The sequence below is a fragment of the Electrona antarctica genome (assembly GCF_951216825.1).
Source record: "Electrona antarctica genome assembly, chromosome: 20".
In the NCBI taxonomy this organism is placed as follows: Eukaryota; Metazoa; Chordata; class Actinopteri; order Myctophiformes; family Myctophidae; genus Electrona; species Electrona antarctica.
Genome location: NC_136801.1, coordinates 40,206,346 through 40,350,524, shown reverse-complemented (window position 1 = coordinate 40,350,524; position 144,179 = coordinate 40,206,346). Strand labels below are relative to the sequence as shown.

Below are 144,179 nucleotides of genomic sequence, written 5' to 3'. Positions count from 1 at the left end.
AACGTTAAGAGTGGTGTTTAATTAAATGTGTTGTCTTTGTTTAATAGGCCAATAGTGCACATCCGTTGTGTTGGGTATACTTTGGTAGACCAATAGTTCTGAACCATGTGGTCCGGGGACCACCAGTGGTCCTTGAGGGGGTTCCAGCCTAGTCCCCAGTTAAATGATGGAGAGTTATCCAAATGGACCCTTATAGAACTTCAACTCTTCAGAGTGTAACATGAAACCTAATGGACCTGTGAGGGTACACAGGAGCGTAATATGAAAGGAGTGTGGACCAAGGTTTCATGTTACGCTCTCAAGAGTCACATTATTGTTAAACATCTGCATTAATTAATTTACAAGATAAGTCTACACAATAGAATCATTGTTAATTTGATCAACATTTTCCTGTTATCTTGAATATTATATGGCGAGATTCGGTTCATGAAATACACCCTTGGGTAAAGCAGCTTGAAATACACATTTAAATGTACATTTAAATGCATAATTGGTTTTCTAGTGATATTTGACAGTGATATTCACTGGTTATAACAACTCGAAACATGCTGCTACAAACAAAAACATGTATTGTACAGGCATGCAAGGAACATCTAACATGCGTCATGGCCATCTCCCATCTGGAAGTACGACATTCCTGAGGCACAGGAATTTAACACTTGGTCACATTCCCACATCGGTAGACTCGATGCGAATGGGAGGAGAATTGGGACTAATTGCATATTTAATTTGCTGCGGTTTGCCTTCACACTGTCATCCGCAGCTATTGGAAACGCAGCAGGGGGACCTTTATCAATGTGTTCCATTCATAAACTATAGCCTACACAGTGAAATCTATGGTGATCAAAATTTCAAATTATACTCATAACGTGCATGTGTCGTGCCGACGGTGCCGTCTGGGACTGGACCCACCCCCCCCTCTCTCTCTCTCTCTCTCTCTCTCCGCACGCAGCCACGCACTGTTCTTTTGGGCATGGAAGGAACGGTGCTGAGCGCACTGATATAACAGACAGCAGCGCAAAATGTTTACAAGTTTATTGAGATGAAAGTCCCTACTCCCCAGTCCCCACACAGTGACAGCACTCCATGTTTACGGCACGCACAGACACAGACAGACATAATATTCTGTAGTGTAGGCTATAATACACTGCAGTGTTTTGATGTGTTTCCTTAAGCAATTGATTAATGTACTCGTCCTCATTTCGACCATGGGCTTCGGTTTCTTCATTCGACCACGTCTATCCACGGTAACAGAACATCTTTGCGCTGCGTAAAATATGCCTTCTCCGTCTCCAACTGTGTTTAGCTCCTCACCCGCCACATTGTTTGCTTCATTTCCTTTATTTGCTGCGGATTGCATTCACACCTGCGCCAAATCGTAATCAAGTGCGATTGGAAGCGAAGCGAAACCCCCGTTTTTGGTCGGAGTAGAATGCGGTTCTTTGATGCGCATTAGGATTTGAATGATGCTTCACACCTGCCAAACGAAGCACACTTTCCGACAATGTGCAGCAGGATTCGTTTTAATCGCAGTAAAGCTTTCTGGTGTGAAGGTCACCTAAGAAGTGCTATTAGTGAACACATAGTGATCAGAATGTTGTAACGTGAGATGTGCATAAATGCAAGCATATAAACAGGCGTAAAAAAACAACATCGCATTTATAACACATTATACTGCTGCACTTATTGTTGTGAGGCTTCTAAACCCATTTCCCGCCAGCATTAATTCATTCCTCGATAGCGTATTGCCAAGGTTTTATCGCGCGTAACACTTACTTTGAAGATCCAAATATCCGTAATCGCATGTTCCTGTGACAAACTGCTGTGTGTGGTGTCATGACCGGTTGTTGTTGTCTCGGTCGATGGTGGATAAAGCCGACCGTGAGTATCACAGCGCCTGCTACAGGCCGTTGAAAACGCTTGTCGGGGCCAGAAACTGCCCCTCAATGTCGTTTCTGAGATACAGGCCTTTGAAGACAGGGCTTACAATGCAAGTGGATGCGCGCGCATCTTCAAAATGGCCGCGGCCAGTGTCTCACTCTATGTTTACGCGATAGCAACATTAGCTACGATACGATCCGGATTAAAACTTGGATTAAAGAATGTAAACCCTGGTTCACGAGAGTCTCGTGTTTGGCGGGCTAGGGTATACTAATTTACACCCTCGTGTTCCTCGTTTCTGGCGGACTCCGTGTTAACATGCGTTATGTGTATAATTAGTATGCATAACAACTTAAACATGAAGTAGTATAATTTCAATGCATTATAAGAGCACACTATAAATCCCATACTGTAGGCCAGTGGTTCCCAAAGTGGGGTCCGGGGACCCCCAGGGGTCCGTGAGAGAGTTCCCGGGGGTCCCCAGCTGAATGATAGATTAGGAACCAAATGGACCCTTATGGGTGTGTAACACCATTATGGGTGTGTACAAATGGAACCAAATGGACCCTGACGGGTCCATTTGGTTCCATTTGTACACAAGCAAATTAACATTGATTTTACAATATAAATTGGGGTCCCAGAGATAGGAATGCCATTAAATGGCGGGCGTAGACTAATGCATGTCAAACTGGGGGGTCCTTGAAATTAAATGGCTTGAGAATCAATGCTAGAGCCGTACAAATGTTCTCTTATGGGGGGTCCCTGGCATATCTTTTAAATGTGGGTCCGTGGGCTAATTAGTGTCAATTTGGGGGTCCTTGCCATGAAAAAGTTTGGGAACCACTGCTGTAGGCTACTTGGTTATAAACGTGTAAGACGCAAATTTGGCGGCCGCCCTGTAGTAACTCAGAGGACCCCCTAATATGGGTCCTGGACCCCCTGTTGAAGACCCATGCGGTCCTGAACACCTGTGCAACAGCTGTAGGCCAATCAAAACCTCAACGATTACTATTGCAATTTATTTTGATTATTTTGCTTAGACTGACTGGCCTATTGTGGCAGCCAGCCAGGTGCTGAAGGACACATCCAAAACACCATAACAATGACCACAAGGTGGTGCCATTTGATTGCAGTTTGTGATATCATGCAATTCTGTATCAACTGTTCTCTCTCAATTTTCAATTCAATTCAATTCAATTCAAAGGAGTTTTATTGGCATGAGAAAACGTACGTTTACATTGCCAAAGCAGCACCAACAGACATCTGGAAGAGATGCGTTGGTCAGCGTTCCAACAAGATCGTATTTCATGAAAAAGTTAAAATGATAATTCACCTCAGACACCTGTCATGCTATTGTATATTGCAAGTGTTGAACAGAAAGAATTGGTCCCGAATGGTTGATTTATTGTAATTGCCCTTCTTGTTAGGTGAACATTTCTTGCTGACTATGGACATACAATCCACATTGATCAAACAAAATAACAATAGGCAAATCCATTGGCCGAAAAGTTTAAGTGCCATGATTTTTTCCCCCTAAAGCGTGATCATTAGGTACTATGACTATACTAGGAGGAAGATTTATTTTTCAAAAAAGTCATCAGAAAGTGTTAAAATTATGTTTTTTATGTTTTTATGACCAGGCCTGATCCGACATTTTCGGGCCTGGCCTAAAATGCATGCTAATCAGTAGGGCTGGGCCGGGCCTCGGGCTCCACGAAAATAAAAGATATATATTTAGCATTTTTTTAATAATATATAAAAATTATATTTCTGTTCTGTCTGGTTGTGTAAACCCGACCCGACGTTTTAGGGCCGGGTCGGGTCAGTTAGGGCCTAGTTAAGGCCGGGCCTTAATTTTCAGGCCCGTTGAGAACTCTAATAGACACATACAAAAACAGAGAAAGTACAAAACGATGGCACCCGATCTTTAAGGAAAATGGCGGATCAGATTATTGTTATTGTTGTTACTCTCAGTGGTGAAGAGATGTTGTGTTACCTGAACAGATCACCTTCAGGCTATCTTTGGAAGTACGAGAGGCGTGCAGTGTCACACAATCCCCCAGAGAAGGTTCAGATCCCGAACAGCGACCCACATTCCACCACACGGGTCGAACCGCAAAATCAGGGCTACTTATCGAAACAGAAGATCCACAGTCCAGGTGTCTACACACGACGGACGCTAAGTTCATGTTGAAGAACCAATCAACCACCGGTAGCCACTCTCCCTGGTGTTTCATTTCCAGCAGACCAGAACAATGCTCCGTTCCTCCCACCAGCCTGACATAATCCGGTCCTGTATAAAGGAAAACAAAATACAGTTGGGTGCCACCGATATTGTCCCTTATCATTTGACCCATTTAGGCCTGACCTCAAAATTTTAAAAAATCCTTCTAAATCCTCCAGTTTTCTGAAATAAATATTTTCACGATTTTTCAAAAATAGCAGACCTAAAGCTCGTAGCGCGCCACTCGGGGGCGCTATGAGCGCGCTATGAGCTTCAATAGCTAAATTATAACATAATGTTTAAAACACCAAAAGGGGTTCCCGCCCAAAATGGGTTAACTGTCCTTGTGCGCAGATCACGCAAACCTCAGCAAAAAGAAAAGGACAATATCGATGGCCTCCAACTGTATGGTTATCGTTTAAATAATATATTATTTTAATAATTGTAAAATAGTAATCCAAAGTGCAGCTTGTATGTGTTTTACTTGAACAGGTGAGTCCAACAGGCTTGTCAGGTGAGCGGCAGGTGTTTCTGATTGAGTCTGACGTTCCACAGTCCCGGAGAACAGACTTGTTGCCTTCACACTGGAACTCTTTTGTCCACATTGGAGCCCCCACTTCTCCATAGAGCGCCCCCTGAAGGACAGAAGGAGGCCCACAGCCAAACTCCTTACAGACCACCTCTGCATCCTGCTGGTCAAAGTCACCTTCACACACTGAGACCCACGACTGATTAGACTTCACCTCCACTCTGCCTGAACACCGACTAGTTCCATTCACCAACCTCACAGACTCTGACAGAGAGAGAGAGAGAGAGAGAGAGAGAGAGAGATTTTAGCTAAGCCCCTCCCCAAACTGCTATGGTCCAATCACAGCTAAGCATAACATGGCATGGGTTAGACGGTAGACCCGAGTGGAATAGTAAGAGAGTGGCGACACGCTTTGATCTCGCCGCAAAGCGGGGTGCTATGGGCTATAGTTCCAAACATTGGAACTATTCCATTGAGATAGAATGAGCACTTCCGCATTCCATTGTTACAATGGGAGTCAACGCTAGTGTCGCCACTCTCTTACTAGATTACTCTGGGCTAGACAAACCTCTCCACCAATAGTTTTCCTATATGATAAAACGTTGTTTAAAAAAAGAAATGTCACGCACATATTTTTCCAGTGCATATGGCAGGTCTTTTTGACTGCAGATTTGGAAGATATTTTGAAGGTCTGATTCCAAAAACGAGCCTGTGTAAAATCCATGATATTTACATTGGAAGGAATGAGCCAGGCTGGAAAGTGTCTAAGTTTGAGAGGACGGGGCTTAGCTAAAGGTGATTTAGAAGGATGGGTGCGTGCGTGCGTGCGTGCGTGCGTGCGTGCGTGCGTGCGTGCGTGCGTGCGTGTGTTGGTTGGCTGTTTGGTTGATTGATTGTTACCTGAACAGATCACCTCAAATCTGTCTCTCCACACTTCAGACTCGGTCTCTCCACACTTCCTGAGTGAAGATTCTGATTCAGAACAGCCCGCTCTGCTCATCCAGGTTGATATGCAGAAGCAGAAACACCATTTGTTGAAATAACAGAGCCACAATATATCTGTCTACACACTACGGATGATGTCTTCATGCTCCATGCGTTGCTACGCATTGGTCTCCACTCTCTGTTGTGTTTCATCTCCACTGTACCAGTGCAGTGACTTGTTCCTCCCACCAACCTGATATCTGCACAGAGCCAATACGTTATCAAATCAAATCAAACTTTATAGCGCATTTAAAACAACAGAAGCTGACCAAAGTGCTGTACAGGGTTAAACGAGCCCATCGGCGCACAGACAAAAGAACATAATTACAAACACAGACACAATAAAGACATCATCAGGTCAGACGATCAGATGCAATGAAATGCGAAAGACAATAGGTGTGTTTTCAGTAGAGATTTGAAAACCTCAATGGAGGTCGCCCCTAGTCCTTTTTTTGGTTGCAAGGACAGTTACTAGTGACTGGTCAGCCGGCCTGAAAGCCATGGGTGGGTGGGAGCGTGGGACATAAGGCTCCTGGAGCTCACTGAGGTACAGCGGGGCTAACCCATTTAAAGATAAACAAGTAAGACGCGCGAACGCGGGAAGCGAACGCAGCTCGTAAATTGCAATAACAACAATTAGAATAAATTACGTACTTTTTAAGTGTTTTTTTAAGATTTTTTTTTTAAGTTACGTTTTTTTAAGTTAAGTTGTGTGTGTGTGTGTGTGTGTGTGTGTGTGTGTGTGTGTGTATGTGTGTGTGTGTGTGTGTGTGTGTGTGTGTGCACACAGACAGACACACAGTTTAGGCCATCTTCTATAGAGCACCGAAGTCCTGACGTCACTTTCAGTAGAGGGCACCAACACACAGGTTTATAGGTTTTTTATTTGTATTGAAATCTCCATAGGGCGATTTTATGTCGCTTCATATAAGAACTGTGTTTGAAAAATAAACCGATCACCCCGGCCTTTTCACTCATATGGATTTGAAGCATCGACTGAAGGTGGAAATGTACAAATATACCCAAAAAGTAACAAAATAAGCGTTAGAAGCGAGCCAAACAACCCAGAGACTACATTTCCGGGTAGGCTGCTTCTGCCCGCAGCCCGTCGCACAACAGAAACTGAACGTTAATTACGTTTATTTTTATTTTTATTTTATTGATATATAATGTATCGTGGTTAGTACGAGTCGAGTCACCACCAGCTGAGCTTACGTCAACGAGGAATCTCAGGAACGCAATATGTTGACAGCTGGGCGTGACGTATATGCTCAGCGACATTGCATTCATATGTAGTTTCAAGGCTTTTGCGGTCACATTAATTCCATTTTCTCTAGAAACTGGCTGTATCAAATATGAATGGACATCATTAACGACGCACAGCCACCCCCCCGACAGAAACGCCGGGGTGGTCGGTTTATTTTTCAAACACAGTTCTTATATGAAGCGACATAAAATCGCCTTATGGCGATTTCAATACAAATAAAAAACCTATAAACCTGTGTGTTGGTGCCCTCTACTGAAAGTGACGTCAGACTTCGGTGCTCTATAGTTAGTGCTCACTGCGTTCGCAAAAACGAACCATAAAATGTATTCTAGAATTGACAGTGAGCCAATGAAGTGAGGCCAGGACCATTGGGCTAGTGGGGCCGTGGCCCAGGGGCCCTTGGCTCTCAGGGGCCCTTCGGGGAAATTAGACCGTAAGGTACTAGGTTTGACGCTCTGAAAAGGGCTCCTGGGGCCCTTCATTGGCTGTCAATTTTGTTAAATTTAGGTTAAAAAGATGATAAAAACACAGAAAAACATGAAAATGTCGCGCGCACGCACGCTATGGGGGCCCTTCAAATATTACCGGCCCAGGGGCCCTCATGGGAGTTAATCCGTCCCTGGCCAGGACAGGAGTGATGTGTTCATGACGTTTTGTGCCGGTGAGAAAGGCGAGCCACTGCGTTTTGGACCAGCTGCAGGTGCCTGAGGGAAGATATCCCCGTCTTTTACCTGAGCAGGTGAGTCCAACGGAGTTGTCAGGTGAGCACGCACGTGCGCACGTCAGGTGAGCACGCAGGTGAGCACGCACGTCAGGTGAGCACGCAGGTGAGCACGCACGTGCACGCACGCACGCAGGTGTGCACGCACGCACGCACGCACGCACGCACGCACGCACGCACGCACACACACACAAACACAAACACAAACACACACACACACACACACATGCAATACAATAATACAGATTACTGCCATTGCTGAAGTTATGATGTGCTATACCTGAACAAGTCAAATTCAGTTTCAACCAGGACGAATGATGCTCAATGTTACACACTGCCCCAGTGAAGACTCGGATCCATCACAGGTGGATGTCGACCACCATATATCTCCATGTGGAGGAATGCCATGGTTCATTTCTGCTGAAACAACAGAGCCACAGCCCAGCTGTCTAATAATAAAATAATAAAACTTTATTTGTATAGCACCTTTCATGACATGAAATGCAGCTCAAAGTGCTTGAGCTGTGCTTGTGCTGTCTACACACTACAGCTGATGACTTGTGGTCCCAGTATGTCTGCCCCTCGACCAGTGGCCTCCACTCTCCCAGGTGTCTCACCTCCAGTCTACCAGTACAGTGACTGGCTCCTCCCACCAACCTGAGACCTGTGTACAGACTCGAGACAATGCAATAAGTTGCTATTTATTTTAGACAGCTCTTTATTACCTTACCAATAGTATAATAATAATAATAATAATAATAATAATAATAATAATAATAATAATAATAATAATAAAGCTTTATTTATATAGCACCTTTCAAGAACAAGGTCACAAAGTGCTGAACAACAAGAGCATATAGAACATATCATACATCCAAAGGCAACAGCAAAAACACAGAATAATGGCACATCGGTGAAAAACATAAAAAGGTGAAAAAATACATCAGAAAGTACAAAGAATTCACAACGATAAAGGATTAAAAGCAGCTTTGTAGAAATGGGTCTTCAGGAGTGATTTAAAACGAGGAACCGAGTCGGCAATTAAGCCTGATCTCCAGTGGCAGGGCGTTCCATACTGAGGGTGTCGCGGATTGCAAAGGCCCGGAAAGAACAATAGTCTAGTAGCCAGCCCATAGAGCCCCATTGTGAACCCGGACATGTTGAGTACACCAAGGTTTAATGTTAGAAATGTTTAGTATGGGTCCCCAGCATGTAGAAACTGCCGGATGCTAACTTGCATATGTTGAGAGCAATTTTCATAATTGGCATAATATGTGACCATACCATTAACAACCTACAAGGCAAAATATTCAAAATTTCATCATGCTTTATGTAGCATGTGATGTGTCAAACTAGGGGTTTTCATGATGCTGAATCCATTTCAAACATTAGTTTTGCAAAAAAACACTCATTGGGCTATAAACGGCCAATCATCACAAATGTGATGATGTCAGCACATTTGGGCATGGCCGTTTTAAAAACACGCACGCACGCACACATACACACACACACACAAAGTATATTAGTAGAGCTATTTTAACAAAAGATATCCCTTACTTATGGTCTGGGGGGGCATGCGGGGTGGGGGGGGGGGGGGGGGGGGGGTGCGTGGCGTGCCCCCACGACGATTATAAGAACATTTCGTCCCTGACGGCAACCTTCCCCGTATTAATTCACTAGTCCGATCCAGAAGAACACAGTTTGCCGGCCACTGCTGCAGAGCTGACAATGAGGTTATATCTTCCCTTCTTCTCTGGAACCCTGCCTCAAAGCAGACCAGAAGTACCTGTAGAAAACTGAGTTTTTTCATCCTTGTACACATGTATGTACAAAATGTGATTATGTGCACTAATTTCTTCCCTGTCACAGACATGATAAGTCATTATCCGTATAATAATTATATCCTATATCCATCATTACATTGTTATTAACAACAGAGACACAATAACAGCAACAACTGTATTGTGTAAACCTGGGAAACCTGGACAACTTTAAGTCATTGTTCAGGTTGTGTTGCTCTGAGGGAATGAGGAGCACTCAGGTGTGTGGGATTAGTTTCAATAGGTGACTGCACTTTTATTCATTCATTCATTGTTTTTTCAAATGCTAAATAATGAACAAAGCACACATTCTTTCCCCAGGTTAAAATGTAAACAGGCTAAATGATGATGGCTGATTCATCCACTATAGACTATATTCAAATGCAGAGATTAAACGTGTTAATGGTCACTGGTTGTCTGGAATTGGACAGATCACCTGTTAATGATCACATTATGGATGCACTGAGACCATTTTACACCTCTTTGACTCTGAGTTTCAACAGAACTAAAGAAATAGGCTTATCACACATAACTTATTATTATTATCCTTTGTAAAATGGTAAAGGTGATTTAACTTGTGTAAGGGATATGTTTTGTTAAAATAGCTCTACTAATCATTGCTATATTGTTTGTGCAGTAACAGGTCTTCCCACGTCTCCATAACCATTTCACTAACATAATTATTACTATTTCATAGTGTGAAATGTGTTAATAATAAAATTGACCAGTACTATGAAGAGAAGTACTGTGAATTTAAGAACTTACGACACAATATTTCGTTCACAGGTTTTAATTTAAAAAAATGCTCACATGTGCTTACCACATATATCACTTAAAATACATTATGCCTATATTCATAAATGTGTGCTAATTTCTCTCTCAGTTGGAATGGAGACAAATCTGAAATGGTAACCAGATAATTGGCCATTTGAGAACATGATCTGAGTAGGAAAGAGAGAGAATACATCTTGTGATGTCAAAGTGCAATGTCTAAAATAAAAAAATATTAAAAAAAGGAAATAAAAAGAGCCTCATCAAGTAGAAAAAGTATTGTACCAAAAATGAATTTAAAGTAATAAAAATCACTCACCCACAAACATTATGACAATCAGTCACCAGAATACGGGTGTTTTCAATTAATCTGATGAAAGGAGATGTAGTTCGCACACCGGCCTTGAGCTAAACATTTTTATTTCATGGCGAAGAGGATACAACGTTTCGACCCCTTCGGGTCTTCGTCAGGATATGTTCAATGAATCTAACAAGGTTAAAATGGTGTTTGAAAATACAATGGGAAGCTTGTGTACTTCTGTTAAAATGGCCCCAAACTGTGAAATACCCCTTTCATATATTTGACCAATGGCTGTCGCCATAATATATAAGAACGTACACAATATGTATTTTGTAACACGTTTTTTTTTCTCATCCATACTTACAATACATGTACAAAATGTGATTATGTGCACTCATTTCTTCCCTGTCAGACAATGTGTCTAATTTAAAATGTCCAATAAGAAAATCCATTAACAAGTTAAACAAAATCGATCTATACATACAGCTGTATGGTCACAAAAAATATATATACCAAAGGCTTTTCCACACACATCACGATCATTTGGGTTTCTCTCCAGTGTGAATTATCTGGTGTTTTTTAAGGTCGGACAACTGAGAGAAGTGGTGGCCACACTGATCACATCCATAGGGTTTCTCTCCTGTGTGAATTCTCTGGTGGCTTTTAAGGCTGGACATTTCAGAGAAATGTTGTCCACACTGATCACATCCATAGGGTTTCTCTCCAGTGTGAATTCTCTGGTGGCGTTTAAGGCTGGACATTTCAGAGAAATGTTGTCCACACTGATCACATCCATAGGGTTTCTCTCCAGTGTGAATTCTCTGGTGGCGTTTAAGGCTGGACATTTCAGAGAAATGTTGTCCACACTGATCACATCCATAGGGTTTCTCTCCAGTGTGAATTCTCTGGTGGCGTTTAAGGCTGGACATTTCAGAGAAATGTTGTCCACACTGATCACATCCATAGGGTTTCTCTCCAGTGTGAATTCTCTGGTGGGTTTTAAGGCTGGACATTTGAGAGAAGTGTTGTCCACACTGATCACATCCATAGGGTTTCTCTCCGGTGTGAATTCTCTGGTGTGTTTTAAGTTTGGACATTTCAGAGAAGCGGTGACCACACTGATCACATCCATAGGGTTTCTGTCCAGTATGAATTCTCTGGTGGCTTTTCAGGTTGGACTTGTCAGAGAAGTGTTGTCCACAATGATCACATCCATAGGGTTTCTCTCCAGTGTGAATTCTCTGGTGGCGTTTAAGGCTGGACATTTCAGAGAAATGTTGTCCACACTGATCACATCCATAGGGTTTCTCTCCAGTGTGAATTCTCTGGTGGGTTTTAAGGCTGGACATTTGAGAGAAGTGTTGTCCACACTGATCACATCCATAGGGTTTCTCTCCAGTGTGAATTATCTGGTGTGTTTTAAGTTTGGACATTTCAGAGAAGCGGTGACCACACTGATCACATCCATAGGGTTTCTCTCCAGTATGAATTCTCTGGTGGCTTTTCAGGTTGGACTTGTCAGAGAAGTGTTGTCCACAATGATCACATCCATAGGGTTTCTCTCCAGTGTGAATTCTCTGGTGGCTTTTAAGGCTGGACCTTTGAGAGAAGTGTTGTCCACACTGATCACATCCATAGGGTTTCTCTCCAGTGTGAATTCTCTGGTGTGTTTTAAGTTTGGACATTGTAGGGAAGCGTTTTCCACACTGATCACAGCAGTGGCATTTTTGCTTAGCCAAGCTTCTTTGTTCATTCACCTCTGGTAGAACAGAGAAGCCAGACTGATGCAACACTGAATTGGAAAGAAAAAGGAAATGATGTTTAGAGGCCTTCCTGGACTTAAAATAGCAAAAACTAGTGTAGAGTTAATGTACCCAATTATCAATTTAGCATCCATTTATATTTCGATTCCACAATCGTTATATTCTAGAAAATACACAAAACTGGTAGTCAATGCTAAAATAAGTCAAAACAAACAAATGACTAGATAAAAAAAAAAGAACATCCTTATGGCCTACTGTATATCCATATAGACACAGTAAGTAACTTACATATGTCTTGGTGATCATTGGGTCCTCCCTGTTGAGCAGAATCATTTGAGGTGGCGTTTAGAGAGTACATCTTCACTTCAAGCCTGGAGTCCACAGTCAGATGAGATCAGAAAGTATTGATATCCTGAACGGACAACTACAAACTCTTCTTATACCAGAGAGCCTGAGGTGGAACTGTAAAGTTCAACTCTGTTCCACTCCAAAGGACATACAAGGACGCAACTCCAATTTCCAACTCAATCCAATGATTTTTTATTTTCCAACTTTTACGCTCAGTGTTGGCTTCATTGGTGATTGGCTGGTCATTTCAGTTAGGTTGAAAACCTTCGAACACAAAGAAACAAAAGATTAACAACATTGCCAAACAACAAATGATAATCCTTTCAAACCAACAGGTTCTTTTTAACCATTCTTTAAACATTAAATATTCTTAAATAATCAAATGTCTTTAAACAATTAGTGTTCTTAAACAATGAATGCCTAAATTAAATGTCTTTTAAATTAACTTATTAAAGTCAACATTTTAAACATTTCAAATTACTTCACCTTTAAAGCATTTTAAATTGAATAAGTAGTTAAAGAAAATAGCTGAACTTAAGCTTGTAGATCAGCTCTAATTGAACAAGGCATTTTAAACCTTTAACATGAATTGTCCATATTTTAGTAGTCTTTTAAATTCTTAATCATTTCTAACTTGGTCTTATTTTGTAAAGAGATACTATTAAACATAAATGAAATCCAACTCTCAAGCAAGTTAATGTGTTCCTTCCCCACTTCAGACTGAAGCAGTTGAAGCTAGTAAACACATTTAGCCATATTTAACCACATCAAACAGTACATACATAAGTAAATAAAACAATACAATACAATATCACCGACCATTGGCGTCTTTGGAGGTAGAACCCAAGAGTTGTCTTTGCTGTTTGCATCTGATGTTTGCTTGAATGACTGAAGCTCCATTCCTTTTAAGGTGCTCCTAATCAGGTAACGAGCAGCCATCTTGCTGCTGCATTCTGGGAGATGTAGTTTCTGAGGTGTGAGATGTCATGCTGACCAGATTTTGTCCATTTCTGAGTTTTGACTCAACAGGAACTACTATCTGCTTGGTGCTGATTGGCCAAAGTGTGTAACAATAGAATCATCAGCCACCAATCATAACAAACTGCTGCATGTGCTCCACCCCTCTCTGACTCCTCCCCCAGGTCATGCTCTATGCAACATTCTAGAAATAAACTGCTAACTTTGAGATTGCTTTGTAAGCTTCATATTTAATATATGAATATCTATATCCAATATGGAGTAACTGACTATCTGGATAATATATGTACAGTCTAATAATATTGAATAAGTGGATATTAATGAAGTGTTACTGCATGCAGCAGAGGCATTATTATATGATTGCTCCATATTATTTCAGTGACATAGAACCAGCTCTGGTGAAGAAACAACAAGAAAAACAGTTTTCCAAAACTATTGTTTTCAAAACACAAACTGCCACCCACCCCCTAAAGTATTGCAAACAGACTTCATAAATAGTACACAAGTACAAACAAGTACAAACAAGTATACTACCGCACACCCTGTACTTTTATATTTTTTATTTTATTAAGTTGCAATGTAAGTTCAATTAGTTTCGACTTTAGAAGACAGTGGTGGGGTTTCTGTACAGGACTGGTACGGCCTAACAACAAATGAGTATATTGTCAAATCCTCAAAGTCTCGTAGCAAATTGTGCTCTATTGTTCTCATTTAATCACTTATCTATATTTACAGTGAAATCCCAATGTGTAGGCCTTTGTGCAGAAACATGTGTCAAGGCATTATGAACTCATGATCAGAATAATATTAATACTAAATTACTTTAAAAAAACTTAAATGTACGTAATTTATTCTAATTGTTGTTATTGCAATTTACGAGCTGCGTTCGCGCGTCTTACTTGTGTATTATATGCAGCATGAGCACTACTGTATGTGTTCTTATAATAATACCACGTGCAAGCCAGATTCGGCTCAAACAAGGGGTTACATTCATTTTGCTATATGCCACTAAAATGTGGAACGCCCTACCAACAGCGAGTAAGAAATGTGACTCCTTCAAAACCGCTCTCAAAGGCCCCTGTAAAAAAGTTAAAGTCTATTTTTCCATACTATAGGCCTACAAGTTTTCCTCTTTTTTTTAAAACTTTCTTTAACTGTATATAATGATGATTCCCCTTTTTCATAGAAGTGTATATTTGTACATCTTTAAATGTTCTGATTAATTGAAAATGGAGGACCCTGATGTAAACAAGTCTTAGTGCTTTTTCTGGTTTTATCCTTTTTGTGTTGACCTGAACTTTTGTTTGAACTGTACCCATTCTATAAACTGTGAATAAATATTTCAATCAATCAATCAATCAATCAATCAATCAATCAATCAATCAATCAATCAATCAATCAATCAATCAATCAATCAATCAATCAATCAATCGCTGTAATTATACAGTGTTATGAGAAGATTATAACACATTATAAGTATGTTCATAATGTGTTACAGACATGGACCTTTATAAATAACACCCACCAAACTAGAAAAAGTGCCCTTCTGGGCACAGGTCTCCACCAGGAGGATAGGAGTGTGTGTGTGATGTTTGGCAAAATGTTTAGGAGCAATATAAACGTGTGTGTGTGTGTGTGTGTGTGTGTGTGTGTGTGTGTGTGTGTGTGTGTGTGTGTGTGTGTGTCGCGGCTTGGCCTGTTGTAGCGCCACCATGAGGCTGATTTTAAAACGGTCAAGTGGCATTTCTTCCAAAGCCTAGTGGGAATATGCATGCACAGTTTCACCACAATCGGACGCTGCGTTGAGTAGTTGTGGCGATTTGTACAAAACGGGTACAAAGCGGGCTACTCCTGAAAAGTTTAGAAGCCAATCGTAGCCAATGAGGGTGGATTATGAGAAATCAAACAAACCCGTCTTGATCACATGACTATGGAGAGCATGTGTAGCGATTTGCGTGAAATTTGGATAAAATCTGAAGGAGTAATATTAGAAAATGTGTTTTACATATGTCGGCCTCCTGGTGGCGTTATAAAGAGCAGATGTGAAAAATTCCAGGCAAAGGTTTTTCCTTGGCCTCTAGGGAGTTGGCATACAAAGTTATCCACAGATCCGTGCAGTTAGAGGTAAAAACACTTTTCGGCCAGTTATAGCGCCACCATGAGGCTGAGTTGAAAATGTTCATGTGGCATTTCTTCCTCGGCCTAGTGGGAATGTGCGTGCACAATTTCACGGAAATCACACGATGTGTTCATGATTTGCAGCATTTTGTTTGAAACTGAGCACTCTTGAAAACTTTGGAAGCCAATCTTAGCCAATCAGGATGGAGTCTGAGAAATCTGAAAGACCCGTTTCGTTGAATGGCTCTAGAGAGACTGTGTACCAATTTGCGTGATGTTTGGACAAAATCTGTAGGTGTACTGTCCAAAAACTTGTTTTGCACAAAGCGGCATCCTGGTGGCGCTATAACAGGCCGTTCTGGAAATTTTGGGGCAGAGGTTCATCGTTGGCATCCAGGGAGTGTGTGTGCAAAAGTTGGCATCGACCGGGTTAACGGTGCCGGAGATTAGCTGTTCACAGACGGACGGACACACGGACGGACGGACGGACGGACACACGGACGGACGGACGGACGGACACACGGACGGACGGACGGAGTGCAAAACATACTCTCTCCCCATGCCTTCGGCCGGACGGACACACGGACGGACGGACGGACACACGGACGGACGGACGGAGTGCAAAACATACTCTCTCCCCATGCCTTCGGCCTGGTGGAGACAATAAGTAATCATACTAATCCAAACCTAAATTGTAGTTTGTCTATTACCTGAGCAGGTGATTTCAACAGTCTTGTCAGGTGAGCAGGTGTTTCTAGTTGAGTCTGAGGTTCTACAGTCCAGGAGATTAGACTCATTGCCTTCACACTGAAACTCTTTGGTCCACAGTGGAGTCTCCACTCCTCCAATGAGCGCCCCCTGGAGGACTGAAGGAGCCCCACAGTCAAGCTCCCTACAGACCACCTCTGCCTCCTGCTGGTCAAAGTCACCTTCACACACTGAGACCCACGACTGATTAGACTTCACCTCCACTCTACCTGAACACAAGCTGGTTCCATTCACCAACCTCACAGACTCTGGGGGAGAGAGAGAGAGAGAGAGAGAGAGAGAGAGAGAGAGAGAGAGAGAGAGAGAGAGAGAGAGAGAGAGAGAAAGAGACAGAGCGCGATGTCTACATAAGATATATTTATTAACACACGCGTGTCGGAACGGTAAAAACGAAACATGGTACCCAGTTGATACCATCCCGGACTCACATTCCAAGTTATATATTAGATTCAGTTTTCTGCCTCTAAGCCAAATGAAGTGTATACCTGCGAGGTGTGAGTGGGATTGAAATGTTGTGTAAGCAAAGCTAATCGATATCTAAAAGGCAGCTGTATCCCTGCTGCGTGGGCGAGAAGTTGTTAGAAGAAGTGTGAGACAGTTGTGGCCGATGCGTCACACGAGTGTTAAATCGTGTGACTCATTAAATCATGTCTGTGATGTTAAATCATCACAGACAGACAGACAGTTTAGGCCATCTTCTATAGTTAGTGCTCACTGCGTTCGCAATTAACTATACAAAGGAACAATTCACACAAATAACGTAAGAAAATGTCACTTATAAATAAGGCATCAAGATGTGATTCACAATGTTAATACTTTTTTTCATACCTCCAGTTCACATGAATGCAGGGGGGGACTTTTTTATTATTTCCACACAACAGTGTTAGGTAAAATGTTGAAAATGAGTGTCATTCCCATTTAAAGCCATGGGAGTCCAATAATACAAGTTTGTTACCTGAACAGTTCACCTCTAATCTGAAGGGGGATTTTAGTTCAGACCTAATGCTCCCACACTCCCTCAGTGAAGATTCAGATCCATCACAATAACCCATAACCCATGCAGGTTGACGTGCATGGTCATATTGAAATTGGGTTGAAACGGCAGAGCCACAGTCCAGCTGTCTGCACACTACAGATGCTGACTGTTCCAGAGTCCAGACAGAGGATTCCACTGGTCTCCACTCTTTCTGTTGCTTCCCCTCTTCCTGTTGTTGTTTCCACTCTGACTGGTGTCTCCACTCTTCCTGGTGTTTCATCTCCAGTATACCATTACAGTGACTGGTTCCTCCCACCAACCTGACACCATCAGACTCTGTCCAGAGACAATAGAATATGCAGTAAAAAAAGAAGTTAACGGTATATTCAGTGATTTCACTTAATTCAAATATCACTTCTTTTTTTGTTTTGTTGTGATAATCATAGATACTATAGAGTGTGCTGCTGACCATATAAGGAGTTCCTCCCTGTCCCCAGTTAACCCCCCCCCCCCCCCCCCCCCCCCCACTGTAGTGCGTGCATGTGCACATCTTGTTACCGGGGCGGACCGGGGGGTTTTCCAAATCACTGAATGCTCCTTTAATATTACTTTGATTGAGATAAAACCTTTTATAGGCTACAATGTTTAGTTGTTTGTTGGTCTTTGTTTACCTGTTGTCTGACGTGTTGGTTGAACCTGGAGAGCTGAAGAGAAACATAATCATATAAATGAGGTTTTACTGTAACCAGTGGTGGAAAGTAACTAAGTACTGTAGTTAAGTAACATTTTTAGGTATTTGTACTTTACTTGAGAATTTCCAATTTCCATTACTTTTACTTCTACTCCACTACATCTCAGAGGCAAATTTTGTACTTTTACTCCACTATATTTAATTGAAAACTAACTTTCTAGATTTTGATTATTAGGCTATTACTAAACATACACTAAATGCTTCAGTGCGTGTGCGTGAGTGCATGTGTACATGTGCATGCGTGCATTCGCTTGCGTGCAGGGCAGGCAGGCAGGCAGGCAGGCAGGCAGGCAGGCAGGCAGGCAGGCAGGCAGACAGACAGACAGACAGACAGACAGACAGACAGACAGACAGACAGAGCATCAGGAGACAGCATATAAATGTAAAGTCATCAGCTTCCAGTGTGAGCTTTGACTACAATGATTAATCTAGGACCTGAACCCGATCAATAGGATATCATCATCAATGCTGACTTTGTGCTTTGCTTCTGACACAATGTCTACCATGTCTATGAACTCTGAAAATAACACAAACAGCAGAGGAAAGAGAGGCAACAACAACACATGAAACCTCTTTAGTTCTACAGGCGAGGATAACAGTTCATTATAGTGTGACACAAACTGTTTTAAACTAATACTTTACGTTTTAAACAGTTGAGGCTCAGAATCCACTTTATTGCCACATCACAGGGATAAAGAAGTACGTGAAAATAAGTTCTGTCATTTAGGTTTCAGAAAATCAATGTGCGCGCGCGCGCGTGCGTGCGTGCGTGCGTGCGTGCGTGCGTGAGGTCATTGGTCAACAGTTCACTATGTGACAGATGACCTGTTTTTGCTAGGAATTTTCTAGGAAAACATTACAATTAAATTATACCCCTAGCCCTAAGCTGAGTGTGTCCCTGCATGCTCACATGTACTGTAGGGATGTTCCATATTGACTTTTTTTGCCGATATCCGATATCCCGATATTGTCCAACTCCTAATTTCCGATGCCGACATCAATCTTCAATCAATCAATCAATCAATCTTTATTTATATAGCACATTTCATACAACGAGTGCAGTTCAAAGTGCTTTACAGTAAGAGCAAAAATATAACAAGAAAGAGCAAAACACAACAAGAGAGCATCAACTACATAGTAATAATAAAAAGAGCGACTAAAACAGGAAAAGGACATGCAATGATCTAGTTAAAAGCAATGCTAAAAAGGTGTGTTTTAAGATTTCGTTTAAAAATGTCCACAGATTCAGAGAACCATAGATCCCTTGGCAGGCTGTTCCACAGCACAGGGGCATAGTAGCTAAAGGCGGCTTCTCCATATTTCTTAGTGTTAGGGGTCTCTAGAATCTCTAGGAGACAAGCACTAGAGGATCTAAGGCAGGGGTGGGCAACTTTGACGATGGAGAGGGCCACTATATTTCCACACTCACTCCAGAGGGCCACATTGCATATTACTGTCGTAGCACAAAAAATAGCCGATCTACAAGCTCAAAATGCATCGCACAGCGATGCATTTTGAGCTTGTAGATCGGCTATTTTTTGCTATATTTGAATTGAAATCCTGAATAGTTTTTTTTTATTTAATTTCAAATTAATTTAGTTATAGTTATGTTAACTTTATGAACGAAATACAAATACATTGGACATAAAAAAGACAATAACACTTTAATACTAGTAATTAGCTGAAATCTATAATATATCAATGTTCAGATATTAACCTGTGGGCCGCATTACGTGATGGTGGGGGCCGCATGTGGCGCCCGGGCCTCCAGTTGCCCATGCTTGATGTACGGTATGGCTATCCAGGGTTTGATGAGGCCAGTGTTGTGATCTTCATATCCAGGTGATGATAGTCAGCTCCACTGTGATGCCACTTGAAGGAAAATGAGTTTTAGCATCATCTAGTGGTTGCTTTGAGATGTGTTCTACTAGGTTCCCTGTGTTCTTATTGGTAGTTGTGATCACATGTTACAAGACAGACCTTCCTTAAGGTTCCTGGTCAGCTTTTGTTTTGAGAAAACACACAGTATGCTCCAGAATATTTAATCGCTTGCCATCCACCTGTTTTGAGCCTTGGATAAGCTTTGTCTGTGAGTTAATACTACATATTTCATCTTTAAGAATATAAGTAATGATGCATAGTTTTGCTTTTTTTTTTTTTAGATTAATGTTCAATTGCCTACCATGCCATTTATGACACAGGATCTAACAATGAGTAACAACATGTTAATGCTATTATAGGCTATGTTCCAAAGTGTATACCCATACAAACATTTATTTATTGGGTACAGAGAACAAAACAATGTATGTCAAAGATTGATTATTTTGTCACCACTTTATTTCTAGAAGGTAGCATAGAGCATGTCTGGGGAAGAGGGAGGGGTGGAGCAAAGTATGTTAGATTGTTATTGGTTGAAGAGAGTAAAGACTTCAAAGCAATCATTGTATTCACCCCAGACTGTTTAGTATAAGAAGACTTGGTTTGTGTCATTTCTCAACAACTCCAGGATGTCAATCATTTCTGATCAGATCAGACTGTGGACTCCAGACTTCAGGTGAAGATTAACTCGGTCTGCCCCACCAGGGATAATGTCTGCTGAACAGGAGGACCCCAAAGACCTTAGTATGTTTTCACTACCCCTGTTCTGTTTTTGAGGGGCCCCTCCTATATACAGGTTTAATGTTTGTTTTTAGATTTGTTTTAAAAAACGCCATTGACAATGAAGGGAAAATGAACGTCATCTTGTCCCTAACACAAACATTTAAATGCCATTAACAATAAAGAAAATGTAATGTTTGTTTTGTCACCGTTTGTTTTACATCACCATTACATCACCTAATCAACATGAGTTAGACTTTAATATATTAGCGCCCCTCACTTCACACGGGTGTGATCTTTTCCCCCCTCAATATTCTCAGTTGTCATTTTATTCTACATTTTATTCTGAATCTTACATTGTGTTTCATTGCAATTTGACCTGTAGCTTTGCTGTAGGTCATTTTTGTTTTGCATCAGAGCAACAACTAATATCAACTATGGAATGCAAATTTGATTCTAGTAAATGGAATCCACTTACTGTGATTTCACTGAAAAATCTCTGAAAAATCACACCTGTCTCTCATTAGCAGGCAACAGTGCAGCACTATCTCTCTCTCTCTGTTTCTGGCACAACAGCGCCACTTTTGGTACTCATTGGTACTACTGGTGCACATAGTCACATAGGCGGACACGGACATTGCTGTTTGTTGGAGTGGTTGCACCACTCAAAAATACTCCAAATTCTGTCTTTTTGTCAAATCCGTCCGGCGTTCAGATGTGAATAGTGATTTTTGATCGCATCGCAGCCCACATATTACCATTTCTGGTGAAAGATAAACAACATCGCCAGCTGCTAAGACTACAATGTGCTTTCGGTTTCGTCTGTGTGAGGCGTGTGACACACGGAAGCGGGGCTCATATACAGTTGATGTGAATCATGGCGCTGAAGTACATAGACATACACACTAAATGACAGCTCTCAAAGTGTTAATATCTAGGCTAGATTTGTAGTCATGCAATGTATTATGTTTTTTAAGGTTATTGTTACAGTAGTTCGCTACATGACAGGGATTTGTCAGGGATTTTTGTCATTTTATCAAGTGCTGTCACTACCTATAAACAATCTTTCCTTTGTATGTTTCCAATCCAGTGTCACGTCATCAGGCTGACTTCCCTGTACTACCAGAGATGAATAAACAAAGAAGCTTGGCAAATAAAAAACACCACTGCTGTGATCAGTGTGGAAAACACTTCCCTACCATATCCAAACTTAAAACACACCAGAGAATTCACACTGGAGAGAAACCATATGGGTGTGATCAGTGTGGACAACACTTCTCTCACATGTCCAGCCTTAAAAGTCACCAGAGAATTCACACTGGAGAGAAACCCTATGGGTGTGATCAGTGTGGACAACACTTCTCTCAAATGCCCAGCCTTAAAAAACACCAGTGAATTCACACTGGAGAGAAACCATTTGGGTGTGATCAGTGTGGACAACACTTCTCTCAAATGCCCAGCCTTAAAACACACCAGCAAATTCACACTGGAGAGAAACCCTATGGATGTGATCAGTGTGGACAACACTTCTCTATAATGTCCAGCCTTAAAAAACACCAGCGAATTCACACTGGAGAGAAACCATTTGGGTGTGATCAATGTGGACAACACTTCACTCACATGTACAGCCTTAAAAAACACCAGCGAATTCACACTGGAGAGAAACCATATGGGTGTGATCAGTGTGGACAACACTTCGCTCAATTGGCCAATCTTAATTCACACCAGAGAATTCACACTGGAGAGAAACCCTATGGGTGTGATCAGTGTGGACAACACTTCTCTCACATGTCCAGCCTTAAAATACACCAGAGAGTTCACACTGGAGAGAAACCCTATGGATGTGATCAGTGTGGACAACACTTCTCTCAAACGTCCAGCCTTAAAATACACCAGAGAGTTCACACTGGAGAGAAACCCTATGGATGTGATCAGTGTGGACAACACTTCACTCAATTGGCCAGCCTTAAAACACACCAGCAAATTCACACTGGAGAGAAACCCTATGGATGTGATCAGTGTGGACAACACTTCTCTATAATGTCCAGCCTTAAAAAACACCAGCGAATTCACACTGGAGAGAAACCATTTGGGTGTGATCAATGTGGACAACACTTCACTCACATGTACAGCCTTAAAAAACACCAGCGAATTCACACTGGAGAGAAACCATATGGGTGTGATCAGTGTGGACAACACTTCGCTCAATTGGCCAATCTTAATTCACACCAGAGAATTCACACTGGAGAGAAACCCTATGGGTGTGATCAGTGTGGACAACACTTCTCTCACATGTCCAGCCTTAAAATACACCAGAGAGTTCACACTGGAGAGAAACCCTATGGATGTGATCAGTGTGGACAACACTTCTCTCAAACGTCCAGCCTTAAAATACACCAGAGAGTTCACACTGGAGAGAAACCCTATGGATGTGATCAGTGTGGACAACACTTCACTCAATTGGCCCATCTTAATTCACACCAGAGAATTCACACTGGAGTGAAACCCTATGGATGTGATCAGTGTGGACAACACTTCTCTAGAATGTCCAGCCTTAAAAAACACCAGAGAATTCACACTGTGATGTGTGTAGAAAAGCTTTCTGTCAATCAAATCATTTAGAAGTTCACAAGGTTGTACACACTGGTTTAAACTGTTCCCTTGTGGTCAGTGTGGAAAGAGTTTTACTACTTCAACAAACCCAATATGTCATGAGGGTACACACAATGCATCTGTTCAGTGTGAACAGGATGACAAGAGCTTCATTCATTTATGGTGATCCATTATGGTATTTTTTTTTTAAATTATTTTGTTGATTCATTGCAAGTTAACATACTGTTTAAATGACCTATTAGTTTTACTTGTAATTCTTATTCACTGAGTCAAGAGTTTTCAGATACATTATTAGAACAGAACATTATGCTGGCGACTTTTATTGGAGTGTGTTAGAGCATTATTAGTAGGCTAGTAGTAGTTTTACTTTTTGTATTTTTTCCCCCCATTGCATCTACTGTATCTACATTCTTTATTTCTGCTTCATTATATCTGACCCTACTTTTCAAATGATACTATAGAGGGTATGCGCATGCTTAAAGTGAATGGCACATCGAGTGGCAAAGCAACAGGCAAAGTGAGTTTAATATTGTTTAATGTTGTTTAATGCAATCAGATATGACTTTTCTGTGTGGATGTATGGGCTGTCAAGGCCAGAAAGTAGTTTTTTGCCACTCAGTAGGTGTTCCTGCATAACTTCCTGGTTTGATGATGTCACGCGCATACCCTCTATTGTTGTATTGTCTTTGTGGAACATCCACCTACACAAATAATAAGGTTGAGAATTAAATTGCATATTGAGACTTGTTTATTTCTATCTGCATCAAAATTGCAGATAGAAATAAACAAGTCTCAACATGCAATTTAATTCTCAACCTTATTATTTGTTTCACTGTAATTTGACCTGTAGATTAGCTGTATATTAGATGAGCGTTGTCTCCGAGGTTGTTTATGTGTTGTACATTTTAGTTGTAGACAACCTGGAAGGTAATTAATAAACATAGGACCACTAGAGAACATAACATTTATAACACAAATAATAATAAGATGCTGCTATTGTTCTGAAGGAGTTTGGAGCAATCCTATAGGCCTACAAATTACATTTCTAGTGACTTGAATGGCCCTGGAAGTGTTTCAATGGCTCGTCATTGTGAGAAGTATGTGTGTCTGTTTTTTGTTTTCTTTTTTGAGTTTGTCTTGTCTTGTTTAAAAAAAGGAAAATGATGATTCTGTAATTCTGTGTTTTGAATGATGATGTTTGCATGATCATTAAATAAATCTTAAAAAAATAAGTATGTGTCTCTGATGTCTTGGTACAGTGGACAGGTGGTTAGGAAGTGTTGTTTCCACTTCATTTTGTGTGCAGTGGGTGCATAGTCTGTCTTCTCTCTGGAGACAGGTCTGCCTATGACGGCCTCTCTCGATCACAAGACTCACTGAGTCACTGAGTCTGTAAGTCTATATGTCTTTGTTTTGGGTCAGTCACGGTGCTCAGGTATTCTCTGTTTAGGGCCAGATAGCATTCTAGTTTACTCTGCTTTTGTGTTGCTTCTTTCCAATGTTTCAGATAGTTTTCCTTTTGCTGTTTTATAATTCGGCTTAGTCCACACACACACACACACACACACACACACACACACACACACACACACACACACACACACACACACACACACACACACACACACACACAGGACAATGCTTTTTTTTTTTTACATGCCACATATACTACTACAAGTGACAAAACCCTCTTGTACATGTATAAGTAGTGACAGATCTACAAGTTCATAGCGCGGCACCGAGTGCCGCGCTATGAACTTGTAGGTCTGCTATTTTTGAAAAATTGTGAAAATGTGCCTCAAGGCTTTGAATATATATTACAGAGTGAACATTTTAACTCAAATCTTTGCTTCTGAGGGGTCTCTGGAACAACATATTTTCAGATGGGGGGGCGGAGGCATATTACATATAATTCTTGGGTTCCTTGACATGAAATATTGAGCACCACTGATACAGAAACAAGGTTTTTCAGAAAACTCAGGATTTTGAAGACATTTTTTTTAATTTCGACGTCAGGCCTAAATGGGTTAAGTCATCTTATTGGTGCGATATGTTCTAATTACAGTAGCTAGAATGGTATTGGGATGTGTTGTTGAGCTATACTGTATAGTCATTACTTACGGTAATGTAAGTTTTGTATAAGACCATATTATGTCGTGACACACACACACACACACACACACACACACACACACACACACACACACACACACACACACACACACACACACACACACACACACACACACACACACACACACACACACACACAGGTCCATGCAGGTGGATTACCTCAGTGCGTGATATATTATAGATTTCAGCTAATTACTAGTATTAAAGTGTTATTGTCTTTTTTTTAATGTCCAATGTATTTGTATTTCGTTCATAAAGTTAACATAACTATAACTAAATTCATTTGAAATTAAATTAAAAAAAACTATTCAGGATTTCAATTCAAATATAGCAAAAAATAGCCGATCTCCAAGCTCAAAACGCGTCGCACAGCGCAGCGTCGCACAGCATCGCACAGCGTCGCACAGCGTCGCACAGCAACTCAGCGTCGCACAGCGACTCAGTTCCCCTAGGCCGGGGCTGTAAGTAACACCTGCTTTTTTTGTTTTTTTGTTGTTGTTTTTTTTAGGGGGTGTGGACTTGATTTTTTACAGTACTGTATTGATCATACAGATGATGAAGCACAAACTATAAGCCATGTCCCCAGTTGAGGAAAGTATTTCATAATGAATTATACTTCACTTACTACCCGTCTGTCCGATTTTTTCTTTTTACTCTACTACAATAATTTGACAGTACTTTGGAGGTTTAGCTTATTAATACCAGTAGACGTGCTGAGGGCGAGAAGCGACCTCGGTCGCCCTATGGCACAGTTGAGAAGCAGGAGTTAAACTATGAATCTGGTGTCAGTGAGGTCAGATGTAGAGTTGCTGGCCGCCGGCTGGCTCCATATATGCAGTAGGTGATGATCCAGTCTTTTCCTGGGTTTCCGAGGCTAGTCTTTTCCATGTACGGCAGGAGTGGGCAACTTTGACGATGGAGAGGGCCACTATATTTCATTTGAAATTAAATAAAAAAAAACTATTCAGGATTTCAATTCAAATATAGCACAAATAGCCGATCTACAAGCTCAAAATGCATCGCTGTGCAACGCGTTTTGAGCTTGTAGATCAGCTATTTGTACTATATTTGAATTGAAATCCTGAATAGTTTTTTTTAATTTAATTTCAAATGAATTTAGTTATAGTTATGTTAACTTTATGAACGAAATACAAATACATTGGACATAAAAAAGACAATAACACTTTAATACTAGTAATTAGCTGAAATCTATAATATATCAATGTTCAGATATTAACCTGCGGGCCGCATTACGTGATGGTGGGGGCCGCATGTGGCCCCCGGGCCTCCAGTTGCCCATGCTTGATCTAAGGGGTCTGCCGGGCACATATTTAGGTAGCATTTCTGAAAAATAGACAGGTGCATTTCCATTCAATGTTTTAAAAACAAGTAAAATAATTTTAAAATCTATTCTAAAATGTATAGGCAACCAATGCAGGGACATCAACAGATATCAACCGATATCGATAATTCATGGAATTAACACATTATGCCACATTTTATTGTCATGCCCTGCTGGATGCATTCATACTAGGGGTGTTAACGATATAGTAACTGCATCGAAAAATCGATTTTAAGTATATCAAAATGAAAAGAGCAACATTGACTATGTATCGTATCGTATCGTCTTGCTATGCAAATAATCGGTATCAAATTGTTTTGCTATGCAAATAATTGATTGTATCAATACTACATTTTTGTGCGTGGTATTTAGCATTTCTTAGAAGAACAATGAAAAAGTCGGGTTTAATTAGGCTACTTAATTTAAAAAATGTCAATGTATTTTAAATAGTTGCTGTATCGATTTCAAATCATTGAATCGTATCGTATCACCATAATGAACCAATATCGTCCATGTATCAACCATGTATCGTGATATGTATCGCATCACTGTTAAAATGTATCGTTACACCCCTAATTCATACGTTTTCCCAAATAAAAATAAACATTATAATAAATTCGGGAGAAATTTAAATAAATTAAAACCGATTCAAAAAATATTTTTACGTATACATAATATATACATAATACCGGGAGGCCGATAATATCGGACATACATAGTCACATGTCAGCACACAGAGGGCTTGTGTCGCTCTAAAACATGTCAGATCATGGTGGTGGATTATAGATGTACTTACAATGCAGCTCCGTGGTTAGGGAGGACAGGAGCAGAGTGTTCACACTCAGCCACAGTACTTCAGTCTTCATCCTGTTCTACCTGCAGTGCTGTCTGCATGTGTCTGTTGAAGCAGTTCACAGATATACCTTCACCGGCCTCACTCAGACCTTTACTGCATTGCTGTATGCTTGTTGGATGAATGTTGTGTAGTGTCATGGCCGCCCCAATGCATTTCCAATGGAGGTCACATGGTTTGACACAACATTTGTGTTGTGTGAGGGGGAGGGGGCAGTCGAAACACAGCTGAAAGCCATACAACAGACCATGTGACCGCATTGGGGCGGCCATGACACTCACAACATTCATACAACGCTGTAAAGGTCTGAGTGAGGCTACCCAGCGTCGGCTGCAGCTGTGTCTGTTGAAACTCCACTGACTGATACACCTGTACTTTCACCGACTGTGTTCTGACACAGACTAGTGTCCTGAAATGCCCTCTCCAAATACCCCCCCCCCCCCCCCCCCCCCACCCCCAACCCCACCCGGGTACCAAATTCCACATGAAGCTTTTCCATTTTGTTTTGATACAACAATAACTTTGCATAACACTTAAGAACTATTATGACATTGTGTTATTTGTAATGGTCCCCTTCAGCCACTAGATGGAGCTCCTGCTCCTCCAAGATTTGGGCATCCACACTGTTGATATGGCCCTGATACCCATAAGCATAAGCATGGAGGGCGACTGTGGCTCAAGAGGTAGAGCAGGTCGTCCAATGATCCATGGGTCGGCGGTTCAAATCCCGGCTCCTCCTGTCTACATGTCGAAGTGTCCTTGGGCAAGACACTGAACCCCAAATTGCTCCCGATGTGCTGGTTGGTACCTTGCATGGCTTCCGCTGCAATCGGTGTATGAATGAATGGGTGAATGTAATGCACAATCTATGTAAAGCGCCTTGGATAAAGGCGCTATATAAATGCACCATTTACCATTTACCATCACTGACCCATCACGAGGGATTCTAGATCAAGGTATTATACACAAATCTTTCAGGCTTCGGCACCCCAAAATAATCATATTTCAACTGGGGACCTCCATCCCGACAAGCACTTGGAATTGTAGGCATTTTATTTATTTTTTTAAGATTTGCTCTTGGCTTTTCTGCCTTTGATATTGATATTGATATATTGATAGCTTCAAGTGAAGATAGACAGGAAAGAGGGGAGAGAGAAGGGGAGAGACATGCAGCAAAAGTCGTCATGAACGGGACTCGAACACGCAACGTGCTGTCAGGCCAGAGCCTATATGTGGCATGCGCCTGGACCACTACTAGGCCCTAAATGCACAATTGCGCATGCGTGCTATTATAATGTGTATTTTGCTCTCCAGCATGTTCACCATGAAAAGCAAGCAGGTTGCATGACATGACTTTTATTTCAGGCTCACAGATCAATGTAACAGACAGTATCATCTTGTATTATTAATGACAGTGATGCAGGGTGGACGGGAGGCTGATCCTCCCAGGGTCTTCCTCAAGGAGCTGTGTAGGAGAAGCACATGGACGCATTCACACACAGCAACACTCCACCAGCTTTATGTCAATGATTCAACAGTTGATATTTTTTCGGAGAGAGCATGAAAAAGGCCCCTGTTTTATCAAACCATTACATTTCAAGGTATCCCCCTTCGCCCTGACAGTATACAAATGGAACCAAATGGACCCGTCAGGGTTCATTTCATGGTTCCATTTGTATCCTGTCAGAGTTGCAGACTTGCATGGGTCAATTCAGACCGCCCTAAAGGTACCCACAGACTCCCTGGTACAGGCTACTGCCTGGAATATGTTTCGCCATTCCTCATGTGATCAGAAATGGTTTTATCTTTGGATTATCTTGTTTAGTTTCTAAGGTTTCACAGATATCTCTATGCTGGACTGTCTAAATAATGCACTGAAAAGCTTTACAAATGTAATAAAAAAAAGTGCAAATATTGTGTAAAGTAAATGTTTTCTTACCACTAGGCGGTTCCATCGAGGGTTATAAAATAAGCTAAAATGTAAGGCACTTTTTGTCTAAAATTATTAAAGTCTTAGTGAAAATAGTGACAATGGCAGATCTACAAAATCACATCACACTGCATTATGCGGCACGCTGTGATTGCCTATTTGTGCTACTGTTTTTCAGCTTGTAAAATATCCCATAAAATAAAACAATATTAAAATGATTACAACAAAAACAAAAACTAAACTAAAAGTACTGTAATACAGACAAAAGTAAAAGCAACATAAAACATCTAAACTAAAACTGCTACTTTTCACAAAAACTAAACTGAAATTTAAAACAATAAGGCAAAAACAAAATGACTGATTATTTCAAAGCCATAACATCTCTCTCTATCTCTCTCTCTCTCTCCTCTCTCTCTCTCTCTCTCGCATGCAAACACACACTAGTTGAATGAATGATGTGTGAGCGTGTGTACAGACTGACACTTTGTGCAAGTTGCACATACATACCCGATGCCTGCAGGACCAGGTGTCTCCCTTTCATATAGTCACACACTTGTACTGGACCTTAAGGCATCTCCATGGATGAACACATGTGCTGTAATGATGACTCATAGCTTGCGCCTCGAGCACACAGTTATGTTTCCCGACACACCTGAGAGGAGGAACAGGTGAAGCTAGTTATACAGATTAGCGGCTCTCAAAGTGGGGCCTGAGGAGGACCCCCCCAGGGCTACGTCTCTCTCTCTGTGTGTGTGTGCTTTAGGGGGACCAAAATAAACACACTCTTTAACAAAATATCATTGTTAATACTTCTTTCTCTGCTATTTCTGTTAGCCAGTTAGTAAAAGACTAGTATTATCTTCCAAAACGATTGTGTACAAAAAGGCGGATTTTAGCGGAATTTGCACACTTTAGCAGGGAAGTTGTATGTGTAGTTAGCATTGGTTAACCCAATGGTTATAACATTAGAAATAGTGACATGTTTAAGCATTTATTTCATATGTATATGTCGATATCAGCTCTGACATTTATTTCAGACCTGCTCTAACATGACATGAATAATAATATAGCTTCAGATTATTTTAGACAGAAAAATAAAAGGACAAAGAAACGTCAGAGCGTGACCTTTTTACATTTAAGTCACGCCATGACGTAATTATGTATACGATATTACGTCAATAGGTGAGGTAATGAATGTTTTGCCAAACCTCACAAGTTGACGTAATATTATGAGAATGTGTGTGTGTGTGTGTGTGTGTGTGTGTGTGTGTGTGTGTGTGTGTGTGTGTGTGTGTGTGTGAATTCTTACAGTTTTGCAGATTCATATGCACGTGTTGCACATTTATGTGAATGATACCACTTAGGTGTCAGCCACCAACCAAACCACCACCTCTTTGCGTATTTGACCTGTGGTTCGGAGACGGAGATGCGACGAACAGATCCTAATAGTAAAACATCCCAACAGACACTTCACGTTAAATATGTCTTATAGTCACTTAACTTTACTCCATCAAACATTTGACATGAAATACATTTTATAGTCAATTTCACATTAAATGCTCATTATAGACACTTAGATTTTTATTTTATTTTATATTTACTATTATTATTATTATTTGTATTTAAAAATAATAATAGTAGCCTAATATAGGCTATTATATCTGTTCAGAAAATATCTGTTAGGAAAAATAGAATAAACAAATATCTTACCACAACGGAGTTGTAAGTTGAATTTACCACACCCCCAAGCAACTGGCAAATCCAATAGTTTTACCAACACACACACACACACACACACACACACACACACACACACACACACACACACACACACACACACACACACACACACACACACACACACACACACACACACACACACACACACACACACCCTTTACAAGATGGAACATTTGCTGAATCTATATTCAAATTGTGTATTTTACTCTTTGTATTAAGTGATTGTAATTTGTATGTAATACATACAACACATCATTAAGGTCGACAGTACTTACTCTTCGTAAAGCAGTTAGCCTCCCAGCAAACAGCAGCCAACACTGAAACATATACACAACACAGTGATGTGTCAAATATTAACATTATATGATCCAAATAAATACAAAATAGTCACAAACCCTTATAGTTTCAGGGTCAGTCATCAATCGATTAAGATTAAATTGCATGGTGACATTTTGAAGAGAATTTGTTTTTCCACATCGCTGAGTGAACACTGATCAAACATGGTCCTGTCATAATGTCATTGTAAATAAGCTTTGAAGTAATATGGCAGCCAACAGGTTTATTTTGTTTAAAGTGGGAAATTTGGTAAATAGTTAATATTGTCTATATACATATAGACATACATTCACGTACATTCATGAATCTACTTGCTGACCGGCTGTCGGTATTGAGCAATTTATTTTATAGGGTTTTTTTTTGTGCAAAACTAATGCTTGGAATGGATTCAGAATCATGAAAACCCCCTAGTTTGACACGTCACATGCTACTTAAAGCATAATACAATTTTGTCATTTTTGTCATTTTTGCCTTATATAGGATGCCAATGGTATGGTCACACATAAACCCCTATAAAACAAATTGCTCAAGAACGACAGCCAGTCAGCAAGTGGATTCATGAATGTATGTATATAGACAATTAGGGCAATAATAATAATAATGAAAAAAACGGGTGTGGAGAGTCTACTCACTAAAGAGTCTACTCACTAAAGAGTCTATACTCACCAATGAGGACACACAGGAGTCTGAGGTTGGCCATGTTGTCAGGTGACAGCAGAACCGATGTACGTTCCTGCTTCAAACCACGCTCTTATACAACAGTCCTGCTTTTGAGAACTACTAGTTTGCATACACTTTGTTTGACAGCACCACACCCAATATCTGAGTAGTTAAATTATAGCCATACAATAGTAGTATAAAGTATCTCTTGAATTGGGACAGATTGCAAATATTGCATCATGAGGTAATCATTTATATAATGTGCAATAAGGCAATATCTTTTTAAATAATAATTAAAAACCAATTTGTTTTTTAAGATTATATCTTACATTTTGGTTTGGTTTTTAAAACATAAGGGGATGTTTACTCACGACCGGTACAAATGGATATCTGCGACTTTGAGGCCCCCGACCTCCCCGCGGATGACACCACAGTATAGGGCTCATCTCCAAGGGGGATGAGTCTGCCTATACAGGGATGAGGTGGTGCAGCTGGACAGGCTGGAATGGCTTAGGGTCGACGACAGAGTACAGCATCTTGCAATGGGTCTGGTCCACAAGATTCGCTACACCACCAAGACACCCATACCCCAGGCTCTGGAACGCACTGCCCTTCAGCATCAGATCTGCCCAGTCGATCAGTGTTTTTAAATCCCTACTCAAAACCCATCTGTTCTCCCTTGCTTTTAATTGCACTTGAGTTCCCTCGTCTATTTTTATTGTTGCTCTTTGTTGTTGTTTTTATCTTCTTGCCTTCGATGTTGTCATGTTGTATTTTTCCTTGTTCAGCATTTTGGTCGGCAAAGTTCAACAAACCATTCGGCAACAAACAAAGGACAAACATTTCGCTCCTATGCCACCAAAATGGGGAACGCCCTACCAATCCGTATATCTATTCTACGTCCGAGCATAGACATGGTAACGCCCCGCCTGCCTCTGATTGGCCTACAGACACTGCCGGCCTTACCGGCAGTGTCTTCCAGACTATCCACTTCCTCCGAGGTGGATAGTCTGCCAAGAGGTTATTCCGTGGAGGGAAATAAATAAATAATACAAGTACGATATAATACAAGAGAATGACAGTTTGGCAGTAACTTTTATGTTTTGTAGAAGAGGCAAACTAATTGTTTATGTTTATGTGTACAGTGTAAACTTGAAACATTATTGTACTGTAAAAAGTATTAGTAGTAATACTATTGTAATACTAGTATTAGTATTACAATAGTATACGATAATCTGCAACACCAAAACGGGCCAATCCTGCAAACTTTGAAAGCCATTTTTAGCCAATTAGGATGGAATATGAAATATCAGACAGATTCGTCTTGAACACATGACTATAGAGATAGTGTGTAACGATCTGCGGGGTTTTTGTACAGAATCTGGAAGGGTAAGTAACAGGCCGGTGTGGAAAATTTGGGGCAGAGGTTCATCGTTGTCATCCAGGGAGTGGGTGTGCAAAATTTGGCATCGCCCAGGTTAACGGTGCCAGAGATTGATTAGCTGGTGACGGAGTGGACACACACACACACACACACACACACACACACACACACACACACACACACACACACACACACACACACACACACACACACACACACACACACACACACACACACACACACACACACACACACAGGTGGAGACAATGATGTGTGAGCGGGTGTACACTACAGTATGACACTTTGCAAACCGGTGGCGGTGCGTGTGGCGTTTCACTTTTAAAATACACTGGACCTTAAGGCATCTCCATGAAGATGAAAAACATACGTTTCGCCTCGAGCACACAGTTATTTTTCCCGAGACACCTGAGAGGACGAACAGGAGAATTAGCTACTGTAGTTATACCGGTTCTAGAAGTGGGGCCGGAGGAGGACCCCCCAGGGCTACGTGTGTGTGTGTGTGTGTGTGTGTGTGTCAGTGTTGATTTTGGCAGCAAATTTAGATTTTAGTTTAGTCGTATAGTCTTTGGAATAAAACTTCATTTAGTTTTAGTCATACTTTAGTCATCTGAAATATCATACGATTTTAGTCGATCAAATCCGTTGTTTTTTGTTGTTGACAAAAGGCCTTGATGGTGGATTGTTTTCAGGCCACTTTGTTGGCTGCGACGCGTTGTGCTTGTAGATTGGCTATTTTCAGCATGCAACCATGCATGAATAAAATGACTTGTCTTTAAGTTGTCTCTTGTCCCTAACATGTTAGTCTAGTTTTTATTAGTTGACAAAATTGTCAATATATTATTTAGTCATAGTTTTAGTCATCATAGCTTAGTTCTCATTCAGTTTTTATTCCGTTTTCCTCAGTGTAAAACGGCAGTCAATGAACATTTTTCGCCATAGTTTTAACACTGGTTAACACTGGTGTGTCTGTGTGTGTGTGTGTGTGTGTGTGTCAGCGCGCCTGCTACAGCCCGTTGAAAACCCTTGTATTCACCAGAAACGGCCACCTCAATGTCCTTTCTGAGATACAGAGCATTGAATGCAGGGCTTAGAATGGAAGTGGATGCGTGCATATCTTCAGAATGGCCGCGGCCACTGTCCCACTTTGTGTTGATGCGGGTAGAAACATTAGCTAACGATACGAATGATACGACCCTACGCGTTCCTCGTTTCTGGCGGGCTTCGTGTTAATATATTAGCGCCCCTCAATTCACACAGGTGTGATTTTTGTCCAACACAAACATTAAATTCCCATTGACAATGCATGGACAAATTTACGTGTCTGAGCAAAAAGGCTTATAGGCATAGTGTCTATTTTACATCACGATGATGTACGATTATAAGAGTGCCTCTCACTTCACACAGGTGTGCTCTTTTTACCCTCAGGGCAATCCGGAACATGCCATGTGCATTCAAAAGCAATGCTGTTAAAAAAAAAAAAAAAAGGGAAAGGTTGAAGCCGCGCTATACCTTACTGGCCAAAGCTGGTACTGCAGGCGGGCGGTTTTGCTCGTGCATGTAGCGAGCACGAGCGAAAGAGCACGCAGCTGGGGTTTAGCAGCCCCGCTGAGCAACTTCCATTGAAGTGAATTGTATTCCCACAAAGCTGTTTGGAGACTTTGGACAAATCACCATCCAGTAATTCAGTACTTCTGGTTGCTGTGGAATCTGAGTGGGATTTGCTTTATTTTAGCTGTCATTTCCTCCTTTTCTAAACATGTTGTTCATCACTTCATTATGATATCGATATTTTAATAATCAATATCGATTATTTATCGCGGGAGGACGTATCGATATATATCGCCATATCGATATTTCAGCACACCCCTACTAATTAGCCCACGGCCCCCATTTGAAGAGATATTCCAGGGTCCACGGTCAGCAAGTGGATTCATGAATGTATGTATATAGACAATTAGGGCAATAATAATAATGAAAAAACTATATACCAAATGTCGTGGAGAGTCTACTCACTAAAGAGTCTACTCACCAATGAGGACACACAGGAGTCTGAGGTTGGCCATGTTGTCAGGTGACAGCAGAACCGATGTATGTTCCTGCTTCAAACCACGCTCTTATACAACAGTCCTGCTTTTGAGAACTACTAGTTTGCATACACTTATACAACACTGTGTTTGACAGCACCACACCCAATATCTGAGTAGTTAAATTATAGCCATACAATAGTAGTATAAAGTATCTCTTGAATTGGGACAGATTGCAAATATTGCATCATGAGGTAATCATTCATAGAGGCAATATCTTTTGAAGTAATCATTAAAAACCAAAATGTATGATATATACCAAAACATAACGGTGCCGGAGATTAGCTGGTAACAGACGGACGGAGTGGACACACACACACACACACACACACACACACACACACACACACACACACACACACACACACACACACACACACACACACACACACACACACACACACACACACACACACACACACACACACACACACACACGGATGGACTCTCACACGGACGGAGTACAAAACATACTCTCTCCCCATGCCTTCGGCCTGGTGGAGACAATGATGTGTGAGCGGGTGTACAGTATGACACTTTGTGCAAGTTGCACATACATACATACATACCGGTGGCGGTGGCGATGCGTGTGGCGTCTCACTTTAAAAACACACTGGACCTTAAGTTATGGCCAGCCTAATTAACAGTGGATTGTGCCTTCTGCCTGCACTATTCATGTTTAATTCGTCATTTTAATGCCAATAGAAAAATCTGCGATATACACACTGCATCTCATTCTCACACGGCAATCCTATAGTATTATACCCAGTCCTGATGGTGGCGGTAACGTCACCATTATGCCGATTTTGACCAAATAGAGCGAATCTGGCGATCCGGAACTAGCTTTGGACTGTGCAGCACTATCAGATGTCCGGAATGCTAAGCGATCATTGTTTATTTAAGAGTCCAATTAAGCTCTAATCAAGCCCAAAATATCGCATTTTACGCAGCCCCCGGGCTGGAGCAAATTTGAGGGCCCCCCTTGGGGTGCGCGGCAGAGCCGCGTGTCCTGCGATTTGGCCGAGCGGCGCAGCCGCGAGGCAGAATTTTTTTTGGGCTATTTTGTTTTCATTTTGGGGTACCCAGGCCCCTAAAAAGAGAGGCAGGCAGGCAGAAGCTCTCAATGGTTTAACCATAATACAACTAAATACAATAACAATACACACATTTCACTTGAATTGGATTTCACACTACAATTTTATAATTCTAGTCGGGGGCCCCCGGGCTTCAGCCCACCCTAGCCCAACGGTAAGTCCGGCTCTGGTTATACCGGTTCTAGAAGTGGGGCCTGAGGAGGACCCCCCAGGGCTACATGTGTGTGTGTGTGTGTGTGTGTGTGTGTGTGTGTGTGTGTGTGTGTGTGTGTGTGTGTGTGTGTGTGTGTGTGTGTCAGTGTTGATTTTGGCAGCAAATTTACAACACCTGGGGGTCTATTAGAGTAATACTGTTAAAAAAGTGAAGTGGTTTTAAATTATCTATACGTGTTCCTGTTCTCTCCCCTCCAGGTAACCTTCGTTCCACCCCAGAATGTTTTACATAAAATCAACTATTTAGGTTTAAATGTGATCATACGTACATCTTTTAGAATTTCATACATTTGAATTTATTTTAAAGTTGAAAGCATTTAAGAGCACTTACAAATCCACATAATAACAACACTTCAGTTCAAACTAGAAAAAGTGCCCTTCTGGGCACAGGTCTCCACCAGGAGGTGGTGAGTGTGTGTGATGTTTGGCAAAATGTTTAGGAGTGATGTTTTTTGCAACAATTTTCTTCATTTTGTTGAGGAAATGCAGAGCCAGATCACTCATAGCATCTCTGAGGATATAATTCTGGATGAGCAGGACATGTGCAGCATTTTGTACAAAACGGGCCACTCCTGAAGACTTTGGAAGGCAATCTTAGCCAATCAGTGTAGAATCTGAGAAATCAAACAGACTCGTCTTGATCACATGACTACAGAGATTATGTATACCGATTTGCATGAGATTTGGATGAAATCTGTGCGACTAATATAAACAATGTGTTTTGCAGAAATCGGCCTCATGGTGGCGCTATAACTGGCAGATGTGGAGGGATGAAGGGAAAATGTTTTTCATGGCCTCTAGAAGTGCGCATACAAAGTTGTACACAGATCGATGCAGTTATAGGTAAAAACAGGAATTGCCCTGTTATAGCGCCACTATTTGTACCGCCACTATTTGTACCGCCACTATTTGTACCTCCTTTATGATGAAATGAAAATAAATTGTGTCATGTCGTCCTCAGCCTAGTGGAAATGTGTATAATTTCACGGAAATTGCACACTGTTTTTGTGATTATTGGCATTTCGTTTGAAACGGACCAATCATGTGAGCTTTGGAAGCGAATCTTAGCCAATCAGGAAGGAAGATGGGAAATGGTGCAGATCCGTGTTGATCACATGACTATGGAGATAGTGTATACCGAATTGTGTGATGTATGGATAAAATGTGTACGAGTAATCTACAGAAATGTGTTTTGCCTAAATCGGCGCTATAACAGGCCGTTGAGGAATATTTGGGGCAGAGGTTCGTCGTTGGCATCCAGAGAGTGTGTGTGCAAAGTTTGGCATGGATCGGGCCAACGGTGCCGGAGATTAGCTGGTAACAGACGGACGGAAGGAAGGAAGGTAAAACATACTCTCTCCCCATGCCTTCGGCCTGGTGGAGACAATGATGACATTGTGTTATTTGTAATGGTTGCCTTCAGCCACTAGATGGAGCTCCTGCTCCTCCAAGATTTGGGCATTCAGTTCACACTGTTGGGCTGCATGGCCCCAATCTGAGAACCCATCACCCCAAAAAAAAAAGGAAACGTTACACTTGTGTGAAGTGAGGGGCGCTCTTATCATCATACATCATCATACATCACATTCTGTGCTCAGCCAATGAAAAATCACAAATGTCATTCTGGCCAATCACTTTTGGCGTCTTCCCTTTTCTTTCTTTTTTTTTTCTTTTTCTTTTTTTGTGGCTTTCGCCTTTTTTTATTTATTTTTATGGAGGGACAGACAGTAGGCTGACAGGAAATGGGGAGAGAGATGGGGGGAAGACATGCAATGAAGGCCGTCGGGATCGGGAGTCGAACCCGCGGCAAACTGCCAGACTGGATTGCCAGCCAAGGTGCCTGGACCACTGAGCCATGGCCCAGGCCCAATATGTCATTATTGTAGGAAAAGAGGACATATAAAAGCTGAATGTTACAAATTGCAAAATAAATATAATGTCTATATAATTATTATATACTGTATATTTGAGTGTAGAGGGTTTAGAGAATATAATGTAATAGCCCATCGTTCATCAATTAATGTTACTAACATATAAATAGAAAAGAAACAAATAAACAAAACATGAATTTACAGGTCACGCTGGTAGTGCTGTCAAACAAGTCTGTCTAGGTTAATCTGCAACACAGTTTAATAATATACAGCCTATGTATAGTGGGGGGTCCCTGCTTGATCTATCTCTCACTCCCAGCTAAGGGGTCCTTGGCTTGACCTGAAAGACATTGAAGACCCTGGCATGCATTTATTAACGTTTTAAATACATAGCAGATGCAGATCTACTAGCTCACAACGCGTCGCATCCACGCCGCGCTGTGAGCTTGTGGATCTGCAATTTTAGGCGTGCGACACCGTCGTGCTGCAGAATATAAATGAGGCTTCTATCTTTATAGTCTGTTTGTTGTCTCAATTTGTCTACTCTGCACCGTCGTACGGTAGATTCTGTTCACCGACTGTGTGCACTGCAGCGTGCTGCGCTGAATGTCAGTTTTGTCTTTTTTTTCTACCTTTTCTGATGGTGCGTTCAACGCGCCTCGGAAACACAGAATAGTGTGAAATACAACATGAAGAAACCGTTGCAACCATGGATTTTACCGATGCAAGCAGTCCGCAAACGATGCATCCGTCAATTGTATCCGATACACAGCGAATGAACCGATGCACTTGCATCGCGCACGTCTGTATCAATTTATCGATACGTATCGATTATTTTAAACATGCCTAATATATTGCATATCGTTTTATTCTTTTTGGGCTTGACGCCGTCTTATAGCTGCTTGCAGCTATATTTATTCATATTATTATTATTATTATTGCATAATATTATAGGCCTACTGTCTGAACAGGACTGGGGTGCAAATAATGTATTGTTTAATTTACTTCTCGTGAAACAATCTAAATGTAAATTGGACCACTCTATCTATATGTCTCCCAGCATATAATGAGGAAAGATTTCAAATGGCCCAGTTGCATTTCTTCATCCATCCTGAGTGCAATGTTGAACTTTACAGGGGAGACTTGGGCGTAAACAAATCAAATGATGGATATGAAGGGGTGGTGGGGGTTGATATCCCACAGGCTTTCGCTGTGGATTGAAATGACTATCTACTGGGGGAACAAGGAGATTACAACAGTTGTTTCTCAAACTATTGGTCCCAGACAGTGTTATTATTATGTCGCCAAAAACTATGACAAAACCACAGTGGCCTTGTGGTTAGAGTGTGGTTAGAGTGCCCGTCCTGAAACTGGGAGTTTGGGGTTCGATCCCCGGCCCGGGTCATACCAAAGACTGTAAAAATGGGACCCAATGCCTCCCTGCTTGGCACTCAGCATAAATGGGTTGGATTGGGGGGTCAAATCAGCTAATCAAATGATTCCCGAGCGCGGTACGGCTGCAGCTCACTGCCCCAAGAGATGGGTCAAATGCGGAGAACAAATGTCACTGCGGTAACGTGTGTGACAAAATGTCTGTTGGCTGCCTTTTTTCACTGATGAAAACATCACAGTCATTCACAACGGACAGATGTGTGAGCTTGTAGATTGACTATGTTTCCGAGATGTGTAGTATGTGTGCATAGTACCAGTAGTTACATAGCCTCAGGTTCTGGGCACCCCCGCCTCCTCGCGTTCCCACCAGGCCATAAGGTTTGAAACTGAATGAATATATATATTTTTTTTAAATGTTTTTTTTGTGGCTTTTGCCTTTATTTTATATTTTTGTATGGGAGGGACAGACAGTAGGCTGACAGGAAATTGGGAGAAGACATGCAGTAAGGGCCGTCGGGATCGGGAGTCGAACCCGCGGCACACTGCCAGAATGGATTACCAGCCAAGGTGCCTGGACCACTGAGCCATGGCCCAGGCCAACTGAATGAATATTGATGCACGTTATTCATGTAACATCTTTGGGAACATATATAGCGTTCACGGCAAGCGTGCACCCAGTCAGGGGCAGGTACAGTAACGGGTCAAGGGTGCGCACCTTTTATTTCCTAATCAGGAGAGAGAGGTGGGTGCTTAGTAAGGGATAATATCTGGCTAGGTGGTCATTATCGGGAGATAATTCACCGACAGGGAGTTTAACCACCAAGGCGAAGCCGAGGTGGTTACACTCCCTGAAGGTGAATTATATCCCGACAATGACCACCTAGCCAGATATTATCCCGCTTATTACATGGCTAACTAACATAAATTAATACATTGACCCAAAACAGAACAAAAAAAGTATTCCATAAGTTCGCGCTGGCTGCGTCTGCAGCTGCAGGGCTGAAGCACTGTCGGAAAACAAGGAAGTGAGTTGATCAAATAGAATCCATTTTCGGGTCCTGCTTCGTCTATTTCTCTCTCAAATGTTTTCAAAAACATTTTTAAGAGCAATGTTTAGCTGTAAATGACATTGTGTGTCACTAGTGTGTGTGTGTTTACATGGTTGTCATGTTGGAAACAGCAGTAAATCAAGCGTGGCGCAGCCGCGCAGCTGGTGCTCAGAGGGTTTGATTAGGCAGTGGTCATTATCGACACATAATTCACCGCTGAATTAAGCGATTGACCAATCAGAATCAAGCATTCAACCAAGCCATGTAATAATTCCACTTAATTCTAGACTTTGGGTAAGCGACTGTGAAAGAGCTTATATTACATACATAATTTATTTTTTGCCTCGAGCACATGAAAAGAGACATGGAAAACCACCATGTACACCATCTGTATGTACGTATACCATGGCCCACTGACCAAACGCACTAGATAGACAAGCTTTGAGAGATTCCTTGCGAAGCATAGCGGAAGCATGAGCAGAAGCTTGCCAAGCTTTCCGTGCGCGCGTAACGGAAGTGGACATACTGTAGACCAATCAGTCGGCAATGTAAATGTTTGTTTTCTCATGTCAATAAAGCTACTTTGGATTTGGAGTCCCGGAAAAGACGCGCTGTGATTGGCCACTATAGTCACTTGAGTGGCAGCGTCCGCGTACGTCGGAGACACATGTCTCCAACGAACTGCAGCGGCAAATGAGGCATCTATTATTATTATTGTTTTATATCTATGCTAAAAAAAAAACCTGGAGCTTTCTTCCACTACAGACAGGAAAAAAAGAACATTGTCTCAGGGCCGATTGAAACAAACTGGTCCCGAATATGATTGCCTGGTCCCGGCCGGCCATGATTCGCATTGGCCTTGATTCTACCGCTTCCGAGTACACTTCAGATTCACACCGAGTATGATTGATTAAAACTGTTCCGTAATACGACTGCCTGGTCCCCGCTGGCCATAATTCACATTGACCTTTTAGTTACGGATGGCTTTCACATTGCAGCGATCCGTATCCGAGTACACTTCAATCGGTCCCAAATAAACGACCTCCCCATGCGGACCCGGGAACGGTTGTGTGATCCGCTCCCGGGAACGGTACGCATAGCATTCACACTACCACAACATCTGCTAAGTAGTCCCGAGTGCGCACCCGGGAGCCATAGTGTGTATCGCCAACCCCAAAGTATTGTTTAATTTACTTCTCGTGAAACAATCTAAATGTAAATTGGACCACTCTATCTATATGTCTCCCAGCATATAATGAGGAAAGATTTCAAATGGCCCAGTTGCATTTCTTCATCCATTCTGAGTGCAATGTTGAACTTTCACATTGCAGCGATCCGTATCCGAGTACACTTCAATCGGTCCCAAAACGACCTCCCCATGCGGACCCGGGAACGGTTGTGTGATACGCTCAAGGAACGGTACGCAGCAGTCACACTACCACAACATCTGCTAAGTGGTCCCGAGTGCGCACCCGGGAACCATAGTGTGAATCTGCCCTCAGTTATACATCCCTCTCAAACCTGGCAGCACAGACAATATATAACCCCCAGATTCTCACTTGTCCTCCGGACATCAAGTGCTGGATGTTATCCCAGAACTTCCGCCAGATAAATGAGGCAACATCTGTAATCCCTGTTTGGCAGCTTGTCAAATTTTTGAGTGGTGCAACCTCTCCAACGAACAGCAATGTCTGTGACCTGTGTTAACCTATGTGTTAACCTGTGTGACTCATGTGTGACTCATGAGTACTAGTAGGGGCGCTGCTGTGCCAGAGACAGAGAGAGAGTATTGCACTGTTGCCTGCTAATGAGAGAGAGAGAGAGAGAGAGAGAGAGAGAGAGAGAGGTGGGGGGGTATTTGCACCACTCAGTTAAATGGTAAATGGTGCATTTATATAGTGCCTTTATCCAAGGCGCTTTACATAGATTGTGCATTACATTCACCCATTCACACACTGATTGTGGCGGAAGCCATGCAAGGTACCAGCCAGCACATCGGGAGCAATTTGGGGTTCAGTGTCTTGCCCAAGGACACTTCGACATGTAGACAGGAGGAGCCGGGATTCGAACCGCCGACCCATGGATCATTGGACGACCTGCTCTACCTCCTGAGCCACAGCCGCCCAGTTCACACGGGTGTGATTTTTTGTGATTAGATTAGAAGTATATAGCTTCTAATCTAGGCATGATGTTCGACTAAGTCTACAACCTATCCTTTTTGTTCAGGAAGTGAACTACGATCATGTTTCTACCAATTTAGAGACGTTGCAAAAAATAAACATGTTTTTCTCATATGGAGATGGTAATTCATGCCATCGTCTCCTCAGGCCTAGATTACTACAACTCTCGGTTTTCTGGGCTCAGCAAATCCCCCATCTCCAACTAGTGCAGGATTCAGCAGCTAGATTATTGACCAACTCTAGGAGGTGTGACCACATTACACATGTCCTGGCCTCTCTTGAACAGAATTGATTTTAAGAATTTGCTGACAACTTTTAAAGACCTTGCATGGCCAGGCTCCCAGCTACATTTTTAGAAATGCTGGAGCTGTCTTAAGTCGGCCTTATAGATCCTCGGGCAAGGCTCTCCTGGATGTTCCCACTAGTCAAATTGTCACCATGGGTGACCGCGGGCTTTCTCGGCCCGGGCACCAAGGCTCTGGAATGCCAGCTGCCCCAGGCTTTGCTATAGCTCAGTGTACTCTGTTAAATCACAGCTGAAAAGTTAAAACCCCACCTTTACACCAAGGTGCCTCTAAAGATATAGCTTTAGTGCAGCAAAGGCAAAAAAATAAAATAATAATCATAAAGTTGGCCAACAGTGGGCAGCTGGTGGTGCTAAAGATATAATTACCCACTGTGGGTAATTATGTAAAGTGATTAGGCAGGGAACTGCAGATACTTCCACTTCTGTGAAAAGTGCTGTGAAAGATCCAGCAGACATGTTCATTCAACCACAGTGCCTGAAGCACATTTGTTAACAGGCAAACTAGCAGGTTTGTGTACAGATTCCTGATTAAGGCCATCATGTTGCAGTTATGATTATTGGATTATACAAAGAAAACCATGATTTGAATACTACTATGACTGCCTGCAATGCCCGTTTGTGGGGTTTATCATCATGTCACTTCAAGGGAAAAGGCCCGCTCTACTCACAGTCGACAGTTTTATATAGTTTCAGGCGTGTGCTGGGTGCAGGTCAAAACGAACATATAGAAAATGAATAAAATCCGCACTTCCAGTCGAGTAAGAGTCTTTGTTTAATGATGATAGTGCTCCGCAGCAGCAGTCATACCAGACAGACAAACGCGTTTCGGCGCGCAGGCCTTCGACACTGACGAAGGCCTGCGCACCGAAACGCCTTTGTCTGTCTGGTATGACTGCGGCTGCGGAGCACTATCATCGTTTATCATCATGTGACATCATCAGGGATGGAGATGTGCATGGAGACCCTGATGCCATAGTAAATGTGACCTGTTGTCACAGTTAAGCCCATATATGGAGATCGCTGATGTCATCACTATTGGGCCAGCAACTCTACATCTGACCTCAAACCTCAAACCCTTAGATCTCCATATATGGATATATTTCAGAACCTGTTCTGACATTCCATATGTTGATCCTTCCCCATTCATTCTTCCTCTTCGATGTCTCCCTTTTGACATATACTTGTCCATTCAAATTTAAAACTCTAGACGGGCCTGCCCCAAAGTTATTAGTGCAGCCACGCCCGGCAGCCGGCGGAAACTTGAGTTCTCAACAGGCCCCAAAATGAAGGCCCGACCCTACCTGGGCCCTCATCAAACCCTGTACACTCAAGAGAATGTCCCCACTACCACCCTTAGATCGATCTCCATATACTGTATGGAGCTGACCTGTTCTGACATTCCATATGTTGATCTGACCTCATCAAAGCCTGTACACTCAATACATGGTCCTTATATGGCCAGTACAGAATTCATTCCATGTTGATCTGACCCCCCATGCCAAAGCGCCAGCGCTCGCCCCGCAAGTCTGCCGTCAACGAGGATGCGTCCAACTGTGCACGCATCCGCGTCGCATCTGCGACCTCAGGCGTCTTACTGGTTACATTAACAAGATAACTGGTTGTTATTTATATTTATTTATTTCAGTTTAATGAAATGTAACTTAAATTAAGTACGTTTTGGATATACAGGTTTCTGCCCGATAGTCATGCATTCCCTCAAGAGTCCTCACTTTGCAACATATAGAATAAATGAATGAATGAATGAATGAATGAATGAATGAGATAAAAGGACAGTAAATTGGCCCATGTATAAAAACAGACAGAAGACAATTAAGACAAACAGATAGTAAAAATAAATAAAGGAAGGAAATGCAGAATAAAGATCAGAGTAGGCTTTTCACTTACTGTGCCAAAGTGCAGATTCACAGAGCAAAGGCAGAGTCGCACCGCTAGTCAGAGTGAGCAAAAAACCTTACAGGCAAATGATACGACACAAACAATGATCCGACAAGAACTGACTGGGGAACAAGACTAATATACACATGATGGCTGATTACACATTGGATACAGCTGGGTAGGACAAGAACATAGAACCAAAACAACTAGAACATATAATAGACATACAACACCTTGCATTGCGAGACACGCGTAAGCTGCCATTGTTCGTCGATGCCATTCACAACGATATCCTGAAAAAATACTTAAAATACATTTTTGAATTTCCATTTCTGCTAAGCAGCAAGCCAGATGTGCTTAGACTAATTTGATTCATAAAGTAAAAATGTACGCGACTGAATTCTGAAAAGACTAAGTGCCGTGGAGGCGGACATCTGCTGAAGTTTCTTGTGCTTTTTCAGCTCTTAGGTTGCACAGACTGCGTGGCGGAAGGAAGCGTTTGCAAATTGTGAGCCAACTAACTGTCTGACTCGAGAGACTACAGATCCCTCACACTACTTTTACTCTGAAGGATTTCAGTCTCTGCCTAGACAGCCTGCGTGCGAGTGGGGGCTAGTGAAGAGGAAAAACAGAGAAGTCACAGTGATCTATGGTGCACACAGGTAGACAGTGCAGGCCAGGGCACTTGTCACGCCAGTAACACTGTTGATCAATGTCTGTGTTTCTCCTTGCTGTAGTGTAAATTACAGAGCTTTCGTGCATCGCGTTGCATCTCTTCATTAGCAATACACTGACACCACGGCGCGTAAACAGCGCCTCAAACTGAGACTCCGCCCACAACCGGGGGAAGTTGTGATTTGCGCTCGTTCACTGCAATGCAATTTGCGGCATTTTCAAAACAATATTGAGCAGAGTAGCGATTATCAAACGTATTTGCAATGCCATACGTTGAAAGATCTGTTGCCCGTGGGACAAGGCACGCTACCTCCCCAAGTTAGATAGCATCGGCATAGATGTTTGTCCGTATGTGATTAAGGATTGGACCAAGTTGCATTGGCAGCCATAGAAAATTCTTACCCCAGGCTAAAACCGGATGTGACGTTTTTGGGCGTTCCTGTCTAGCGTGGTGTCAGTGTATGCTCCAAAAAGACTGCAGTCTGTGAGCTTCGATGAGTGCAGTTTTTTGTTGAAGTTCCATGCCAAGCACATGGGCTTCAGTTTGTCTGTGCATGCGTGCGTGCGTGCGTGCGCACGCGCGTGTGCATTCTCAAGCCTACATGAGTTTATTCCCAATAATTATTTTGCATTTTTTTGTCTCCTGCGGGGTACACTTGGAGGAAGGAGCCTTTCCAGAAAAAAATATAAAAAATAAATGGAAAAGGTAATTGAAACAATACGGCCGCCTCACGTGTTAGAAGGACAATATCATTCACCAGAAAAAAGGACAGATGTTTTTGATGAATCTAACATGGTTAATTTGGAGGTTGAAGTTACAGTGGGTTTGTATAGGAAGGGGGCGGGGCAGCTAAAATGAATATAAAATATCTAAATACTAACTCAAGCAACTTAAAAACGGTCTGGGGCGTTCACATAAGCCTGCGTAGATGATAAAATGACCAAAAGTGTTTTTGAAAGTGAAATATCCCTTTGGTGTTAGCATTATGTTATGCTTTAGCTATTGAAAAATAGCAGATCTACAAGCTCATAGCGCGCCACCGAGTGGCGCACTACGAGCTTGTAGGTCTGCTATTTTTGAAAAATCGAGGAACGACTGACATAGAAACAGCTTTTTCAGAAAACTGTCAGGATGTAGAAGACATTTTTAGAATCTGATCTCAGGTCAAAATGGGTTAATGGTCAAAGGGGTCTTTCACAAGACAATGCTGCACCACGCAGCATTGCCTTGTGAAAAAATACTAGGTTGAATGAGCCTGGGCAGCGTTCCATTTCAGGTTTATGATCCGGTCGGGAGCGTGTAGTCAATGATTTGTAGTCATCAGGCAGGAAACCAAAAGCCGGAATCAGAAGTGCTTTACATAGAGTAGATTGTGCATTCATACACCGATGGCGGAGGAAACCATGCAAGGCACCAACCTGCACATCAGGAGAAAATCGGGGTTCAGTGTCTTGCTCAAGGACACCTCGACACGACCTCGACACGACACGAACCTCGACACGCACACGCACTGGGTGCGTGTGCGTGTGCATATGCATGTTCGTGTGTGTGTGTACTGTGTACACAGTAGAGTATACGATCCGAAATTACATTAGGCCCATACAGGTATCCGTATTGCACACGATAAGACGGATCCGCTGTTTTCATAACGACACCTCAGAGTAGAGCCCGAGCAGAGGACATGAAACAAAAAAGCTGTGTTTACTGTTTACTCACAGCGGGCATATAAGAAGAAGAGGAACGGTGCAACAACCCATTGAGACGGCCGCCCGGGGAGGACGGTGCTGCATGGGCTCATAAATTATGGAGAGAGAGAGAGAGAGAGAGAGAGAGAGAGAGAGAGAGAGATGATGTCGTGATGCTGTGAGAATCAGTGAGATGCAACAGGGAAAGCACTCACTCACTTCAGACCATCTGAACATTATAGACGGCGGTATACGCGCCGTGCGCGGAGAAGAGATGCGCGCTGCATACTGATGATGACACCTCCACGCTTCTCTGACCCTGCCAGCCACGATCCTGCATGGCTGCGTCTATAGCAAGGCAACCGCACGGGACTGCACGCTCAGCTGTGTGGGAAAAGCCCACATGCGCTATAGCTATACTGTATATAGCTCGCCAATGGTGGAAAAAGTAGGCCTGCTCACGTTTTGTACTGAAGTAAAAGTATCAAATACGTTGGGACCAAAAGTGTGAAAAACATATTTTTCATTTCCATATGTCTTTAAAGGAGCATTCAGTGATTTGGGTGATTTGGAAAACCACCCAGTCCGCCCCGGTAACAAAATGTGCACATGCACGCTCTACAGTGGGGGGAAGTGCAACAGGCCAACAGCATGTGCACCAAGGCCCGCCCCCACTCGATCATGATTGGAGGAAGGCCCCTCTCATCCTGATTGGATGAAGGCTTTGCCACCCGCCACCAAAACTGAAACTAGGGTTTTTTGACCCCAGGGGCTCACTGGGGACAGGGAGGAACTCCTTATATGGTCAGCACACTCTATAGTAGGGAGGATTATCCAGAAAAAAAGAAAAAATAAGTGATATTTGAATTAAGTCAAATCACTGAATATACCTTTAAGGTTTGTGCAGACCCACTGTTCCTGAGTCATTATAATAGGTTTTCCATCATGCTTGCTTGAAGCACAATTAGGTAATTGTGCTCCTATTCAAAATATAAAAGGCACACCATTTAAATGGCTTGGTTGAATGCTTCTGAAAGTTATTCTGATTGTAAGGTCACATTCTCACCTAATACTTCGGTAGACTCGATGCGAATGGGCAGAGAAGTTGGGATTCCTGCGGTGTGTCATGCCGTCTGGGACCTCTCTCTCTCTCTCTCTCTCACTATACGCAGGCAGCCACGCACTGTTCTTTTGGGCATGGAGGCACAGCGCTGAGCGCACTGATATAACAGACAGCAGCGCAAAAAATGTTTACAAGTTTATCAATTTACAATTTACAATAGGCAATTAGCAGACGCTCTTAATCCAGAGCGATTTACATTAGGCAAGAACAAAAGCATGGGAATACATCACATATATAAAATGCATTTATCATGAAACATGCGTAAGCTAAGAACGTAACTAGAACATATCTATATAATGACACTATACATATATGCTATACATAATGTACTATGAAGTGCTATGACTACACAATGCAATTATTGTGCTGTCTACATGACATGCTATAAGTCTGTTTCAAATGCTATCTAAGTCTAAAACGTGCTATCTAAGGGGGTAGGATAAGTGCTATGGGCCATGATGGAGTCTGAAAATGTGGGTTTTCAGACTACGGCGGAAGAATGGAAGTGATGCTGCAGTTCTGATTGCAACGGGGAGTGCATTCCACAGTTTTGGGGCCAGAAGGGAGAAGAGTTTGGGACGTGTGGAGCGTTGTCCCGGCGTTTTTAGTGAGGGTACTTCCAGCTTTCCTGCGTTGGCTGATCTGAGTGCGCGGGAGGGTTTGTAGGGTTCAATCATGCTTGCAAGATATGGGGGAGCCATACCTTTGGTTGCTTTGAATGTCAGCATCAGAGTTTTGTATTCTGTGCGGGTAGCGACCGGGAGCCAGTGCAGGGAGCGGAGCAGGGGGTAGACAACTAGACATGTGAGAATTTTGGCTGGTTGAAGACCAAGCGAAGACCAAGCGAGATGAAAGTCCCTACTCCCCAGTCCCCACACAGTGACAGCACTCCATGTTTACGGCACGCACAGACAGACAGACAGACAGACAGACAGACAGACAGACAGACAGACAGACAGACAGACAGACAGACAGACAGACAGACAGACAGACAGACAGACAGACAGACAGACAGACAGACAGACAGACAGACAGACAGACAGACAGACAGACAGAATATTCTGTAGGCTATACACTGCAGTGTTTTTATGTGTTTCCTTAAGCAATTGATTAATGTACTCGTCCTCATTTCAATCAGAGCTTCAGTCTCCTCATTCGACCACGTCTATCCACGGTAACGGGACATCTTTGCGCTGCGTAAAATATGCTTTCTCCGTCTCCAACTGTGTTCAGCTCCTCACCCGCCACATTGTTTGCTTCATTTCCTTTATTTGCTGCGGATTGCATTCCCACCTAACCTGACTCCGCCAGATGGGGCAGCAGAGAGTACACTGGGTTCCCCCCTCCTGCTCCCATCTGGGAACTCTCAGGCAGACTTGATGCCCGGCCACAAAACGGCCTGGCCAATCAGCAGCAGCTAGAGGCGGGATAGCTGCTGCTGATTGGCCAGCGGAGTCAGGTTAATTCCCACCTGCACCGAATCGTAATCAAGTGTGATTGGAAGAGAAGCGAAACCCCCGTTTTTGGTCGAAGTAGAATGCGGTTCTTTGATGCGCATTAGGATTCGAATGATGCTTCATACCTGCCAAACGAAGCGCAGTTTCTGACAATGTGCAGCAGGATTCGTTTTAATCGCAGTAAAGCTTTCTGGTGTGAATGTCACCTAATTATACTTCGTCATGGTTATTTCAGTATATGGACTGCTGAGCTTAATAACAGCCCTGAAATTCAGAGCACCTCTTGAATTGTTAAAAGGTGACCCCAAGTTACAAGAATCAGTTGAGAATCATCTGACGAAACCACGTCAGTGTGGTTGAACTGGACATTGTTCTATAACTAGATGTTGATGTTATCTTGTTAGTCTATAGGCTACTAGCCTGGTAAACCAACCAACCTGGAAGTAGGCTACTGCATGGGTTCAGTTGGTTGAACTGGACATTGGTTCAATCATTTGGTGTTGTCTTGTTGTACTGTACTCGGATCAGTAGTTAAACAGGATGCAAGCATCGAAATTTCTGTGAGGTTCCAAATACATTTGCAGATTCAATCAAAACATGTTCCATTCCTGAATGCATTTCTTACAATTGTGTTTTTTTAATCAAAAGGATGACAGAAAATGCTATGTGAAATATTGTTTTAGATTAGATGGAAACACATTGTCTGACAAAAAAGTAAAAGGGCTAAAATAATTGTCAGACTAAAACTAGACTAAAATGTCAACAGTTTTTGTTGACCAAAACTAGACAAATAAATGTACGGATTATTGGACTAAGATTAAGACTAAAATGCTCGACTTTTAGTCGACTAAAACGTGACTAAATAAAAATAGGATGAGTTCGACAAAATACTATAAAAACTAACAACTGTGATTGAAACTGGACTAAGACTGAGACTAAATTTTAAAATAGCCGACAAAAACAACACTGGTGCAGTTATTGTTCCATTATCTTTTCTTAAAGATGAATGTACAGTATATTGTCATTTCACAATACAGAAACTGGTCAAAATGGATAATCAAAAAAAATAAAAAACATGCATTGCTGACGTGTACATTCTAGAGTGGTGCTGTCTGCTGATTTAATTGTATCAAGAATACCATCATTGCACCATTATGGGTAGATGGAGTGCTGATGCATGTATTTGACTAGCCACAATTTGCAACTCTAGATTTTTTTACAATGGGATGAATCTAGAGTTGCAATACCCTCCATTGACTCCCCACTCATCCAATTTGGTTTGTGATCTGCTTGTCTTAAACAACGTTAAACTCACCAACATTGCAGCTGTAGTCCAAGCTTGAATTATCCTCTTTCAATCTGCCGAGCTTGTTTTTCATAAAAATTCCCCGTAGACATGTTATGAGCTACTTTCTGTCAAGACATCCTCTGCAGGTGATTCTTTTTGTGAATGGAGTTGGGAAGCACTCGTCATAAGTCACTGAACGGCCCTGCGTACCACCTGTTTCGAATTTGCACATAATGCAGGAGGCAGCAGCGCGACCCGTTAACAAAAACGAGTGCTTCCAAACTGCAACACTTAGAAAAAGAATCACCTGCAGAGGATGTCTTGACAGAAAGTAGCCCATAACATGTCTACGGGGGATTTTTATGAAAAACAAGCTCGGCAGATTGAAAGAGGATAATTCAAGCTTGGACTACAGCTGCAATGTTTGTGAGTTTAACGTTGTTTAAGACAAGTAGATCACAAACCAAATTGGATGAGTGGGGAGTCAATGGAGGGTATTGCAACTCTAGATTCATCCCATTATAAAAAAATCTAGAGTTGCAAATTGCGGCTAGTATTTGACCAACATTTCAACAAATAATATGCCTTCCTCGGGGTATGACAGGTATGGATGCAGGCTTGCTTGTATTTATAGACACTGGGACAAAGGTGCATTCATCAGGGAGTGTCCTCAATCTAGCCAACACCCAAAGAGGGTAATTGGTCGCCATTATTATTGCATTGAAGGAAGCATGAGGTCAGTCCGTTGCTCTTCCCTGGTTGGCAGAGGGAGTGTAGAGCCCATTAGATAATTGACACTGGGTGAAAAAAAAAAACCTGCATACAAGTTTGCCTGGCCCACTAGCAATTATAGGCCTACAGTGAGGGTTTAAACCCATTTTGACCTGAGATCAGATTCTAAAAATGTCTTCTACATCCTGACCGTTTTCGGTGGCGCGCTATGAGCTTGTAGATCTGCTATTTTTCAATAGCTAAAGCATAACATAATGCTAACACCAAAAGGGGTTCCCGCCCAGAAAAGACCATGGACATTCTGTGCAGACAGTATACCGTCGATGTTTTGATATTGCCTCAGAGAGGAGGTTCTTTTTTCTGATGTTTACCCTGGGGGGGGGGGGGGGGGGGTGAGCTTTTATCTGGACATATTGGCTCTCTTCTAAGTCTGCGATATATATAGAATCCATGCCGCGGCTTGACAGGGCTTGACGCTGCTTTGTAGAGTGAGACGGAATGGATCATAACTAATGCCCAATTCAAAAATTCGACAAACCTGTCTCTCAGGGGGAGGGGGGGGGGGGGGGGGGGGGGGGGGGGGGGAGAGAGAGAGAGATGCTTTGGAATGTATGACACAGTAAGTCAGAGCAGTGATATTTCCTCTCTTCATGAAGCACAACAGCTATTCTCTGACATCCGGGGTGGGGGGGGGGGGGGGGTACAATAAATAAAACTAATAAAATCACACCTGTGTGAAGTGAGGGGCACTCAGAGGGGCGACTGTGGCGCAAGAGGTAGAGCAGGTCGTCCAATGATCCATGGGTCGGCGGTTCGAATCCCGGCTCATGTCGAAGTGTCCTTGGGCAAGACACTGAACCCCAAATTGCTCCCGATGTGCTGGTTGGTACCTTGCATGGCTTACACTGCAATCGGTGTATGAATGCGTGTGTGAATGGGTGAATGGAATGCACAATCTATGTAAAGCGCCTTGGATAAAGGCGCTATATAAATGCACCATTTATCATCGTACTGTACATCATCATGATGTATAATAGAGACTATGCCTATTTGCTCAGACACTATGACGTAAAATTCTCCATTCATTGTCAATGGGAATTTAAAGGGATTGTGACATAATGTAGTTTGTCTTAATTTCTTTTAGGTTTTCTGTGGCTGAGCTCAATTGCACCCAAAAAACCTGAACTTTTAACATTCAGTAGATTTTCTGTGGTCTGTGGTTTTCTGGCTCAAACAAGTGCTCTGATTGTCCTGCTGTTTGTGATGTCACAGCCTGCAAATCCCATATATGTCAATGGGATTTTCCAGCAGCAGTCACTGTTTTTCACTGTTTTGCCTGTTTTCATTGCAGCTCAAAAGGCTTCCAAACCCCAGAGAAAACTCCAGACCACAGGAAATCCACTGAATGTTCAAAGTTCAGGTTTTTTTGGGTGTAATTGAGGACATAAAACCTAAAAGAAAAACGAAAAAAATAAATAAATTAAAGTTAATGCCATGAAACCTTTAATGTTTGTGTAGGACGAAAATAGACCGTATAACTAAGCCAATTTGCTCAAACACTATGACGTACAATTTTCCATTCATTGTCAATGGGAATTTAATTTGGTGTAAGATGAAAATCTACACTAATAGCTGAATATAGGAGAGGACCCCTCAAAAAATTAAAAAATTAAAAACAGGCGATCTACAAGCTTGCAGCGCATGTCACAGATTGGCTACTTTCGCCATTTTAGAAAACCTCAACGTTTTGAGTTCTTGATTTCCAGAACTCGCGTCAATACTGAGCAGACCAAATTAGTTCCTGAGATCATGTCCTGTATGTGGGATTGCCTATAGCGAGTCAGTGTGTGTGCGTGCGTGCGTGCGTGCGTGCGTGCGTGCGTGCGTGCGTGCGTGCGTGCGTGCGTGCGACTAGAGTGTGTGTGCAGAGGTTACGCTCAGTAAAGGTCACAATTCCCCACAGCAGCCAATCAGAACAGAAGCAGAGGAAAGAGGAGCTAAGAATTGTGTCACTATAACCTTTAAGGAAGCAGACAGCCAATGTGTATATAGGCCTACTTGTGGCTGATTGTCTCTCTGCTCTGCTAGCCATTGGCAGAACTTTGAATAGGCCTACATGGCTCTGCTTCCCATGCAGTTAATAATCATCTTTAAGTTATAAAGATATTTCACTTTCAAAACGTTTTGGGGCAATTTTATCGTCTAACTTGGGCTTTTGTGAACACATATAGGCCTAGGCCTACTGCAAATTTTATTTTCCTCTGTATATTTTTCTTTTCCCTTTTTACCTCCTTTTATGATGATTCCATGTTTTTGTTCATAGAAGTGTATATACATCTCTAAATGTTCTGATGAATTGAAAAGGGTGGACCCTATTGTAAACAAACCAGTGTAATGCTTTATGGTGCTTGAAATGTATACCTATTCTGCATACTGTTAATAAATACTTCAATCAATCATTCAATCAAGCAATATACTCCAGACAGATCACCAGACCTTTAAGTATATTCTGATGATAATAGGCTATACTTTTACTATATATATGCCTACATTTTGATTACCCGGACATTTGTAACAGAGATATTTTTACTTGAGTAAAAACATGGATTCGAAACCCCGGCCGGCTCCACCTGGCGTTGCCCCCAAAGTGTCCGTGAGCAACAGGCTGTTGCCAACAGCCAACAACACAATTGTGATGCCGCGTGACTAACAGCTGAGTGCAGAGGCAGCGCAGCCCACTCTCTGCCCGCTCGTCTCCAGACTCTCCACCACACGACGCATGCACACAGCTAGGGGGGAGCGCCGGAGCGGAGAACAAAGGCTCTTATTCTATACATTTCTACATCCTTCGCGTCTGGTCGGGGCGGTGCAGATCCGCTATACTTATAAGTGCTCTCCCGCAGAGCCTTTCGTGACGCACAGGAGAAGAAAAGGAGCAAAAATTCAACTTGAAGAGGGATACAAGTGACTTAAATTCTGCAGCATGTTGACCGTTCGGCATTCTGCGTTCAAACACATCCATCCCGCGACCCTTTTGACTTTGTTGGCGTATATATTTTCTGGTGTGGAAATAATCGGTTTATTATTTTCGTTCGGCTAAAACGGGGTTTTCTCCTCTCCCTCGATCTCTATTTGGAACGATGTGGACTTCTCATGATACTGTTGGATTTGCTTTCTTAGTCGGGTTTTGTGTCCGATTTGGAATCTCATTTGAAGGTAAGAAAGATTGAGCATGCTGGGGTGGCGTCCATGGTTAAAGAAAGTGTTAAAAGTGCTATGTATGTAAACGCAAATTAATTATAGCTTATAAGAAACTCAACACAGACTATCAGAGGCGACATTAACATGTAATTGTTTAATGAGAGTGCACTGTTGCTCACACTTTGTGATATTAGCCTACAGTGTCAATTCCGCTTTACCAGTCCAGTTGTGCAGATAATTAAGGGCTTTCTCTCAGCAGGGAAAGCATCAACAGCTATTTATATACATGAAGGCTGACTTGTTGCAGTCAGAGCTCGTTCGGCTGCTTGCATGCTTATAGGTATAGTCCCATTGTTAATTCACCCAGCGCGAGGGAATGAGCGCGTCGCTATTTCAGCACCATGGACAGCGGCTCCCTTAACTACTCTGTCCGTCCGTCCGCGCCGCTCGTGTGTGCGTGCGTTTGCGCGCGTGTGCGTGCGTGTCTGTCTCTGTCATATTGCACCATTTAATTAAGTGCATTATGTTAAATATCAATGATCAAACCCAAAGTGACTGAATGCCATTCTTATCGAGTATACTGATCTACAGAAAAAGGAACCACATGTGCAACTAATACATTTAATGTGACGCAGTTCTGGGCCCATGTGGTGCTGTTTTATGTTTTTGAGTGGTGCAACCACTCCTATAGACAGCTATGTGTGTCCCTGGCTGAGTGGCTGCATGTGTCCCTGCAGGGTGTGTCCCTGGGCCTGAGCACGGAAAGAGCACATTTTTCACCACCAAGTGTCACTGTTGCGCAGCCTAACACACCATGCACCAAGTCTCAGTTGAGCAGCCACAAACACACACACACACACACACACACACACACACACACACACACACACACACACACACACACACACACACACACACACACACACACACACACACACACACACCAGGGAGGAGAGCTTGTACAGTACAGTACAGTACAGTACAGTACAGTACAGTACAGTACAGTACAGTACAGTACAGTACAGTACAGTACAGTACAGTACAGTACAGTACCGTACCACTCACTTCACACAGGTGTGATTTTCAAATAGGCTTGATTTTTGTAAGAACTACATTCCAGGCAAACTTTATCTTATAAATCTTATTTCACAACCAGAATTCCCTACAATATCTCTCTCTCTCTCTCTCTCTCTCTCTCTCTCTCTCTCTCTCTCTCTCTCTCTCTCTCTCTCTCATATATATCTTTGCAGGAACATTCACTGACCTCCCTGTCAATCAAACAGCCAAAGAGGGCCATAACATTGAAATGGCGTGTGCGTTCCAGAGCGGAGCGCCGTCCGTGTACTTGGAGATGCAGTGGTGGTTCATCAGAGCACCGGAGGAACCCACTGGCAGTGAGGAGGAGGAGGAGGTTGAGCCAGAAGAGGTACTTTGTTGGGTCTTTGTTTTGTCTTGCTCGGCTGTCATCCATCTTCAAAGGGAGGATGATCCAACAAGCGTTTGATTTGATTTGATTTGATTTGATTTGATTTGATTTGATTTGATTTGATTTCATTTCATTTCATTTTTTTTTTGTGGCTTTCGCCTTTATTTTATATTTTTTTATGGAGGGACAGACAGTAGGCTGACAGGAAATGGGGAGAGAGATGGGGGGAAGACATGCAGTAAAGGCCGTCGGGATCGGGAGTCTAACCCGCGGCACACTGCCAGACTGGATTACCAGCCAAGGTGCCTGTACCACTGAGCCATGGCCCGCAGGCCATTTAATTTAATTTTCAACACAACCCGATTGCATTTGGCAGAGCCAATTGCATAGTTTTTTTGAGCACCGTGTCTATATCTGTTGAGCAGAATGGGAGTTAAATTACAGGAACCAAATTATTAGCTTCACGTGTTTTCATGTTATTTTATTTTTGAGGGGCGCTAGCTGCTCCTATGCCCAACGTTGTGTGTCTGTGTGTACCCCATAGCGATGATGTGATTGGCTGATCAATGTGTGTACCCCATAGCGATGGTGTGATTGGCTGATCAATGTGTGTACCCCTTAGCGATGGTGTGATTGGCTGATCAATGTGTGTACCCCATAGCGATGACGTGATTGTCTCAACATGTATGAAGAGTGACCCTCACTTCACACAAGTGTGATTTTATTTTCACACACTACTAGCCCCTCCTATGAACCAGCTTTGTGTGTTTGTGTGTACAGTGTACCACATTTGTGATGATTTGATTGGCCAGTTGTGTGTGTTTGTGTACAGTGTACCACATTTGTGATGATTTGATTGGCCAGTTGTATGTTGTTGTGTATAGTGTACCGCATTTGTGATGATTTGATTGGCCAGTTGTGTGTGTTTGTGTACATTGTACCACATTTGTGATGATTTGATTGGCCAGTTGTGTGTGTTTGTGTACAGTGTACCACATTTGTGATGATTTGATTGGCCAGTTGTGTGTGTTTGTGTGTACCACATATTGAAAATGTGATTGGCTGAGCACGGATGCATGTGATGTATTGTATGATGATAAGAGCGGCCCCTCACTTCACATGAGTGTGATTATGTTGTCATTGTCTGTATTTCTGGTAGACTTAACTCATGTTATCATTGGAAAGAAGGACCATTAGTCATAGATGTCTAAATCCGAAACATACACGCCAACGGCGCATCCTTCTTCTTCATCTAATCCAGCTGTTGATTAGGCCTACTGATGCGTTTCCTCATACAGATGTTGATGTAACAGTCCAGTCATCACAGACAGAGGCAGGGTCCAGCAATGTGGACGCTGAGCCACACTCGGAAGGAGAGGGCAGGCTTCGATTTTCATGCACGTCCAGCCAACAAAGATTTCAATCTGGGTTTTTTTAAGTGGTGCAAACCACTTCCTTAAGTGACTATGTGTGTGTGTGTGTGTGTGGGTGGCTGGCTGGCTGCCTGGGTATGAGCACGAAAACAGCATGGTTGTTTTTCACCACCTGTGCGCAACCTAACACACACACAAACACACACGCACATATTAACTGTATATATGGTGATTTCGGGTGTGCCAGTACAGTACAGTGACAGTACAGTACAGTGGCGGGTACAGTAGAGGGACCCCCACACGGTAACTCTGTCATTTCTCAACCATTTCGGACGCGGGGCGGCTCGCCGGAATCGGTCCGGCACCCTGGGTGCGTTCATGTGGGTCTAGAACTCCCCCCCCCCCTCCCCCCGGGGAGGGGGGGAGGGGGGAGTTATCTTCAACAACTCCCCAGAAAGGGCAAAAGAATGAAACCGCAAGAACGGTGAACGGCGAGAAAGTGGCTTACATACTGTCTGTGAGGCAAAAAAAATAAAAATAAATCTCTTTACTGCTCAGTATCTTTGGTTCTTGCAAAGCCTGCTAACCGTCACAATCAATTCATAAAAGGGGGATTTACAACATGGAGCCAGAGCATGAAAGAGCACAATTCCACAGAGATAGTGCAGAGGCATATTTGATGGCGGACAGCCATGCAGACATTGAGAGCCAGGACATAAACAAACATCAAGTAATGTCCCGTATCATAGAGGTGGTTAACCCATTCTGACCTGAGATCAGATTCTAAAAATGTCTTCCACATCCTGACACTTTTCTGAAAAAGCTATGTTTCTATGTCAGTCGTTCTTCGATTTTTCAAAAATAGCAGACCTACAAGCTTGTAGCGCGCCACTCGGTGGCGCGCTATGAGCTTGTAGATCTGCTATTTTTCAATAGCTAAAGCATAACATAATGCTAACACCAAAAGGGGTTCCCGCCCAAAATGAGTTAAATTCATTGGAGAGTGTGGTCTTCGTTTTAGAGGCACCAAATCTGAAGCCCATTTAGACCTGAGGTCGATTCAAAAAAGAAAAGAAAATGCTTCTAAATCCTAAAACCTTATGTTTCTAATATGTCAGTATACTGGAACTCACCTATGCTTTCTATGGCATAGGCAGCTCGGCAGGATCCGGAAACTACACGCAGCTGCATGACATGAGACTAATTAATTATTATTCATTATTAATTAAAGCAACAGATAGAGAGAGAGGAGTGTGTGTGTGTAGTGTGTGCGTCAATTTAACAAAGGTGCAGACGATCAGAAATCAGCAGAGAGTGAGCGACGTTTGCGCTACTGTATGCTGAATTGAAGTGGACTCGGCCCCAGACTCTTTTTTCCCTCCCTGGAAATAAAAATCACACCCATGTGAACTGAGTGGTGCAACTCCCCCTCTCTCTCATTAGCAGGCAACAGTGCAGCACTATCTCTCTCTCTCTGTTTCTGGCACAACAGTGCCACTTTTGCCCCTACTGGTACTCATAGTCACATAGTCACATAGTCACATAATCACACAGTCAAGGTACATAGGTTAACACGGACATTGCTGTTCCTTGGAGTGGTTGCACCACTCAACAACGTCTGGGTTTCCGAGGCTACTATGTCAGTGGTTGCTCAACCTTTTTCAAGAACCCCCAGAATTTTCTGTATTTGGCCGCAGAACCCCCCCCCATCTGAAAATATGTTGTTCCAGGGACGTTTGCTGTGAAATAAATATATATTCAAAGATTTGCGCATGCATTTTCACGATCTTTAAAAAATAGCAGATCTACAAGCTCGTATGACATGAAGCTTAAAACACCAAAAGGGGTTCCCGTCCTGAATGGGTTAGACTCAGGGGTTTTCAACCTTTTTATACTGAAGTACCACCACAGAAAATATCCGTAATAACTGATGTTAAAATACAGGAGCGTAGACCTGCCCCATCCTATTCAGTGTTAAATACAGGAGTGTAGACCTGCCCCATCCTATTCGGTGTTAAATACAGGAGTGTAGACCTGCCCCATCCTATTCGGCTATTATTAACCCAGGAGGAAAATGTGATTTATTCTTTAAATTGTTTTGTTTTTGTTCCATTCCTAAGACAATTTTGCTGCTGCTTCCTGGAATTGATGATGCTGCTGAACAAATTTGACATGACTCTGCAAGAGCATGTTGATGAATGCATGCAAAAAAAAGCAAAAGTCAACATGGGGCTGGTGCTCAAGGCAGAGGATCATTGGTAGTGAATCTTTGGGTGTCCCACGATTCGATTCGATTCCGATTCTTGGGGTCACAATTCGATTCAACTCGATTCTCAATCCAAAAACGTTTTTTTTTAATTCAAAAGCATTTTTTTTCCCAGATTCAAAACGATTCTCTATTCAAAATGATTCTCGATTCAATACATACATACATACATACATACATACATACATACATACATACATACATACATACATACATACATACATACATACATTCAATACATACATTCAATACATTCATCACAATATACTCCAGCCTTGAACTGAAGTGACTACAGTAACTTGAAAATGACTGAAGACATGATGTTTACTGTGATTAGCGTAAGCTTACATTTCATATCACAGACACCATGTAGTGAAAACTCCTGTAACTGTAACCAGAAAAAGAAATCTAAAAACCCCCCCAAAAAAACAAAGATTTTTGGAAATTATGAACCGATTTTGAATCGTTCATAACGGAATCACGATTCTAATTCGAATCGATTTTTTTGACACCCCTAGTTAGTTACACTGCTCTCTGTCGACAAAGTAATTGACATAATCAGCAGCATAATAAAACAATTCATTTCTAATGATGTAAGTAAGGCAGGGATGTTTTCTGTGCAGATTGACACCACGCATGATGTTACCGCCACAGACCAGTGTGCTGTGATACTCAGATACAGTATCAGCGTCAGTGGTTCCCAAACTTCTTCATGTCAAGGACCCCCAAATTGACACTAATTAGCCCCCGGACCCCCCATTTGAAAAGATATTCCAGTGGCTCCCATGAGAGAAGATTGACGGCTCTAGCAGTGATTCTCAACCATTTTAATTTCAAGGACCCCCCAGTTTGACATGCATTAGTCTATACGGACCCCCATTTAATGGCATTTCCATCTTTGGGACTCCCAATTTATATTGTAAAATCAATGTTAATTTAACTCTGAGAGTGTACAAATGGAACCAAATGGACCCTAACCGGGTCCATTTGGTTCCATTTGTACACTCTCCATTTGTAAATCCCCTCCATGTTGTAAATCCCCCCTTTATGAATTGATTGTGACGGTTAGCAGGCTTTGCAAGAGCCAAAGATACTGAGCAGTAAAGACATGTTTTATTTGTTTTGCCTCACAGTATGTAAGCCACTTTCTGGCCGTTCACCGTTCTTGGTTTCATTCTTTTGCCCTTTCTGGGGAGTTGTTGAAGATAAAAAAAAAACCCAGATTGAAATCTTTGTTGGCTGGGCGAGTGGGCGTGCATGGAAATCAAAGCCTGCGCCTCTCCTTCCGAGTGTGGCTCAGCGTCCACACATCAACATCTGTATGAGGAAACGCATCAGTAGGCCTAATCAACAGCTGGATTAGACATCTATGACTAATGGCCCTTCTTTCCGATGATAACATGAGTTAAGTCTATACCAGAAATACAGACAATGACAAAATATATATGTCGACCCCGCCCGCTCACCTCCGCCCCATCCCCTCCTGGTGCCGGGGGTCATCTTGGACAACACAATATAAACAAATGGGAGAGGGGTGGGGCCGAGAAAGGCCCTTATTAGGGCTGCGTCCCTGGGTGTGTTCACTTAGCGTTGATTTGTGTCTGCCCAATTTGCTATATATACCTGTCGTATGCACTGCGCATGAGGTCAGTCCGTTGCTCTCTCCAGGTTGGCAGAGGGAGTGTATAGCGCCCAAGATTACTAGGGGTGTAACCAGGGCCGGATTTAGCCAGCCCCACTCAGGTGGGCAGACAGAATTGTAAGGGGGGGCGACTCCGCCGGCGCGGGTGGGGTGTCAAACCCACATTGGGTGGGCAGGACGCACGTTTGGGTGGGCTATGCCCACCCCTGCCCCCCCCTAGAACCGGCCCTGGGTGTAACGATACATTGTAACATTGTAACATTGTAACAAAAAAAAGACTGACAAAGGAGCTGAGGCATTCATGCCAATGTGAACAGAGAAAGAGAGGGGGAGATCTTGATGACTTTAGAAAATGATGTAGTGGTAGTGACAAGTGTTTGAGAAAGCTGTTTGAGAAAACTGATTTAGAAGGCATTTGTAGAATTTGCCCTCAGTAGCAGGCGCTATAGTCACGAGGACATGGGGGAAGTGCAGGCAGTCACAGAGTTCTTTTTTTTGGGTCACTTTGTTGCACAATACATTGTGGTGCTCCATAACAAGACATATGCAGTAACATAGGCAACTCAATGATTAACCCTATAGAACAACCGGATGATTTTCCCCCGGGAAATTACGTTTATGTGCTTCGCATAATGTTGCTGATGTCTGAGACATTGGGTCCTTGGGTACATTCATGATGCTCAGTGACATCATAGAAGCTAGGTTTCTTTGTTTCCCTGCCCACATCCGTTTTAGTTTTTTTTCTCTCTTTCCTACAGGCATGTGTTTTTTTTTTCACTGGACCTTTCTCACTGGTCACTGGACCACCAATTTTGCATGATAGCCCAACCCCCCCCCCCCCCCCCCCCCCCACACACACACACACACACACACACACACACCCCACCCCTTCTGTTCTAGAGTTAATGGGTTAATAAGCACAATTTATAAATTGTATGGGCAGAACAGCAGGTTATCATAAATCCATGGCCCTGGCCTCCGTAGTCTTGCTGAGATAATAATCAGCTGTCAATACAACACACAGATCTGATAACTGCCTAGGGCTGTCAGAACGAATTTCACAATATGAAAGAAATTCGAATATTAAAAAAAATATATATATCCGAAAGCTAAAATTGTAAAATTGCCATTCGAATGGAGCTTTTATTATTTATTAATTATATTTTATATTTTTATTTTGTTTTATATTTTATTTTATCCGCTCGCTTAATGTATGAATAACGAATCTACCGCTGTTGAATCGTACCGGCCGCTTCTCGCCTTCCAGACTAGAGTTATAGCAGGGGGCGGTGCTTACGTTACGTCCTCACTCTATCAAGTGGGATAGCTGCCTATGGATAGCTGCCGCTGGGCGTGAGTCAGACTAAAGCAGGAAGCAACACTGCAGCAGCACACGTGTAAACAAACAAGGCAGAGGCTCAAGATAACAACAGGGAACAGGGGAACATTTACGTTCGGAAATATCGCACCGGACAGGAGAGCACTCGCCTATTAGTTTGCATTGCACAGTGCAGTCAGTGCGCTATTTCCGAACGCCGTGATGAGTGGAAGGTGGACGGGAAAATAACATCAAGAGAAAACGTTGTCTGCAGACTATGCATTACTGGCCTGTTCATCTGATAGCCAAGCATTCTGTTAAAATAGAGAAACTATTGCTGGTGATCTGGAGTCTGGAGTTGTCCCGTCCATGATAGACTGACTAATGAAACATTATTATTAGTTTTCCGTGCAAACCATGTCATGTTGAAAAAATAGCTTTGGCGTTTGGATGGGGGGGGCCCTCTAGTGGACAGAACGTGCATACAAAACTTGATATTCTGTGTATAGAGGTGTTTTTCAGTAGGCTATAATGAGCTAAAATAAACAATGTAAATATTCGAATATATTCGAAAATTACAAATAATGAAGCAATGAAATTCGAATTGGATTATAGAGGTGAACTGACAGCCCTATAACTGCCCGCATCGACCTGGTGCTCATTACATCCAGACACAGCTGTAATGGAGGGTTTACAATGAACGTCCATGTCTGTGGGGCCAGGGGTCCAGTGCGTGCGTGCGTGCGTGCGTGCGTGCGACCTTGGTCGTTAGAAATGTGGTAAATAAATAAAGTTTGATTTGATTTAAAGTACAATATTTCAAACCGTGTGAAACATGGGAAATAACCGCTTGGCGGTATACTTCCTTGGCTTACTTTTGATGTGCATGCAGACTAGCTGTGCACACGAGATTTGGCGCAGAACGGTCCAGGGAATTGCGAGATTATGATTGATTTACAAACAGTTTGCACCGTAAACATCATCATTCAGAACAAACTGCAACCACCGCAATTCCCAGAACTGTGTTTGATTTGCAACATTAAATTGGACAGTCCACATCAAGGCAACATGCACTTACTCACGGTTCCCTATACTATAGGGAACCGTGAGTGCTATAGGGCCTATAGCAACGGCACTTGTCAAGCCATGTCAACCTACGTTAAAAAAAAAAAACAAAAAAACAACCTGTTGTATAATCTTCCTTCAATGCACGAGGAGTGCACAGGCTGCTTCTTATCACCTGACAGCCAGGGGGGAGTTTCCTAGCCTGGCGCGGCCAGACTCATAGCGATGATTCACTGACGCTTCCTATGTGGGGAGGAAGCGTCAATGAATCCTCGCTAGGAAGTTTCCCCCATAGGACCGTAGGATGTAGCGTGTGGAAGGAACATGTTATTCCAACCAGTTCCTTATCAGGTGCCCTGGGTGACCAATTAGAACCCATCTTGTCTTCTAAATAATTATTCGTAAACTTTAGTGTTTGTCAGCACACACAGCAGCAGATTTGGTCCACAAACTAATCAAAACAATCCACCACAAGAACAATGTCGAATGTATTCCATCGTTGAGTCCCTTGAGTGGATAATGTCAAACAACCTTTTTTGTGATGCTTTGGGTCAAATTGTTCTGGTGGAAATGCTGCACGATGGCCAGCAGTGGTGGTGGTGAGCAGCTCAATGCACAATCTCTGTAAAGCGCCTTGGATAACGGCGCTATATAAATGCACCATTTACCATTTACCATTTACCAGTGTGAATGTGTGTGACAGCGACAGTAGGAAGCAAGGTCGTGGCTCTCAGAAGGAATCCATGTTCACTCGATTTCACATGGGTAATGTTGGAAAATAAAATGAACTTAGAGGTCGCACACATCAGAAAAGCGGAATGTGGACAGCAATTACTCACATTTGAGTGAACTGGAGACGTGGAGTGTGAGAAATGATACAATCAATATTCTGTAGTGCCCAAGGAATTCCTGTAAAAGCACTTATATATATCCAATCCGCCATCTCAGCAAATTGAATGTTCTCACTGAACTGTCCTCTTTTTGAGGAGAGCAGAGAACATGGAATAATCCATCCGTCCAGCCATCCATCTGCAGCTGCTTAGCCGTAGGGTGACAGCTCCAGCAGAGAGCTCCAGACCTCCCTCTCCAGGGCAACAAGCTTCATTCTGGGGGATCCCGTTCCCAGGCAAGTTTGGAGATATAACCCCTCCATATCATCCATGGTCTGTCCCGGGGTCTCCTCCCAGTGGGACGTGCACCCACTCGAGAACGTCCCTATGGGGAGACGCCCGAGAGGCATCCTAACCAGATGCCCGAACCACCTACGCTGGCTCCTTTCCAAGCGAAGAAGCAGTGGATCTACTCCGAGTCTCTCTCACGTGACTGAAGTTCTCACTCTAGGGACTTTAAGCAACGACTGTTTTCAGGACGGCTCCGCTACGCGGAAGTACGGCGGCTATGACGCCCACGCCGTAGCTGTCAAAATCGTTAAGCAAACAGCCTCCGGCGGCGGTGACATTGGTTGCCATGGTGACGAGTCCATGCAGCATGTGTCAAACATAAACACATTATTATTATTATTAATATTAAAACACCCCGTCGCGTGTCTGCTAACTTGCCGATATTGCTTAATTCTTACATGCGCTGGACATGATCAGCAGTGGAAAGAGGAAGGTGTTGGAGCAATCTGTGTTATTCTAAAACCATTTAATAAACATGGTTAATATGACATATGGTATTAGTGTTATTTCTTCATTCAGAGCATGCCAACACATTACACAGCATAAGAGAGGTGATGGAGCAATCAGTGTAAATGCATGACAGCTATCATTTCAATAAACATGGTTATGACATGCGTTGTAGACACTACGTGTAAGTGTAGGTTCTCCCGTAGTAGAAAGGGCTGCGACGGAGAGCAGGTTTATGTATCGAGCACTGATCCATTTCCGGTTGCCGTAGCCGACTGCCGTATCCGTCGTTGCTTAAAGTCGCTATTATCTCTAAGGGAGATGCCAGCCACCCATCTGAGAAAACTCATTTTGGCCACTTGTATCCGCGACCTTATTCTTTCAGTCATGACCCACACTTCATGAGAGAAGGAAGCAGGATTGCTCGGTAGACAGAGAGCTTTGCCTTCTGGCTCAGCTCTCTTTTCGTCACAACAGTGCGGCATACAGCGACTGCAATAACCCCCCCCCCCCCCCCCCCCCCCCATGCTGCTCCGATTCTCCTTATGATCTCCTTCTCCATCCACAACCATTGACAGAGGCACTGCACTGCTGTCACAGTGTCCAAATGGAACCACATCTCGCAAGACTAAAATGAACACTGAAGATTTAGCTCCTCCACATCCACACAAGTCAAGTGTCATCAAGTTCAGAAGGTGGATGTGGATTTGGACATGTCTGTAGAATGGACCCAAGTGCCATCCCAAGGGTAGCCATGAGATGGACCAGGCCCAAAGAGACGTGGAGAAGATCAGTGGAGAGAGAAATTAAAGAGTTGGGATGGACCTGCATGGGGCCAACTGCAACATTGGGCAGAAGACAGACGGCATTGGTGTTCGTTGGTGAAGACCTTATGTGCTACCCAGGACGAAGAGAATTAACACACATCCACACAAGGAGGCACACACACAAACCCTGTGTGCGTCAGTGTGTGTGCGAGAGAGCGAGAGCGAGAGCGAGAGAGAGAGAGAGAGAGAGAGAAAGGCAGGGAGAAGCGGAACTCATTTCAGGCTCTCAATATATCCAAGGATAATTGAGCTGTCGCTGTGTTTTGATTCAGGACATTGATTGTGACTTTAATTGCTTCAGGGGTTCCACTAGCAGGGCTGTAGTCGGAGGGACATTAGTCACAATGTATGGTCGCACCACAACAGTTATGACACTGATCACACTGATATGCACTCATGTGCTGCTCGCGCAGATAATCTTTTTATAGATCGGTGGGTGCTGCAGCCATTGTTAGGAATCGTAAGTCATCCACAATTCCACATCTCTGCTCCATTTCCTGCTTTGATTTTTCTCTGATTGAAAGAGAAGATTGTGTATTCTCTTAAATTGATTTCCCCTCATGGGCCACGCAGGCTGCTTCAATCCGCACCAAACTTTGGCACAAACAATGTCCAGGGTCTGGGCCATGGCTCAGTGGTCCAGGCACCTTGGCTGGTAATCCAGTCTGGCAGTGTGCCGCGGGTTCGACTCCCGATCCCGACGGCCTTTACTGCATGTCTTCCCCCCCATCTCTCTCCCCATTTCCTGTCAGCCTACTATCTGTCCAACCATAAAATATATAAAATAAAGGCGAAAGCCACAAAAGAAAACATAAAAAACTAAAACTAAAAAACAATGTCCAGGGGTCTGTCATGACAACAGTCACACCATCTGTAGCCCCTTCAGGTTTTGGCTGCTATACAAGGCCAAGGGCTGTGCGGAGCCCACACCTACCTATCAGCTCGTGACCCATGTTTGGCCAGTCATGACACAGAAATAAAAAGTTGGTTGAGAGATCACAGGCGTATTTATATGTATCTTATATATTTATCTATACTGTCTCACTGCTGTCATTTCTTGTGTTCCATGGTCTTTGGTTAGTTACAGTCACGGTGCGACTCAGGGGATGTAGGATGTAAAAACAGACAGGCAAGAGCAGAGCAGGTCAAATTAACACTGATTCATTTTCTGGAAACACAGAGGAACAGGTTACAGGAGTGTGTAACCAACCATAACACCATAAACAGCATCTAAGATCTGGCAGGGAACGCAAGGAACTGAGGGTTTAAGTAGACATAGAGAAAATACACAGGTGAACAGAACTAACAATCAACACAGGGATTCGCTGGGAGACTAACAGGACACAAGTGGAGATGGAGAAAAGTAGTTATCAGGGAGGTGAGACAAAACAGGAAACACTAGGACATCACTACATACAACAGACAGAATCATGACATGGTCAGACAGTGAAATAAGAATATAAATATAAGATTTTAGTCGACTGAATCTACAGTTGATTTTGTCAACTAAAATGTATTTTGGCGCCCTTGGTGGCGTCTAAATGCCTGATATTAATTTCACTTGGTTGCATGCTGAAAATAGCAGATCTACAAGCTCACAACACGTCACGCTTGAGCCTGTAGATCTGCTATTTCCAGAGTGCAACACTGGAGTGTGACTTGTCTTTCAGTTCTGCTGGATCTCTTCTCCACTAGTCTTAGTTTTAGTCAGCTTAGCTTAGTTATTATTTAGTTTGTTAGTGAAAAAAGGTAGTCGACGGACTCGACAAAAGGTTTTTGTCATAGTCAACAAAATTGTCAGAGATCTCCAACAAGCCTGGGGCCATGGCCTGGGCCGTGGCTCAGCGGTCCAGGCACCTTGGTTGGTAATCCAGTCTGGCAGTGTGCCTTCACTGCATGTCATCCCCCCATCTCTCTCCCCATTTCCTGTCAGCCTACTGTCTGTCCCTCCATTAAAAATATAAAATAAAGGCAAAAGCCACAAAAAAAAAAACATTAAAAAGCCTGGGGCCATGAGTAAGTGGAGAGGCTGTGCACCGACAGAAACACCCCCACAAAGAGGGCTAGCCAGCAGCAGAAATTGAAAGTAGAGTAGCAAGCACTACTACCACCACAATACTATTGCATACAGCTCATGCACACTCTGTGTGCACGCACGCACACACGTGCACGCACGCACACGCACGCGCACATGCACACGCACACGCACACTTACCTGTATCTTTTTTGATCCTTACTTTGGTTTTGCTATGGCAAATTACATGCAGTTTTGTACCCTGTATTAATACATTCCAGGGGCTACGAATCATTACCACTATTACCACTAGTGGTAATGATTAGTAGTATTCATTACCACTAGTATTACCACTAGTATTCAGTCCATTTAAATCATACACGGGCAACTGTCAGTCCCGGGGTCCACATAGTATAACTAAGTATAACTAAATGCATTTAAAATTAAATACAAATGTTATGTTTCAGGATGATGGAGCTGACCTGTTGTGACAATCCATATGTTGATCTGACCTCATCAAACCCTGTACACTTAAGACACCATATATGGACAGTACAGAATTCACTCCATATATTGATCCCCCCCCCCCCCCCCCCCCCATGCCAAAGTGCCAGTGCTCGCCCAGCAGTCTGCCGCCCGTCACCCAGGCGGATGCGCTTCTCGCCCTCAGGCATCTTACTGGTATTAAAATATATATGCAATACTGCCTCATCAAAGTTAGGTATTCTGACTTACTGACTTTATATATTGACAATTACTGTACTTGTGTGAGAGAGGGATAGGTGTAGGTGGTGGAGTAAGCTGCCTTAGGGCGACTGTGGCTCAGGAGGTAGAGCAGGTCATCCAATGATCCATGGGTCGGCTCCTCCTGTCTACATGTCGAAGTGTCCTTGGGCAAGACACTGAACCCCAAATTGCTCCCGATGTGCTGGTTGGTACCTTGCATGGCTTCCGCCGCAATCGGTGTATGAATGTGTGTGTGAATGGGTGAATGTAAAGCGCCTTGGATAAAGGCGCTATATAAGTGCACCATTTACCATTTACCATTTTAGCAGACAGTTTGAGGGTCCAATGGAGTTAAGAGGTTTTGTCCAAATCAAATACTTTTCATTGCTCAGTATGTTTAACCAACACACAGACGTAAAGGTGTTCAATAGCACTGATTTATGCAAAACAAATCAAAACCTCAACAATGGAGTAAGTGTGGAAATGTAGTGGCCATATCTCCAATTCTCCATCATCAAAGTTGCTCACCCCTGGTTTAAATCGTTTGATTCTGAACGTTTCACAGTGACTTTACATAATTGTATCGAGGTTTAACCGAGATCTCCCACTCGGTTCAGTCATGCACATCTCCTGCACATGATTTCCATCGCCTATTTCAACAACGTGACATTACACACTGCTGCTTCTCCACCTCTGCGCCTGAGAGAGAGAGAGAGAGAGAGAGAGAGAGAGAGAGAGAGAGAGAGAGAGAGAGAGAGAGAGAGAGAGAGAGAGAGAGAGAGAAGTGGTAACTTGTCACAAGCACTTACTCTTGGATTAACAGTATAGGGTAATTTCCATGGCGCGGTTGAGACGATGGGGCGCCGTGAGCTTTGGAATGAAGGACTGTAATTAAACTGCAAGCGATGGTTTATATACCAGAAGGATTACGGGTGGTCCCTGCTTACATTAACACAAGTGCACGCACGCACACGCACACACACACACACACACACACACACACACACACACACACACACACACACACACACACACACACACACACACACACACTGGAACATAAAGCTCAGCACAACATAAGGATAATAGGATGGTGGGTGCTGCAGTGGTACTGTCTAATCTCTGATTTCCTGTGATTGTGCGTGCGTGCGTGCGTGCGTGCGTGCGTGCGTGCGTGCGTGCGTGCGTGCGTGCGTGCGTGCGTGCGTGCGAGAGAGATTACAGCTGGGAGGTTTTCCTATTGGGAGTTGGCTGTGCTTTTGAATCAAGTTCAGAGGAATCTTTCCTTCAAACAAGTAAAATACTAACCATTAGTACAAGCCATTATATATATATAGGCTATATGTGTCAGCTCATTGTTTATATACATGGCAGCTTATGGGCCATGCGTCCACAGGCTGGTGGTCAGAGGCTTGGAGTATAAGGCAATAAAGCAGCTCACAGAATACTGCTCGGTAACCTCGCCTCACCAGGCTTTCCACCACCTCGGAGGAAAGCCTGGTCTCTGTTTCAAAAGTCCGTATGATCCTGTCGGGAGCGGATGATATCGTTACGTCATGTTGTAGTATTGTTTTGTAGTCGACAGGCAGGGACAACAGGCGGCAACTTCCTTTTCCCTCAAACCGATTTTACTCAATAAAAGCTCTCGTAGCCTGTAGCTTTTATTGAGAAAAATCGGTTTGAGGGAAAAGGAAGTTGCCGCCTGTGGTTCCTGCCTGTCGACTATCATCCGCTCCCGACAGGATCATATACCTAAATGAAATGGTGCCCAGGCTAACTGCTCGGTCAGTCGACCTATTTGGGCGAGAAGGTGCTTCCTGTGCCCATAATTGTTTCCGGTGTTGGCAATATGGCAGACTGAAGTGCATGGCCAATGTGTGTTCTGTAGGCTACATTCTGAACTTGTTTGGAACTTTGGATTCAAGTCCTGTGACACATGTTCTTTCGAGTGTATAGGACATTAAAAAGCAACTGAAAAGTGTTTTTTTACCAGCTGCTGTGTAAGCACAGCTGAGCTGGTCTATGTACGATCGCTTTGCCTTTCGAGTACTATATAGCAAGCTATCTTTCTCATTGGCTGCCATAATGGTCGTACTAGCAAGCTATCTTTCTCATTGGCTGCCGTAGTGGCGGTACTAGCAAGCTATCTTTCTCATTGGCTGCCGTAGTGGCCGTACTAGCAAGCTATCTTTCTCATTGGCTGCCGTAGTGGCCGTACTAGCAAGCTATCTTTCTCATTGGCTGCCGTAGTGGCCGTACTAGCAAGCTATCTTTCTCATTGGCTGCCGTATTGGCTGCCTCGTCTCTAGGCAACGAGACACTTTTTGCCTCTAGCCGACCTCTCGGCCTTGGGATGCTAGCAACTAGCAAGCAACAACATAGTTTGAACGGCATGACTCTCTGTCTCAGCCATGGGATGCTATTTCTAGCAAGCAACAACAATAGTCTGAATGGCATAAAAGTCAAACAATCCGACACTACTTTTATGACACTTAATAAAGTCAAAGACTGGCGGTGATACGAACGGATAATGAGGCGGCCAACGGGTTCAACTTTTTTTTAACATCATCGTGCGAACCAAGGGATAACAGATACGGCACGCACGCACGCACGCACGCACGCACGCACACACACGCGTGTGTGTGTAAGACAATACCTTGGTTAAATTACATTGGCGCGCAACGTGATAAAAACTGACACAGATATTTACATTTCATAGCACAATTCTGCAGATATAATAAGACAGCTGGTAATGAATTGATGTTCACCAATTCTTGTTATAAATGTAGCTGGTAATGAATTGATGTTCATATTCTTGTCATAAATGTGGACTCAAATAAGGAAATTGAATTGAGTTAAAGAAAAATATTGAAAGGGAAGGTGGGAGAACAGAAAGAGAGAGAATTCACTGATTGCGATGCAATCAGTGAATGTCACTCTAGACTCTAGGTGGAGTCTAGACAGAAACCACTTCAGCTGTGTGAAGTGAGTCAATTTAAACAGGGTTAGTCTGTAGTCTGTCAGTCAAAAAGGGGAACTGATATCTGCTCTGCGGATGGAGGCATCAATCATCCACAATATGCCAGGGGTCATAACATGAGACTGGCCCAAAAATGTGGAATTACTTTTTTAGTTACATGGAATCTAGCTGATGGCTAGATTCCATGCAGTCCGCAACACTGGTAAGGGAAAACTCATCTTCAGGAATCACTGGGATCTTCCTCAGGAATGATTCCTGACCCATTTTGACCCGAGATCAGATTCTAAAAATGTCTGCCGTAGTGGTCATACTAGCAAGCGATCTTTCTCATTGGCTGCCGTAGTGGCCGTACTAGCAAGCTTATCAAGATTATCAAGATGAAGAATCTGTTTTTTAATAAACAAGTGGAGCTGAGTTTTCATTACCAGTAGGCTGTGGTAACATGCACAAAATGTATTCAGAACGAATGAATTCATTCCGAACAGAGATTCATACCCAACTGTTTGCATGGAGCCTGAATAAAAGTATTCCTATTCCTCAATTGTTTACATACAGACCAAAGCATTCATTCTGAATATAACTTTGGACTATAACCGTTATCCATTAAGAAATGAATAAACGACAAACACTAACGGCTAACTGATAAAATAAAAAATATATATATTTTGAAGTGTCCCTGCAACCACACGCGACTTCCACCCAAAACAACCCTGGAACAAAAAGATACACAGCATGAAGCGCGTAAAGAGAAGTGGTGTTCTTATTAAAGAATGATAATGAGGTTACGTAACGTCGCATAGGCCTATAGTCGAAAAAGGATATATTGCCCATCAGGGTGGTCAATGGCGAGGGTTTTCAGGAGTTGCTGCCTTGCAGAACAGACTGTTACACCACGGGTCTGTCGAATTGAAGCCCATTTTAAAGAAAACATAAAGCTAAAAGTGCAACTGGCTAGATGAATTTACGCATGTTTGATGGCACTCACCAGTCACCACAGAGAGCTATTTGACAATTGCATGCCACTATATTGGGGTTCATGTGTTTGGTCCGACAGAGCATTGGTCCGAACGACAACCTACCTCAAACCCTCACCCTAACCCTAAACCTCCCCCGGGGCAGCACACCTAAACCTAACCCCAACCCTCTCCCGACCCCCAGCGCACCTCGGACCAATGCTCCTTCGAACCAATGCTCCGTCGGACCATATATGCCTCCCCTATATTGACGAGGAGTGCACTTTAATGCATCCTCAGTCAGCCGTCACACTGAATATGCCCGACAGACACAGCACTTACAGACAAGCTGGTAGGTAAACTCAACAATGCGGTGGAGGCTTGGGGACTTACTGGGAAAGTGTTCACAACAATGTGTTCACAACAACAACAACTCGCGCCAATTCCCCCGCCTGGGTGGACTAGTCTGCGACAATATGGTTATGGTTAAGGATGATAATGATAATGAATTTTATTTATATAGCACTTTTCCAAACACAGTTACAAAGTGCTTTACAGGAGCAGCAAATCACAATGGCTGGGTTTCCCAAATGAAATATGCATAGTGAGTATGCGTGTGCATATGGTTCTTCTCAACAACACCCCCTTTCACTGTGAACATAGATATTCCGTGCATAGATGTGCCACGCAATGGTAGGCCTGAGGCCTGGTATGGTGGGCCAGAGGCCTATATTGGTAGGCCTGAGGCCTACCATACCGGCCTGACTGGTCAATAAAATAATGCTGAATTAACTAGCTTGTATTGGTAACTTTGACTGCACAATAGCCTCCCATTTAACCTCCTTGTCTAGGCCTATATTTATGAACCCACAATCGAATGTTATTCAATTTAATTCACTTGCACAATGGGACAGTAGTGTTTTCATATATAGGCCTACATTTACCTTGCCTCTGAAATTTAATTTAATAATATCTGGCCTGCTGGCCAGATATTATTATTATCTGGCCAGCAGATATTAATTTATTTGATGCTGAAGTAGGCCTAAGTCACCACATCACACATTTCTCTGTGAATGGTTTTACTACTGCCCCATGTCGACAGGTGTGTGTAGGCTAAAGAGGTTTTAGGGAAACAGGTTTGTTTCTAAATGTATTCACACAGGAGACCTTACGCGCGCAATGAAAACAAAATACTTTGATTTTGAACCTTCCTGTCTGTGGCTTGCATAATGGGTTCAGTCATCCTGCTATCCTGACCTTGCAGCTGAATTCTGAACCAGTTGCTTGGCGGTGGGGAATAGATTTTTTGCAGAGGCCAGACGCTATTACATAAGTCTAAACGAGATGAAATGAAAGCGTGAATTACCTTTCCAAGGTCTGCTGTTGAGTAAGAACGATTTGATTCTGGCTGGTTCCATGCTTCACCCATACACTGCAATTGGTAATCAGCGACGGGTTTGTAAATGACACATTTTATTATGGTGTATTTGTCTTTCATTTTAACCCATTTAGGCCTGACCTCAAAATTTAACAAAAGAAATCTTCTAAATCATCCAGTTTTCTGAAATAAATATTTTCACGATTTTTCAAAAATAGCAGACCTACAAGCTCGGTGGCGCGCTATGAGCTTGTATATCTGCTATTTTTCAATAGCTAAATTACAACATAATGTTTAAAACACCAAAAGGGGTTCCCGCTTAGGGTCAAATAAAATGTCTCCAAATGGCCATCCATGCTTTGGACATGGGCAAAAAGCACTATAGTCTAGTAAGGGCAGACATGTGTAAAATAATACATGTATTCGAAACTCCTAGTAGCATTCGGAAAAAAGTGTTTACATGGTAAATATATCCTGATTCAAAACCCCTCCAGACCGGAATGGGAGGGGTTAGGTGTCGTGACAGTGTGACGGGGATTGTGGGTTAGGTGTCAAAACCTATATTTAAAAATCACACCCGTGTGAATTGAGGGGCGCTCTTATCATCATGCATCAAAATACATCATCTCAGTCCAGCCAATTTGTTTGCGTCCTCACTTTTCTGCCCTCACTTTTAGCTTCAATATGTACTCTGCTCAGCCAATCAAATCATCGCTATGGGGTGAGCCAATCACAAGCCAATGTTTGTGTTCACACAAACCTGGAAAGCTGGGCATAGGAGGGGCTAGCACCCCTCAAAAAGCAAATAGTGGCAGGGACCACTAGCCTGGTCCAGCCTGTGTGATTTCCGGTCTATAGAGGTTATGGTCTAGAGCAGGGGTTCTCAACGTTTTTGGCCGGGGACCCCCGGAAATGCTTTGGCAATGTCTCGGGACCCCCGCCCCGCCCCCCTCCCGACCCCCAATATAAATTGACTGCTACAATAACCTTAACCCATTTTGGGCGGGAACCCCTTTTGGTGTTTTAAGCATTGTTATAATTTAGCTATTGAAAAAAAGCAGATCTACAAGCTCATAGCGCGCCACCGAGTGGCGCGCTACGAGCTTGTAGGTCTGCTATTTTTGAAAAATCGTGAAAAAAATAAAAAATAAAAAATTCTTTTTTTTTTTCCTTTTTTTTTTAAATAATTTGGGGACCCCCTAAAATAATTTGGCGACCCCCCCGAGGGGTCGCGACCCACGGGTTGAGAACCCCTGGTCTAGAGGTGCGGGTGCCAGTCGAAAACAAGTGGTGGATCCAATTGGTTCACCGATCTGAGCGCTCGCCCCCGCCCCCCTCCTCCACTCCCCTCCCCTCCCCTCCCCAGCGGAGAACACTGATGTCACCAAATGTGGAGTGACGCGCCTGCGAAATACAACAAAGTGGGGCTTCCTATGCCAGATCTTCCAATGCGTTTCCCCAGGCTTTTCTTTGAGAGCCAAATGAAAAAACGGAAATGAAAAGCCTGCATACCGAGGCTACACGAGGGACCACTAATCCCTACGCACATTCTGGTCAATGTAACTGCAAGAAACATCTTACAAGAAGTCAATTTGAGGATTGGATGAAAAATGGAAGGATATGACAGCTAGGCACCAGGGCTTTACCGCAATAAAGAGAGACAAGAGATTGAAATTGAGTTGGTCCCGGACGTGTTGTTCCTCTCGGCACGGAAGGCACTCATGCGCTAGAAATGAAACATAAATGGGAAAATAATGGGGAACTTGTTTTTCAACGGAAACTGTTGCCTTGCTGTCAGAAACTCTAAACTTTTACCCAAGGGGAACACTGTAATTGTGGCGAAAGTACATTTTATTGTTGTGTGAGAAGACTGACACACATACACATTTTCAGTGTATGTGTGTGTGTCACTACTTCCTTGCCCCAAAGGAAGTGCAAAATGTGTCCCTGGCAAAGACTCGGTCTTGTCCGTTGCAAATCTTTGATTTTCTGTTTTACACACACACAGGGTGCGGATGCCTCGTATAATTACTGAATGTCAGTCTCCAGGATTTCTTCAGAATATGTATGATTGGTCTGTGGTGCGGGTTAAAACAAAAAAAAACGATGTTGCCCTGCAACGTACAGTACGTAACAATTGCAGGGTAATTGCAATTTGTTCTGTGTGTGTGTGTGTGTGTGTGTGTGTGTGTGTGTGTGTGTGTGTGTGTGTGTGTGTGTGTGTGTGTGTGTGTGTGTGCGTGCGTGCGTGTGTGTGTGTGTGCACGTGAGCACATGCACGTGCGGATTGGCCATTTTATCCACGTAGAGCACCACACATGGAGTATTGACTGCATGCTGACAGAGCTGAGATCATTCCGCTGTGTTCGTGTGTGAAGGCATGCAGTCACCAGGGTGTTACGGATCCAGAGTAGAAATGAATGTCTTTCATCCATCCATACACGCCTTTCCTTCATCAGCTAGGGGGACTCTTGTGAAAGCGTGCAGCCATTCTGCACTGCTGCAGTGAAGCTTGTATTAAAGAGAAATGTCCCCTAGGGTAGGCACTCTCACAAAAAACATGCAGTAATCCTCGTCTCTAAACTGCCTCCCCCTGGCCAGCCGGGGAGCCTGATGGAGGGGAAAGGAACTGGTTGGAATAACGTGTTCCTTCCACGCGCTACGTCCAACCAGGGAACCTCCCCCCTGTCAGGTGTAAAGGAGGACCTTGGACACTCAGGCATGAAGGAAGCATGAGTTCAAGTCCGTTGCTCTCCCCATGTTCCCCATATATGGGGACTAGGTTGGCGGAGGGTGTGTAGAGCCCAGGATCATATTAGGACACAGGGGTTACAAAATCGTGGGATAAAAATTATTAAAAAACTCCGTTACAAGTAAACGTTCGGAATTCAAAATGTACTTGAGTAAAAGTACAAAAGTATTGGCATCAAAAGCTTTAATAGAGGCTATGCGCGTGACATCATGATCATACCCAGAAGTTATGCAGGAACGCCTACTGAGTGGCAAAAAACTACTTTCTGGCCTTGACAGCCCATACTGTACATGCAAACAGAAACGTCCTATCTGACTCCAGTAAGCAATCTTAAACGATGTTAGGCTCACTTTGCCACTTGATTTGCAACTCAATTTATGCATGCGCATACCCTCTATTGTGATATGATTATATGAGGTAAAGCTGATGAAATCTGTGAGGCGTAATCTTTCAAGGATTTTTTTTTTTTTCTTTGGTCAAAGAATATTCCGGTTTCAACCGGTCCTCTTCAAGTCACTGCTGAATCTCTATGCATGCTTTAATCTAAATCCCTCCACAATATTAGCTCTTGCAGAATCTGAATATAGTGACATATTGGAATGCATTCTGCCTTTTCTGGTCATTTTGCTAATAATCTGTCTGTCTGTCTGTCTGTCTGTCTGTCTGTCTGTCTGTCTGTCTGTCTGTCTGTCTCCATATTCACAGGTGGAAATAATACAAGAACCAGACCCTGATGATGAGGGGACAAAAATAAGTGTAAGTTGAGCACATATTAACACTAGTTCAATTCAATCCCAATAGTATGTAATGGATTTACTAATTTGACCAGCAATGAACATGAAAGCAAGATCGAGAGCAACATGTTATGTTTTTTGAGTTTGAGTTTAAATGATATGCTTGTGGAATAGCATAGCAATCAAACTCTAGTCTTGAACTATTAACTTCTATTTCAAACATTATTAGTAATTACTAAAATTATAATTCCGAATGAAAATGTTCATTTAAGTGCAAAACAACGCTGGCACAACATAAGAAAAATATATATTTCTCCCTTCATCTCCCTTCTTCCAGGATTATGTTCAAGATATTTATGCTTTACTGAACACTAAACACATGGAATGAGATTGGTATGAATGTGATGCAGTTCGTAACTTCTCCAAGAACAACAGCACGCAGACTAAATCCTGACCGTTACCGAAAGTTAAAATCCGGATTAATGCTGGTGAACTACCAGGGTACAACGATCATGAAAAAAAAGTACAGTGGTGGACAGTAACGTTTCCTTACCGTACTCTACTTAAAGAGACTTTAGTTGTTACTGTACAATACTTTAAAACAGTTGTCATGTTGCACACATGCTTAAAATAGCTCTTATTTGTGCCGCCCTCGTTGAAAATAATGTATTTCAAACTCCAGCTTGTCTCAGGTCAGGCTGCATGAACAGCGCTCGGTTTCCGCCCCCCCTTCAATATCGTAACTCTTCTATTAGATGGCTCTGGTTACTAGTTACTTAGTTTGATTAGACTATTATTACAAAACACCCTCATTAACCAATTCAGCTCTACATACATTTCGGCCATTTGAAAATAGCCAATGAAAAAAATAATCATCTCACATTATGAGATTTTGTATACATTTAAAAACTTGAAATGTGATATTCAGCTATTGGTACTTATTTTCTTAACTTTGTTTTTATTTCAGTTTGGGCAACTTCACCGAATTTTAAGGGTGCACTCACACGGTTAATGCAATGCTCTATGCTCGTTGGGTAGTGTCATGGCCGCCCCAATGCATTTCCAATGGGAGTCACATGGTTTGACACAACATTGTGTTGTGTGAGGGGGAGGGGCGCAGTCGAAACACAGCTGAAAGCCATACAACAGACCATGTGACCTCCATTGGAAATGCATTGGGGGCGGCCATGACACTCACAACAAAAATCACTGCATTAACCGTGTGAGTGCACCCTTAACATACATATTTCTTACAACTGCTTTTTTTTCTCCACACAACCTCTCCACACACAAGCTGTTTCACACTTTCATAGAATATATATATATATATATATATATATATATTATACACTCATACACACAAACAACTTCACATACATTTACAATTATTCACAATAAAACAAGGAAATAAAATACAAGTAGAGAGACAAAAACAACAGAGCGACAACAACAATGGGAAGTGAACAATACTGAATACAGACATGACTGGAGACAGAGGCAAGCATATGAACGCACCAGAAGGTCTGGGGAGAAGTGTATTTGGTGAATTGTTAATAGAGGGTATGCGCGTGACATCATCATCAAACCAGGAAGTTATGCAGGAACGCATACTGAGTGGCAAAAAACTACTTTCTGGCCTTGACAACCCATACATCCACACAGAAAAGTCATATCTGATTGCATTAAACAACATTAAACAATGTTAAACTCACTTTGCCTGTTGCTTTGCCACTCGATTTGCCACTCGATGTGCCATTCACTTTAAGCATGCGCATACTCTCTATTGGTACTTCTTTGAGTATATTTTAGTGCCGACGCTTTTGTACTTTTACTCAAGTACATTTTGAATGCTGGAATTTCCCTCGTAACAGAGTATTTCTACATTGCAGTATTGCTACTTTTACTTGAGTAAAATACCCTGTCAGACCGTAAGGGTGCAAGGCAACAACATTTAATACTGTCCTCTGTTTCCGCCCCTCTACAATGCCCCGTCAGACCGTAAGGGCGCAAGGCAACAACATTTAATACTGTCCTCTGTTTCCACCCCTCTACAATACCCCGTCAGACCGTAAGGGTGCAAGGCAACAACATTTAATACTGTCCTCTGTTTCCACCCCTCTACAATGCCCCGTCAGACCGTAAGGGTGCAAGGCAACAACATTTAATACTGTCCTCTGTTTCCGCCCCTCTACAATGCCCCGTCAGACCGTAAGGGTGCAAGGCAACAACATTTAATACTGTCCTCTGTTTCCGCCCCTCTACAATGCCCCGTCAGACCGTAAGGGTGCAAGGCAACAACATTTAATACTGTCCTCTGTTTCCGCCCCTCTACAATGCCCCGTCAGACCGTAAGGGTGCAAGGCAACAACATTTAATACTGTCCTCTGTTTCCACCCCTCTACAATGCCCCGTCAGACCGTAAGAGTGCAAGGCAACAACATTTAATACTGTCCTCTGTTTCCGCCCCTCTACAATGCCCCGTCAGACCGTAAGGGTGCAAGGCAACAACATTTAATACTGTCCTCTGTTTCCGCCCCTCTACAATGCCCCGTCAGACCGTAAGGGTGCAAGGCAACAACATTTAATACTGTCCTCTGTTTCCGCCCCTCTACAATGCCCCGTCAGACCGTAAGGGTGCAAGGCAACAACATTTAATACTGTCCTCTGTTTCCGCCCCTCTACAATGCCCCGTCAGACCGTAAGGGTGCAAGGCAACAACATTTAATACTGTCCTCTGTTTCCGCCCCTCTACAATGCCCCGTCAGACCGTAAGAGTGCAAGGCAACAACATTTAATACTGTCCTCTGTTTCCGCCCCTCTACAATGCCCCGTCAGACCGTAAGGGTGCAAGGCAACAACATTTAATACTGTCCTCTGTTTCCGCCCCTCTACAATGCCCCGTCAGACCGTAAGAGTGCAAGGCAACAACATTTAATACTGTCCTCTGTTTCCGCCCCTCTACAATGTCCCGTCAGACCGTAAGGGTGCAAGGCAACAACATTTAATACTGTCCTCTGTTTCCGCCCCTCTACAATGCCCCGTCAGACCGTAAGGGTGCAAGGCAACAACATGTAATACTGTCCTCTGTTTCCGCCCCTCTACAATGCCCCGCCAGACCGTAAGGGTGCAAGGCAACAACATTTAATACTGTCCTCTGTTTCCACCCCTCTACAATGCCCCGTCAGACCGTAAGGGTGCAAGGCAACAACATTTAATACTGTCCTCTGTTTCCGCCCCTCTACAATGCCCCGTCAGACCGTAAGGGTGCAAGGCAACAACATTTAATACTGTCCTCTGTTTCCGCCCCTCTACAATGCCCCGTCAGACCGTAAGGGTGCAAGGCAACAACATTTAATACTGTCCTCTGTTTCCGCCCCTCTACAATGCCCCGTCAGACCGTAAGGGTGCAAGGCAACAACATTTAATACTGTCCTCTGTTTCCGCCCCTCTACAATACCCCGTCAGACCGTAAGAGTGCAAGGCAACAACATTTAATACTGTCCTCTGTTTCCGCCCCTCTACAATGCCCCGTCAGACCGTAAGGGTGCAAGGCAACAACATTTAATACTGTCCTCTGTTTCCGCCCCTCTACAATGCCCCGTCAGACCGTAAGGGTGCAAGGCAACACCATTTAATACTGTCCTCTGTTTCCACCCCTCTACAATGCCCCGTCAGACCGTAAGGGCGCAAGGCAACAACATTTAATACTGTCCTCTGTTTCCACCCCTCTACAATGCCCCGTCAGACCGTAAGGGTGCAAGGCAACAACATTTAATACTGTCCTCTGTTTCCACCCCTCTACAATGCCCCGTCAGACCGTAAGGGTGCAAGGCAACGACATTTAATACTGTCCTCTGTTTCCACCCCTCTACAATGCCCCGTCAGACCGTAAGGGCGCAAGGCAACAACATTTAATACTGTCCTCTGTTTCCGCCCCTCTACAATGCCCCGTCAGACCGTAAGGGTGAAAGGCAACAACATTTAATACTGTCCTCTGTTTCCGCCCCTCTACAATGCCCCGTCAGACCGTAAGGGTGCAAGGCAACAACATTTAATACTGTCCTCTGTTTCCGCCCCTCTACAATGCCCCGTCAGACCGTAAGGGTGCAAGGCAACAACATTTAATACTGTCCTCTGTTTCCGCCCCTCTACAATGCCCCGTCAGACCGTAAGGGTGCAAGGCAACAACATTTCCCACAAGCTGCAGCTGTCTGGGATCGGCGAGAGCGACGAGGGTCTATACGAGTGTCGGGTGACTCGCGCCGACTACGGAGAGATCGCCGAATACAAGGCCCAGGCTTGGCTGAAGGTCAACGCCACGGCCCGGCCTCGCCGGCCACCACCGTCCGCCAACAAGAGCTCCTCCCCTCTCCACCTGACGGACAAGAAGCCCAGGAAGTCTAGCGGGAGTTCCCCCGACCAAAGGGTGGAGGAAGCCACCTCCACATCCCACACGACGTCCTCCAAGACGGCTCAACACAACCCCAGCTCAGGTAAGCTCATTATTATAAAACAATGGCTGTCTGAGCTGGTGCAACAAGTAGCAACAACAACAAGCATTGCATACTGCATGGCTGGGCAGTTGTTGGGACTGTTCTGACTTGAAAACAAAATACTAGATCTTGGGCATAAGGTGAGAGCACCACAGAACACATCAATCAACAATCGACTTTCCAGGGGCACCCGCTGGCCTAGTGGTCCAGGCGCATGCCACATATAGCCTCTCGCCTGACGGCGTGTTGCGTGTTCGAGTCCCGTCCATGACGACCTTTGCTGCATGTTTCTCCCCTTCTCTCTATCCCCCCCCTTTCCTGTCTGTCTTCACTGTAACTATCAGTAAGGCACAAAAGCCAAAAATCCTAAAAAAAAACACACAAAAAAAACAATCGACTTTCCAGAGGACTAGGCCGATTGTTGAGGGTAAAGATAATGTGATGAACATATCTACATACTATTCTATTAGATCAGATCTTCACTATTGATTAGAGTAAACAATACGAATCGACTATACATAGTCATTTGTAGCTAAAATCGCGATAGAACTTGCATACCGAGCTTCCTGTTGTCTCTACAGTTGGCATGTCAGTGACTGAATTTCCCCAGCGGGACAAATAAAAGTATCTAGCTATCTATAGCAAAGGATGGCCAGCCCTATTCATTCTTTCTTTCCCATGTCCGTATATACGGACCCCGACGCTAGGGGATGTCATATCCCCCATATATACGGACCCCGACGCTAAGGGATGGCATATCCCCTAGCGTCCGTCCGTCCATCCGTGTGTGTCCAGCTAATCTCCGGCACCGTTGACTCGGTCAATGTCAAACCTTACACACACCAAATCTGCAGAACGGCCTGTTATAGTGCCACCGTGAGGCCTGTTTTTGCAAAACACATTTATTTCTCTCTTAAACATTGTATCCATACATCACTCAACAATTGGTACACATTGGTCCTCATTCACAACGGCGTTTACGCTCATACCGTTACGTAACGTGAGCGGAGCGTGAGCGGACAGGCATTTACGTGGATTCCCACATTACGTGGGAATTCATGAACTTGAACGTGAACTTGACGGTGACGTCGGATGGTCGGAATCTCCGCTAAAAGCTGCGCCAGCTCAGAGGGTCGTGTACTGCTTGCGTAGATTTATTCAGAAGGCTTTAGTCTTCATTCTGAATCAATTAAAAGTCCCCAAATCTCAGATAAAATATGTAGGAATGTGTCCAAAACATTGGTCAGCACATAAAAAAATGATAGCTTATATAAAAGCCAAGTATCACTTGGATGCCTAAATGCATGCATTCTAGAGGCAGGTTAGCCTAGAGTCCCATACAGAAACTGCCCCTGCAAACCCGACACCTTTTTATTTATTTATTAGGATATTTCTAGCATGCGCGATTGCGCTGCACTTGACAGCTTTCTACTCGCAGTGCAACGCGTTGTGAGCTTGTAGATCGGCTCTCGCGGACTCGCGCTGCATGTTAAAAAACAAACTCACAATTATAATAAGAACATACACTTATCTGCATTCTGCACTGTACGAATTCATTGGAAAATGAATTAGCCCTATAAAAAAATAGAAGTCCACATTATTGCATCAGCGCGTGCAATTCGGCCAGTCATAGTTTTAAGCCAGTGCACCTTAATTAATTATAATATGGGGAACTTATAGCTGGGCTGTAGGCTACTACATTGATGAGATCAATCAAGTTTGGTGCCAAATGTCCCGCGAAATTCGCGAATCATTTTAATATGACATCATCATAAATGAACCTGCACTTAGATCTGACAAAGAGGAGGCTATACCCGCCGTATATGGTTGAAATTTTAAATAGCTATATAGGCCTATGCCTACGTGTCCATGATCAGAACAAATCCATTCTCCACATGGCATTCAGACAGATGACAGTGAGATGATATTAATCTATTCCCCGCATGAATCAATGCAGCTCTGATAAAAATATCGGATATATGTTTTACCTCTGCAAAGGTGTGAGTGAGCAATTGTTTAATAGAAAAGAAAAGGCTTTATAATATAATTGCCAAGTATACGCTAGCTTGCTGCCTTGGTCCCGAACTTAAATAAATAAATAAAAAAGCTGCATTTTATACCGTAAGTCAGCTTGACATTGCTGCAGCGGTGCGGAGCAGCGTTCACCGTTTTGTAAGCTTGGGAAAATGATTTATATAGTTTAATGGTAGGCTATAGACAATATAAAGAATCACGCACAAATGTAATGGTATATGGATGTAAAAAAAGAGACTGCAGGTGGTGGTCGTCACTCCGGCGCTTGACATGGTCAGATCATTTTCTTTTAATTTCCTAATATAGCCTAATTTCTTTCCAGCAATCATTTTTATTTTAATTTGTGAAGCCACTATACTGGAAAATATCATTATTTTGTTGCATTCCGTCAGGAGGACCTCTATTTCGTTTGAGCTGTAAGGCCTATAGTTCTTTTTTTTTTTTTTTTTACTGCTGTCTGCTGAGTCATGCTTGACGCCTTTTATGGTGTGAAATGGGGCGTGGATCAATGCAAATTAAGTTATCCGCTGATTTTCCGATCATTTGGCACCCGTTCGCATTCACCTGCGTACCTCACAACATACACCTGCGTACCTGTGGTACACACCGCTCTTTGAATTGCACGGCAAAACAACGTAGCGTGATCGGACGGAATTTCCCGCATCTGTTTACGCTTCCGTTAAGCTTCCGTTACACTCTTGCGTATTTCTCCTTTGTGAATGAGGACCTTTATCTCTACGAATCTGTCTGATTTCCCATATTCCATCCCGATTGGCTAAGATTGCCTTTCAAAGTTTGCAGGATTGGGGGCACTATAACAGGCCGATTTGCATTTTTACCTACAGTATAACTGCACAGATTTATAGCACTGCACTTTTATAGCACCACCAGGCCAACTGTTGTAAAATATATATTTTTTAAAATGTCTCCATCAGATTCTCTCAAAAACTCCTGCAAATCGGTACACAGTATCTCTAGTCTATAGGCATGTGATCAAGATGGATCGGTCCAGTATTTCATACTGTATTCCATCCTAATTGGCTAACATTGGCTTCCAAAGCTTGCAGGATTGGCACGTTTTGAACAGAATGCCTCAAATCATGAACGCAGAGCGCAATTTGAGGGAAATTTTGCCCGCACATTCCTACTTTTCCCATCATATAGCGCCAGCAGCAGGTGAACTTTTGCAAAACACCTCAAATCATGACATTGAATGTCGATTTGCCGTCAAAGGCGTATAAGAAGAAATGACACCCTTTTCACATTGGCCTATTATAGCGCCACCAGGAGGCCACGATAACCTACGTGGCCTCCTGGTGGAGACCTGTGCTCCGAGGAGCACTTTTTCTAGTGTTAGTACGTGAATCATACTGGAACCACAGACAACTCCTCTCTGTTCTCGTAAGCGAGGACAAAGGGTTTGCTGCATGGATAATCGGTAATCACGTAGCTCATGAGCATACAGTGGTTTATGAAGCAGGAGTGGGCCATGCCCACCTTGACACCGTTGATACCTGCTACCCTGGCAATGGACCCTGCTGACCCGCCTGTGCACCGCATGGGGTCGGCTGCTTCAAAACACCTATGAAGAAGTAAGACCTGGCAGCATGTGAGCGAGGGGAGATTGAGCAGACCGTCGACCACACAGTGGCCGACCTCTTTGATCTTGGATCAAGATGGTCGAAGATGACATTGAGCTGGACATTAAGTACCACAGACGAAAAACAGTCTAAGTCCAAATTTCATTCTGACCCCTCCACGAAAAGGCCTCGTTGTCCTGAACCCTTATCTATCATTTATACATTATGGATCAATAGTGTGGACTGTTTTTCGTCTGTGGCATTCTGAACGAAAGAAGAAGAGGTTTCATGGCTTCAAACCAGGAATATAACATTGGTATTAGGATGCAGCCATCGTATTCTGGTTGTGTTGGAATTTAAAGTTGCTGTTTTTGCAGCACAGGCACAGTGACAGGATAGAGATTTTGTATTTTTTTATTTAGAGAGAACAACAAGTATGCTGACGATAAGGGCTGACTTGTAGGAATGTTGGTTTGACGAGCACGATTGATTCATGAGGCTTTCCATGCTCTGTAGATTAAGAACGTGGGGAAAGTGTATCTCAAACAAAATGTCCCCAACCCGGCAACGCAACTGTCACCTGTTCTGTCACAGTGGGTCTTGCGATGAACATTAACCCTGTAACACCCAGCGTTGCAATGACACAACATCACTCTCAAGTGGAATGCAAATATAAATTGGATAAGTTGGATTAGTGCACAATAATATAACACCACTCCTGTAAATATTGTAAGCCCATTTGATATTTCTGTGTCGTATTGGATTTATATTTTAATGCGTTTTATAATCGCCTTTTGAAAGAGAACCATTTCTGAAACTTTAGTTGGTATATGAGAATACAACTCAATAGAAACAAATGCCCACACATGTTGAAATGTGCCATCATTGTCATTCAGTATTTTAGCCGTGACGTGAGCGCCCCCTCCTGAGATACTTTTTGTGTCGCTTTTGTGTCCCCATTGAGTTATACTGTGACGCTCCGTCGGACTAAATCTGAGACGAAAACAACCACGAAAGTCTAATTTTACCGCTTTCCTCGCAACAACAAAGCTGCGCTGCTCTCCCAAATCTGGCTGTGACAGGCCGTCTGCCCCACACTGGATACTATCGCCATTTTATTTCATTGTGTCAACTAAATCCTCATTAATGCAAACTAGATTCAACATACTTAAGCCTGCAAACATTCTAAATATGCCCCCGAAATATTTTACTGAGCAAATGGACTGTTACCACCTTCAATAATAATGATAATAATAGTCTTTATTGTGAGCACACACAGTCACCACATGACTTATCCTAGAGCAGGGGGTCTCAACCCGTGGGTCGGGATTCTTTTTTTTTGGAGGGCAGACTGGATGACAGTCTTCACTGTCAGCTGGGATGGACAAGGACTTTTAAGACCTTTAATATTTCTGAGGGGCGCTAGCCCTATACAGCTTTTGTCCCCACCCGTCTCAACGTGTGCCATTGACAATGAAAGGAGACATTAGGTCAAATGTCCGCCAAATATGACCTAAATCTTGTCCCCATGCACACGTCTCATATTTGCCATTGACAATGATGGGAGGCATACTATGGTCCGACGGAGCATTGGTTCGACATACGTCCGCACCTCGGACTAGCGCCTGCTCCCGTGCTTGCGGTTGTGGTTAGGTTAGGGTTTGAGGTGGGTTGTCGTGTTTCGGACCAATGACTAGTCGGACCAAAAACATGCACTCGACAATGATAGGAGAAATTAGGTCAAATGTCCGCCAAATATGACGTAAAGTTAACCAACCAATCACATAAATCCCCAGTTCAAATATGATTACGTTGGGGGGGTTCACGGCCTGAAGAGGTTGAGAACCACTGCCCTAGGGGTCATTCGGGTTCAGGCATGCACACGAATGTTCCATAATATATCTGTTCGTGCTCGCAGACATGCCAAGTCAGAGACAGAGCTGGAGAGGTATTGCTATATTACTTGCTGACTTAATAGAGGTAAAAGTGTTGGATAATCCCCCAGAGCTGCAGAGCAGGAGATTATAACAGGAGCCAAATTATGCTGACGACTGTGTCACACAGTGAGCGTTTTGCGTGGCCTGTCTTGGCACTGATAAATGCCTCCACGGCGGCTGCACTCAGCTATTACCTCCAGAGAGCACAGAGTTTGAGGCTGACGAACAACAATGAGCATAACAGGCTTGCTTGAAATGAAACCTGTGCGAGTTGTTATGGAAATGATGATGTCCCATCATTGGCGATCAGCAGACAGAGGTGAAGGCACGACACAGCATCAAGGAGTCCGGCATATCGTCAATCATCGTTCTTTATTCATCGTTCCGATCATCTCAGTACAGCAGAATCGTTGCAAGCCCCACAGCACTCTCCCACAGCCCCTCTCCCCAATGACATACAACCCCCTTTTATTGTCAAGCAAGCCCCTGTATACAGGAAATAGATAGTCAATAACAGGTGGTCATACAACATCTCCGTTCATGGTGTTGTTCATGGTGTTTGCTGACAGACAGGAAACTACTCTAAATGGGATAACAGAGATGCTATACAAAATGTTCATATAAGGATCTGCGCTAAAGATAAGGGTGACACACAAATAAGTATACCTTTGCTGACAGCATGGAGGAGTCAAGTCAGCTGTTAGATTGACAGGAAGACTACTCTAAATGGGATATTTACACAAATACATGTATGAAAGCTATTAGTAAGTGAACATGGGAACTACAGCTGTCATTATTGACAGCTGTCGTTAGTGGTTGTTTTGGCGTGGGGACGTTAAGGTGTAATGAGCAGGAAACAAACTTATTCTAATCTGTTCTATTGCGAGGACAACACACTATTAGTGACACCTTAACTGACAGACAGGAAAGACACATGCTTGGTATACTGGCTTGGAGACCTCCTTGTCGACAGTGACTTGGAGATGACAGCTGTCAGATTGACAGCTGCATGAATTAGACTGAGCACATTGGTGAGCAAAGAGAAGATAAATACACAATAATGTATATACATGTATCGATCTATTTGGCATTCTAATAATTCCATTACAGAGTGCATATGCATTTTCGCTTTTCTGAACCTGTGTCGATTGTGACAGCCAAAATAAAATTCCATTTTGTTTGTCGACAAAAATCTACTTTGGCTGATGGCTGATTTTACACTTGATTTCATGAAAATAGCCAATCTACAAGCTCACGACACGTCACAGCGTGACACGTTGTGAGCTTGTAGATCTGCTATTTTCAGAGCCTGAGCGCAACCAAACATAGAATATCTTCGTTTTTGTTTTGTTCCACTGGATCTCTTATCCACTAGTCCCTCCCTAACATTTTAGTCTAGTTGTTATTTGTCGACAAAATTGTCAATATATTTAGTCTTAGTTTCAGTCACCATAGCTTAGTTTTTATTTGGTTTTCGTCAGTGAAAAAAGGTAGTCGGCGATCATTTTTCATCATAGTCGACAAAATTAACACTGAAATTAGCACTGTTCTCTGCATGTAAACAATGATGCATTGGTATACCTTGCAAGTTAACACAACATAAGTGTCACAGTTGCATGTTCCATGAGTTTTGTGGTAATACTGGGTATGACAAATCTTGCTTCTTTCAGATGTTCTTATTTTAAATGATTCTAATACTTCTAGGGATTGTTCTCATGGATGTGAGTATTTGGTTATTATAAATAAACAAAACACTTGCATTGTGTATGTTTCAGCCTCTGTACCTTCTCTTTGCAGGTACAAGAACATCATACAACTATGGACTGGCTGCTCTTCTCCTGGCTTGTGGTTTGGTGACGGACATGTTATAGTGTATCAGATCCCCCCCAACCCCCTCTCCCTCTCCCTCTCCCCGTCTCTCCCTCTCCCCGTCTCTCCCTCTCTCTCTCTCTCCGCATGGATAGCACAGTTGCCCCTCACCTCCAAGCTACTATCAAGAGCCACTGAATTACAATATCGTACAGATGACTGGACACTTGACACAGACACTAGATGGAGGTCGCTAATGGAAGAATGGTATTCTTCATTTATTTTCCTGCTGTCCCATGCGTTCATTGCTGAAAAGTGACAAAGAATGAAATGTTCTTTAACATGCTTAATTGGTAGTACTTAAGTGCTGCAGTAATTGAGATATTTGTGAATTTTGGTTTCTTCTTCAGTGTCCCATGTGTGTCTCATTGTCAAGAAGGGTAACGCCAAAGCTCCACCAACTGTTTTGCGTTGCATTGCGTGCGAACGACGTCAAAACGTGAACCGAATGGCTGGCGAATGCAACGCAGTGCAACGTCGGCAGTGGAGCACCCTTCAATGATTCAAAAGGGAATATTCCCTGTGTTGCCGCTGGCGCGATGCCCGATGGCTTCAGTGGAGCTTTGGCGTGAGGAAGTATTTACAATGTACAGTAAATGTTTGCTTACTCCTCCTGGTAATGCAAATTCAACATACTGTACACTTGAGGATGAGTTCTGTTAACTTGCATCATTTCTAAACAACCCCAAACCGACATTCTAGATACAAAGGCACATGTAGGATTTGAGAGTTTGGATGGAGATATAGGAATATGGTTCAATGCAAGCTAGAATATAGATTTGGTTTATTTATTTAATTTACAATAATAGAGCTCATCGCAGTGCATTTTTTTATAAACTAAACCAGTGGTTTTCAACCATTTTCATTTCAAGGCCCATTCATTATTTGGCATTTGAGCCACGGACCACTATTTGATGAGATTTACCCCGAGACAAAAATATATTTTATATTATCTATTAAATATCTAATTGTGTACTTGTAAAATTAAGTAATGAAGATGTTTAAACATAATTTTACTCTTGAGAGCATACAATGAAACCAATTTGGTTTCATTTTATGCTCTCAAGAGTTAAATGTCGAATAATGGTCCATTTGGTCACAAACTCTCCATCGTTCTGGGGACCACCTGGAACCCTCTCAAGGACCACTGGTGGTCCCCGGACCACTGGTTGAAAACCACTGCTCCAGAGGCATTTATAAACTAAACGCTTTGACAATCCAACCCAAACACAGGCCAAAGTGTTTGGATTCATGTTACAACACTTGATATCAGACCACAGTTACAACTAAACAGTCCATGTTGGGGCTCCACTGCGTCACTGTCCCTATATTCACCGTCCAAATTGGATTAAGTTGCTTCATGGTAAATGGTGTGCTCTGTGTCATACATGTACAATGTTTGTATAAAATTGCTTATGAATCCAAAGAGATGAGCATAACAATCCATACTAACCACATAGTGTATACGAGTTCTGGGCGCAAACATTCTGCAGATCTACACATCGTGTTGAGATGCGTTTGTGCCACCCCTGGGGAACTCCAGTCGACTATTTAAGCATATAGGGCTCCATTTTCGTCACCGCTAAACCCTTTATCCTTTATCCCTAAACTTCTTTGCCTTTTTTTACTATTTTGAAAAACATTTTTGAATAGTTCAACTAGCCAATCTACATTGACACATTGTGAGCTTGTAGACTGGCCATTTTAACTATTCAGAAATGTTTTGCAAAATAGTAAAAAAAGGCAAAGAAGTTTAGGGATAAGGGGTTTAGCGGTGACAAAAATGGAGCCCATAAAGTGTCAGACATTTTTGTGAACCTTCACCCTTTGCACACAACCTTGACCTTTGATGATATCAGTTGATGCCCCACTACACGTTTATACCACCCAAAGAACATGAACAGAATGACCACGCTTTTTCTTTTGTGCCGTCCCGCAGAACTGTCGAGGCATAATGGGACTTGTTGACTCAGCACTAAAGGCTCAAAGGCTGCCAGAGCATATCATGTTTGGGGAATCAAACCAGAGATATCTCTTGATCACTAACCTGATCCTTAATTGGCTACAAGATGTGTGGACGATAGGCAGCAGCCCTGTCTAATCCCTTCAGTTGAAAGAGTGCTAATTACAGATTAACTGGTATATTGTGCTCATCAATATCATCCTTCTCTGAGGCTACAAATACTTTAGATTGTTACACGTCAGGGATGATATGCGTTGGCTGTTTAAATCCTTTACTGCCACCTAGTGTTCAAAAACTTTGACTGCGTCTATGCCAGTCATTCACTTCAATGCTACGGAGCTTGTTGTCCTTAAACAGGTTAAACAGGAAGGTGGGGGCTTCCGGAAGTGGAACGACACCACACAACACAGCCCACAGCCTTTAGCTAGCAGTACAACCAGCTACATTTTCTCAGCGATGCGATACAAAATCACAAATGATTTATGATCGTCGGGTGCGCGCCGGCTCACCATGGACAGCTCTCTAACCTTTGGAGATACGGCGCTTTGAAAATCGGGTTATAATGGAGGCTCAACGGAGCTGGATTTATAAATCGGATCGCTGCTGGTGAAGGAGGAGGGCTATTCTACCCGGAGCAATGCTAAAAGGTAAACAGACGGACGGCGCGTTCATATATACAGTAAACGCTTGTCTACGCTTATGAACGTAGCTGGCAAGAACCACCCCATTCGACCGTTATCATACCATTAAATCGGCGAAATCATCCGTTATCATCACCATCGAATGGGGCCAGTATGGCCATACTGGCATGCTCACTGTTTCAGTATGTCATTATCACCGATTGTGACGGGTGATAATGTCACTGATGTCCTGACGGCTGACGGAGGCGCGCCGTGTCTGGTGGCCTTGAGCCACCAGACACGTTTAAAAACGTAAATGGCAAGAAAAAAGTTAAATGTGAGTTTTGATGGATTATTTGGAGGACCTTGTGTTAATTGAGATCTGGGTGATGATGAGATACCCAAAGTTCCCTGAAGGAATGTGGAAAGTGTGCACCGTTCAAAATGAATGCTACATGTGTGTCCCGTCCTTGTACGAAGAGGAAGGCTATATATGTACATCCTGTAAATTACATCATGAGCATGTTGTTGTTTCTGCATTAAAAAAAAAAAGAAAAAAGGAAAGAGGCCAGTGATGTATCATGTTAATTGTAACAATGGTGTCATGTTCTCTGCCAACTCCAAAGTGGGTTTTCATCTATGACATTAAAGGGCCACTTCACCCCTTTTGCAACCAGCTCACTTCCTTCCTGGACTACAATTCCCATAATGCTTTGGTCCACTGCTCCTCCTTGTGGATAGGGGGAGGGCTGTTTTACTGAGACAACATGTAGTCCATGACACCATGGAGCCCATGGACACTTTGAAATACTGAAATATCTAAAAACACAAATTACCCACATAAAAACCCCAGGAAAGTGTTTCTTGTCTCCCAAACATCATTAAAATAAGATCTGGTTGCAAAAAGGGTGAAGTGGCCCTTTAACTTCTACAAACATGAGTGGGATCGGGGTTGTGAACATGAATGTGACCAAAAACAATACATTGCTTATTACAGTGTTTTTTCAACCAGTGGTCCGGGGACCACCAGTGGTCCATGATGAGGTTCCAGGTGGTCCCCAGTTAAAACGTAAATGTGGACCTATACAGATCTTTAACTCTTGATCTTTTACTCTAAGAGTAAAATTATTGTGAAACAGAGGCATTACTTAATTAACAGGAAGTTTACACAATTAGAGAATGTAGAATAATTACTTTAATCAACATTTGCCTGCTATCTCTCCTAATGGTACCAACATCAATACAGCATGGAATTGTGTATAAAATCTTATCCAACGACAACAAAATATTCAATGTTTCTGGGTCTGATAAGCTAAATCAATTGTGGTCCGTGGCTCCAAATTCCGAATAAATTATGGACCTTGATATGAAAAGGGTTGAAAACCACTGGCAAACCCATTTTGGGCGGGAACCCCTTTTGGTGTTAGCATTATGTTATGCTTTAGCTATTGAAAAATAGCAGATCTACAAGCTCATAGCGCGCCACCGAGTGGCGCGCTACGAGCTTGTAGGTCTGCTATTTTTGAAAAATCGAAGAACGACTGACATAGAAACATAGCTTTTTCAGAAAACTGTCAGGATGTAGAAGACATTTTTAGAATCTGATCTCAGGTCAAAATGGGTTAAAACTAAAGATAATGCTAAAACGGGTCTCAATGACTTTTGAGCAGCAGGGCCATATAAACTATCCCCCCCATCCCGGAGATATCATTTCAAGAATGCCAATGCGGCATTCCATTTCTGTTTTATAATAATTCTTTTGATGCCACGACAACTGTTTGTGTTTGTTTTCTTCTATGGCATTTCGTCTCAATGCAGTCCTATGTGTGCTTGTTGATCCGTCAAAAGATTTGATGACTCGTCGTGATTCTCTTTCCTTTGGTATACTATACTGTGTTGAGGCTTCTGTACTGGATTGTTGAAACAGTTTATATAATAAATGATGATGATATCAGAATAATATTTAAATAAAAACATTTTCACAGAGGAGAATTCAAACGCTTTGCAGGATTTCCATCTGTTTGGTTTGGAAACACACTGTGTATATATTGTCAGCAGGAGACGGCTGCTGAGATCAATACTGTTGTATACATTCAGTACCACTGCGCAAAAAGCATGTAATACGGATGTGTATATTACAGGAAACTCCCGTTAAACTTTCCAACAAACTCCGGTAAACTCCCGAATTGTACCATCACACCTGTATATTACCGTATATTAACTGTATATGCTGCTAAACTTGAGGTTTACGGGCAAAATACAGTGCCCATAATTGCCCGTTAACTCCTCTTTTCACGCAGTGTACAGATCAATACTGTTGTATACATTCAGTACAGATCAATACTGTTGTATACATTGCTACTTTTCATTTTTTTAGGGGCTCTAGCCACTATATTCAGCTATTGTGTTGATTCCCCGTCTTACAAACATTAAATTCCCATTGACAAAGAATGGAGAATTTACGATATGTAGACGAGCAAATCAGCTATTTTTGGCCTACACAAAGTTTAAATTCCCAATGACAATGAATGGAGAATTATGATATGTAGACGAGCAAATCATCTATTTTTGTCCTACACAAAGATTAAATTCCCATTGACAATGAATGGATGATGTATGATGATAAGAGCACCACACGTGTGTGATTCTTTATATATAATATGATATTTATGCCACAATTTTTGTAACCCATTTTTCACCCGGTGCTAATTTGCCTACAAGCTGTAATCATGGGCGCTACTCTCTAGGGCAGGGGTTGTCAACGTTTTTGGCCGGGGACCCCCGGAAATGCTTTGGCAATGTCTCGGGACCCCCGCCCCGCCCCCTCCCGACCCCCAATATAAATGGACTGCTACAATAACCTTAATAATAGAGACAATACACCATAAATAAATACTGAAACCAGATATAATCATTAAGGAAGGTGTATGCATGTACTATGTGTACTATATGTAAACTCTTCATTTCCACTTTCCAGCCATTAATAATAATTTGGCGACCCCCCGAGGGGTCGCGACCCACGGGTTGAGAACCCCTGCTCTAGGGGTGTAACGATACATTTTAACAGCGATACGATACGTGTCACGATACATGGTTGACGATACGATACATGGACGACATTGGTTCATTATGGCGATCCGATACGATATGATTCAATGATTTGAAATCGATACAGTAACTATTTAAAATACATTGACATTATTTTAAACTAAGTAATAAAACCCCTCTTTTTCTTCTAAACATTGCTAAATACTATACGCACAAAAAGGTAGTATTGATACAATCGATTATTTTCATAGCAAAACGATTCTATACTGATTATTTGCATTGCAAAACAATACGATACGATACAAAGTCAATGTTGCTGTTTTCATTTCGATATACTTCGATTTCTTGAAATTAAAATCGATTTTTCGATGCAGTTACTATATTGTTACACCCCTACTACTCTCCCTCTGCCAAACTGGGGAGAGCCCGGAACTGAGCCCATGCTTCCTTCAATGCATGAGGAGTGCAGCAGGCTGCTTATTTTTTCCTTAGAGTTTCCCGGCCAGCGTGTGGCAGCCGATTCGACCGTTTCAATAGGGCCAGTATGGCCATACTGGCATACTCACCCTTGGCTGAACATAGCCTGGTCAAGGTTTCCCCCTGGTGGACATGTCATTTCCAACTATTGTCGGCACATGGAAACTAGGGGCTACTAATATATACTATGCTCTGCCTATCGTGACGTAACTCGGACGGCGCTGAGTCGGGTCTGGTGGCCTTCGCAACGCTCGGCGGTGGTGCCTCACGTGGCTCAAGGCCACCAGACACGGCGCGCCTCTGTCAGGACATCAGTGACATTATCACCCGTCACAATAGGTGATAATGACATACTGAGACAGTGAGTATGCCAGTATGGCCATACTGGCCCTATTGAAAGGTGTGATAGCGGTCGAATGGGGTGCGTGTGGAAGGAACACGTTATTTCAACCAGTTCCTTTCCCCTCCATCAGGCTGACCAGGGGGAGACAGTAGGGACCAGGATTACAAATCTTCTCTTCTGGGGGTCCCTGGCACAAAACATTTTTCAGATGGGTGTCTGTGACAAAAACTATGTTTGCAGTGTAGAATCAGCCTCAGGTCTTAATGGGTTAACAAAGACCCCCATTTATTTAGTAAAAATCAATGTTAATTTAACCCATTTTGACCTGAGATCAGATTCTATAAATGTCTTGTACATCCTGACAGTTTTCTGAAAAAGCTATATTTCTATGTCAGTCGTTCGTAGATTTTTCAAAAATAGCAGACCTACAAGCTCGTAGCGCGCCACTCGGTGGCGCGCTATGAGCTTGTAGATCTGCTATTTTTCAATAGCTAAAGCATAACATAATGCTAACACCAAAAGGGGTCCCGCCCAAAATGGGTTAACTCTGAGAGTGTACAAATGGAACTAAATGTGGACCCGTTATGGTCCATTTGGTTTATTTGTACACTCTGAGTTAAATTCACATTGATTTTACAAAATAAATTGGGATCTCAGAGATAGAAATGCACACTTTATGTATTCTCATTCTATAATAAATATTGGTTAAATCTATTCGTGAGTTGTCTGACTGAACTACATTTAATTTCATTCAAAAGACTATTGTCAGGAATGAGTTACACTTACAGGATGCAAAGCGGACTATCTTCAAATTAAGGTTCTTCCAAGATATGGCAAAACAAAGGCTTACAGCAATGAGGCATACACTGACTTGACAGAGGTCTACGGACCAACAAGGACACACTGCAAACAAAGGGCTTAAATAGACAGGGGTAACAGGACACCGGTGAACTCAAAATACAATCAAACACAGGATAGGATAGGCTAACAGGCAAACAGAACACAGGTGACTAGGAAACAATAATCAGGTAAGACAGAACAGGAAACACCAACAAGAGGAGGAAGGAAGGCACAAAACAAAACTACAAAATAAGACACAACCAAAGCAACAACAGAGTAACAGTAAACCAAAACCAAACACCACAACTTCCACAAGGCAAAATACAGAACATACTTAAATCACAGAATAAGTCCAAAACGTAACATAAGTGAATAAGTGTTCAAATGCAACACTAAAAACAAGTGCTTCCTTTCTTAACGTTCAAGGCATTACAGAACATGAACTAACCACAAAATGGTCATGTCCTAACTGGTCACGCCATAATAAAAGTTCAGGGTTTGGAGCCATAGTCACGGCTCAAATACAAGGGCAGAGGAGCGGGGCGTGACAGTGACTAAAGCAAAATCGAAATGTGCTGTCAAAATCAACACTACTACTTCCTCTATAATACCGTCAAACTCAGACACCCAAGAGGATCTGTCTGGTCTCAGTCAATTTCCATCTGCCGAAGACATTGCAGTGAGAAGAATATTAAAAGAAAAACATTCTCTAGCTCCAGTAGATTTTGCATGCACTCTCCCTGGAATTTATCACTGGCCAACACTAGTGGCTTGTTAGTAGCCTGGTTGTTCTGGACAGAGAATGTGTGAAATAACATGGCCAAATTAAAGCACTCCAAGCAATGACAATGTGTGTGTGTGTGTGTGTGTGTGTGTGTGTGTGTGTGTGTGTGTGTGTGTGTGTGTGTGTGTGTGTGCGTGCGTGCGTGCGTGCGTGCGTGCGTGCGTGCGTGCGTGCGTGCGTGGCTGCGTGCGTGCGTGCGTACGTGCGTGCGTAACATCCTGCATTATTTATTTGCTTTAATGAAATGCAATCAATTGAAACTTTGACGCATGTGGCATTTTATTTATAGCTTTCAGATGTCCTTTACACCAGTGATTCCCAAAGTGGGGTCCGGGGACCCCCAGGGGTCCTTGAGGGAGTTCCATGGGGTCCCCAGCTAAATGATAGTTTGGAACCAAATGGACCCTTATGGGTCTGTAACTCTGAGAGTGGACAAATTTGTACACTCTCAGAGTTTTTACAAAATAAATTGGGGTCTCTGAGATAGAAATGTCATTAAATGGGGGTCTGTACACTAATGCATGTCAAATATGGGGTCCTTGAAATTAAACGGGTTTAGAATCACTGCTAGAGCCGTACAAATCTTCTCTTATGGGGTTCCTGGCATATCTATTCAAATGGGGGTCCGCGGGGCCAATTAGTGCCAATTTGGGGGTCCTTGACATGAAAACGTTTGGGAACCCCTGATTTACACTGCATGATTGTTGCATGGAAATGCCCAAGGAAGGAAAATGTGTTGAAGTGACACCTTGAAGGGATAGTTCAGATTATTTTGAATTTAAACTGTATGAAATACTTTACTTGCCATTATATTAATATAGTGGTTGCAACTGTATTAATTGATTGCCCGAGTCCCGTGGTGTCCCTAATGGGACTGATCGAGGGTAGCTACTGGGACGTAAGTCTGCACTTGATCACCCGACTGGGTCGCCTGAGTGAGGGGTATGATGTTCGACAGACCCGAAACCCAGATGACCTTGGAATACATTACTAAGGATACGTCCCAGGTGCATTCATGCAATGTTTTTTTGTTATAGAAGTGCATGCTAAAAAGAAAATACATAAGTAAGTAAATGTACTTTACTGTCTACCACTGCCAATTCCTGACAGTCCCGTCTGTTTACAGGAAATTGGACACCATGACCGGCGTGATAAGACGGGGCCAGTTCGAGAGTACTATTTGTTCATTGGCAAAGAGACACTAATGGCAAATTTACCAATTAGATTATCAAGATGAAGAATCAGTTTTTAAAATGGATCAATGTGGTGTTCTCCATTGAGTTACATAACCTCCACCTGAGCGACCATAGAACTGGAGTGACGTAAGTATTCAAAAGAGTTCTCAAGTAAATGTACTTTAGTTACCGTCTACCACTGCCAATTCCTGACAGTCCCGTCTGTTTACAGGAAATTGGACACGGTGACCGGTCACGGTGATTGGACGGGGCCAGTTCGAGGGTAGAGTACTATTTGTTCATTGGCAAAGAGACACTAATGGCATATTGCCTTCCTTTATGCTTCTCAAACCAATTAGATTATCAAGATGAAGAATCTGTTTTTTAACCCATTTTGACCTGAGATCAGATTCTAAAAATGTCTTCTACATCCTGGCAGTTTTCTGAAAAAGCTATGTTTCTATGTCAGTCGTTCTTCGATTTTTCAAAAATAGCAGACCTACAAGCTCGTAGCGCGCCACTCGGTGGCGCGCTATGAGCTTGTAGATCTGCTATTTTTCAATAGCTAAAGCATAACATAATGCTAACACCAAAAGGGGTTCCCGCCCAAAATGGATCAATCTGGTGTTCTCCATCAGTTACATAACCTCCACCTGAGCGACCATAACTGGAGTGACTAGATCTAGTGTCTAGTGTCTAGTGACTAGTGTCTCAGCAGGTGTGCATAATTACTGTCTTCTGTCCAGTGATGGAAAAAGTAAAAGTATCGATAAAGTAGAAGTTGAGTATATTCAAAATACTCATTATACCCATTGTATAAGTCTATGGAGAACTAATACATTAATATCAATTAAACTGTACAACGGATCTCTTAGCAAAATACAAGCACACGATTCCCGATGAAGCCGGTCGATTTGACATATGGCTCGAGTGTGTGCGGCAAAAACTGTGGAAGGAGTAGCGCGGCAAAGTATCACTCATTTACAATAACAATAGTCTGGTTGTCACTAATAACAGTTGAAGTCCACACTAATTATCACCATAATGTATAAATGATTGATAAAGGGTTAGGACAACGACGCCTCTTCGTGGAGGGGTCAGAATACAATTTGGACCCATTTTGACCTGAGATCAGATTCTAAAAATGTCTTCTAAATCCTTACAGTTTTCTGAACAAGCTATGTCAGTCCTACAAGCTCGTAGCACGGCACTCGGTGCCGCACTATGAGCTTGTACATCTGCTATTTTTCAATAGCTAAAGCATAACATAATGCTAACACCAAAAGGGGTTCCCGCCCAAAATGGGTTGTTAAACTAGTCTATAGTACTTTGACCAACGTTTGCCTGTTATCTCTCCTAATGGTACCAACATCAATACTGCATGGACTTCATCTTATCCAACTATAACAAAATATTCTTTAGTTTTTGGGTCTGAGAGGCTAAACCTCATCAAATGGTGGTCCGTGACTCAGATACAGGATACATAATGGACCTTGATATGAAAAGGGTTGAATTATGGAGGTTATGCAGTAACCGTGGTGATTTAAGCAACAGTTGCGAGTAATCACGCATTAGGAGAGGCATCTCTGATGCTGATAAAGACAGATGTCTCTCCTAATGCGTAATTATAAGAAATAAGGCAAGAAGAACGCTATAGCGCATAGCTCGTTAAAACTTTAAACACCAGGGCTGCAGCCTGCAGGTTCCAGATAATGTAAACAAATAAATTATTTACCATATTCAGGTGTGATGAAGATGCACGCCTGTGTGTGTGTGTGTGTGTGTGTGTGTGTGTGTGTGTGTGTGTGTGTGTGTGTGTGTGTGTGTGTGTGTGTGTGTGTGTGTGTGTGTGTGTGTGTGTGTGTGTGTGTGTGTGTGTGTGCGTGCCTGCGTGCGTGCGTGCGTGCGTGCGTGTGTGTAGCAAAGAATTATGGTCTGACCATAATGCTTTGCTGCACTCATTCCACCTTGTGGATTAAATCCAGCAGGGAGACCAGAGTCTCTGACATCACAGACTATTTGAAATACTAAAATATCTAAAAACACATATTACCAACATTAAAAAAACAACAACAGGAAAGTTTTTCTTGTCTCCCAAACATCATTAAAATAAGATCTGGTTGAAAAAGGGGTGAAGTGGCCCTTTAAAGGTAATTATTTTTTTATTCATATGTTGTCCAATGTTTTGATGGCAAAAAGACAATAAAATAAATTAATTGCAATTATTTGTAAGACAATTAATCGTCATCTGAAATTTGTAATCGTGACAGCCCTATTGAAGAAGTGACACTGACTGCAGCCGACACCAGGAGGGCTTTGGGCAGAAACCTGTCCACCAGTGACATCGTCGTTAGGCAGATTTTTTTTTAAATGCTTATTTATTTAAAAAAGATTCCGATGTTTAGTTTTTTATTATTGTGAGAACGATGGCTTCCATTTTCACGTTGCAACTTTTTAGGAATTAGCTTGGATTCCCCATCGATGATGTCACTGGTGGGCGGGTTTCTGAACTGCCCAAAGCCCTCCGATATGAGACATAGGGGTGCGTTCGGAAATGCGCCCTGAGCGCACTGGTGTGCTCTCTTGTCGTTCCAAAATCCAGTGCGCTGCGCACCGGGTGTGCCGAGTGCCCGCACTGAGCGACCCTACCCTGAAGCTGGGGTTGTCCGGTGTGAATGCGTCACAGCTGTGGTCGTTCGTAAATAAGGCACACTGAACGCACTCTGTGACGTCACCGCCCACCACACTCAACAAACTGACCACATTCCCAGTGCGCATTTCCGAACGCACCCATAGACTAGAGTAGGAAACAATTGTGGTATTTTATCATGATTATTGATAAAATACCAATCGAAAAAAGTGGTGAAGTGGTCAGTTTAATGCCATGATTGAAATTTGAATATTTCTACTAAATACCCTTTGTTTTGCGGTTAAAAAATTAAAAAATAAAAATAAATGTTTTATGGTCATTCACCAGGTGCCAGATTCGTCTGCCAGATTCCCAGAAAATCTTGCCCCAGCTGCATTCTGCCGCGTTGGTGGAGCTTCATTTCCATCCACCAGCTGTCTAAAAACCTGGAAATGACGCAAAAGACAGCTTCCTTTGGCCGCGCATGGAAGTTCAAGTGTGCCCAAGCTGTTACTGAGACAACATGTAGTCCAGGAAGGAAGTGAGACATGCAGTGACATCACAGACACTTTGAAATGCTAAAATATCTAAAAACACATATTACCCACATTAAAAAAGAATCACACCCGTGTGAACTGAGTGGTGCAGATTCCCCCCCCCCCCCCCCCCCCACTGTTAGCAGGCAACAGTGCAGCACTATCTCTCTCTCTCTCCGTTTCTGGCACAACAGCGCCACTTTTGGTACTTATTGGTACTGGTGCTCATAGTCACATAGTCGCATAGTCACACACAAACATAGGTTAACACGGACATTGCTGTTCCTTGGAGTGGTTGCACCACTCAAAAACAGGAAAGTGTTTGTCTCCCAAACATCATTAAAATAAGATCTGGTTGCAAAAGGGGTGACGTGGCCCCTCTAACTTTTAGGATGAGCCAATAAGCCTTGAAGTGTGACTTATAAAGCTGTCTACTGCGGAGATTATAGCAATGTGCAAATCATGTAAATTAAATGGTTCAACCTTGAAGTGCCATGATGACTTTTTTAATTCATTGATGATTACACAATGATGGTTTACATTCATGTGTGTGCGAGTGCGTGCGCGCATGTGTGCGCGTGCAGGTGGTCGTGTGTGCGATATATAAACCTCAGCTAGGCAGTGATTCAGCTCCTTGACTTCTTTGTGGTATTTACCATGTCCAGAGGGGGAAAAATATGACTGACCTAAAAAGGCAGACATCAGGGAACATCTAATTAACATTTTAATTAAGACACAGATGTACCTGAGGCCACATTTCAGACATTCAGTCTCAGACACGTCTATTCCGTTCCATGTAAGGTCTCTCTTTTGCTGGCCTCCGATATAATATGCCAGTGAAAATACCAACCTCACTAGTAGTGTGGCTGACTTCAAGTCATTGTTTTACATCATCATCATCATCATCATCATCATCATCATCACCTTTATTTATACTCGGAAATACAGTTGAAGGCAAGCCCTAATTTTCAATGTAGCTGAGGTTACAATACACAAAATACAGTCAAAAAACAATACATCAAACACATACAGAACAACATGTACTGTAGGCTACTGTAGATGATATGTATAGTAGGTTATGTGTTACTGTAACCAAGTAGCGGCACCAGAAATGACATTTTGTCCACCAAATAATACATTCCAATGATTTAAATGAATGTTCATGAACACATAAATAAGGGCTACGATAGTCCGACAACACCGTCGCTCCTGACATGAGTGGCCTGTTACAACTAACCTGCGGATAACCCGTGGCTCCAGACATGTGTGGCAGGTTAAAACTAACCTGTGGATCACCCGTGGCTCCAGACATGTGTGGCAGGTTATAATAATAATAATACATCTTTATTTATATATGTATATAGCACCTTTTAAGAACAAGTCACAAAGTGCTTAACAGAAAAATATATAGAGAAAAACATGGATCAAAAAGGAATAGAATACGATAGAAGAGATTTGTCGATAGAACACAACAGAAGATAACAATAACAAAGTCGATGAACCACAACAGAAGATAACAATACAAAAAATTTAAATTCAAAAATTCGGAAATCACAGGGCTAAATGCAGCTCTGTAAAAATGAGTCTTTAGGAGCCTGATCTCCAGGTTAAAACTAACATGTGGCAGGTTAAAACTAACCCGTGGCAGGTTAAAACTAACCTTTGGATCACCCGTGGCTCCCGACATGTGTGGCAGGTTAAAACTAACCTGTGGATCACCCGTGGCTCCCGACATGTGTGGCAGGTTAAAACTAACCTGTGGATCACCCGTGGCTCCTGACATGCGTGGCAGGTTAAAACTAACCCGTGGCAGGTTAAAACTAACCTGTGGATCACCCGTGGCTCAAAATTGAGGTCCGGGGCTAGGCTAGGCTAAACTTCCGCTCGCTTGAGCCATTGAGTTATAATTATACTTCCGGCAGTCTTCCGGGTGCTTCAAAACGCCACTGGGCAACTTCCACTGAAATGAATAGCGGGGGGGCGGGGCTAACGCTCCAGTTCGGTCTCTATCCTTTATAGCTCTATGGTTCCACTGGGCTCTTACTGACTGAACTCATTCACGTATATCGATTTGTAAAAAGCATTAGATTTCCAGAGAGCATTCAAATTGGTGGATTCCTCATCAAGTGCAAGTATCCACACCATGCATGCAAGCTAAACGATTCGTGCAGGAGAAAATAAACCAATATGTTGCACTAAACATATACTTCCTGTGCGAAACAAAGTGTAATAGCTCTCGAGATGGGCGGATCAATGCTCAGTATTGACACCTTGATCAAGCTACTGTCTTAAAATAGGACTCTTAGGTCTCGTTCAGCTGTTCCAGCTATACTGATAACTGCTGTGCACAAAACACATTTCCGAAAGGACAAATACATTATGTATATGTATGTATGTATGTATGTATGTATGTATGTATGTATGTATGTATGTATGAAATTAAATGATTACTATATTTACCCAGGGTATCTGGGCTAAACTCAAGAACATGTTTCCAGTCAGGCCCTGCTCATAGAACACATTTCATCGTAGTGGTTCAATGCCTTGTTCAAGGGCACTTCAGCGGTGGTAATTTTAACGTGTCGGACCGCTGATTCGAACTGGCGACCTTCCGGTATCAAGACCGTTCGGCCACCGCTGTATGTATGTATGTATGTATCTATCTATCTATCTATCTATCTATCTATCTATCTATCTATCTATCTATCTATCTATCTATCTATCTATCTATCTATCTACTTGCTATTAACAGTTCAATAATGCAGGAGAGCTGGGAGATGGGCTAGGGCACGGACTGCCATTATAAACAGCAATCAGCTCCTTGTGTGGGAGAGTAGAGTAGAGGAGCCATTCCTTTGTGTGAATGAGTGGCAGGTTGCACTGGTATTGTTCATACAGTATACATCTCAAATGAGTCAAGGCTGAGCCACAGTAGGGAGAAAAATGTAAGCATTAAAACACTCTCAGAGTTACACACCAGTAAGGGGCCATTTGGAACCCACTCAAGGACACTTTGAGACCCACTGGTGTAGCAGAGTGTTTCCAGTGAGCCAACAACACGCACAATAGCAGCACCCTGACTCTGTTTGACCCGAATGGAACAGAGCCTTCATTAATGTCAGTGGTAACACCTGTGAACGAAGTAGGCTATACACTGACACCACGCTAGACAGGAACGCCCAAAAACGTCACATCCGGTTTTAGCCTGGAATAAGAATTTTCTATGCCTGCCAATGCAACTTGGTCCAATCCTTAATCACATACGGACAAACATCTATGCCGATGCTATCTAACTATGGAGGTAGTGTGCCTTGTCCACGGGCAACAGATCTTTCAACGTATGGCATTGCAAATACGTTTGATAATCGCTACTCTGCTCAATATTGTTTTGAAAATGCCGCAAATTGCATTGCAGTGAACGAGCGCAAATCACAATTTCCCCCGGGGGTGGGCGGAGTTACAGTTTTACGCGCCGTGGTGTCAATGTATAGACCAATGATTTGTTTACAAACATTGGGACTGGGCGCACAGGTGACTGTTTCATGTAATCAATTCCCAACAGATCTCCAAACCTGTTGTTTTGGGGAGCGCTGGTTTCAGTCCATTCAATCTCTCTTGTGTGTTGGCTAGTGAGATGCACCCTAGGAGACATTTATACTTCAAAGCGCAACAGTACTGCATGCAGAGAACAGCTGATATACAAGCTCACATCGCATAGCGGATGCGACTGTTGTGAGCTTAGAGGTCTGCGTGCGCGACACCATCGCGGGACGAAGCATAAATTATACTTGATGGGCTGAAGGTGCGCGTGCAGCCGTGCACAAATAGGCTCTGCTGCCGTGTTCATGCACGTGAGCGCACCTCCCATTCGTATGACAGCGACTGGAGGTGTGGTTTTGAGGACAACTGTTTTGAATTGCTATTATTGTTCAAACACAACAGAAACCAATGGATTATATATTTCAAGGGCGAGAGATCACAATAAAATGCATTGTTCCTCCACACTGGGATAAAAACAGGATCTAAAAGTTTGATGGGGCATTTTTTACGCTTGAGTGCAGTTAGAACTTTTCCATTGCATCTTATGAGAGGTGGTGTTCTTCTGCTGCCTTTATGCGCGCACATGCTGTTGCTTATCAGTGTGACGTCGTCTGATAAGGCGTCTATAGGGAAGGGGCCCAAGTTCTTTCCAAAATGGCGTGTGTGCCGATATAGCCCATTCCGGTGACAGCGTTCCAATCACGGGACATATATGTATTCTGTGCATGTATCCAGTGTCGTGGGTTCTCGACGTGCACACAATGCAACAGGATGGGGGCTGAGATTGGCCCTTAAAAATGAGCAATGGGCACTGAGATTGAAGAGACGTGGTCACCGTCTCCCTGCTTGGCGCAGTTGTCATCGTGACCTTATCCAGCTGATGGGTATCGGTCGGACAGATTGATTCTAGTAATAGAGCCATGGGAGAGGCTGCTGAAGGGATCTGTTTGAACACACTCCACTACAATGCACAATTACACCAGCATCAAAAAAGAAGCACGGTCTATTGATCAAACATTTATTTTCTGCCATATAGCAATTAGAATCCTTGTGTAGCAGAGTGGCTTAATACAACCTCAACCTGATTTCCACATGGGAGACCCATGTTCGAATGCTGGGCCTTAGGCCTCACTCAGACCTTTACTGCATTGCTGTATGCTTGTTGGATGAATGTTGTGTAGTGTCATGGCCGCCCCAATGCATTTCCAATGGGAGTCACATGGTTTGACACAACATTTGTGTTGTATGAGGGGGAGGGGCGCAGTCGAAACACAGCCGAAAGCCATACAACAGCTTGTAGTCCAAAATGTGGACTACAAACCATGTGACTTCCATTGGAAATGCATTGGGGCGGCCATGACACTACACAACATTCATCCAACAAGCATACAGCAATGCAGTAAAGGTCTGAGTGAGGCCTTACAATGGCTTCCAGTGCGAGACCTATTGTTCACAAGCTCACAATGTATCTGCTATTTTCCAAAGATGAAATCGGACATTCTGCATGATGAGTGCACTTTAAGCACAAAGTACATTGTTATGCCAGTACTTTTTATGCAATTATGCAATTTATAAAATTAATTTCTCTGTTGTGAATTATTTTATTTAGTTTATACCATGTTGGTATTTATGTATGACGTCAAGCGATGACGCTGAAATTAAGTTATTAAGGGGTAGGGTTACATACGTTTTTTACTTCTCCCTACTCCTTTCCGAACATTAAAAAAAAAACGTTAAAAAAAGAAAGAAAAATAATTATACTTGCAGCCAGTGAGGCTTGTTTTTTTTGTTGTTGTTTTTGTTTTTTGGGAATATTATTTTATTTGTTCTATATTGAACTTATTTTAATTCTTTGACTTTTGTCTAATTTTTTTGTATCATGTTCGTAATAAAGTTTTTCATTCATTCATTCATTCACTTTTGCACTTAATTTTGAATTCTGGACTCTTACTTACGCTCATTCATTATTCCCATAGAGATTTACAAAAATATTTATATCAATGTATTTTAAGCTTAAAATCAAGCCATCCAGGATCCTGATGAATCATTCATATAAAACCTTTGATTCTGTGAAAAAAATAAATAATAATAATACAACTAAACAAAGTGTATTTATGCAAAAATGTATATCATCTATCTAATAATTTAGCGGACGCTCGCTCCCTGTCTATTCGCTGTCTTTCAGTCAGTCAGTCCGTCCGTCCGTCCGTCCGTCCGTCCGTCCGTCCGAAACACATCTCCCCGCAAATCACACATCTCCCCGCAAATCACGTGTCACCAGTGTCACCAGCGAACTGCATGTTGGGACGGGCACAGATTACTACCGGGACACACTTTTCCGCGTAACAGACCCACAGTCCACATGGGGAAAACGATACTACTAGCTACTCTTGCGTCAGTCGACAGAACTTCTTCTTTGGGGAAGCATCGTGCCCAACGCGGGGGTTGCGTGGCACAGGCACCTGAAAGCCAGCTCTGACAGTTGGACGGGGGCATGTTAACGTGAACACACAACTTCAGAATCACAGTAACACTGTGGAGGACTTTTGGATCGCATCGCAGGAGGCATACTATGGTCCGTGTGTGTGTGTGTGTGTGTGTGTGTGTGTGTGCACGCGCGCGCAACAACACATAATAATGAATAACCCGTTACCATATATTCAGAACGTGTAAGGACTAGTATAATTAACTATTGAATTATTATTTACATATGGTGTACAATCTTCTCCATTATATGCAGTCGATTTAGTTGGAGGCGAAGGTGCTTTCCGTAGGCTATACCCATGACCTTTCTCCGGTGACTGTAATATATATGAAGTGTATGGCCAATGTTGACTGTGAATAAGTTAATGTGCATGTTGTACAGTATTCATGTGCATTCTGTACATTCCGGACTTGATTGGATTCAAGCACAGAGGCACATGTTGTGCCCTTGATAATGTTGTGTGTGTGTGTGTGTGTGTGTGTGTGTGTGTGTGTGTGTGTGTGTGTGTGTGTGTGTGTGTGTGTGTGTGTGTGTGTGTGTGTGTGTGTGTGTGTGTGTGTGTGCGTGCGTGCGTGCGTGCGTGCGGCATGATGGATGTAAGCCTCTTCCTGCACCTTTTCAGATTCCATAGTGGGACATCTAATATGGGCTAATGTACTGTACATTATAATCGACATCTTTTTCAGAAACATAATGGCACATATATGTCTGGGTTTCATCATGCAGACTGCAGACTCCTATTCACATCGAGGTTTCTTCCAGCAAACGTCCTTTACAGAACATCAGGATGAAAAGAGCAAAAAACGTGACTTTCTCAAACTCATCACACCTTTCAATAGGGTGAGTCGGGTCTGGTGGCCTTCGCAACGGCGGCTCAAGGCCACCAGACACGGCGCGCCTCCGTCAGGACATCAGTGACATTATCACCCGTCACAATAGGTGATAATGACATACTGAGACAGTGAGTATGCCATACTGGCCCTATTGAAAGGTGTGATAACGGTCGAATGGGGTGCCCAGGACTTCTCACTCAAATATCAACGGCTCCCTTGTCACAACCAACCTCCACCCACATCCGCAACCTAAAGTGTCATCTTTTATCCTATACTCTTTCATTCCTCCCCCACGTAAACCACGGGTGCATTTACCATTTATAATTAAATATTGAATTATGATTTACATATGGTGTACAATCTTCTCCATTATATGCAGTCGATTTAGTTGGAGGCGAAGGTTCTTTCCGTAGGGTATACCCATGACCTTTCTCCGGTGGCTGTAATATATATGAAGTGTATGGCCAATGTTGACTAGTCTGTGAATAAGTTAATGTGCATGTTGTACAGTATTCATGTGCATTCTGTACATTCTGGACTTGATTGGATTCAAGCACCGAGGCACATGTTGTGCCCTTGATAATGTATTGTGGTAAATGTGAAGTGTGTGTGTGTGTGTGAAGTGTGTGTGTGTGTGTGTGTGTGTGTGTGTGTGTGTGTGTGTGTGTGTGTGTGTGTGTGTGTGTGTGTGTGTGTGTGTGTGTGTGTGTGTGTGTGTGTGTGTATGTGTGTGTGTGTGTGCGCGCGCGCGCGAAGAAGCATGATGTAAGCCTCTTCCTGCACCTTTTCAGATTCCATAGTGGGACATCTAATATGGGCTAATGTACTGTACATTATAATCAACATCTTTTTCAGAAACATAATGGCACATATATGTCTGGGTTTCATCATGCAGACTTCAGACACCTATTCACATCGAGGTTTCTTCCAGCAAACGTCCTTTACAGAACATCAGGATGAAAAGAGCAAAAAACATGACTTTCTCAAACTCATCACACCTTTCAATAGGGTGAGTCGGGTCTGGTGGCCTTCGCAACGGCGACTCGCTCGGCTAGCGCCTCGCTCGGCGGTGCCTCACGTGGCTCAAGGCCACCAGACACGGCGCGCCTCCGTCAGGACATCAGTGACATTATCACCTGTCACAATAGGTGATAATGACATACTGAGACAGTGAGTATGCCAGTATGGCCATACTGGCCCTATTGAAAGGTGTGATAACGGTCGAATGGGGTGCCCAGGACTTCTCACTCAAATATCAACGGCTCCCTTGTCACAACCAACCTCCACCCACATCCGCAACCTAAAGTGTCATCTTTTATCCTATACTCTTTCATTCCTCCCCCACGTAAACCACGGGTGCATGTATTTCAAATCAAATCAAATCAAACTTTATTTTATATTCACATTTCCAATAGCCAAAGTGCTGAACAAGGAAAAATACGACATGGACAATCAAAGGCAAGAAATAAAAACAATAACATACATTGAACAAAGCGCAACAATACAAATTAACAAAGGAACTAACCGTCCGACAGGCATTAGTCTGACACCCTACCCCAAACCCTGACCACACAGGGAAGCCACAGGTGAGTTTTAACCCATTTTGGGGGAGGGAACCCCTTTTGGTGTTAGCATTATGTTATGCTTTAGCTATTGAAAAATAGCAGATCTACAAGCTCATAGCGCGCCACCGAGTGGCGCGCTACGAGCTTGTAGGTCTGCTATTTTTGAAAAATCCAAGAACGACTGACATAGAAACAGCTTTTTCAGAAAACTGTCATTTTCAAACAGACATTTTTAGAATCTGATCTCAGGTCAAAATGGGTTAACCGGCAACGCATGTCAGGAGCCACAGGTGAGTTTTAACCGGCCAACATTGCCCGTCTCCGACCCTCCCTGACAGGCTGACACCCTCTGCTGCCGAAAACCTTGTCCATGCCAAATTCACAATAACCTGAAAAACCCTGAACTCTGAAATGAAATGAAATGAAATGAAATGATTACTATATTTACCCAGGGTATCTGGGCTAAGCTCAAGAACTTGTTTCCAGCCAGGCCCTGCTCATAGAACATTTAATCGTAGTGGTTCAATGCCTTGTTCAAGGGCACTTCAGCGGTGGTAATTGTAACGTGTCGGACTGCTGATTCGAACTGGTCGACCTTCCGGTATCAAGACCGCTCCGCAATCCGTTCGGCCACCGCTGCCACCGTCAGAAGCATGCTGTAATGCACCCTACAAACAAACCCGATACTCCAGGACATATATTAGCACAGGCGACAGCAATGGCAGGCTATATTTCCATTGCAGCCTCAACCAAGAATGATTTAATGGTATTCACAGAGTACTCTGATTTATTGTTGTATGTTCATTGTACGAATGCATAAATAAACCTGCATATCTTTGCCCTCTCAGCGCCCACTGTTTTACACCACCGTTGGTATTTACATTGTGAGAAGACAATGCAAGCTCATAAATAAACCTGTTAATTTTTGCCCTGCTGTTCGCAATGACAAATCACCTGCTGTGTAAACCTTGTCAACAGATGGCAACATGACTTACGTACGTTCTTCTTCTGGGAGGTGTAGCCGTGTGGATGCTAAGTGTTGCACGCACAGACCCCCATCTCTTCTCTGCTCTGCATCCACAAGCAGTAGCATACATCATACTGATGTTCCTCTGTGCACGCACGCACGCACGCACGCACACACGCACGCTATGAATGCTACAGTTGATACTGGAAGGGGGGGAAATGGATGGCTGATTTTTCAGTGCCCTATTCTGGGGACAACTAGTGTATAGGCTACTGACAAAACTCTGCTTAAGACTTGAATGATTTGAATGTATTGCAGAACAGGTGAACGCACTTTTACTGTGAAGACGAGAATATCCCCGTCAACACTTCATTTTTAAGAGTCGAGTGGGACACAGGGTGATCAGCTGACTGAAGGCAAGCAAGCTTCCCTTGCAGCCGCAGTCCTGCCCAGCACTGCTTTCTCTGCTGCTCTCAAAGCGCTAGAAGGTGTGCACACACCGATGGTGGGGAGCACGCTTGATGTTCTGTCGCTGTGGTTTGCGCAAGGATGCGCCTATAATGGCAGACATTCAAAAGGGAAAAATAGATCAAAAACAAAAATCCTCTGTGTTTTTGAGGGGTTCTAGCCCCTCCTATATTCAGTTATTAGTGTATATTTCCGTCCTATACAAAGATTAAATTCCCATTGACAATTGATGGAGAATTTACGTCATATTATGTGTCTGAGCAAATAGGCACAGTGTCTATGTTTGACCCACACAATTCCCATTGACAATGAATGGAGAATTTGATGTCATAGGGTCTGAGCAAATGGGCATAGTATTGGTTTTACGTCATGATGATGTATGATGATAAGAGCGCCCCTCACTTCACACGGGTGTGATTTTTTATATAGTGTATATTTGTACATCTCTAAATGTTCTGATGAATTGAAAAAGGTGGACCCGGTTGTAAACAAGTGTACAGAAATGCTTTATTAGTGTGCCGTCCACATTAACAGTCTTTGTATTGAATTGTGCTTGTGAAATGTACCCTTTCTGCAAACCGTTAATACTTCAATCAATCAATCAATCAATCAATCAATCAAGCACCGAAACCCCCATGTGACAACCTCGCTCTTTCTCCTTGAGGATCATGAGCTAAATGTAATATGCTCTCAAAAGAGCTATTGGAGCATACAGCACCTGAGGATAACTCATTTTGACTCAATATGACATGGAAATCAAAAGTAAATGAGCCCTCCCCGTGTCCCCTAGGCTATAGGTACCCTCACAAAAAACATGCAGTAATCCTGGTCTCTAAACTGCCTCCCCCTGGCCAGCCAGGGCGCTTGATGGAGGGGAAAGGAACTGGTTGGAATAACGTGTTCCTTCCATGCGCTACGTCCAACCAGGGAAACTCCCCCCCTGTCAGGTGTAAAGGAGCAACTTGGTTGCTCTCCCCATGTCCCCCATATAAATGGTAAATGGTGCATTTATATAGCACCTTTATCCAAGGCACTTTACATAGATTGTGCATCAATTCACCCATTCACACACACATACCGATGGCGGCAGAAACCATGCAAGGCACTAGCCAGCACATCGGGAGCAATTTGGGGTTCAGTGTTTTGCTCAAAGACACTTCGACACTAACTCTGGGGGAGCCCGGCTTCGAACAGGCAACCTTGCGGTTACCATCCAGCCACTCTACCCCTGAGCCACCGCCACAGATATATATATATATATGGGGACTAGGTTGGCGGAGGGTGTGTAGAGGCCAGGATCACATTAGATCATTGACACAAGGGGTGAAAAATGGGTTACAAAATCGTGGGATAAAACTTAAGAGATTAAAAAAGTAAATGAGCCTTTCTTTTGTTCTCCATTAACAATGACCTCAAATGAATTGTGGCGTACAAACTTCATACTCTTAAGTAATGGTCCGGCATAATGCCTAGAGCTCACCGGCTGGATTTAAAACAATTTACTGCTTGGGGTTAACAAGGTTAATGACATTAATTATCTGCAATGGGAAAGCTACACAAGTTCACCAGAAGTAAATTAGCATCCTATATTCTCCACAGTTCTTTTCACGGACCACTGCATTGTTTTGCATTAATGAGCTTGGCACAACGATGCATGAGCACTGCTGAGATTTAAATGAACTACCGTAAATCCTCTTTTAGTAACCCGGGCAAAATTGTCAACTGTTTTTGTTACCGGGCTTTTATTGGAAGGAGGCCGCTATAAGAAGGAGGCCTATATTTCTACTTTTCAAACCGATCATAATTTAGTCAGTTTGAACCCAGTACATTTCACGCATTTCACGTCGGTCGGTACACGTACAGTAAGACACGCTCCATATATGGCCAGACCTCATCAAACCCTGTACACTCAAGTCACGCTCCATATATGGGCAGTACATCATACATTCCAGATGTTGCTCGCCCAGAAGTCTGCCGTCACTCAGGCGTATGCGTGCACGCGACCTCGCCGCTCCTCACCCTCAGGGCGTCTTACTGATATATATTTTTTTAAATGTTTTTTTTTTGTGGCTTTCGCCTTTATTTTATATTTTATGGAGGGACAGACAGTAGGCTGACAGGAAATGGGGAGAGAGATGGGGGGGATGACATGCAGTAAAGGCCGTCGGGATCGGGAGTCGAACCTGCGGCACGCTGCCAGACTGGATTACCAGCCAAGGTGCCTGGACCATTCTGATATATTTACTAAATATAATGATAATAATGATAATGAATTTTATTTATATAGCACCTTTTTAAAACAATGTTCCAAAGTGCTGCACAGAGCAGGATAAAGCAAAACAAAAATGTTCAATGAACACATCAAGTCAAAAAACAAACAGCAAATACAGTAGAAATACAGAAAATACAGTAACAGTAATTAAATATGTACAGTCAAATAATATTTGGTGTAAAGGTATAGGTCTTTAATTGTGATTTAAATATAGGCACAGAGGGTGCTAGCCTTAGCTGTGTCGGCAGTGCATTCCACAACCTAGGTGCCCGGGTGAAAAATATGTAAGCCACATGCTCAGATTTGTTTTAATTGACAACATAACCAATGCACTTTAGTCCGCCAATTGGATACTGTATGTGTGGACTCATATGTGGACTCAAGCGGTGAGTAATTACTCATGTAAGGCAGTGGTTGAGATTGGTCCCTATACCCTCCATGTCTAATGAAATACCTGTATATGTAATCAGAGTCGGCATGACTGCTCATAGCTGGTCCTGCTATTGGATTCATTAATCATTATAAATGGAATAGATTGGTGCTTCACTAACAAATCATGACAAGCAATATCCTCAGTGTTGATTTAAAAGCCCCATTGTGCAATATGTGTCTCTGGTAAACAAGACCGCTCTGCAGACGACATGAACCTCACCCCTTTTTTTATTACATGCAGTAACTTTTCGTCAGAACTCCTTTTCAAATAAACTTCAAGTAAACTTCCTCCTGCATGGGCCATAGTTCCCACCCCATACAATGTCACTGTCACAAACTGACTACGTTTCTTTAGGACCCAAGAAACGCCCTTAGGACCGACAACGACGCCCTGGCTCCGCAGTACCTCTCAGCCCTCCTGTGACACGGAACCTTCGGTATACAAACTTAGACCTCCTTCTCGGTCCCCAAGGCAGACAAGCGAACCTTGGGGGACAGAGCGTTCAGTGTGGCAGCCCCTACCCTGTGGAACTCTCTCCGAATAGAGATTTGCCATGCTCCAACACTGGACTCTTTTAAGACTGCCTTGAAAAGACAGTTAAGACACCTAGGGCCCTATTATGCATGTCTTAAGTACCAGGTCTTATTACTTAACTTAAGACCTGGAGGCGTGATCAATGCCATTTGGCTATTCTGAGTGGCCAAACAGCATTGACCACGCCTCCAGGTCTTAAGTTAAGTCATAAGACCTGGTACTTAAGACACGCATAATAGGGCCCCTATTCTCTCAGGCGTATGACATATAGTTGTTTGTTGTTGTGTTTTTACTTTGTAAAGCGTCCTTGAGTTCATGAAAGGCGCTTTATAAATTCAAGCTATTATTGTTATTGTTATTGTTATTGTTATTGTTATTGTTATTATTATTAAGAAATGCAGAGAGAGAGATCGAGACCCAGGCCTGGGCCTGGCCTGGTTCCGGCGAGTGGCCCCGCGTCCTAAACAGTCGAGAAATGACAGAGTTACCGTGTGGGGGTCCCCTTGGCTTAAGGGGTCCCTCTACTGTATACTGTACTGTACTGTCACACCCGAAATCACGTAATGGCTGCTACAACCTCAGCTTCCCATCATGCACCTGTGCACAGTGTGAAGCTCAACAGCGCCACTGTGTCACCTGTTGGTACTCTAAACTAGCCTCGGAAACACAGACGTTTTTATTTCCAGGGAGAAAAAAAAAAGTCTTGGTCGGAGTCCACTTCACTCACTCTCTGCTGATTTCTGATCGTCTGCACCTTTGTTAAATTGACACACACACGCACACGTATATACACACACACTCCTCTCTCTCTTTGTCGCTCTAATTAACAGTTTAAGGGCCCCAGACGGAGATCACCGTCAAGTTCAAGTTCACGGTCAGTTGCCCGAGACGGAGATTGATAAATAGGACAGAGATTAATGATATCAAAACCGGTCGCATCGCTCCACATCCTAGGAGCGCTTGTTGCCCAATCCTCGGTGTTGCACAACAGTGACACGTCATCGAAAATGTTTCCTGCCTGTTTAGCGGACGAAATGAAAATCTTAAAACGTTCATAACTCGCAATCTAAATCATCCCGTCTAATTATGAAAATGATCCTGTGTTAGACGGCGCTCCGCGGTCCAGTCGCTAGTCGCGATAGATTTATTCTTACCTCCTGTTGTCGATCGACTATAGAGTGGTGTGGCTTTTGTTAGCTGCTACACAGACATTCACAACAACTTCCGGTCCGCCGGTAAAAGTGGTCCGGGCGCTATAAATGATGGGCACATTTTATTAATGGATTAAATAGGCCCGGGCCCTCAAGGTGTTAATTAGTCTCATGTCTAGCAGCTGTGCATAGTTTCTCCCGGCGGATCCTGCCGGGAGCTGCCTATGCCATAAAAAGCATAGGTGAGTTCCAGGCTACTCTAAACAGACAGAGGGACACACATTGCTGTTCCTTGGAGTGGCTGCACCACTCAAAAAAACGAAATACAAAAGGGAAAAGTGGGCCATCTGTTTGCTCTCTTTTTAAATAGATCAGTAGGAACCGAACAGAAGGGAATGGAATGTTATGTCACAGACTTCCCAAACAAGCTGACGTCAGCGAGTCCCACTGAGAGGGTCATATGCAGGTAGGGCCAGTGGTGTAGCAAGTACATTTACTCAGTACTTTTACTTCTTCTCAACTACACATCTCTAAAGCAAATACAAGTTCACAAGCTCAGCTTGTGATCCACTATTTTCAAAAGAATGATTAATTTCATACTTTCATTTGAAAACTTGTGAAATGGGACATTCTTTCTGCATAATTAATACTTTCTACTTCCAGTACTTCCAAGTGGCCTACATTTTGATACCGATACTTTTTTTTACTGAAGTTTTTAATGTAACAGAGTATTTCTATTGCAGTATTGATACTTTTACTTGGTACTTTTTTCCACCACTGCATGGTAAGACAGGCTTGAATCCCAGTCTGACAGTGCTACGTGGACATGAGAATCCCTCCAACTGTGTGCATGTGCCAGCCATTTGATTAGAAAGCATTCCTTCTTTATTAGATGAGGCATTATCTATATGGAAGCGTAAGGGTATTAACACAATCCCCGCCAAGGAAACGTATAGTCTACGTTCATTGTCGGAAAGCAACACCGCCAAAATACGTATAGGCTACGTTATTTCGTATAAATGTTGTATAAATGTGTTTGATCCCACCTAGGGAAAGGCTACTCACATTAGCTTCGGATGGCTATCTGTTGTTAGCCATGAGACTGGACTGCGCCATCTTGATTGCATGTGCACACACATGTGCGCGCATGCACGCTTTCAGTCGCTTTGGACTCCAAATTCCCGTCCCAGGGGGCATTTCTGGTCAAAACAACGTTTATTGCACAGAGATCCCGAGACGTTCCAAGGCCAGTGAGTAGGTGTGATTCCTCCAACTGCGCCTTGGTCTGCCCTGGGGTCTCCTCCCAGTGGGACGTGCCTTCTAAAAATAACATTAAAGTCCATAGACTTGGCCACGATATGGCATAATCTTCTAAAGCCATGTAAAAAGAAAAAGAAAAGACACAACTGGTAGGAATTTGTAAGGTCAATATTGATTTCATCCAGAGTTTTTAACGAAGCTTGCTGTCAAGGATGCATGCCCTCTTTTCGCTGAACTTCTTTTTCAGCTCAGGAGCAACTGAATCACTTGATGGTTTCACGGAGAATGAATTTACTGTCTCATCTCGTGTTTACAAGCCCATGCAGTCCTAGCCTCGCGTTGCGATACTAATATAGTGAAGTGTGGCTGATGCAGGCTAATGCAGTCCCACACAGACCTATAAATCCCACACTGCAGATCGTGTGGGTCAAAGTTAGCAATTCTGTAAGTTAAACAGAGTTTGGCAATACTGTCACGTTTACTGCCAACCTACCAGTGTTAATGTTGACAGCACATTTTGATTTAGTTTTATTGATATTCTTTTGATTAACATTTAATTTAGTTTTAATCATATTTTAATCATCTGAACTGTTTTAGTTTTAGTTGTCTAAATATCAAGATTTTAGTCGACTAGGCTATGTATTTTGACAGGCCTTGAAGGCATTATAATGATTTTACACTTGGTTGCCGATCTACAAGCTCACAACACTGCGCTGCAACACGTTGCGAGCTTGTAGATCTGATCTTTTCAGAGCACAACACCTATTATTTGAAACGCATTTCAAATAATCACAGTGGAGTAAAAGTACACTATTTGCCAAAATACTGAGTAAATGTAAGCTTGTATATAGTTACTGTACATGTTAGTAAGTGTTTGGGATGTAGACACAGTGACTGGATATAGCTACATGTCATAAGTAATGGCACGTCAAAGAGTAGAAATTCAGTGTGACATCCATCAATCAACATCATGCAAATCACGCTCGGAGAGTGACAGCCATTAACCCATTTTGGGCGGGAACCCCTTTTGGTGTTTTAAAAATAGCAGATCTACAAGCTCATAGCGCGCCACCGAGTGGCGCCCTACGAGCTTGTAGGTCTGCTATTTTTGAAAAATCGTGAAAATGTGCCTCAAATTCGGAATATATTTTTTCAGAACGAATGTTTTTAACTCAAATCTTTGCTTCTGGAGGGTCCCTGGAACAACATATTTTCAGATGGGGGTCTCGGAGGCCAATTACAGATCCTTTTTGGGGTCCTTGACATGAAATATTGAGTGATATATAGGCCTATAGAAACATAGGTATTTCAGAAAACTGTCAGGATTTAGAAGACATTTTTTTCAGGCCTAAATGGGTTAAATGACTGTCACTCTCCGTAGCAAATTTTGCTGGGCTGCCCTGAGCAGCAAATGTAGCACCCTGCAGATCTCTGTAGCGTCATTCAAACTCAGACTGGGGCTAGCTGTCACAGTCTGAGGGGCCGTGTCACCCAGGAATTGTATTTATTAAGCGCGATTCTTTAAGGAGTAGATTATAATCTTTATTATCAAATGTTATGTCCGGGTAGCTCAGTCGGTAGAGCACTGGCCGCTCATTGTACAGTTTTATCCTAACGTTGTACAGTTTTGAACCCTGCTGAAGCACGCTTTGTTCAATTTGAACCTCGTTGAACTTGCTCAAGGCACATAGCGAGTATTTGTAAACTGGCAGGTCCATTTCATGTCTGACCTTAACTGGACTATACAGTCTATTATTTGCATGTCCATCACCACCACAAAGGTAAACACTTTCCATTGAGATTTGTGCAAACAAAGCATTGAAACGGTAAAGGGGCGTGGTTGAGATAACAGACAGACAGTACACACTGATTAACATGGAATTACACTGCTTCGGCAGTCTGCCTTTACCAGAGACTGCTGTATGCTGTATGCTGTATGTGCAAAGCTCAGCGTGTGAAGTAGACCAAATGAAAGCCACCACCAGTATCCCAGGGGAGCTTTGATCTCACTATACTACCATACTACTAACGTGAATTTACAGTATTTCCATGCACTATGCATATTAAAATTGCATTTGTGTACATTTCTCAAGGCATGGGAGAATCACTGCTTTGTGGTAAAGCAAACAGAAGCATAGGTACTATGAAGACCTGCATGTTGCACCACCTCCTGTTATAGTCCATGGATATAGGCTAAAAGGCACCTCGTTCTAGGGGCAACGGTGGCCTAAGGGTTAGAGGAGCGCCCTTGTTGCCGAAAGGTTGCCGGTTCGATTCCCCGGGCGGGCAGGACAAATATGGGTGGGGAAGTGATTGTCATCACTCACCCAACACCGCTGAAGTGCCCTTGAGCAAGGCACTGTACCCCCAACTGCTCCCCCTGGAGCTGCTTAGTGGCCAACAGTATAAGACTGTGGTTGTACTGGTTAGCTCTCAGGTTTTAATGTGTGTTTGTGTGTGTGTTTCTATGTGCAGGGCGTTGCTGAAAATGAGCACTTGTGCTCATCTACTACCCTGGGTAAATTAAAAAAAAAAAAAGTTTGGATATCGGTACCTGCATAAAAAGGGACAATGTGATGTCTGTATTGCTACATGTCAGTTTATGAAATGATATGATAGCAATGTCAAAATATGGCAGCTGATTACGGCTGGTTTTCGGCCCATATATCTGACATCTGATGAAAACAATTGGTGTAGTGAATGGCATAACTCAGCAACTAATGGGACGATTTGGATGATTCTGCTATGCTAGCCTATAGGTTTTCTGTGGTGCTCAGTTGATTTATGAGGAATCTGAAGCAATTCAAGTTCTGTGACAACGGTAAATGTCACGGTCCTTTTGTGTGCGCCAGAAGTGTACCTCCCAGCCCTGGCAGAGTAGTTCTGGAGTAGTTCCAACGGATTGTGTGCCCCTGGTTTTTCCCTATTGGGACTGATTGAGGGTAGCTACTGGGACGTAAGTCGGGACTTGATCACTGACTTGATCACAAACCTCAGGATACATCACTGAGGATACGTCCCAGGTGCATCCATGCAATGTTTTTTAGATCCAAAATGTTAGTGTAGCAAAGAAATAACAAATAAGCTCAATATTGTTGCCTCATCAAAGACAGCCATGTTTCTCTCTGGAGAAAGAGGTCGTTGAAAGTACCAACGTTTCCCAGTGGCATTAATGTGCATGCAAAAGGGAGCGTGTCTATGTTGCCTCAGCCTGGGGTCCACCTATGCTTTCTATGGCATCCGCCGGGAGAATCTAGACGCAGCTGCACGACATGAGACTAATTAATTAGAGCGACGAGGAGTGTGGCTGAGAACCACTGCCTTAACCCAATCCTGAGGGAGCATGACCAACTCACAAACCTTACAGCACTGTATTGTTCACAATGATTACACAAACCAGCCATTTTCTAATGTATGCACACTGCTTGAAAAGGGAAATCACATTTCTTAGCAAGGGGCATGCAATAAGCTGTGTCTGCATAAATTACTTTGTTGCTGAAAGGCTGCTTCCTCACATGGGGGGGGGGGGGGGGGGGGGGCATTATGATACTGTGGGCAGTTTTGGTGCAAAAACATTCCATTTATGGGAAGACAACAAAGACAGTGGGGGGGAAATGGTTCAAACAACAAGCAACAAAACGTATTTGCCGCTCGGGTATTTCAGTTTATTGTTGAAGTATTTTAGGTTCCCCTTAGGTTTCATACGGAAAAGCACAGAAAGACACTCTAAGAACAGCTAACCTCAATTTATTAAAGGGTTGGAGTGTGCAGCTATGGACAAATCCACGGAGGGGTGCCCTGGACGCAGCCATAGCTGAGGTGTCACATTAAGTGCAGATTGACACCTCAGCATTGATTGCCTACACCTGGCCTAAAGGGCAAGGCTCTGTGGATTTGTCTATACGGCCCAACAGGGTTGCAGTCCACCTATAGGCCTGTCACCATTATTACATACCTGCGTAATCACAATTATTTTAGATAATTGCAATATTTTTTATATAATCGTCATAATCATGGCAACACCTGTGTGAAGTGAGGGGCTCTAATAACTCATGTTGATTAGCTGAACAAACGGTGCAAACACAAACATTAAACGCCATTAACAATAAAGAGACAATATGACATAAATGACAATTATGAGTAAATCTTCCTTCATTTCCCTTCATCGCCAATGCGTTTACAAAACAAACATTGAACTAAAGACAAACATTAAACCTGTGTATAGGAGGGGCTGGCGCCCCTCAAAAAACAAAAACAAAACATTTGAATATTTTCAAAAAAGATTCAAGTAGAATAGTGAAAATAGCAGATCGACAACCTCAAAATGTGTAGTAATTTTCTTCTTTTTTTAGGTTGTAACCTGATGTTTTTTGTAAAGACTCTTGAGATGGATGAATTAAAATAGTATAATATACCGCCATTATTATATAAGAAATATGAGCATTAAGGCATGCATGCTGTGAAACATTGTGTCCTAGATTTTCACGTTTGAGACTTGTGTGTGCAACGGGCAATACACTTCACTAGCAAGGTTTTGTTTAGAGATGAACGCCAGGTTTATTTTAGTTTGGAAACTCAGTTTTGGATGCTGTGAGTTGTGGCACGCACACAAGTGGGAGTACAACACAACACGGCGATGCATTCAGAGTTCAAGTGTTTATCGGGGGGGATTAAACAAAGAAGGCACTGGACTGTGAATTCAAAGACTAATCCAATAAAACGTCTTCCTGGACTGCGGGGCTAATCACTTCTTATTGCATTGCAATTTGCATGGGACAGATAAAACAACTTAATTAACTTTCACTTGAGAGGGCTTGCAAACAGAGATTCGCTAGAGGAAATGTTAAATCTTAGGTGGGAAGGTAATAGTGGCCTCATGCTTGATGAACTGCAGTTTATATAGCCAGGCACCTGGCCATTATTAAGCAAGTAGACTCTTAAGACTACTACAGAGAGTGCGGATTGTACATTCCTTTAAATGTATTATCTGAATGTGCATCCAGTAGATGCCTGAACTTTTCCAAACTGTTCTTGAGTTGAGCGAGCCTTTCCCCTGAAGTGAGTCGTATTGTGAGTAATGTTCCCCTTCTAAAACGGTTAGTCCCCAATACTTGATTCTGATTGGCTGGTTACCGTCACGTGACCGCTGTAAATTTCACCGATAATCCATGCACCTTCAATCACTTTGTATCATTCCCGGCTGATCATGCAGCCTTGTAGCTGTACTGGGGAAGGGGAGCGCTTGATTGCCTTACACACGCTGGCCGTGCGCGCCCGCACTCATATGACTGTGAATGTGTGGCTCCAGGCAGCCCCGTAATGACATCAAGCGCTATTCTCCCGTCACATAGTCTACTTGCCGAGCAAAACCAAGGACTGTCTAAAGAGGACGAGACGCGAAGACCGTACGGGTGACGCCATGTTGCTCCATGGTGCTCCATGGAAGGAAAGAAACATGCGCAATGGGCTATATGCAGCCAACACTTCCGCGTTCAGCTTCCTTGGTCTCAACTGCGCATGTTTCTTTCCTTCCATGGAGCACCATGGAGCAACATGGCGTCGTCCGTACGGTCTTCGCGTCTCGTCCTCTTTAGACAGTCCTTGAGCAAAACAAGGAAGTGTGTGGCTCGCTCTGGTGGCGCAAAGCGTAGCTACTTTTGTGAATGTAATAGTTGTATGAGGTTAATATTGCTATGTTTGTAACACGTCGGGTCTCACTACACCTCTCAGCCATGGTAAAATCCACGGTAACCTGAGAGCTCTTGTGGCTTATTGCTTTATTATTACACCCCCCACCCAAGTCACAGTTTGACGTTCTCTTGCATTTGTCTCAAGAAGAAGTTATACACTCTGCCTTTTGGGGGTGAGACAGCGTTGATTTCTACAACACGATTATGTGACAAAAATAAAAGAGAGGGGACAGAAGAAGTTTAGTAACAAATAATGTTTACATCAAACATATTATGGAATTGTGATTTATTTTAGCTAACGCCGTTTTGATGTAAAGGAATCTAAGGCCCCATTTACACTGGCAGCCAAATCCAGCCTGAATCAGATCTGAGCCACATCCAGATTGGAATCTGATTTGTCTAAATGAGTCATGTGACCATTTAAACCAATCGGATTTCAATCTTGATGTGGCACAGATCTGATTCAGGCTAGATTTGTCTGCCAGTGTAAATGGGGCCTAACAGTTCCCTTGTGGATTTGAACGGATGATGTGAGAAGCTTAACTAATCTAATTAGCAACCCAAATGTGTTGTTTAGTGTTTTCATTGTAGCGAGTCTAGCGACTATGGCTGGCTGTGTGCGCCAGCTGGCTCTGTGGAGGGCTAGTTGGCGGAGTTGCTGGCAGCAACAGCACCACAACCAAGCATATACCACATCAGAAGTGGATTAAGAGGAAGAGGAGGGCATTGTGTGTCTGAAACTGCAGCAGCAGTGGCAACCAAAATTAAGCCTGATGTATATACTGCATACGACAAAACGACAACAATAGCAGGATACAAGCTTGCAATGCATCGCGGATACAACAATGCATTGCAAGCTTGTAGATCGGCTATTTTTGCACTGCGACATGACCATATCAGCCAGCTGCTTAAAAGAAGACCACCACTTCAACACTTATGGGTGTATTTTCAATTCCATAAGGCTTCACCTACTTCTGCACTCTCTACCAACGTGAAGTGCAGTTAGATCATTGTTTCTCCCTTACATTGACACATTGACAATAAAGTAACCTTGTTTTGAGACAAATACATAGGCTACTGCATGTTGTTTGCACTGTGATATTGATATTGCACAAAGAAAAGACAAAAAAAGCTGGATATACTTCTGCACTCTCTACCAACTTTCTCCCTTATAATATTACATTGAAAACATTGACAATAAAGTAACCTTGTTTTGAGACAAATGCATAGGGGACTGCATGTTCCTTTCTATGATATTGCACTTGAATAAATTCAAGGACACAAAAGAAGAGGAAAAAAAAGCTGGATATCTGATTGACATGGCATTTATTCACGACATGTACCTGTGGCTATTGTGTTCATCCAACACGTTGCCAGATCTCATTTGGTTCTTTCAGAATGCCACTAAGCTGCTTTTTTGTCCAAGGCTGGGTTGACTGGAAATGTCACACGGTCGTATATGTATGATGTGTGATATGATCCGACTGCAGGGGCCCGGGCCAGGCTCTGCTGTTCCCGAGAGATAGCAGTGAATCACCACAGTGCTATCAACAACACCAACCCTATAGTACACATAAATAAAAACACAGTTTACTCGCCGCGATGATCAACTCAGGAACGAACGGGCCAACGCCGGGGCACGGACATTTGATGCAGCTACTTTTGTAATTTTACTTGACATGTGACTTGTACATTTTGAATACGGGATTTCTACTTGTAACGGAGTACCTCTACATTGCAGTATTTATACTTTTACTTAAGTACAACATTTGGGTACTTTCTTCCACCACGTGTCATCATGAGGCAGAGAGCGTGAGCTGGGGAGATAGAGACTAGAGAGCACGTATGCATAATTATGAAGGCCGTGGAGCACTAAATGAAGTTGGCAAGTAATGGGCTGCAGCGTGGCTGTTCCTCACAGCCTGACATGCACTCATGGTCCACAACGACTGCATGCATTTCTTCTGCAGGTTGATCCATGTGAAATAAAATGGTTTCCGATTGATCTGTTGATCACCGCACGGAGACAAAATCACAGCCTTCTTTTTTTTTTAATGTTTTTGTTGTGGCTTTCGCCTTTATTTTTTTTATGGAGGGACAGACAGTAGGCTGACAGGAAATGGGGAGTGAGATGGGGGGAAGACATGCAGTAAAGGCCGTCGGGATCGGGAGTCGAACCCGCGGCACACTGCCAGACTGGATTACCAGCCAAGGTGCCTGGACCACTGAGCCATGGCCCAGGCCAAAATCACAGCCTTCTTTGTGTTTGAATGTATCTAGGCTAATGTTAGTGATGTCACCCATTGTGAAAAGAGATGGGAATGAAAAATAAATGAAATGGCAAGAAATGGAGATTAGAACAGTATATATATATATAGATTTTCTCCATTGTTTTGTCTGCTAATGTGAAATGTCAAAAATTGCCAATGGAAGTAGAAAATCATAACTGTGCCACATACAGTATGAATAAATAAGCTGTAAACTACGAACCTTCTTGCCTGTTGAAGGCAGACTTTAACTTATCTACACCATGCATTTATCATCATTATGTCCCTCAAATGTTTTTTTTCTAAAGATTTGATTCTAAATCACTACTCAGATATACCCAGTCCAAGTCATTTCTCTCTGCCTTATAAAGCTCTTTCAGCTGCAATACCACATTGTCCTGATTTGGCAAGTGGCGCTATATTTGGCCAGTTTGTGCAAATTATTTTCTCTGCCCCACCCTCGTTCCAGCTATTCCCCGCCCACATCTTTGACTCATTATAATAAGGCCCATCCCCCCTCCCCTCCCACAGTCTCCAAAGATGAAATGCAAATCTGCAACTGAAGAGGGAGAGGGATTATACAAAGTAGGGATAGACCTGTGACATCACAGGTCTCAGTTAATCAGTTGACCCGTTGTGAGACCATAAAAACACAGATATAAAGAGAAAACCTCATTGTCCAAAGTTGGGTATTTGTGGTAGAGTTCTCATCGGGCCTGGAAATTACGGCTCGGCACTACCATACCCAAACTGGGCTGGCCCGAGGCTCGGCCCAACCCTAACAATCATCATCATTTTAAGCCGGAAAGCCCAATAAAACGCAAAAGAAACATCGTGGCTCAAATTATAGCCAGTGAAAGAACGGACATATAATAAAATAGTTGGTGAAATGTTCAGTCGTTCATAAGACTAAGTTCTGCACAAAATAGGCTAAAATAGACCTAAAGTTAAATCCCTGTTGTCATACATCTCTCATTCTCTCTCACTCCCTGACATTCTTGGTTGCTGCTGCCGCCTGAGTGATTTATATTCCGTCCTTAAGCGGTGGATCACCCCGCCGCGACATCGAACACAGCAGCAGAAAAGAAGAGGAAGACGTGTTCATCAGGCTTGTAGTCTATTCTGGGCTTTCAGACCTGTTATGTTCCTGTACGTGACGGGACAGACAGACACCACCATGCAATGCAAATCAGGCTCGAGCCGAGCGCTATAGGGCTGTAAAACTATTCCAATGTAAATGCAGCTGCACACCGTGCACACGGACACTTCATCAACTAGAAAGCATGTGGGCGGCTGTGGCTCAGGAGGTAGAGCAGGTCGTCCAATGATCCCTGGGTCAGCGGATCAAATCCCGGCTCCTCCTGTCCACATGTCGAAGTGTCCTTGGGCAAGACACTGTACCCTACATTGCCTCCAATGAGTCGGTCGGTGTAAGCTTGCCACCATTGGTGTGTGAATGTGGGAAGTGAGGACGCTGGCGTCGACTGTTTGCCGCTTCACCTCCCAATGTATGAATGAATGAACCATTGTAAAGCGCTTTGAGCACTTGGAAAAGCGCTATAAAAATGCAATTCATTATGTAAATAATTGTATCTTACCAGACGAGCTGATCATCTGTAAATGGTTTGGTAGTGCTTAATATTATTATGTCGATGTTGTTGATACTGTCCCCCTTAAGTCAAAATATCCAGGTTTGTTCCACTTTGAATATATAGGCTACTTTTCCTGGATCTATATAACTTATAAAAAACTTGTGAGACTGCGTTCCGTCTTTTAAATTAACTCAAACTTTCACAAGCAAAGCCTTTTCAAGGAGCGGAGCTCAGCCGGCAAGCAGCTGGCTTGGAGACAAAATTCTGTCTTTTAAATTAACTTAAACTGTCACAAGCAAAGCCTTTTCAAGGAGCGGAGCTCAGCCGGCACGCAGCTGGCTTGGAGACAAAATTACCGTGTATACCAAAGTTATGCTTGGGACGTCATCTCAACAACCTGGCCGCTATAGTGGAAGCAGTTTTATAAAGTCACCGATTATCCTTGGTTGATTGGTTAGGCTTCAATGCCGAGGTGCAGACAGAGATACAGACACTTACAGACAGAGATATGTGCCTGTTCTCTGCTGCCTGACTCACAGAACCCGAGGCTCGGCCCGGCCCGACTAATTAGTGTGCATTTTGGGCCCTAGCCTACCCGAAAACATTGGGATGGGTAGGGTAGGGTCGGGGCTAAAATTGAGAACTGTAATTTGTGGGGATAGAAGACGGGGGAGCCCCAAAAATCACAACACATGCGGAAATTTGAAATGCATGGTGTAGTCCCTTTAAAGATGGAGTGCCACAATTTTTGTATTTTCCCAGATTTTCATGTGTCTATGAGGTGACAGTACTTCATTAGACACCCTGGAGTCGGTTTTATGTGTAATGGTGTATTAACTTTGTATTTAGGGTTTCTTCCTGGAGGCTGAACCCTTGACAGACAAACGGGCCAATGAAATAAACAGAAATATATCACATGTCACTATATTTCTGTTTATTTCATCATTATTTTATCAGCCCCTCCCCTAACCCCTCCCCCTTTATCATACAACTACAGCTGTGGGTGCGGCTTCAGTTCAGGTGGATCACCACCCATCACCACCCACCAGGCAAACCAGGCATACTTAATTAACTGGTGGGCGAGTCCACATAAAAGCATGATTTTAACAAATACTGTACACTTTTTGGAATATTATAATAATACCTGATGATCATGTTTTAGGGTGGAAAAAAATCACGGCACTCCATCTTTAAAGACTCTAATTGCAGGATAAAAGGTGTAAAGAAGGACTGTGTTTTCTGTGTTATCAATCTGTCTCCAATTAAACAGCCATTTGTGAGCGATTGATTCATCTGAAATTCCACCGGCGCGGGTCACAGGCGCGTGCAAATGAAGAATGTCGGACGGGGCAGCAGGCCTGCCACCTCCATCCACTAATCATAATGGACTAGTCCATTAGCACGCATAGAGCAGCTTACAGCGGCGTCATCAACCGAGGTAGGCGAGCGAAGCTGCACATTTCTATCTCATTACTACTGAAGATTGCGTGTGTGTGTGTGTGTGTGTGTGTGTGTGTCATGTGATTAATATATACAGTCATACACACACGTGTGGGTTTTCTTACAAATTAGCAGATGGTGGTCTTTAGGTGGCGATTGTCAAGGTTAATGATAAAGAAGAATGAGCTGGATTGATATGTAATCAGACTGATGGATGGAATTGCAGAGTGAGCATGCAGCACGGCTCTCCCTCTCTCTCTATCTCACACACACGTGCACATGCACGTGCGCGCGCACGTGCGCGCGCACACACACACACACACACACACACACACACACACACACACACACACACACACACACACACACACACACACACACACACACACACACACCCCGTTTCCTTCTTTTCTCAAGGGCCCATTTCTCTAATCTTATACGTGTGTGCCTTCACCCCTAATTACTATGTTATCTATCTCTGCTTCCACAAGGGGCCTTCCTGGCTCCCTGGATACCATAATTGGATCCCCTCCCTGGTACAACGTTGAAGAGCACCTCATAGCAGGAATGATGAGAAGTGCATACAACGCGTCTTGAGTGCTGTCAGGAAGCCTGAGTAAGCCTTGCATGCAGAGCCATGAGGCCCATATATGGGCGGGAGCATATACCTCCTGTTTCTGTAGCATGGTCCAAATTGTTCAGATTGGTGCAGACTGCAGGGAAGATCATAGGGGTAAGACAACTCCCCTCTCTGCAGTCTATTTATGAGCAGGCTACATTAAAACAGGCTCAAAGAATCGTCAGTGATGTTACCCATGTTTTAAATGGCGAGTTTGTACTTCTGCCCTCTGGGAGAAGATATACAAAGAACCAAAGTGGAAGTACATCAGATTTAAGAAATCGTTTGTACCAGCATCAACTAAGATGTTGAACGAGGCTCTGAAACAGCAGTAACTGTGTGAGGCTAGATTATCCACATCATGTGTGCAATTGTGTAATGTTGTGTCTTCCTCTGTAATGTATTTTGTTTGTCATTGATGTTTTATGTGTGGCTGTAGCTGGGGTGAAAGCCCAAAACAAATTTCCCTTGTGGACAATAAAGTTTACCTTGAGCATGAGGCAGGGACGGATTAACCCCCATGAGGGCCCCTGGGCCGGTAATATTTGCAGGGCCCCCATAGCGCGCGTGTGCGCGACATTTTCGTGTTTTTCCGTGTTTTTATCATCTTTTTAACCTAAATTGAACAAAATCAACAGCCAATAAAGGGCCCCAGGAGCCCTTTTCATGGTGTCAAACCTAGTACCTCACGGTCTAATTTCCCCGAAGGGCCCCTGAGAACCAAGGGCCCCTGAGCCACGGCCCCACTGGCCCAATGGCTAATTTGTCCCTGGCATGAGGCAGCTTGATGTACAAGTTGAATTTAGCCACTCTACTTTTGTATTAATTTGAAAACATGAATGGGACATTCTGCATAATTAGTACCTACTGTACTAGTATAACGAGTACTTTCTACTTTTGGTACATTTTACTAATTTTCAAAATATTTGTATTGCAATTTTCAATAATATATAGATCTCAGGGCAGACAAATAATCAAAAGACTATGTTGTTGAGAAACACATGTCTCTCCCAGACAAAAAACAAACAAAGCCTTTCTCCCCTTCAAGTCCCAATTTAGTAAAGTCCCAATCCCCGGCTCTCTAAGAGTACTCCATCTCCGCTAACCCCCACAATAAGTAATTGGGAGGGTACCGATACCCGGGTCGTCACACCATCTTCTTTTCACCTGACAGTGAAGGGTCTCCACATGTGGAGGTACACACTACCCCCCCCCCCCCCCCCCCCCCCCCATTTCCTCCCTTCCTGAACAGGCCGTTTGTGGGGGTCTTCATTTTTGACTTCAGGAAGCATCTCGTTTGGAATTATAAAACGGTTAGTCCCAATACTTGATTCTGATTGGCTGGTTACCGTCACGTGACCGTTGTAAATCTCACCGATAATCCACACCTTCAATCACTTTATATCATTCCCAGCTGAACTATAGGGAAGGGGAGCACTTGATTGCCTTACACACGCTGGCCGTGCGGGTGTGTAAGCACATAGCCTACTTGCCGAGCAAAACAAGGAAGTGTGTGGCTCGCTCTGGTGGGCGCAAAGCGTAGCTACTTTTGTGAATTGAATAGTTTTATTGGGTTATTGCTATATTCCGGTTTGTAACCGTTTTAGAAAAGCAATAAGCCACGCGAGGTCCCAGTTTACCGTGGATATTACAATGGCTGAGAGGGTAGAAGATCCTCCGCTACGTGTCAGGTCTATACCTACACCTATACCTACACCTCAGCCATTGTAAAATCCACGGTAACCTGAGACCTCTTGTGGCTTATTGCTTTAATATACGCTTCTACAGAGACATAAGACGAGGTAGCGTGAGGTAAGATTATGCCTCCCGGTTTTGGGGGGAAATGGAAGGCGGGGCATTTCAGATGAGTAAAATCTCCCTCAGCTGCTGGCACTCTATAGCGCCATTATTTTTTGAAGAATTCCCCCGGCAAAAAACACCCTCTATTGACATTTCCCTCTGCAGTGCTTATCATGGTATACTGTATAATGTTTTATTACTTGATAAATGATGGAAAGTACTAAATATGTCTGTGTCATTAACCAGAGGTTTGGGATGTTTTACTAAAGCAATAAGCCACGAGAGGTCTCAGGTTACCGGGTATTTTACAATGGCTGGGGGCGTAGGCAGACCCGACGCGGAGCGGAGGGTCTTCTACCCTCCCAGCCATTGTAAAATACCCGGTAAGCTGGGGCCTCGAGTGGCTTATTGCTTTTCTAAAACGGTTACAAACATATAGCAATATTAACCTAATAAAACTATTAAATTCACAAAAGTAGCTACGCTTTGCGCCACCAGAGCGAGCCACATCACTTCCTTGTTTTGCTGCAAGTAGGCTATGTGACGGGAGAATAGCGCTTGATGTCTTTACGGGGCCGCCTGGAGCCACACATTCACAGTCATATGAGCCGGGCGGCGCTTAGACGCCCGCACGGCATGGGTTTGCAAGGCAATCAAGCGCTCCCCTTCCCCAGTAAAGCTACAGAGATACGGAATCAGCTGCGAATAATATAAAGTGATTGAAGGTGTGGGTTATCGGTGACATTTACACCGGTCACGTGACGGTAACCAGCCAATCAGAATCAAGTATTGGGACTACCCGTTTTAGAATGGGACGTTGTGATACTGCTGGAGTGGGGTAATTCTTCAATAATGTTTTATCCCACGATTTTGTAACCCATTTTTCACCCCTGTGTCAATTAGCTAATGTGGAGTGGAATAATTGAAATATCTACAGTGGCCTGGGCCGTGGCTCAGCGGTCCAGGCACCTTGGCTGGTAATCCAGTCTGGCAGTGTGCCGCGGGTTCGACTCCCAATCCCGACGGCCTTTCCTGCATGTCATCCCCCCATCTCTCTCCCCATTTCATGTCAGCCTATACTGTCTGTCCCTCTATAAAAATATAAAATAAAGGCAGGAGCCACAAAAAAAAACTTTTTTAAATGGAAAAAAAGGAATAGCTACAGTGGCTTAGCCTTGACAAGGAAGAATGTAGCCCTCCCACATACTGTAGGCACGCACACACACACACACACACACACACACGCACGCACACATTCAACATCTTTATATGCATTCACATTATTTTAACAAGAGTGCTTCAGGATACAGATCACGGGTAGAGAAAGCATCGCCTTCTCCATATCACCACATCAGGCACAATGCTCTGCACCTTTCAGCGAATCAGGCACAATTTCATGGAGACAAAAGCCACACTTTTTCGTAAGGCCATGACACATGAGTTGGAGTAAACATGATATGACTGATTGCAATCCTTTCAAGAGACCTATCAGGTCTAATACATCTCCACAATAGAGCGTCGCAGTCGTGTCCCCGACAAGTGGCCTGGAACAAAATTTCCCATTAAACTTTCGTTTCAAAATGTATTCATTTAAAGACCTTGATCAGACAAAGCCAACTTGGATGGTGTGTAGCGCTGCCATTATGGTTAAAAAATGGATTTATTTTAATATGGCATTTAACGCATTGATTGCGGGAATCGGTTTTCTACGTGGTTCGAATCCCAACGGCTATCTACGTTTAGCGCATGTTTTTATTGATTACTTTCAATCGCTTTTGTACACACCCGGACAATAGATTCATCCCACAACACTCCGGTCACTACAACACTCCGGTCACCACAACACTCCAGTCACAGGACTGGAGGGGCGCATTGTGTAGAATAGTCTCTATATCACACAATAGCGGCGCCCATGCGAGCGTATACTCCAGTCAACACACTGCATAACATTCGATCGGCTTTTCTCCGGCTTCCAGTCTCCACCTCTCCTCCTGTTTCTCCCTCCTCCCTTCCTGTTTGTTTCAGGGGAGGCTCTCCCTGTGCTCTCTTGTGTGTCGTGTATACAGTGTCTAACATGTTCCGACAAGTTTCCTGCTCCATGATGGACACAGACCCGCCTGGCGTCTGCTACAATCCGTCAACATCATCATCATCATCATAAAAAAACAAAACAGTAGTAACGTAGCCCCGATATGTTCTCTCAGTCCCTATGCTCATTCTTTAGCTCATACAAAAGCCAATTACCGACGAAGGGTAGATGGGATCAATGTGTACTTTTTCCTCGTAAAAGTAGACATTCAGGTAACTTTGGTCACCATTGAGAACATGGGAAATATACCTGTGAGAAACGAGCACAAGCGATTGTAATGCACTTGACCACATGATGTAAAGTTGTTCATTATGCTTGTACACAATGACCAAAATAAAAACATAATTTAAAAAAAAAAAGTAGACATAAGGCTTTCATTCGGTGTATACCGGTAGTATGTATAGGATATTTTTTGTGTTCATTTTTATAACTGCCTGTCAACGTCTGACATAAAATGGTCCTTAACTCGGCTTTCTGTTCAAGAAGAGCACGTTACTACAAAAGCAGGTGTTACATAAGGTAAAAATCTCCAGAATGAAAGATGGTAAAATCATTTTTTTAAATTGGAGTGGACAAATTAAGCTTTCTTTTGAGGTATGCTGTGTTCTTCTCGCTATAAGAGAGCATTTGCTGTCGGTCTTGGAAAAGGTTGGTCGTCCAATGCTATCAGCGTAGCGTCAGAGGTAATCAGGCGGCGGTAATCGCTCGCACGCGTTGTGTTAAAAGTGTATGTCTAATGGTCCTTAACACTTTGCACCGGCATAGATCGATCATGTAAACCAAGGCTGTCTCGGCTCCGTCTAGCTTGCTCGGATAATCCACTTCCGGTCGACTGAAAATGTGGCTTTTCAAAATAAGAGCTCGACTGCAAAAAATGCTGGCATGAATTAGGTTCTAATTTTTTAATAAATGATAGCGCTAAATGGGTTAACACAGAGTACGCCAAACCCGGCGAAACCGTAGGGTTAAATTAGTACCCTAGCCTGCCAAACCCGGAACCTCCGTTTCCCCACCCTGGGCAAGACCTACGCTGAAAAGACTATCATCGGAAGTTGCGGTATCGCCCAAGGAAATTACGTTGATGCTTTACAAATCAGTTTACATTCTCCGCAAATGAAACAAGTGTTGTGATTGGTCGGGAAAATATTGTATCCGGGGGAAATACAGCTGACGGATGTTCCGGAGGATACATCCGCCGATAGCTTCTCTGCCTTACGTTGTGACCAGGCTTTTCTTTTCGCACATAAGTAAGCCTGGGACCGAGGCTACCGTTTCCCAGGGTTTATATTCTTTAATCCATGTTTTTATCTGATCGAATCATCAGAAACCGTTCGTTAGCATAACACTCAAAGTGGGATAGTGGCCGCAGCCATTTTGAAGATGCGCGCGCATCCACTTGCATTGTATAGGCTGCATTCAAAGCCCTCTATCTCAGAAACGACATTGAGGGGCCGTTTCTGGGGAAGACAGGTCCCTCTGTAGCAGGCGCTGTGATACTCGCGGTCGGGATTTTCCACCACCGACCGAGACAACAACAACCGGTCAAGACACCACACACATACTTTTGTCATTGTAACATGCGATTACGGATATTTGGCTCTTCAAAGTAAGTGTTACGCGCGATAAAACCTTGGCAATACGCTATCGAGGGATTAATTAATGCTGGTGGTGATAGCATATCTCAGTGTTCTCCTCCGTCTGCGTGTAAAGATGTGGACGAGTTCAGAATGGATCAAAAGAAGGTCCTGATGAATGAATGAGTCATTACTCTTGAAATAGAAGCAATCCATTGGACCACCACACGACATGACATGATGAGAAAAATGTGTGAACAGACTGGATGATAAGATTTCTTTTTTTTTCTTTTTTTCTGTCATACATCAAACGTACATAGCACTCCCAGAAGCCTTCTATGATGCAAGTTGGAAATGCATGCCCCAGCCAGTGTCCGGTGTTAGACTTATTACTTTCACATTTTGAGTAGCCTAATAATATTACATTTAGCCTATATATTCCAAAAGTAACTATAGTTACTATTTTCATGAGTTACAGGGTGTTTTTTATATATTTTATTTACCCAGGTTTACTGAGCACTAGTAGGTGAGTGATGACAATCACTTCCCGACCCAGATTTTTTCCTGCCCGTCCGGGGAATTGAACCGGCAACCATTCGGCAACAAGGGGGCTCCTCTAACCCTTAGGCCATCGCTGCCCCAAAATGGATTATGGTAGACTTGGTTGGGATGGAGTTGCTTTGCACGCTGCTGATCCAGTCTGGATCTAGATTCTGGAGCGGATGCAGAAACGATGCATTATCAGACGTAAAGGGCAGGCCTAAAAGTTTAAGGCCTGCCCTTTACAAACTGGGTAGTGTGCCACTGTCTGGGACAAAAAAGGTGCAATTACTGGAGGCGAGAGAAAAAAAAGAAAGTAATGTAATAAATAACAAGAAGTTACTTTTGACAGGGAGTAATAATATGTAGGGTGCGTTCGGAAAGTATAGCGCAATGAGCGCACTGTGCAATGCAAACTAATAGGCGACTAAGGCGAGTGCGCTCCGGTGCGCCCGTAAAGTAACGTCCGGTTCACGACCTGGGATAACTTTTGCCTCAAGCAAAAGCGCTCAGAATGAAAAGTATATCAGCAGGGGAAAAATAATTAATTAATTACAAAAACAAAAAAACAAAACAAAAAAGCTGTAAGTGTTATATGTATATCACAATCCATGTATGCCTCACCATATACGTCATTACAGGATGCTTTATAATGTGATTACTGTTATAAATAATTATGAATATATGAGTTCTGGTCTAACCAGATTTTAATGCATTCATTTGTCAGAAATGTTTTTCCGTGAAAAATCATATTGTGAGTTCAGTGATTGCCTACTAGCAACTTACCAATATTTTCACGACTATTATACTATTCGATTGTGACACAACAGAGCCCATATTGTTGCCTTTCCTTCGTTCATATCTTGATGAAGCCATGCACTGGGTTCGTTGCTATGGAAGCAACATGAACATACCATACCCATCAGCACTAATGAGCTGACATTTGCAAGACAAGTGCAGCACTTCTCACAGACCCACAGAAATGTTCTTTCCGTGTCCCCTATAGGGTAGGTACACTCACAAAGAAACAGTAACGACGGGGCTCCACTGGACGCGTGTGACGCAGGTCAAAAAACGAACCGGGTCACCGGACGCAGCGCAACGCAACGCATCGTAGGCAGTGGAGCCACCCTTCATTGATTAAAAAGGGAACATTCCCTGACGGTGACGGAGACGCAACGCTGACGCGTCCAGTGGACTCCTCATGCATTGAAGGAATTCAGCATGAGCTCAATTTGGGGTTCTCCCCAGGTTGGCAAAGGCGGAGTAAGTTAACACCCAGGATTACAGCTTAGGCAATTGGCACCGGGTGAAAAATGGGTTACAAAATCATGGGGAAGAAAGAAAGAAAGAAAGAAAGAAAGAAAGAAAGAAAGAAAGAAAGAAAGAAAGCATTTTTATTTAAGTACAGTACATGTACTTTCCACCACGGTTTAAGACCGACTGACCACATAATTACGGCCAAGTTATAGTGTACAACAGCAACAGTGTGTGCTATAGGTGAGAAAGGAGACATCAACCTTTGAAACAAACAGTGACAGCAAAGCGCAGGATGTGGACATGATATCCCAGCAGGCATCACACCTGACACGGCCTGGACTATTTTGCATTCTAATGGCAGTGGCAGCAGATAGAGAACACTGTTGACTGTGCGCTCATTGCTTCCGATGAGAGGAGGAAGGTGGGCGGGCAGGCAGACCATGCAGCTATAGACTGACTGATTATGTGGTTCCGTGCTATGCCAGATATGACAGTACCTTTGGCTAAACCTGTCTGTGGGTGATATGAATCCACTCCCAACATGGCCCAGTACCTTAAAGAAGATGATCCAAGGCACTCTGTTCCAGTGAGGTGAAAAAAAGCCTTTTTATTTAAGAGTTAAGGCATGGCAAAGAACATTACAAAAAGAAGGACCAGCGAGTTTGGGCACTCACCCTTCGTCAGGGTCCCATAGTTATGACATGTAGCAGGACTTCATTATAGTGACCATCATGATTGAAAACACTTGACAGCAATCAGTGTCACTGTCAGTCTAATACATGTCAGCACAAAAAATGTTAGAACATCAATGTCCGCACATTATACATCATAACAGTTAAAGGGGCATTCCACTCATTTTCAACATTTTACCATGTCATTAACATACCTTAGAGCTGTTGTGTGGAAATAATAAAAAGTCCCCCCATGCTGTGTTTCCTAGAACTGGAGGTCTGAAAAAAATCATTAACATGGTGAAACACATCTTGATGATGTCATCAAGATGTGTTTCACCATGTTAATGCTTTTTTTCATACTTTTCATACTAGGAAACACAGCATGGGGGGACTTTTGTATTATTTCCACACAACAGCTCTAAGGTATGTTAATGACATGGTACAATGTTGAAAATGAGTGGAATGCCCCTTTAAGTCCATATGGTTTCAGATACATGGGTATATAAACGACTGGGAGGTTTTGTACGAGAATACAATAAATAAATAATAAATAAAAAGACAGAATCCCCAAAACAAATACCAAAAAAAGGTTGTGAACAGTGTGTGAGGAGGAGGAAACCTTTAGAGAAAAGGGGGAAAATCGATTTCGTCATTAACGTTATGGCCCAGTACCTTTTGCCTTCCACTCTGCAGTTCCGTGGACCTCTAATATGGACCCCCAACCAGTGTTGATTTTGTCGACTAAAACTAAGACGAACATTTTTCGTCGACTATACCTTTTTCCACTGACAAAAACTATATGGAAACTAAATAATGATGACAGAAACTATGACTAAATATACTGACAATTTCGTCAACAAATACAAAACTAGACTAAAATGTTAGGAAGGGACTAGTGGTCAAGAGATCCAGTAGAAGTCATTTTACAATTAGTTGCATGCTGAAAATAGAAGATCTACAAGCACACAACGTAGATCGGCTATTTTCAGCAATGTAAAAACAGTCATTACGACGACATCAAGGCCCGCCAAAATACATTTTGTTCGACTAAAATCTTATGATATTTAGTTGACTAAAATGTGACTAAAACTAAATGAAACTATTCAAGAGACTATGACTAAAACTAAAATCTAAATTTGCTGCCAAAAACAACACTGCCCCCAATTGACTGATTGAGTGTGACCGTGGACCAGGCCTCTCCACGGAGCCCATCAAAATAGCCGATCTACAAGCTCACAATGCGTCGCAACGCAACGTATTGAGAGCTTGTAGATCGGCTATTTGGACCGCTATCATAGTATTACACCACTACACTATATCCTAATATTCTTATACATATTATTATCTGACAACATTGCTACACCATACTATATTCTTACACTATTACATTCATTATTATTGTTATTGCTACTACTTGTATGTGCCTGTATCTCTTTCCCTGTCTATTTTTCTTATATTTCTTTCTAGCTATCCCCCCCCCTCTCCCCCGACACGGTCGAGGCAGATGGCCGCCCACCGTAGAGTCGGGTTCTGCGTGACGTTTCTTCCTAAGGGGGAGTTGTTCGTTGCCACTGTCGCAATATTGCTTGCTCTGGGTGGATCTTTGTCGGTTTTCTGCTCTATATTTAAAGTGTGAATTGAATTGAATTGAATTGAATTGAATTGAATTGAATTGAATTGAATTGAATTGAATTGAATTGAATTGAATACCCCATGGAACCTTGAATTAATGGAGATTTTGGTTAAGTTTTTGTCACATTCCTAAGCCAATCATTTGATGACCGGCAGCATGGACGTATCTCTGGCGTACAACATACGGGGGCCGATTGTTCAGCGGCAACGCTTTTTCAGCGGCTTCGCTGAAATTTGGTCCGGTTTTAGAGCGTTTTTTTAAGGAACACTGGTGGTACTGTAACTGAGAAGAATCTGGGTTCAAAGAATGGGTGACAACAACGTCAATAAGCCCATCCATGGCATGGTCTTGAGAAGAACATACTGGAAAATACAGCTCAGCTGTGGGTGCCACATCCTATACTACAAGTACAAATGTACCTATCGATGTCAGTGAGGAACAGACCACCAGAACTGGACTGTATATGTGTACTAGGTCCGACCATGATGTGTGCAACTGTGCACTACTAGAAGAAGAAACCCAAGCATTATTTTTTCGCTGGCATTATTGCTCTCCTCTCCCTCTATTTTCCACCACAACAAACACATAACACACGGTGAGGGTGGGGTAGGTGGGGGCGGAGTGGTGGGCCGGCTGTTCTCATAGAGTTTAAGCCGCTTGCAGACTGCAGAGCGACTTCAGCAAGCCGGCTCCACTGGGGAGGCCGCATGGTCCTAGTGTATTTTTTACGCTCAGAGGACTGCAGGGGCTGCAGGCTTTTCCCACACTTTTTCCTCTCGTGGCCCATAATGTCTGCGGCCCATATAAGGTCACGGGGCCCCTGTGACCCCCCCTCCCCCCTGTCTACTACGTCCCTGACCGGCAGAGTCTCCGGCGGTAGAGTCTCCATTGAGTTTCCCACCAGTATTGGCTCAGGAATCTGACAAAAACAAGGCTTCATGGGTTGTGTGATACAAAGAAGAATCAATGCTGAGGTGTAAAGCTGCACTTTAACGATACACCTCTGGCCTGACACTCAGTCTGAATTTTTATTTAGTTTCACGTCATTATTCAGACTGAAAGCCCTCCCCACGACAGCAGTTTCTGGGATGGGCGTTGTCAAAGCGGCAGTCTTCGGCGTTTGGTTCATACTAGAGATGTCCAGATACTGTATCGGTATCAGGAAAAGTATCGGTATTGGCCCTTTTTGATCATATCGGTTCACATCGGTATCGGCGAATATGCCAGTCTAACCACCGATCATCAGACACAGGGGTAAGGCGTTGACACTATGGCAGGTAAATGAAATGTTGGGGCATGTGGAGTTTCCTTTCGAGTTGCCCAAACTGCAAGTAAATGGTAAATGGTGCATTTTATATAGCGCCTTTATCCAAGGCGCTTTACAGAGATTGTGCATTACATTCACCCATTCACACACACATTCATACACTGATGGGAGTGGAAACCATGCAAGGCACCAACTAGCACATCAGGAGCAATTAGGGGTTCAGAGGCTTGCTCAAGGACACTTCGACAGTAACTCTGGGGGAGCCCGGGTTCGAACTGGCAACCTTGCGGTTACCATCCAGCCACTCTACCCCTGAGCCACCGCCGCCCCAAGTGCACATTTGACTGAGGAGTCTGCTATAAACACAACATGAGATATATAGCTAGATAGCTATAGACACGACACGAGATCACAACACTGGTATCGGTATTTCGGTATCGGCTAACACAGAAACTGTGGTATCGGGATCGCATCAGAAAAAGTCTATCGGGACATCCCTAGTTCATACCAACCAATCAGAATAGTAGGAATGCAGATGCCGTTGTTGTCAGTCATGTGGCTATATGGCTAACCCGGTTGCTAACCAAACAAACACAGCCAACGAGCGCTACTAACATGTAAACAAAAGCGGTAAAATATGTCTGATGATGTTTATAACAATTATATCTATTTATCATAGGTCGATTTAATAGCCAGATGTATAGGGCCGCGAGTCACCGCAGTGAGGGCAGCCATGTTTATTGTTTGACACTGCCGAGTGACGCCAGGGCTCAGCTGCTGCGAACAGATTTTTGATCGAGACTGACGCCGCCGTATAGGCAAGAGTCACCAGACCTGAAGGAGATATGCTTTTAATGGTAGCGATCCAGGGCTGGAGCTAGGCTAGTACACCTCAGCTGTGGCTGCACCCCTCTGTGGATTCGTCTATCACAGGTGCCAACATTGTCACAGGAGGGTGGTCACTGGCACACTGACTGATGAGTGTGAGTGTTCTTTTTTCCTTTTAAAATTAAATTATATTCAAAAAAGGTTTAGTCGGTTATATACAAATGTCCTGCACATAATTCTACATGCATTGAAACTGATGACTCTGGATTACTGGTCCTGATCCTGCTCTCTAAACTACCTCCCCCTGGCCAGCTGGGGCGCCTGATGGAGGGGAAAGGAACTGGTTGGAATAACATGTTCCTTCCACCCGCTACGTCCGGCCGGGGAAACTCCCTCCTGTCAGGTGAAAAGAAGCAGCTTGGACTCCTCAGGCATAGAAGGAAGCAAGAGGTCAGTCCGCTGCCCCCCCCCCCCCCCGCAGGTTGGCAGAGGAAGTGTAGCGCCCAGGATTACATTAGACAATTGACACTGGGTAAAAAAATGGGTTGCAAAATCATGGGTTAAAACAAAAAAGAAACTGATAACTCTGACTGGGGAGGGTGTCTGGGACATACTATTATTACTATTATTATGAGTTATTATGAGTCTAATGATCATTACAGCCAGGTGTGAAAGAAAATATTTCTAAAGAAGAAACAAAATAAAGGTTATTGCATAGCCTATATGTGGACAATCAAAATCAGTTAGAAATATTACATTCTGATGAATTAAAATAGGCTACATTTTGACATGGCACACTGACTATCGAGAACATGAAAACATGGCACTTGATGTCAAAAAGGTTGCCGACCCCTGGTCTACCTCTACAACTGGTGGAACAGATTCGTTGGCATCAACCTACATGACAAACAAGTACTCAGACACAGGCACAGAGGTACGTGTACAAGCCGGCTCTAGCTTGCTATAGCTCTTGTCTTCCTATTTTGTTTCAGCTGTATCATGACAGTCTATAAGGCCGGCCTGAAAAAATATCTCCTTCTGTGCATCTGTGCACAGCCTTGTTTATGAATTCAGAGGGGGACAACCCACAGCATGTTGCCTTCAGGAGGACACTGAGAAACGCGGGGGAGGGAGATGAGCATTGGTGGAAAGTTACCGAGTAACACTCCCCCGACACAGCTGAAGTGCCCGTGAGCAATTAGATAGCAGATGCATCACTTGATACGTCTTTTTTGCAAAAACAATCTTGGGATGAAAATACCCATTTATAATGCCTTGGATGATCTGATGGAGAGTGCACCATGTTGGGATAAAGTAGACCTTTTAAGCAGTTACCATTACGTATAAGAGTGTGCACCCTAGCTGTGCTCAAGCAAGGTCACAGAGAGACAGAAAGATTTCTATATAGTGTCTGAAAAAGTAGAGACAATCTGAATCCCCCCCCACCGCCCCCCCCCCCCCCCCCCCCCCCTTTTCCCCTCACTGTATATGTTTCTTTTCCCTTTTTACCTCCATTATGATGAATTCCTGTACTGTTCTTTGTCTATATAGAAGTGTCTATTTGTACGTCTCTTAATGTTTTGATGAATTGAACATGGTGGACCCTGTTGTAAACAAGTGTAATGCTTAATTGGGTCGTCCACTCACAGTTAACAGCCTTTGTATTGAGTTTGTGCTTGAAATGTACTGTAATTCTGCAAACTGTTAATACAATTTTCAATCAATCAATCAAAGAATTCTCCAGGACAGACGAGCCCTCTGGCCTGCGCTTCAAGGGGCCCCCCGACCAACGGACTGATATGATCGAATTTGATTTGTGATGTAACAGGTCGTATTTGCTTTCATCTATGTCTTTGCTGTTCATATGCATAAACATGACCATTCATTTTGGGATAAGTATCCCGGGCAATCATTAAAATATGCCAGATCT

General features: G+C 43.1%; 1 protein-coding gene and 1 long non-coding RNA gene across 2 annotated transcripts; one reads left to right on the top strand and one right to left on the bottom strand.

Annotated features, from left to right (window-relative positions):
* Window positions 1-10,599: 10,599 nt before the first annotated feature.
* LOC306913447 lies at window positions 10,600-13,480 on the bottom strand. The gene is made up of 3 exons (XR_013788536.1): window positions 13,429-13,480; window positions 12,550-12,873; window positions 10,600-12,290 (listed from the first exon to the last, which is right to left on the bottom strand). It is a non-coding gene; the product is annotated as an uncharacterized lncRNA (long non-coding RNA).
* Window positions 13,481-55,997: 42,517 nt separating this feature from the next.
* Window positions 55,998-134,545, top strand: LOC306913333 (V-set and transmembrane domain-containing protein 2A-like; the record flags this gene model as incomplete). The annotated part of the gene is made up of 5 exons (XM_079489920.1): window positions 55,998-56,073; window positions 57,309-57,484; window positions 79,112-79,162; window positions 83,306-83,633; window positions 134,451-134,545. The coding sequence occupies 5 exons, from the start codon at window positions 55,998-56,000 to the stop codon at window positions 134,543-134,545; spliced, it is 726 nt and encodes a 241-aa protein (XP_079346046.1).
* Between the last annotated feature and the right edge of the window lie 9,634 nt (window positions 134,546-144,179).